The sequence below is a fragment of the Myotis yumanensis genome, unplaced genomic scaffold, assembly GCF_028538775.1.
Source record: "Myotis yumanensis isolate MYYU_CA2020_CCGP unplaced genomic scaffold, mMyoYum1.0.hap1 SCAF_2, whole genome shotgun sequence".
Lineage (NCBI taxonomy): Eukaryota > Metazoa > Chordata > Mammalia > Chiroptera > Vespertilionidae > Myotis > Myotis yumanensis.
In genome coordinates, this window is record NW_027223753.1 from 31,368,153 (window position 1) to 31,485,429 (window position 117,277).

General features: G+C 44.9%; 6 protein-coding genes across 20 annotated transcripts; 3 read left to right on the top strand and 3 right to left on the bottom strand.

The window, feature by feature from the left end:
* Positions 1-5,720: 5,720 nt before the first annotated feature.
* Positions 5,721-21,609, bottom strand: ZNF684 (zinc finger protein 684). 5 transcript variants are annotated; one of them, XM_070405035.1, is made up of 6 exons: positions 21,476-21,606; positions 20,645-20,710; positions 20,068-20,106; positions 16,956-17,082; positions 16,538-16,633; positions 5,721-7,537 (listed from the first exon to the last, which is right to left on the bottom strand). In XM_070405035.1, the coding sequence occupies exons 2-6, from the start codon at positions 20,645-20,647 to the stop codon at positions 6,618-6,620; spliced, it is 1,185 nt and encodes a 394-aa protein (XP_070261136.1). In that variant the 5' UTR covers positions 20,648-20,710; positions 21,476-21,606; the 3' UTR covers positions 5,721-6,617. The 5 variants fall into 5 exon arrangements, with proteins under 5 accessions (XP_070261136.1, XP_070261137.1, XP_070261139.1 ...); XM_070405036.1 differs by having other exon boundaries at positions 21,566-21,588; XM_070405038.1 differs by lacking the exon at positions 20,645-20,710 and having other exon boundaries at positions 21,566-21,609.
* A 3,683-nt stretch (positions 21,610-25,292) lies between these two features.
* On the bottom strand, positions 25,293-30,285 carry EXO5 (exonuclease 5). Of its 4 annotated transcripts, none has more exons than XM_070403299.1 (3): positions 30,085-30,285; positions 29,213-29,269; positions 25,293-27,128 (listed from the first exon to the last, which is right to left on the bottom strand). In XM_070403299.1, exon 3 carries the CDS (start codon positions 27,099-27,101, stop codon positions 25,989-25,991), a length of 1,113 nt encoding a protein of 370 aa, XP_070259400.1. In that variant the 5' UTR covers positions 27,102-27,128; positions 29,213-29,269; positions 30,085-30,285; the 3' UTR covers positions 25,293-25,988. The 4 variants fall into 4 exon arrangements, with proteins under 4 accessions (XP_070259400.1, XP_070259399.1, XP_070259398.1 ...); XM_070403298.1 differs by having other exon boundaries at positions 29,213-29,342; XM_070403297.1 differs by having other exon boundaries at positions 29,213-29,543.
* Positions 30,286-35,111: 4,826 nt separating this feature from the next.
* ZFP69 (ZFP69 zinc finger protein) lies at positions 35,112-47,666 on the bottom strand. 5 transcript variants are annotated; one of them, XM_070405032.1, is made up of 6 exons: positions 47,155-47,237; positions 45,433-45,914; positions 43,548-43,633; positions 38,882-39,008; positions 38,471-38,566; positions 35,112-36,496 (listed from the first exon to the last, which is right to left on the bottom strand). In XM_070405032.1, the coding sequence occupies exons 2-6, from the start codon at positions 45,557-45,559 to the stop codon at positions 35,379-35,381; spliced, it is 1,554 nt and encodes a 517-aa protein (XP_070261133.1). In that variant the 5' UTR covers positions 45,560-45,914; positions 47,155-47,237; the 3' UTR covers positions 35,112-35,378. The 5 variants fall into 5 exon arrangements, with proteins under 5 accessions (XP_070261133.1, XP_070261131.1, XP_070261132.1 ...); XM_070405030.1 differs by having other exon boundaries at positions 38,471-38,569; XM_070405031.1 differs by lacking the exon at positions 47,155-47,237 and having other exon boundaries at positions 38,471-38,569; positions 45,433-46,011.
* An 11,895-nt stretch (positions 47,667-59,561) lies between these two features.
* Positions 59,562-78,959, top strand: NSUN4 (NOP2/Sun RNA methyltransferase 4). Of its 2 annotated transcripts, none has more exons than XM_070405041.1 (6): positions 59,562-59,677; positions 63,446-63,789; positions 68,827-68,981; positions 71,649-71,809; positions 75,484-75,608; positions 76,205-78,959. In XM_070405041.1, exons 1-6 carry the CDS (start codon positions 59,585-59,587, stop codon positions 76,479-76,481), a joined length of 1,155 nt encoding a protein of 384 aa, XP_070261142.1. In that variant the 5' UTR covers positions 59,562-59,584; the 3' UTR covers positions 76,482-78,959. The 2 variants fall into 2 exon arrangements, with proteins under 2 accessions (XP_070261142.1, XP_070261143.1); XM_070405042.1 differs by lacking the exon at positions 59,562-59,677 and adding an exon at positions 62,782-62,927.
* On the top strand, positions 60,101-62,575 carry LOC139003325 (sperm head and tail associated protein-like). The gene has a single exon (XM_070405040.1). It carries the CDS (start codon positions 60,101-60,103, stop codon positions 62,573-62,575), a length of 2,475 nt encoding a protein of 824 aa, XP_070261141.1.
* Positions 78,960-89,147: 10,188 nt separating the features above from the next.
* LOC139003327 (fatty-acid amide hydrolase 1) lies at positions 89,148-111,364 on the top strand. Of its 3 annotated transcripts, XM_070405043.1 has the most exons (15): positions 89,153-89,411; positions 98,732-98,845; positions 101,203-101,337; positions 101,567-101,700; positions 101,781-101,987; positions 102,236-102,276; positions 102,521-102,645; positions 104,122-104,247; positions 104,731-104,828; positions 106,305-106,404; positions 106,694-106,734; positions 107,612-107,651; positions 108,125-108,233; positions 108,754-108,899; positions 109,380-111,364. In XM_070405043.1, exons 1-15 carry the CDS (start codon positions 89,217-89,219, stop codon positions 109,506-109,508), a joined length of 1,740 nt encoding a protein of 579 aa, XP_070261144.1. In that variant the 5' UTR covers positions 89,153-89,216; the 3' UTR covers positions 109,509-111,364. The 3 variants fall into 3 exon arrangements, with proteins under 3 accessions (XP_070261146.1, XP_070261145.1, XP_070261144.1); XM_070405045.1 differs by lacking the exons at positions 108,754-108,899; positions 109,380-111,364 and adding an exon at positions 108,617-108,728 and having other exon boundaries at positions 89,148-89,411; XM_070405044.1 differs by lacking the exon at positions 108,754-108,899 and having other exon boundaries at positions 89,150-89,411.
* Positions 111,365-117,277: the final 5,913 nt, after the last annotated feature.

The following is a 117,277-nucleotide window of genomic DNA, read 5'->3' on the forward strand; positions in this document are numbered from 1 at the left end:
AAAAATCCCATAGAGCAGTAATTCTCCAACTTTAATACACATAGTTACCTAAAAGGGGAAGGAGGAGCTTTTACAAATGCAAATCCTTCGTCCCCACACCAACAGACTAAGTTTAAAACTTGGCATGAGGCCCAGATATCTGCAATTTTACAAATCCCCCAAAATAAGTATGTACGCTGACATTTTTGTGCACTAAATACTAAAGTATTATTTACATTCTAGTACTCACTTTGAGTAATTCTGATATGGTGGTCTGCAAACCACACTCCGAGAAACAAGAATATCTGTATAAGAGATGTTAAAGTGGAAACTGTCACATCTCAAGACAAGATTTTACACAAGGCATAGAACACAGTCTTGGCAGAATCTTGTGCCCCTGAATGAATCATGGTGTGAACCCAACTCTTTTTAAAAAAATATATTTTTATTAATTTTTGAGAGAGGGAGGGAGATGGATAGAGAGATAGAAACATTGATAAGAGAGAAACATCAATCAGCTGTCTCTTGCATGTCCCCTACTGGGGATCAAGCCTGCAACCAAGGTACATGCCCTTGATAGGAATTGAACCCGGACCCTTCAGTTGGTGGGCCAATGCTCTATCCACTGAGCAAACCAGTGAGGGCTGAACCCAATTCTTGATGAGTTTGTTTTTTTTTTTCTCATCCAGGGACCATGATGGTTCACAGTGATCACTCTTTTAAACTCCTGTAACATTTCTCTCCTGTGTAGACATATCGATGAACTCAAGGTTAGTGCTCTTTCCAAAGCCCTTACTACCCTTATATATATATATGGTTTTTCTCCTGCGGGAATTCTGTTCTGACTGAAGGAGCCCTGAGCACACAATGTCATGTTGGTAGAGTTTCTCTCCAGTCTCACAAGCTGAAGAACAGTGCAGCCATGAACCAAGTCCTTGTCACACACCCTTCACACTGGACAGTTTCTCTCCTGTGTGGACTTTCTGGTGAGCATGAACGTTTGTGTTTTAAGAGTCCCACATTTAAACCGTTTCTCTTGTGTGGGCTCTCTGGTGTGCTTGGAGATCCATGTTCTGACTGAAGCCCTTCCCATACTTAGCACATTTGTAGTTTCTCTCCAGTGTGGACTCTCTGATGGATGCGGAGATTGGAGCTCTGGTTGAAGCCCTTGCTGCACTCCTTGCACTTAAAAGGTTTCTCTCCTGTATGAACGCTCAGATGAACTCGAAGATTTGTGTTATAACTGAAGCCTTTGCCACGCATGTCACATACTAAAGGTTTCTCTCCAGGGTGGACTCGTTGATGATAGTGAAGATCTTTGCTCCGACTAAAGCTCTTGCCACACTCAGCACAGTTGTGACATTTCTTTCCTGGGCAGAAAACGGGATGCTTTGAGATTGAGAAAAGGTTTACAATGATGAAAAATATGATTGTCAAATTTTAAAATCTTAATGGCGGATGCAAGCAATAGAATATCAGACTAGAAAATGTGGAAAACTCTGTTAATCGATTAAAAGACAGATGGGGGGCACAGAATAGGAAAATTAGAAAATACCTGGATAGAGAATGTTAATGCTGCCTTTTGTGTTCCCTTAATAACATGATCTTAGTGCAATGCACAGTTTAATTTTGTTAGTTTAAATCGTCATTCCTCCATTAATCCGTAATAAATATAGTTTATGGGTCTTAGTCTTAAGGGTAATAGAGTGAATAACTTCCAAATAGAAAAGTAAATAATCTTCCTTGATATTTAATAATATTATGGTTAATTCTAATTTAAAAGTACTTTGAATTCTAATTTTAAAATAAATGCTGATTATGGTCTAGAACAGTGGTCGGCAAACTGCTGCTTGGCAAACTGCGGCTCGTGAGCCACATGCGGCTCTTTGGCCCCTTGAGTGTGGCTCTTCCACAAAATACTGACTTCTGTGTATGGGCCACGAAGTTTCAATCGCACTGTACATGCGCGCCTGCACGTGGTATTTTATGGAAGAGTCACACTCAAGGGGCCAAAGAGCCACATGTGGCTTGCGAGCCGCAGTTTGCCGACCACGGGTCTAGAATATTATGTACTACTACTAACATGTCATTTATTTTAATAAAGAGCTATTAGGAGAGGAATGTATCACTAGAGTGCCCAAATTCCAAATTAGATACCAAAAGAATATTGATCATGGTCTGGAACTGGGCATTGGGGGATATGCACAGGAAAAAACATGCGTCATACCTACTTGAAGGAAAAGAAAGGATCACTTAATGCCTAATGCCCACGGAGGCCCAATGATTTAAGTGTAATGCACAGTTTAAAATTGTCACAATATAGCTCGTTATTCTTCCACTAATTTCAGATTCAAATATGAATTTGAAAGCTTCCTGAGTGTTTAATTTTCAAAGAATGAGTGTATTTTGTAGTCAGTCATAAAGCATTTGGAATGTACTTTGCTGTCCAAAGTAGACTTTGATTCTGTAAACTATGGAGAATAAAAAGATAATCTGAAGGTGTTTGAATCAAAGGCTACTTTCTCCCATATATTTTAACTAGAAGTCTATTTGTAACTCTTCCTCTCCAGTCTTCCCCTGGGTTTCATTTTAACTAGCCACCGCCTAGGACAAAGATGCCCACTTGCTGTGTTGTCCCAGATCTTGCCATGTTCAAATCTCCTTGATTGCCTTAGATATCTTGTCTAGTCAAGGACTGGGAACATGCCAGAGGGAACAAAGTAAACCTGATGGATAGAACATTTGACTTTGGGTCTCCAAATAAGCCAAAAGCAGGTACAGAAATTTTTGGTTGTTGATTCCTGTGTTCAGAGTGGCCTTGACCTCAGTTCTGAACTTGATTGAGCACTCTATTTATAGGAAATTTTGAAGTCAGACTAGAATCTTCTTTGTCCTATGAGATTTCTTTGTAAGGCAGTGTGCTCTTTCTTAAACACTTTGTGAGTGAATAACCTTATTAAATTAGCTGCTAGTTCTAGAACCTTCCAGGAATTTTAACTAGTATGCTGCATTTGAAGCACTTTGACATGTATATTTAAAGTGACAGTTTTAACAATAAAATGGTGTTAAATTAATCACTGTGAAACTTGAAAGTGTGGTGCTGTACATTTTAGGAAGCTTAAGTAGATTATTTTCCTTTATTAATTATAAAATGAGATTTGTATATTTTACTTTTCATTTTTGACAGTGGTTCAAATGATTGACATATCAGCAGGCAATTACTTTTAGGGTATATGGTAAGTCATGGTTGTTTAACTTTTCCAGAGAAAGTGGTGATGTGTTTACTTTTTCCTTGCATGGAGCCATGGGATTGGATTTATTGGCTAATTCATTTCCAGCGTTTCTACAGTGCAAAATAAATGTAACCTTACTTTTAAACCTGCATGCTAGTAATGTGCTTTGTTTTTAGTAAACAAATATGCAAAAGATAAAAAAAAAAAAAACAGCATAGTACTGGCATAAAAACACATATAGGTCAATGGAATAGAATAGACAGCCCAGAAATAAATCAACGCCTTTATGGTCAATTAATATTTGACAAAGGAGGCAAACCCATACAATAGGGTAAAGATAGTCTATTCAACAAATGGTGTTGGGAAAATTAGACAGATACGTGCAAAAAAAAATGAAACTAGACCACCTTCTTACACTATACACAAGAATAAAATCAAAATGGATTAGACTTAAATGTTAAAACTTGAAACCATAAAAATCCTAGAAGAAAACATGGGCAGTAAAAACTCTGGCCTTTCTCATAGCAATATTTTTTCCTGATATATTGCTTCAGGCAATGGAAACCAAAGATTTTAAAAATAAACAAATGGGACTACATCAAACTAAAAGTGTTTGCACAGCAAAGGAAACTATCAGCAAAATGAAAAGGGAACCCACAGTGTGGGAGAACATATCCCCCAGTGATACATCTAAGAAGGGGTTATATCCAAAATTTATAAAGAACTTATAAAACTCAACACCAAAAAAACAAAAAACAAAAACAAGAAATGGGCAAAGCTCATTTACAATAAACACTTCTCCAAAGAGGACACACAGATGGCCAATAGACATGAAAAGATGCTCAATGTCACTAATCATCAGAGAAATGCTAATTAAAACCACAATGAGATATCACCTCACACATGTCAGAATGGCTATGATCAATAAATCAAAAAGCAACAAGTGTTGGTGAGGATGTGGAGAACAGGAGTCCTCGTGCACTGTTGGTGAGAATGCAGGTGGCTGTAGCCACTGTGGAAAGCAGTATGGAGTTACCTCAAAAAGTTAAAAATGGAACTGCCTTATGACTCAGTGGTTCTACTTCTGGAAATATACCCGAAGAAACCTGAAACACTAATTCTCAAGAATATATGCCCCCCTATGTTCATTGCAGCATTATTTACAGTAACAAAAATAAAATAAAATAAAATAAAATAAGGCTGTGTTACATTTACCCGATGGATTACTACTCAGCTGTGGAGAAAAGGAAATCTTTCTTACCCTTTGCAACAGCTCAGATCAACCTGGAGAGCACTAAGTGAAATAAGCCAGTCAGACAAAGACAAGTACCATTTGATTTCACTCATATGTGGAATCTAATGAACAAAAGAAACAAACAAAAGAAACAGACTCACAGACTGACAGCTATCAGAGGGGGAGAGACTGGGGGGCTAGGCAAGAAAGGTGAGGGATTAAGCAAAACACACACACACACACAACTCACAGACAGTAGCCTGGTGATTATCAGAGGGGCCTGGGGGTAGGGAGAGTTAGGAGGGTATAGGAGTGATAAATGGTGATGGAAGGAGACTTAGCTTGGGGTGGGGAACACACAATACAATATACAGATGTTGTATTATAGAATTGTACACCTGAAACCTACATGATTTTGTTAACCAACATCACCCCAACAAATTCAATAAAAATACATTTTAAATATTTGTCAACAGACAAGATTTAATTTAGATTTGTAAGTTCTATTACGCTTGTTCAAAAAAGCACTATCTCATCTATAACCATTATTCAACATTACTCTTCAAAAAAATGGCTAATGAAGAAATAATGCAACATTGTTGTAAATGAGCTTAAGCCTGTGAGGAAGAGGCTCGATTTCTGAATTTAGGTTCGTTGTTTTAGCACCACTCAAGAAAAGGCATAAAGGTTTTTGACATTACCAAGGAATATTATGGACAGTAATAAAACCTTTGGCCTAAATGATGGATGTTTCATTCTTTTAAGGGAATATGTGGAACTTACAAAAATGTCACATTTCAGCCCTAGCTGGTTTGGCTCAGGCCTATGGACCGAAAAGTCCCAGGTTCAATTCTGGTCAAGGGCACATGCCTACACTGCAGGCTTGAGCCCCAGTAGGGGGCGTGCAGGAGGCAGTCAATCAATGACTCTATCTCCTCATTGATATTACTCTCTCCCTCTTCCTTCCTCTCTGAAATCAATAAAATATATTTTTAAATGTCACATTCCAAAGAAAAGTTGCTGTGCAGAAAAACTTGCTCTTTTCAACTTGATTAATGCTGCCTATGTTGTCATATAGAAAAGTCCAGGCACTCCTAGGAGGTAAACCTGTGTCAATTTCTTGAAAGTTACAAGATATTATGACACCCTACTTAACTAAAATCAAATATAGATGACACTCCAGTTAGATACTACTTGAGTTATGCTTACCTTATGTAAACACATCAATGAAAAAGAACAGGAATGTTAGCGTGCAAATGTTTTATTTACATACTTATTTAAATACTTATTTTCCTCAATGGAATGCTTATTGTAATACAGAATACAACTGCTTCCCTCCCCCCCCCCTTAATTGGTATCTTGTTAAATTTTGTTTTCGTGTTTACATACATAGGAAAACGTCTCTATAACAAGTTTTATAATTAAAGAGGAGACTCTGGGATTCAGTAACACTGCTGTGCCCATTAAAAGTGCCAGCAAATGGATATAAATATTACTGAAATTCATACTCCATATTAAACACATTTTTTCCCTTGCATGTTATTGTTAGGATTGGAAGAAAAAATGGTGATACTTACTGCAGAAATGCAATAGATATAATTTAATATTATGTATAAACATATTTTATACTCACACATACATAAATGTATAATTTGTTATAAAAATAACGCCCTAGCTGGTTTGGCTCACTGTATAGAGCGTCGGCCTGGGGACTGAAGGGTCCCAGGTTCGATTCCAGTCAAGGGCATGTACCTTGGTTGCAGGCTCATCCCCAGTAAGGGGTGTGCAGGAGGCAGCTGATCGATGCTTCTCTCTCATTGACGTTTCTAACTCTCTATCCCTCTCCCTTCCTCTCTGTAAAAAATCAATAAATATATTTAAAAAAAATAAATAAAACAATCAGGGATAGTAAATGTAGTCTTCACTGATTCCTTGATTATTTAATTTATGCTTACTTTCAATGCTCTACGCTCTATTACTTATGATTTAATGATTTCTGTGATCTTTTCTGTAAATAGTTTATTATCACTTCCAGAACATGATTGGGATTATCTTTTTATGGAAATCTACTCTTTCCAAATTCATTCTAATTCTTAGATTTCTCACCATGAAATCTGTATTTAATAAAGACATTTAATATCTAAGACTTTCTCATATTCATAACGTAAATATTACATATGAATTTTTTGATGCACAATAAGGTTTGACTTCTGGGAAAATGTTTTCCCACATTTGTTGCATTCATAGGGCTTTTCTCCTGTGTGAGTTATCTGATGTCTAAGGAGATGAGACTTCTTGATGAAGGCTTTGCCACATTCAATACATCCATAAGGTTTTTCTCCTGTGTGAATTCTTTGATGCGTAACAAGCACAGATGTGTTGCCAAAGGCTTTGCCGCATACAATACAATGGTAGGGTTTCTCTCCTGTATGAAATCTAGAGTGTTTATAAAGGGATGAACTATACCTGAAGGTTTTCCCACATTCCTTACATTCAAATGAGTTCTCCAGTGTATGAGATTTCACATGTTGAGTAAAGGAGGAGTTCCACGTGAATGATTTCCCACATTGACTGCATTCATAAGGTTTCTCTCCAGTGTGAAGTCTCTGGTGGACCATGAGCTGTGTTTTATGCATAAAAGCTTTCCCACAATCAATGCATACAAAGGGTCTCTCTCCATTATGAATTTTCTGGTGAGTTACAAGGTGTGCCTTCCTGCTATAGGCTTTCCCACAGTCATTGCATTCAAAGGGTTTTTTTCTTGTATGATTTTTTTCATGTCTAATTAAATGAAACTTCTTTTTGAAGACTTTCCCACAGTCCTTGCATTCATAAGGGCTTTCTCCATTATAACGTCTATTATAATTAAGTAAGTCTAAAGTAGGTTGCAAACTCTTCCCATGTGATTTGCCTTTATATGATATTTTTCTTGCATTTATATGATTTTTTCCAATATGATCTGTGCTCATATTATAACTATGGAGTCTCTCCATAGTCAGAATTTTAGTAAATGTGAACAAAACTGAATTCAAAAAATTGTCTTCGCTTTCCTGGTGCTTCTCTGATTCATCAATAAATGGGCAGTCAGCTTCTAAAAAGGAGTACAATGAAACATTACTGGTTAATTTTTTCTATCAATAGTTATAGAAAGAAACTTGTATGACTTCAAACCTAATCTCTCATTTTGAAACAAATCCTCTATTTGCCTTGCTCCTGAGCTTTAAGAATACTCTAAAAAGGAAATGGGAGCAGATGAATGACAGTAATGAGAACAGATGGCTCAACTTATGACTTGTGGGAAAACAGTAAAATAGGGATAAGGTTCAGTGAGTAGGATACAAGGGAAGTCAAAGGTTGCTCAACAAGGGTGCCTTGTTAGCTCACAGAATGAAGAGAGCCGATGAGGAAGCAAGATGGCGGCGATATAGGCAGACGCGTCCCAGGTCTTGTCCCGGAGCAAACGGAGTAAGCAGCTGAAACTAATAACACCCACCCCGAATTGGCAAATTTACTCAGCTGGTGAGACGGCTTGCAGCCTGGAAGGGCAGACCTCCCCTGGAAAGGTTAAAAACCAGGGATCTGGGCAGGAAAGTTTGCCAGACCTGAGCCCAGAGGGTCGGAGGGAGACCGCATGGCAGACAGCCGCGTCTCTTGGGACAGACACAGACCCTGACCAGGGTAAGGAGTTCCGCGGGTTTGCTGGCGCCAGGAGATTTGAGATTTGGATTTTGTGATTGCGGAGAACTGAGACTAAAGGGGGCATCCTGAGGAACTGATCAGACCGTGCAGTGCCCATAAGAGAGGAGCGTTTCCCAGACCATGCAGTGCTGGTAAGAGGAGCGTTTCCCAGACCGCAGATCCAAGCAACAGCAGCCCCCTGATCACCGCAGCCTCCTGATCACCACAGCCTCCTGATCACCACACCCTCTGTCTGTGGAACAGCAACTGTACGTGAAGCCTCCCCCCACCAGCCAGAAGAGCCAACACAGCTGTGAACAACACCCACCAGAGGAGCTGCTGCCAACTGGAAAGCAGCTGCTACCGCAACCGTCTGAGCAGCAACCACAACCCAAGGAGCCCCTGCCACCCAGGGAGCAGCCACTGAACACCTCAACATCTACATATGTCAGCGAGATCAAACATGGGTAGGCAAAGAAACCCCCAAAGGAAAGAAAAGGAGGACTCGCCAGAAAAGCAGCTAAGTGAGACAGAGATATGCAACATGACGGAAAAAGAATTCAGAATAAGGTTCCTAGAGTACATGCACCACATGTTCAAGAAGCAAGAAGAAACAGATGAAAAACTCAACTACTTATGCAAGAAGCTAGAAGAAACAGATGAAAAAATCAACAACTTAAGTAAGTCCCAAGAAGAAATGAAGAGTGACATAGCTTCAATAAAAAACTCCATTGAAAGTATCAACAGTAGACTGGGAGAAGCGGAGGACCGAATTAGTGAATTAGAAGACAAGGAAGCAAAACACACTCAAACTGTACGGCAAATGGAGAAAAAAATTAAAAGACAGGAGGAGAGCCTAAGGGAGCTTTGGGACAACATGAAACGAAACAACATACGAATAATAGGGGTGCCAGAACAACAGAAAGATGAACATGGATTAGAAAACCTATTCGAAGAAATAATATCAGAAAACTTCCCTGAGGTGGGGAAGAAAAAAGTCACACAAGCCCAGAGAGTCCCAAACAAGGTGAACCCGAAAAGACCCACACCAAGACACATCATAATTACCATGGCAAATGTTCAGGATAAAGAGAGAATCTTACAGGCTGCAAGAGAGAGACGGAAAGTAACATACAAGGGATCTCCCATTAGATTATCAAATGATTTCTCAACAGAAACACATCAGGCCAGAAAAGAATGGACGGAAATCTACAAAGTGATGCAAAGCAAAGGACTGAATCCAAGAATACTCTATCCAGCAAGGCTATCATTCAAAATTGAAGGGGAAATAAGAAGCTTCACAGACAAAAAAGGGCTAAGGGAGTTTATCACCACCAAGCCAGCAATGCAAGAAATGCTAAAGGGACTGGTGTAAAAAGAAGAAATATCAAGCTCAGAAAGAAAACAGCCACACACACACACACAAAAAGAAATGGCTACAAACAAATACCTTTCAATAATAACTTTAAATGTAAATGGACTAAATGCTCCAACCAAAAGACATCGAGTGGCTGAATGGATAAAAAAACATGACCCATACATCTGCTGTCTACAAGAGACCCACCTCATTAGAAGGGACTCACACAGACTGAAAGTGAAGGGATGGAAAAATATCTTTCACGCAAATGGAAAGGAAAAGAAAGCTGGGGTAGCAATACTTATATCTGACAAAGTACATCTCAAAGTGAAGGCCATAACCAGAGATAAGGAAGGCCACTTCATAATACTAAAGGGATCAATACAACAAGAAGATATAACCCTGGTAAACATATATGCACCCAATGCAGGAGCACCCACATACATAAGAAAACTTCTGGAAGATATCAGGGGAGAGATCAACAACAATACAATCATAGTAGGGGACTTTAATACACCACTGACATCACTGGATAAATCCGCTAGACAAAAACTCAGCAAAGAAACAGCAATCCTAAATGACTCACTAGATCAGATGGACTTAATTGACATCTTCAGAACACTTCACCCCACAGCTGCGGAATATACATTCCTCTCAGGTGCTCATGGGACATATTCAAAAATAGACCACATATTGGGTCACAAGCAAAGTCTCCACAAATTCAAGAAGATTGAAATCATAAAAAGCTTCTTCACAGACCACGATGGCATAATGTTAGAAATAAACTACAATAAAAACAACCCAAAATACTCAAACACTTGGAAGCTGAATAGCATGTTATTAAATATTGATTGGGTTACCGATGACATCAAAGAAGAAATTAAAAACATCCTGGACACTAATGACAATGAAAACACAACAATCCAAAACCTCTGGGACACAATGAAAGCAGTCCTGAGAGGGAAGTTTATAGCTCTACAGGCCTATCTCAAAAAACAAGAAAAAATGGTAGTCAATCATCTAACTCTACAACTCAAAGAATTAGAAAGAGAGCAACAAGAAAACCCCAGAGTGAGCAGAAGGAAGGAGATAATAAAGATTAGAGCAGAAATCAATGAAATAGAGACCAAAAAAACAATACAGAAAATCAATGAAACCAAGAGCTGGTTCTTTGAAAGGATAAACAAGATTGACAAACCCCTAGCCAGGCTCACCAAGAAGCAAAGAGAGAGGTCCCAAATAAACCAAATCAGAAATGATAGAGGCGAAATAACAACAGACCCCACAGAAATACAAATGATTGTTAAACAATACTACGAGCAACTCTACTCCAACAAACTGGACAACCTGGAGGAAATGGACAAATTCCTAGAAAAATACAACATTCCAAAACTCAATCAGGAAGAATCTAAAAACCTCAATAGGCCAATAACTATGGAAGAAATTGAAGCAGTCATCAGAAAGCTTCCAGCAAACAAAAGCCCAGGGCCAGACGGCTTCACAGGGGAGTTCTACCAAACATTCAAGGAAGAACTAAAACCTACCCTCCTCAGGCTACTACAAAAAATTCAAGAGGAAGGAACGCTTCCAAGCTCATTCTATGAAGCCAGCATCACCCTAATACCAAAACCAGGTAAAGACATCACAATGAAAGAGAATTACAGGCCAATATCCCTCATGAACATAGATGCCAAAATCCTCAACAAAATCTTAGCAAATCGGATCCAGCAGTACATCAGAAGGATCATACACCATGACCAAGTAGGATTCATCCCAGAGATGCAAGGATGGTACAACATCCGTAAATCAATAAATGTGATACATCACATAAACAAATTGAAAGAAAAAAACCACATGGTCATATCAATTGATGCAGAAAAAGCATTCGACAAAATCCAACACCCATTTTTGATAAAAACTCTCAGAAAGGTGGGAATAGAAGGATCATACCTCAACATAATAAAAGCCATATATGACAGGCCCACTGCCAACATCATACTCAATGGACAAAAACTAACACCATTTCCCCTAAGAACAGGAACAAGACAGGGATGCCCACTCTCACCACTCCTGTTCAACATAGTACTGGAAGTATTAGCCATTGCAATTAGGCAAGAAGAAGGAATAAAAGGCATCCAAATTGGAAAAGAGGAAGTAAAACTGTCCTTATTTGCAGATGACATGATATTATACATACAAAACCCTAGAGACTCCATCAAAAAGCTACTAGACTTAATACATGAATTTGGCAATGTAGCAGGATACAAAATTAACCCCAAGAAATCTGAGGCATTTCTATACACCAACAGTGAACTTTCAGAAAGGGAGATCAGAAAAACAATCCCATTTACCATCGCACCAAAAAAATTAAGATACCTAGGAATAAACTTAACTAAAGAGGTTAAAGACCTCTACTCAGAAAACTACAGGACGTTGAAAAAAGAGATAGAGGAAGACATAAACAGATGGAAGAACATACCATGTTCTTGGATTGGTAGAATCAACATCATTAAAATGTCCATACTACCCAAAGCAATCTATACATTCAACGCACTTCCCATTAAAATACCAATGGCCTTCTTCAAAGATCTAGAACGAACTCTCCAAAAATTCATCTGGAATAAAAAAAGACCCCGAATAGCTGCAACGATCCTGAGAAAGAACAAAGTAGGTGGGATCTCAATGCCAGATATCAAGCTGTATTACAAAGCCACTGTTCTCAAAACTGCCTGGTACTGGCACAAGAACAGACATATAGATCAGTGGAATAGAATAGAGAGTCCAGAAATTAGCCCGAACCAATATGCTCAATTAATTTTTGACAAAGGAGGCATGAACATACAATGGAGCCAAGATAGTCTCTTCAATAAATGGTGTTGGGAAAATTGGACAGACATATGCAAGAAAATGAAACTAGACCACCAACTTACACCATACACAAGAATAAACTCAAAATGGATAAAGGACTTAAATGTACGACAGGAAACCATAAAAATTCTAGAAGAATACAAAGGCAACAAAATCTCAGACATATGCCAAAACAATTTCTTCACTGATACAGCTCCTAGGGCAGTTGAAACTAAAGAGAAACTGAACAAATGGGACTACATCAAAATAAAAAGCTTCTGCACAGCAAAAGAAACCATCAACAAAACAACAAGAAAACCCACCTCGTGGGAAAACATATTTGCCAACGTCATATCGGATAAGGGCTTAATCTCCAAAATTTATAGGGAACTCATACAACTTAACAAAAAGAAGATAAACAATCCAATCAAAAAATGGGCAAAGGATCTAAATAGACACCTTTCAAAAGAGGACATTCAGAAAGCCAAGAGACATATGAAAACATGCTCAAAGTCACTAATCATCCGAGAGATGCAAATCAAAACAACAATGAGGTACCATCTCACACCTGTCAGAATGGCCATCATCAACAAATCAACAAACGACAAGTGCTGGAGAGGATGTGGAGAAAAAGGAACACTTGTGCACTGCTGGTGGGAATGCAGACTGGTGCAGCCACTATGGAAGGCAGTATGGAGGTTCCTCAAAAAATTGGAAATGGAACTCCCATTTGACCCTGTGATCCCACTACTAGGAATATATCCCAAGAAACCAGAAACACCTATCAGAAAGGATATATGCACCCAGATGTTCATAGCAGCACAATTCACCATAGCTAAGATCTGGAAACAGCCTAAGTGCCCATCAGTAGATGAATGGATTAGAAAACTGTGGTACATCTACACGATGGAATACTATGCTGCTGTTAAAAAGAAGGAACTCCTACCATTTGCAACATCATGGATGGAACTGGAGAGCATTATGCTAAGTGAAACAAGCCAGTCAATGAAGGAAAAATACCACATGATCTCACTCATTCATGGATAATAAAGACCATTACAAACTTTTGAACAATAATAGATACAGAGGCAGAGCTGCCTCAAACTGATTGTCAAACTGCAGTGGGAAGGCCAGAGAGAGTTGGGGGGCAGGAGGGAGGGGAGTAAGAGATCAACCGAAGGACTTGTATGCATGCATATAAGCATAACTAATGGACATAAGACACTGGGGGGTAAGGGAGGGTAGTGGTTTGTCAAGGGCGGGCGGGGGGAAAAAGGATACTTATGTAATACCCTTTGTAATACTTTAAGAGGAAAATAAAAAAAAAAAAAAAAAAAAAAAAAAAAAAAAAAAAAAAAAGAATGAAGAGAGCCATTGCGGAGATCGGATTAATGTAAAGGGGTCCAAGAGACAAGTGAGTTAAAGGAAAAAATATCAGAGGAAAAACTAGATTTGGAGGAGGCTGATCAGAATCACAGTCTTCACTACCTAATTTCTAGATTACCGTATTAGGATAGCTCCGTATTTCCCTCATTCACATCTCCTTTTCCTCTTAATCACCTGGCACAATGTCACTTTCCTTCAGGAATATTCTTATATCTCTAGTACTCTAACCCCATCCAAACTAGAACTGAGAGAGATCTGTAGACAGGGTTCCAACTTAACTATAGCTGGGATTCATTCCCCCATATACTTACTTGTAAGCACAGGAACACAAATATCCAAACGGGTCATTCTAGGCAAGTTATCTTTAGCCCAAGCATAGATTCTGTCTGCATGCTATCATTTTTATTCTGGCTGGATTTCTATATATATGAAAACTATGTCATATTTGTATTTGACAAGACCTGTTTTTACATCCTATTTTAATCTGCCTAACAAACTAATCCCCAGAAAGCCGCCTTGGTCCTGAAGTCACCCCATAAATCCCAAATCCATTGCTCCATTTTATAAAAGAAGAAAAAAAAGATAAAAACAGAAAGAGGGGGTTATAATTCCCTGTTTCTGAGATTCCTTCCATGTGGAGTTTTAGCACAAAACCCTTAGCCTCTTGCTCCATGCCTTATCTTTCTCTATGGAGCTAGACTGAGTAGTAAGCTATCGATATTAAGACACATGTCTTTATAGAGTGGTTCTAAGTATGGGTATTGGGTTTCCGTCTTCTCTCTCTTCAAGCAATGGGAAGCAGCGTCCTGTGTTACCTCAATCAACAATAACCAACTGAAAATTCCAGGATAATTAGTCTGATGAACAAACTATGAGATATAATGAGTTCACTCATGGTATCTAAGCATGTATTCTTCTAGTCCTCAACAAAGACCTTCTGTTCCAAGGATTCTACTTTTTAAAAAATGTTTTTATTGATTTGAGAGAGAGAGAGAAGGAAGAGGGTAGAGAGATAGGAACATTGATGATGAGAAAAACATCAATGGGCTACCTCCTGTATGCCCCCTTCTGGGTATCGAGCCCACAACTTGGGCATGTGCCCTGACTGGGAATCAAACCAATAACCTCTTGGTTCGTGGATCGACACTCAATGGCTGACCACACTGACAGGGCTGTTCCAAGGATTCTAGACTCTACATAACTACAATCTTTTGCCCCCCTTCATCCACTCTCATCCTATCTAGTACTTAGATATTTTTAGGGAGGAGCCATTGTTCCATGACCTCAAAAAGAGACTCCTCCAATCCTTGAATACTTTAAACTTTTAAGCTCCATTTCTCTGAATATCTAAGATAGTCACTGCTGCTTCCTAAATCATGCATTTTGACAATTAACTAGAACAAAACTGCAATGTTATCATGCACTGAACAAATGTTCCACACTCAACTTATATTTTACATGGCTATGTTTTGCCTTTTCAACTACAATTTACATACCTGGAAAAAGGCAATAGGTTTTTTTTTTTCTTTCTTTCTTTCTTTGAATGTTTCTCAGGAAATAACAAAAAGCTTTCTTGAAAGAAAGAATAAGAAATATCTCCACAATGCCTGACTTTACAACAATGAATTAATGAAATGTTCACTAAATATCCATTATGTGCTCAACAATGATAAAGAAGGAAAAACTGATAGTCTTTCTCTTCAGGGTGTTATCGTAAGAAAACATGCCTTAGAAGCCATAGGGCTTTTAAGGATTAATATTATCCCTATCTTATAAATAAAATTGTGCTACAAAGTAATTAGGCTAGACAGTGATTGGTGGAATAAGACTTCAAAAATCCACACAATCTGACTACCCTCTAAGATAAGCATGTCAAACTCGTGGCCCACAACGAATATTTTTGTGGCCCAGCCAATATAACGGTATGTAAGAAGCATTTTAATAAAAATTTCGTAACTTAATTTTTACAATATCCTGTTATACATAATTATTGATAACAAACTACAACATTCACTAATGACTGATTACTATAATCATGTTGCATTCATTTCCCTTACGCACCTTACGCACATGCGCACCATTTCTCTCCACTAATACTAGCAGCAAACATTTTAGCAGCAGATTGCTATGTCATTAGTCTTGTACTGACTTGTTTGGTGTGCGCAACAGGAAATATTTCGCTTTCAGGTAACAAGAAAAATAGGTTTACTTGCATTACGCTTATTAATTTTTGCAGTTATTCAGTGTCTGGTAAGTTAATGTTCAAGGAAAAATATTAATTTTTATTAAAATGTTCTATTATTTTAACGATTACTCATTTATTTCAGCCCTTTGTATTCAGCATGTCTCTATAGAAATAAACCTACGTTTCTATGAAAATTGAAGCTTTTGTTTCTTTTGCAGCCCACATAAACTTAAACCTTGTTTATTTGGCCTGTATTAGTCTTTGAATTTGACATGCTTGCTCTAAGAATTAGATGTATGGAAAAGATCTGTGATCATGTTGGGGAGGGAAGGAGAATGACAATTTTAGGAATTAAGAGACCAAAGCAAGGATCTAGAAGCAGGCAGTGTGAGAAGCCAGAGTAGAGAGGAGAGGGCCATCCTTTGTACAAGAGCTGAGCAAAGAGAAAGAGCAGCTATGTGGGGAGAGAGAAAATGGAAGTGTCATTTGGGGACCTGATGATGTTATGTCAAGTGTTTCCAGTCACTTCCAAATGTGTGTGGCTTCTAAGAGATGCTTCCTGAAAAGTGTTTCAAAGGTGCCTGTCCCTCACTGAGCAATTCCAAAGACTCCCACCTACCTAGTTTTCTCTCACTCACCTGGGTGGCTCCAATGTGGGTTCTCTCCCTCCACCACCTGCAGCTCTTGTCCTTGCTGCATCTTGACGATCACTTTTGTTTTGGTAACTGCACCCCCTGTTCATGGGAAACAACACAGAACTGGGAACAAGGTGCTAGGGACAAACAACTACCTCACAACTCAGGTCTGCCTCCTTGAGTCTCAGGGCCTGTAAAGGATGACAAACAGTCTTTAGAACAGAAAGACTCTCCCCCTCCATTTGGGAGGTAGAAGCATAAACACACTGACCCTCAAAGAGGATGACGAATCTTTGATCACTAAAACTCAGGGTCAAACCTACTAAAGCTTCAGAATGCTCACAGCTTTCACAAGTCTTCAGGAAGGGCACTATTCATGCATTCTGAGTTACGATGAGAAGTTACCACCCACTGTCCTTACCCACTGAGATGAGGTTTCTAAAGTTCTCCAACATCACATCCCAATATAAGGTCCTCTGATCACAGTCAAGCAGCTGCCACTCCTCTGAGGTGAAGTCCACAGCCACATCCTGGAATGTCACTGATCCCTGTAATAGCACATTGATCTTCAAACTAAAGTGTGAATCACTTGGGACTTCCAAGAGAATCATGTCAGCTTCTTATCGTCATATGTTCACTGTTGAATTTCCAGAAAGTTATATATGGTAACTACTGCATGTTTGATTCAGACATAGACTGTGATAAAAACAAAAATCATACTTAAAATATTCAACTAGTGCCAGGACAATTCAATGAGGACGAGTATAGTCTTTTTAACAGATGTTGTTGGGACAACTGGATATACACAGGCAAAAGAATGAAGTTGGATAACTCTTCCACACACACCTCACATCATATACAAAAATAAACTAAAATGGGTGAGAGACTTAAATGTAAGAGCTAAAACTAAAATTCTTAGAAGAAAAGATAGGAGTAAATCTTCGTGAACTTGGATTAGCCAGTGGTTTCTTAAATATGACAGAAAAAGTGCAAGTGACAGAAGAAAAAATAGGTAAGTTGTAATTCATCAAAATTTTAAAAGGACACCATCAAGAAAATGAAAAGACAACACAGAATGGGAGGAAATATTTCCAAACCATATATCTAATGAGAGATTTATATCTAGAATATAAAAAGAACTCTTATAACGCAACAATAAAGAGATAACCCAATTTAAAAATAGGCAAAGGATTTGAACAGACATTTCTACAAAGACATATATAATCCATAAGCACATGAAAAGATGCTCAACATCATTAGTCATTAGTAAAATGCAAATCAAAACCACAATGAGTATCACTTCACACCCACTAGAATGGCTAAAATTAAAGACAGACAATGACAGGTGTTAGCAAGGATGTGAAGAAACTAGAACTCTCATACATTGCTGGTGGGATTGTAAAATTGTGCAGCCACTAAGGAAAACAGCTTGGCAGTTCCGCAAAAGTTAACCATAGAGTTACCATATGATCCAACAATTCCTCACAGGCATATACCCAAGAGAATTAAAAATACATGCCCACACAAAAACCTGTGCACAACTGTTCAAGCAGAATTATTAATAGCCAAAAGGTGAATTCAATATGGATATTCATAAATTAATGGATTGATAAACAATATAGCATCGTGTGCAATAAAAAGCTATCTATAAAATAGAAGAAAATATTGTGTGAGGTGAAGAAGTTAGTTACAAATGATCACATATTGTATGATTCCATTTGTATAAAATGTTCAGAATAGGTGAATCCATAGAAAAAGTAAGTAACTAGCCTATCTGTGTAGGTTTAAGTACACTATATCATGTTCACACAATGACAAAATTGCCTAATGGCACATTTCTCAGTCGTAAGTGGTGCATGACTATAAAGTTAAACAGATTAATCCATACTTTCCTATATAACAGAATAGCCAATAAGAAAATATGCTGGAAAATATCTATACTATTCTTAATAGCCATACAAACACACACACACACACACACACACACACACACACCAATAAAAGGGAAACATGCAAATTGGTATCACTCTGCTACGCCCATCAGCCAATCAGAGCACTATGCAAATTAACCCAACAAAGATGGCAGTTAATTTGCATACGCAGGCATGTAGCGAAGACTGAAGGCTCCAGCCGGAGTGAAGACTGAAGACTGAAGAGGCTTGGCTTCTTCACTGCGGCCGGACCAAAGTCCTGGGTCCCGGGTGCCGGAGGAAAACCGGTGCCAGCAGCCAGGAGAAGAAAGGCCTATTGTGCAAATCTTCGTTCAATGGGCTTCTAGTATATATATAAAAGCCAAGCGACCGGAATGAACAGAATGACCAGTTGCTATGACACACACTGCGGCTGGCCAACCTCCTGCGGCCTCTCCCCGCCGCCAGCCCGGCCCCCAATCACCCACTACCGATAGGGGGCGGGGCCGGCTGGCTGACCTCCCGCAGCCCCTCCCCCCAGCCAGCTCAGCCCCCAGTTGGCCCACCCCAATCAGGGCAGGCCAGCCGGACCCCACCCGTGCACGAATTTGTGCACCAGGCCTCTAGTGTAAGAATAACCATTACAGCCTGGCGGCATAGCTCAGTGGTTGAGCATCAACCTATGAACCAGGAGGTCACAGTTTGATTCTCAATCAGGGAACATGCCCAGGTTGAGGGCTTGATCCCCAGTGTGGGGTGTGCAGGAGGCATCGGATCAATGATTCTCTCTCATCATTGTTATTTCTCTCTCTCTCTCTCTTTCTCTCTTCCTCTCTGAAGTAAATAAAAAAAAATATATATATATTTTAAAAAGAATAAACATTACAAAAAATGTACAAGAAATACAATAATAAAACTATAAAACTGTAATGAAGAACCTACAAGAAAATTTAAATAAATGAAGGACTCATTATTGAAAAGTCATTCTCTCCAAAGTAATCTAAAAGTGTAATTCAATCACAACAAAAATACTTAATACACACTCCTTTAGGGACTTTGACAATCTCATTTTAAAATGCACAAGAAAGAGAAAATGATCAAGAATAGCTGGAAACCCTGAAAAAGGTACAAGGGTACCTTTTACTTATTTTTCTGGATAAACATTATAAGGGTTTATATAGAGCTGCTTGGCACTGTGTTCTCTGTTTACTCTAGGGAACATTCTAAGAATGGCATAGGAAATATGATATTATATTTTTCATTGGGTTCTTGCTATAAATGTTTTTAGTATTATCTCTATGAAAGTCCATTAGAAGATACTTTCTTCAAAGAACTGTGCCAGGAAAACCTTTATTTACCTGGGGAACTATTTTGCTTTATCCTCACAGACAAAGCCAATACTTTAACTGGTTGGTTATCCACTTTCTATGATGGTCAGAAATATTGAGCACACAAATGCAACTCAAATTTATTCCAGCTATGTGCAAACCCTGTGACCTGAATATCAACTTACCTATTTTCTAAATTTCCTTTTGGACCTAATCTACATTTTCCCTGACTATACATTTCCTTTTTATATGGACTTTTGAGAGATTTAAATGACTGAATAAAGGAATTTCTTACCTGGAAGTTAATCATCTTCTGCAACTCTTGCACAGAGATCTATGAAAGTAAAAATTAGGAAGTAAATAGAAGAATATGTAAAACCAGGACTGCAATGTAGAACCCTGCTCTATCAGAATGGAAGCACCCACTCTGCAGCCTCCGAGAATGCCACCTACTGGGAGAATGTTTCTAGCAAGTCAGAAAAGCCCCTATTTTATCAGCACCGATGTCTACTTGTGATTCTGTTATGGATATATGGATGTTATACATTCCTACTGAACTAAGAGCAGGTTGTTTAACCTTTGAACCAGTGGCATGTTTCCCCCCCTGAAATGTATCCTAAGAAAATAATAATAAACGAGTTAAAAGACTAACTAAAAACCTGGTCTCTGATGCTCAGTGTCTCTTGAAGTCATTCCTTGTTGTGATTCTCTGGTGTCTACTCTGAAGTTGGTGTAAGAGATCTCAAATTAGGTTGACTTTATTGAGAAGGCTAAATCCAAAGACCCAGGAACTTTTTTTTTTTTTTTAAAGCAGTTTAGACTCCAAACTGTTTCTCTCTCTCTCCTCACCTCCACCCCCTCTGGAAACTCACCATCTCCTATGAATGCAGTCTGGGCTTTTTCCAATTCTAACCAGTACATCTGGGGCCCTAGAAAGACTAAAATGTGCAAGAGGGAGTCACAGCTTTATTTACATAATCTTCACTTAGAAGATCTGTAGATTCACCTAGTGCCCCTTAAAAAATGCCAACAAATCGAAATTTACTCAATATTCACTGCTCAAATATTTCAAAAGAAGAATAAATCCAACTCTTTGTTTTTTTTTTGCAGGGTGCTATCTTCTGAAAAAGAATGACATTTGGAGAAGGCTCATCTGGATTTAAATCTCAGCTCTTCCACTCACTAAGCTATAGGAGTCCAGCCAAGTCACTTCACCTCTCTCAGCTTTAGTTAATTCATGCCGTAAAATAAAGATAAGTTACTTCAAGCAATGGTTGTGTGAGAATACACAGTTTCTCCAGAAACGCTTTCTTCCCAGATCCCCTGACACGGTTTAACATTTCCTACTGCAGGCTCTGGTGGGGCCAAAGGTGCTCCTGTAACCAAGAAAGGTGGTTTGATGCAGACTCCTTCCTACACAGTGAGCTTTACCAGCGAAGGCAGGAATGCAAACTAAGTTTGCCCCTGCCCCTGCCCCTGCCCCTGCCCCTGCCCCAGCCGGGATCTAGGAACCCACTGAGGGGCGGTCGGAGCCCTGCGCTTGCTCTCTCTGAACTACTCAGAACCCGAACGCACACAAACACCAAGTGACCGCGTGCGCGGACGGCTGAGTTTATCTTCGGTTGGGGAAGCCAATAACCCAGCGCCTGCCTTTGTCCCCGCCCTCCCTGAGTCCCGCACGGTCGTGCCCGTCAGCCTCTCACCTCTCCGCTCCCACTCCGGCTCGCTCCAAGTCCTACATCAGTTTACAGAGACCGCCCAGAGACTCGGGAGCAACACCCACTGTCACTCACACTACGCGGATGCGAAGATTACCGAAGGCTGGCTACCTCCCCACCGTGCGTACGCGGAAGTAACAGCCCACCTAGAGTTCCCAGGCTCCCCCGCGGTGTAGGCCACCCATCCGAGACTACATTTCCCATAAGGCACGTGGAGCTAGTTTCCGGAAAACCTCTGCTATTTCCACCTCACTTGGGGTAAATTCCAGGGTTGGTATCTCTGGGACCGCCTTGAGAGCCATGCTCATTTTTTAAAGTGTGGGGATCACTCTGGCTGCGAGTATAACCCGATGTCCTGACCCCCGGGTAGTATCAGGGTGCCTGATCAGGCGGGGACCCTAGGTGGTCGCTTGGTCCTCTAAGTTCTTGTTACCTATTGGTTACCTCCCTTGGTTAAATGCCCAGGCTTTGGCTGTTTGCCTGAACATGGGTAGGGTCCACATCTCAAAATGGGGTCAGTTATGCTAACTCCAAGCTCTCCACAAAAAAAGCAGGTGTTCATATAATTTTTATTTAAAAATATAGACATCAGAATTTTTAAATACTGGAAAATCTAAATCAGCAGTATGCTAAGAGAATAATTTACCCTGACTCAAATTTGGTTTCTTCTAGCAATGCAGTAGCTTAGGTCAGGGAAATGAAGAGGACCCAACAAAGAAGACTGAGAATGAATAATCCGTGAGATAGATGGAAAAGTAGGAGAGTTAGGATCTGAAAAATCAAGGGAAGAAAACATTCCAAGAAGGGAGTAATCCGCTGTGTTCAATGTTACTGATAGGTCAACTAGGATGAGAACTAAGAACTGATCATTGAATTTAGCAACATGAAAGTTGTTGAAACAGGCCGTTTTGACATAGTGGTGGAAGTTTGATAAGAGTGGGATAAAAGGATGAGAGAGGAAGTGGAGAAAGCAAGTATAGACAATACTTTTAAAAGTTTTGCTTTTTAAAGATGAACAGAAAAGTAAAGCTGTCTTTGCATGTGGCTAATGGGTCCAGAATTTTTAAAAATTGCTTTGAGAGAGACATAAAAAATGTGGACTTGTTCCACTTATTTATGAATTCATTGGTTGATTCCTGTATGTGCCCTGGCCGAGGATCCAACTGCAGCCTTGACGTCAAGAGGACCTCTAATCAACTGAGTTACCAGGCCAGGGCCAGATTTTTTTTTTTTTTAAGATGGAAGAAATTACAGTATGTTTGTTTTCTAATATCAAATGATACAGTAGAGAGGGGAAAACTGACAACACAGTAAAGGACAGTTGCAGGAGGAAAGTCTTTGAGGAGAGAAGGGATGGATTCCAGTATACAATCATAAGGATCGATTATAAGAGTGTGTACAATTCATCCATTGAAATAAAAGGGGAGGCAGAGTTCATGGATACAGATGCAGATGGGCAGACAGATTTGGTGGTGAGAGAAATAGGATTTCCTCTTATGAGTGCTTCTATTTTCTCAGTGAAATAGAAAGCTGAAAGTGAAGATAGGAAGGTATTGGAGGTTGGGGAGCTGTGATGAACCCAGAGAGGGAAGGCATGAAAGCTCTGTATCCTTCCCCCTACACTTTGCCCTTATGCATCTCTTCTATCTGGCTGTTCCTATATTATATTTCTTTGTAATAAACTGATAATCTAGTAAGTACAATGTTTCTCTGAGTTCTGTGAGCCACTTTATCGAATTAGTTGAACATGAGGAGGGGATCATTGGATCCTCCAATCTATAACCTATAGGTCAGAAGCACAGGTGACAACCTAGACTTGCAATTATTATCTGATATGGAGGGGGAGGGGGAAATTGTAGGACTGAGCACTTTACCTGTATAATCTGACACTATTACCAGGTAGATAGTGTCAGAATTGAGCTGAATTGTAGGATATTCAGTTGGTGTCAGAGAATTGGTTGGTGATGGAGAAAAAAAATCACAAACTCATTGGAAATGGTCTGAGTGTAATTTTAGTTTTGTTCATGACATTGTCTCCAAAGCCTGGCACTTAATGGGTGCTAAATAATTATTTGTGAATACTCAATAAATGTGAAACTGTCTATAGTTTTATCCTCATAAGTGCATTATGGAACTTGTCTGGCTCAGCATCTTCAAACTATAGATCAATTTGGAGAGAACAATGAGCCTGGTATGTCTCATTTATTTAAGTCTGCTTTAATTTCTCTCAGCAATGTTTTCTACTTTTTGATGTAAAATACTTGCATATTTTTTGGTCAAAAATATCCTGAAGTATTCCATCTTTTTTATATTATAAACTGTATTTTAAATTTCCATTTGATTTTTTATTGCAACTGTACAAATACAATTTATTTTTGAATATTGATCTGACACATGCTATAACATGGATAAACTTGAAGACATTATGCTGAGTGAAATACTAGTAAGACAGTCACAAAGGGCAAATATTCCTTTATAAGTCAATGTTTCTCACAAGTCCAGTGTAGACTTCCTTTTGTGAACCTGTAGCATCTTGTACCACCCTCCCACTCTATGCTAGCTCTTATCACATGGCTCTGTCACTGCCTGATTACTTGTCTGTACTCTCTGCTAAACTACATAAAGCAGGAGGGCTGGAACTGAATCTGTTGGCTGGGTCCTCTCAAACCTGCTCTCTTCTTGGTGCCACAGGATGCCCAGAATCATTAGGTTAAGCCTCCAAGAATTTCATGTTCTTAAGGACCTGCCTCCTGCAGGCCTCCAATGGATTTGTGAGTATCAAATTCTGAAACTTGACCCTTTCAATCTGATGCTTTTGCCCCAGATTATGCAAGACAAGGAGAGTTGTCCGGACTCCATCTAGCAGATGACATCAGATTTTTAAAATTATGAGCCTTAAACTAAATGTTCTAACACATTTTGGTGCCGGGATGTGGTTGTGGGGACCAATTAAGGACTAGTCATGTTCATCTTTCCTCTTTCCCCCTAGGGCAGTGATGGCGAACCTATGACACGCGTGTCAGAGGTGACACGCGAACTCATTTTTTTGGTTGATTTTTCTTTGTTAAATGGCATTTCAATATATAAAATAAATATCAAAAATATAAGTCTTTGTTTTACTATGGTTGCAAATATCAAAAAATTTCTATATGTGACACGGCACCAGAGTTAAGTTAGGGTTTTTCAAAATGCTGACATGCCGAGCTCAAAAGGTTCGCCATCACTGCCCTAGGGTTTAGGGTCCTTGGCAAGGCAAAAATTGCAAGCTCTGTTCCTGAAAATCTCAGTGGGGCAGAGATGTCAAGTTGTCACTCAATATCCATTCTCCCTTTTTTATAGTTCATAGAATTTTCAGTTTGTATCTGGATATATGCTTTCCCAGAACAAAATTACATATGCAGCTAGCTATGACCAGGTAACCAAGTTTTGGCCAGTGGGATGGAAGTGGAAGCAGTGGTACAAATTTAGGAAGTATCCTTAAAATGATGCCCTTTTCCTATTTCAGCTCTATACTGAATGTGTAATGGATGACTGGAGCTTGGGCAGCCATTTTGGACTATGAAGTAGAAAGATACCTGCTGATGTTAGAGAAATAAGAGAGAAGGAATTTGGGCTCTGAACACCATGGGGTGCCATATCAGAACTAGACTATCTTTTTCATAAGAGAGAAAAAAAATTCTATTTTGTTTAACCACTATTGTTTTGGAAATTTCTATTATGAACGGTTGAACCTAATCCTACTTAAGGTACTCAATCCATTCTCTGGCCCAGGAAGCATGTTTTTAAAAAATCAAGAAATAGCTTTGTTGTCACATCTCTTTTTATTTAGCCATTCATTGAACAAGCATTCTAGAGGTCCATAATTTGGGGTTCAGACACCTTAGGCAGAATTCAAAAGGGAGAGATAAAATTATTTAGACATGTCAAGGCTGAAAACCAGGGAAGTATTTGTAGAAAACATCATTAGCGATCCTGAGGTGATTCCAATTACAAATGCTTCAACTATTTTGTAAGAAACCACAAAGTGCCCAGCCGATGGCTCAGTGGTTGAACTCAACCTATGAACCAGAAGGTCAAGGTCAGCATACACACAACCATTTATAGTGGTTACCGATGAAGGATTGAGATTATGAAAAAAACAACAACCCATCAGTTAACCAATCTGGGCAGTGTTTCATTTTATTATGTAAAATGCAGAAAGCCTTGATTGAGAAAAAATAGGGAAGAGACTTAACAAAAACTGAAGAATCTTCTTAGGAAAGCAATGATTGCTGAAGGATACTGCTGTTCCAGCCATGATGAGCATCTGTCTTCTTGGCAATCTATGGTGAAGCTCCAGGTACAGTATAATCCCAGATCTCCCACTCACCCAAGCATTGGTCCTAGATTTGAGTGGTTAGAGGTTGAGAAAATATGAAAGCCAAAGACTGGCCCCGTTTTACTTTGTGAGTACATCAGGAGCAGGAAGGGTGAAAGTTCCTTAAGGCACACCTTCTGTTCATCTGGCTTTTTTGGCTTGGGGCTCTAGCGAGGAGCTGTGCACCCCACCGCCCTTCCTCCACTCACAGATATCTGCATAGTTGCATGTCCGGCATTTCCAAGCCTCCTCCACATCAACCCCTTGAGGCTCTCGGTGGCCTACCCAGTAAGCCATATAGTGCTTAACTTTGCTTCTCAGCTCCTTCTCTTCAAAGGCCACAATCTCTGAACCCAGCACAGTGGCAGTCTCTTGGTGGATATACTCAATCTTCAGAATATCAATGACTGGAAGGTCACACAATGTTAGAGACAAGATGACCAGCTCCATGAGGTCACCCAAGGTCGTCACAGAGAAGCCTCCCTGTTGGGCATGCCTCAGCACTGCAGGTCCCAGTGGCTTTTCTGGATGCAATTTTGTGTGGTGGATTAGGCTAGCAGTGGTCACCTTCCCTTGTACCATGGCATCAAAGATATACTTGTAAAGGCTAACTTGAAAACAGTCTTTTTTTTTCTGAGCCTCCAGAGGGAGCACAGGGCGTCTGCGCGTCTTGAGTTCAACCAGTTCCAGTTCCCCCTTGGGTGTATAGTGCAACTCATCAATCACTCCAACAAGCAGCACACCCTCCACTTCTCCAAACACTGGAAACTCTCTGATGCGCCCTTCTGACTGCAGGGTAGGAATCATTGATAACATATTCAGAAACTTAACTGCCCACGCATCTTCTTTGCTGGTGATGGAGATAGTCACAAGATCATGAAGTTCTAGTTCTCTAGCGAGGTGGATACTGGCACCAGTGTCCAAAATAGCTGCCTTCTCAGGTGCCAAGAAACCAGGAAGTTCCTTCCCATATACCATTTGCTGTTCACACCAGTTCTGAGCAGACAGGTCAGTCACATACAAATATTTAAGGTGGAATCGCTCCATGGGTGATAAGACATCCAACCCTTTTTTCCACTTTGGTAAGCTTATGAGCTTGTCATCCATCCCCGGGGGTTCAGAAGAAGGGCCAGGCTTGCTAACTGGATCACTCAACTCTTGGGTATCCTCCAGATCCAGAAACTCCGAGTCACTCAAATCCGAGAACCCTGAGGCCTCTGCTGACACCTTCTCCTCTTCCTCAGTCTCTGCCATGGCACAGCTCTGGATTGGTCTAGGGCCCTGCACATCATGTTAACAAAATGTATTATCCAAATAAATAAACAGAATTAGACTATTTATTTACATTCCTTAAAGAAGCCTATTTGTTTACAACCAATTAGTAATGCTACAGAGTTGTAGTACAGGTACAATTTACAATATGGCTCCTTGTATCATCCATATATGAACACTTAAAAATTTTTTTAGGTGCAAAATGGTTTTATTCTTGAATCTGCCACTAACATATTATGTGTGACTTTAAGCAAATTACTTTCCTTGGCCTCAATTTCTTCATTTAAAAGATTTGAGTATGAGTGGGTGGGGAAGGGTCAATGGGGGGAAAAGGAGACATATGTAATGCTCTCAACAATAAAGAATTTAAATTAAATTTTTAAAAAAAGACTTGAGTTTGTCTTTTCTACTTCAAAATTCTAATTTCTCCAACTGCCCTAAAATGTCTTGGATAGCTTTTCCTTAAACCAGGAAACAAAGACTACACATCTCATTTGATTGTTCTGTCTCTCAAGTATTTTTAATCTTAAAAAACTAGGCAAATTATCTTGTGAAGATACTCTGTTTAAGCCTTCCTCATAACCTCACATATCTAACCTTGCATAGAGAGAAAACAAAACAAGGCATGACCAGTCCACTAGTATTTGACTCAGGGTGCCAGAAAAAATAAGTAATTTGACACAGAATTTAAGTCAGTTGAGATAACTATGGGCCATTTCCTCCTTGCTATTCTAATAGGCAATGAATAAGCTGAACGCACCAACTCCCAGGTTTAAAGCTTAAGAACTGATGCCTTGAAAATGGTATACTTAAATAGAATTAAAACACAGAAGCTGCATATTTGCACGTGTCTGAAACTGCAAATGTGCCTTAAATGATGACAATTTCAAAATGAGTAATGTTATGTGGAGCATGAAGTCCCTGAAGGTTGGAAAGTATCTTTTCCCTCCGCCAAGAAACTAAAGTTAAATGACAATGAACAGGTATACTTTGGCGTTTTCCCCAACCATCAGGGACAGGGCACAAAATCCAAATCAACTGACCTTGAAAATATTTTATTTCAAATATCTAGACCTGGGTTGTTCAATATGTACCCACCAGCCACAAGTGACTAAACTTAAATAGAATTAAATAAAATTTAAAACTCATTTTCTGAGTTGCATGAGGCACATTTTAAGTGCTCAGTAGCTACATATGGCTAGTGGGTACCACATTATAAGGCACAGATTTAGAACATTTCCCCTGATGACAGAACGCTCTATTGGACAGTACTGTTTAAGGTATGGACTTTCTACTTGTTTTTCATGCAACATTGAGAACAGAGTATCCCTGAACAGGTAAGTGAAATGTTTTGTGGAAAAGACACAAAGAGGGGAGAGAGGTGCATTGTGTGCGGAATTATTCATCTAAAAGAACAAAACAATGTACAGGGGATGGATAATTTAGACTCAGATGGGTTGCTTAGACTTTCCCACGCAGAAAATATCTCAGCAAGGTTATGATGCAGTGTATGGTGTGCCAAAATGCAATTAGTATCTTTTTGATGTGAGATGATTTTACATGGTATGTTGATCAATATTTTTAGATGTATCTTAGAATACATGTAAAGCTATTAAAGCATCCATCAAATGTATGTCATAGGTAGTATTTCTTAGGACAAGTTTGATTTTGAAATAAGTGTAAAAAATTAAAATACGAGAATAACAATACAGAGAGTACATAGGTATAGCAAAATCATTAGGTGGCAAGTGAATGAGATGTTTGGGAAACACCAGCATTGTATCAAGAGTCTGGGGAGCCTACAGATCTGGATTCTGAATCTGATCCTGACTAGGTCAGTCATATTTAGTAGTATGCTACTTGCTTTAAGAAGTACTCACTCTTGGGCAAGTTTTCCCGTGGCTACTGATACATCTTTAAAATTAGAGTATCCCTTCCAGCTGTACTCGGCTACCCACACGACTGAGTGACAAAACAGCATATATATTAGCACTGAACAAATGCGGATCTTCTTCCCCCTCCCAAGGAAGAGACAGTGTGTCAATCCCTCTGACAGACGAGATTAAACCTCAGGAGAGAGGAAAACTACTCACCGGGGACTTGGTTGCTCTTCCTCCGCACGAGGAAAGGCAGATGCTGAAATGACAAAGCTGGGGGAGGAGAGAGGAGCTCTGAAACACCAGGTCTGCATCCGTGAATCCAGATGAGCAACTCCGGGCTTTGCTGTGGCAGAATGGGGGCGTTTTGTCCTTTCTCGCCTGACCGTTCCCTCACTTTGCGGCGTTTCCCCTCTCGGCTCCACACTGCACAAACCACAGCCCACCCCAGGTCCTAGGCAACGCTTGCCTCTCTCCAGGGGCAAATCCTCCTCGACTTCGTTTTCCCCATACCTTGGATGCAGCTACTCGATCCAACCCCTGCACCCTGCAAGTAAAAGGACTTTTTTAAAAAGGTCCCCAGGAGCTCGGCGGTCAGCTTCCTCTTCCAGCCTCAAGCTCAGCCCGAAACTCGGGCAGAGACCTCAGGTCACCCAGAACGTTCTCTGGGTGCGTGCTGCTTGCGGAACGGCCGCTGCCCGCACCCTAGCGTCCTGCTTGTCTGCAGCAGCCCGGGCTTACGGGCTCCGAGAACGCTGGCCTTCAGGAGGCACCTTTCCACCGGCCCCAAACCACGGTCTCCCCAGTCCCATGCACGCCCTAAAGACTTCTGAGCTCTTCCTAGTGTCCTGGAGCAGCCAGGCATGACAGCCCCCCGGAAGGGGTCCCAGTGGACCACAGGAGCTTCCGGGAGTGAGAGGTCCAGAACCCACAGAAGCCTGGCCGCGCGGGCAGCCGAGACACACCGCTTCCAGGGAGCCGTGCCCCCCGGGGAGGCGGGTGAGGGGCGTGGCAATGGCGGGGACAGACCCCTGAGCTCGAAACGCAGCCCTCCGCCCGCCACCCCCACTCGCTGGCCGCCCCCTAACCTCGGGTCCTCCTGCGAATCCCGGACGCCTCTCGGCTCCGCGGTGGCCTCGGAACTGCTCCCGACTCCACTCTCCACCAGCAGGAGCAGGTCAGGCAGCGGCGCTTCCCTTCCCGGCTTCACACAAAGCCGCCGGGAGACCCGGCTCGGAATGCCCCGCGGCTGCGCCGGGCCCGCCCCCTCCCAGAGGCCTCAGCGGCGCCGCCCGGTCCTTGTTTCCCGGAGGCTGCGGATCCGCCCGGAGTCCCTCCCGCCGCAGCGCCCAGCAGCGAGCCCCAGTGCGCGGGCCGCCTTTGGGCAGGTCCCACCTGCGCGCCGCGGGCCGCGCGGGCGGTTTCATTGGTTGGTGACGGAGCTGCGCTGTCACTTGACCTGGAAGCGCCCACTCTGGCGGCTTCCCTGCCTACTGTCAAGCCAGTGCCCGGGAAAGGTCTGGGCATGTTCCTTTCTCCCTGGCACGGAGCCTCAGTCCGTTAAATGGCGCGTCTTCGCTGTGCCACCTTGGATGCTCTGTCCCCCTCTGCACCTCGCACCAGCTTTCCCAGCGGAGAGAACAACCGCGAATTCGCTTTTCAAAGATGCTGGCGCTTGTCTCATCAATGTATTTCTCTTTTCTATTTACTTAATTTTTAATTAACCTTTTTATTGGGAAATGTAACTGAAAGGGCGAGGGCTAGGCCCTCCACTTGCCCCAGGGTAAAGGCTACACCCTCCATCTTGCCCCAGGGTAAGGGCTACGTCCTCTGGAAGTCTAAGACTCTGCTAGCCACACCCAGGAACAAGACATCGACTTGCGCCTGGCCAATCGGCAGAGCACAGTCCTTTCTCCTCCCCTTACTCCAACCCCCGCTTTAAAACCCATCTCTAGGCGGGGTTCGGTCTCTCAGCCACATGGCCTGCCACTGTGTAGGCGAGCCTGGTGGATGGGGAGCTCAAGCTAGCTTGAAATACAGATTCTTATGCTTTTGCATCGGATTGGCTGGCTCCCTGATGTGGTTTCTTGGGAATCTTGAAATCTGGGCGTAACAGTAACACAATTATATTTTATTTTATTTATTTATTTTTATATATTTTATTGATTTTTCACAGAGAGGAAGGGAGAGAGATAGTTAGAAACATCGATGAGAGAGAAACATCGATCAGCTGCCTCTTGCACACCCCCTACTGGGGATGTGCCCGCAACCCAGGTACATGCCCTTGACTGGAATCGAACCCGGGACCTTTCAGTCCGCAGGCCGACGCTCTATCCACTGAGCCAAACCAGTTTCGGCTATATTTTAAAGTGTAAAATAAAGGTAGTTGTAATAGTTACTGAGCAGACATGTTATCATTAGAGCAAAAAATGAACGTTTCAGGCCCTTCTCAAATGCACTCCTATGCCTCCTTCCTGAGAAACCACGAGCCTGACTGTTATGACATCACTTCTTTGCTTTTCTTTGCAGTTTTTATTGCATGTGCCCTGACCAGGAATTAAACTGTGACCTCTTGGTTCTTAGGTTGAGCTCAATCATTGAGCCACACTGGTCAGCCATAAGGTCTTTATGGCTGAAGCAAAGCATGCTTTCTTGAGTATGCTTCAGAAAACATTGAGGAATTTAAAAAAAAAATAATGTGGTTTGATTAGATATGTGCTTTATAATGATCACTCTAGCAGCAGTGGGGAGGATAGAGAGATGAGTCCAGACTAGATGTAGAGAAACCAATTGGAAATCCAAGCAGTTAGGAAGTACTACAAGTCTAATTAAAGTACTGACAGTGGGAATGGAGTAGATAGAGACTTAAATCCTACATACAATATATAGGACCTAATGGCATTGGGAGAAGTAATGAATGAAAGGAAGAGGAAAAAGTTTAAATGGGAGTATTAAATAGGCAGTGGTACCACTTCCTGGGTTAAGGAATACAGATTTTATTGAAAAAATTGTGAGGTGACTATGGGATATCCAAGTGAAGATATCCAGTGGGATGTTAAATATGATGTTCTGGAGCTCAGGGGGTATTTCTAAAACATAGATGTCAGAAGTGTGGGGTGTTAACAAAATCAAAATGTGTGACTTGAGAAGAGAATATGTCTAAGGACACAGCTCCGAGGAAGAATAGTCCCATGATCAGAGGAGGGAGACCTTCCTGTGAGATAAATAGAATGAATGACAAAAGGCAAAGGCACTGATAAAAGGCAAAGGCAATGGGTAGGCTCTGAAGTATAAATTATGAAGATTTCCTGGGCAGCAGATCTAAGTAAACCTTTTAGAAAGGCAAAGAGCAGCTCAGCTACCTTTAGCCATTAATAGTAGGTGTTTAGGAAGCTAGGCTAACAAACTTAGAGGGAAAAAATTTTCAAACTCAGGTTTGACTCAAGTAAAAGGACATGAGTAATTAAAGAAGATTCTCCGACTTCAAAAATACAACTAAAAGACTGAACGGACATCACCCAGAACCACAGGAAGGCTGGCTGAGGAGAGACTCTTCAACTAGAAGGAAAGACAACAGCATACTGAGGCTCAGAGGAGGCGCAGTGTGGAAAATATAAAGGTGCGGAGGTGCGCGCGCAAAGCGGGCTGGTGGCTGAGGGCGTGGTTGTCGTTTTCAATCAGGAGGGAGTCTCAGACTCTGAGCTCCAGATCTGGGCGAGTCTCTAGGGACTCAGACTCAAACGGGAGAGGCGGCACTGTCTGGCATCAGTTGGAACGTGAGGGCAGCTTTCTCTCCGAGGTTTGCAGCGGTTGCTGGGGTTCTGAGAAGCAGAACCTCTGGGAACGGGACTGAGAGCAGTCATAACTGCTCCCTCCGCCGGCCCTGCCCAAGCCCTGCGAAGAGCCATTTGCCGGATAGCCTCAGGCAAAGGCTAGATTAGCACCTCTCCAGAGGACAGAAGTTTTCCCGGCAGACACAGCTGATTCTCACAGCCAGTCAGCCTGGTGGTCAAATCCCTCTAGTATTAACTACAACCATCAAGGCTTAACTACAACAAGACTGCGCACAAAGATCACAAGGGGGTGCACCAAGAAAGCATAAAAAATGCGGAGACAAAAAAACATAACAGAAATGGAGGATATAGAGCTAAAAAACGCAATTTTGAGGGCTTGCAATAATGTGCTAGAAGCTGCCAATAAACTTGATGAGAGCCTCACGAAATCTAATGAGACCCTCGATGCTATGATAAAGAACCAACTAGAAATTAAGCATACACGGACTGAAATAAAGAATATTATACAGACACCCAATAGCAGACCAGAGGAGCGCAAGAATCAAGTCAAAGATTTGAAATGCGAAGAAGCAAAAAACACCCAACCGGAAAAGCAAAATGAAAAAAGAATCTGAAAATACGAAGATAGTGTAAGGAGCCTCTGGGACAGCTTCAAGTGTACAAACATCAGAATTATAGGGATGCCAGAAGATGAGAGACAGCAAGATATTGAAAACCTATTTGAAGAAATAATGACAGAAAACTTCCCCCACCTGGTGAAAGAAATGGACTTACAGGTCCAAGAAGTGCAGAGAACCCCAAACAAAAGGAATCCAAAGAGGACCACACCAAGACACATCATAATTAAACTGCCAAGAGCAAAAGACAAAGAGAGAATCTTAAAAGCAGCAAGAGAAAGAGAATACCCATACGACTGTCAGCTGATTTCTCAACAGAAACTTTGCAGGCCAGAAGGGAATGGCAAGAAATATTTAAAGTGATGAATACCAAGAACCTACAACCAAGAGTACTTTATCCAGCAAAGCTATCATTCAGAAGTGAAGGTCAGATAAAGAGCTTCACAGATAAGGAAAAGCTAAAGGAGTTCATCACCACCAAACCAGTATTATATGAAATGCTGAACGGTATCCTTTAAGAAGAGGAAGAAGAAAAAGGTAAAGATACAAATTGTGAACAACAAACATGCATCTATCAACAAGTGAATCTAAGAATCAAGTGAATAGATAATCTGATATACAAAATGAACTGGTGATTATAATGAATCAGGGACATAGAAAGGGAATGGACTGACTATTCTTGGGGGGGAAAGGGGAATGGGAGATGCGGGAAGAGACTGGACAAAAATCGTGCACCTATGGATGAGGACAGTGGGTGGGGAGTGAGGGCGGAGGGTGGGGCGGGAACTGGGAGGAGGGGAGTTATGGGGGGAAAAAAAAGAGGAACAAATGTAATCTGAACAATAAAGATTTAATAAAAAAAATAAAAATAAAGAAGATTCTCCATTTCTTCATCTATAAAGTGAAGTTTCAATTAGGTGAATTCCTAGATCCTTTCCAGTTCTAAATTTCTGATCTGGTGAATTGGCATTGAAGAATGGATAAGATTTGGAATTCTATGAATAACTCTCTTCTTTCCCACCCGTCCAGTTCCTCCCTCCCAGCACACCATCATGGTTCTCATAGAAGCTGAGATCTCAGCCTACAATTGACTGTAGAGGTGGGCACAGACCTAGCTGGGCCAATAAGAAACCTTCCTCAGGATTGAGATAGAAATGAGAAAGAGAAGGCAGCTTTATTCTGGGTGATAGAACCTGAATATATGTAAAATCTGGAGTTGCTGGTAGCCATGATTTATAATGAGGTGTTTTTTTGTTTGGTTGGTTTAAAAAAACACACAAAAACAAAAACAAAAAAAAACAAAAAAAAGCCAGAATGAAGACCCAAGAAGGTGAAAAATGGAGAGAAAACTGCCTGGGTTTTCCAAAGTACTCATCCCAGTCCACTATTAGAATGTATTGCAGCCCCTGGATTACATGAGCTAGTTGCAGGCTGATCCCTGGCCATCCCCTACCCCAGGGGCATGTGGGAGGCAACCAATCAATGTGTCTCTCTCACTGCAATGTTTCTCTCTCTCTCCCTCTTCCTTCCATTCTCTCCAGAAATCAATGGAAAAAATATCCTTGGGTGAGGATTAACAAAAAATTAAAAATTAAATTTTAATTTAAAATATGGGGGTGGTGACATTTTAAATAGTAGTTCCCATATACTGGTCTGTAAATCACTGAATGCCCATGAATAATAATTTATTAATCCACCATGAAGTCAGAAAAATAATGTGTTTAATTTTCCACATTGTTGAATTTAATTGGAAGGACCATCCTTTATTTTTAAGTGCTTTGTATGGAAGTGTAGATAGTAGTTATCAATGTAGTGTTTATTTACACAATGGGCAAAATTAGAAGTTGGCATCATTATATCAATAACTCACATTTAGAGTTCTGAAAATTAAAAGCATAGAATCACTGATTTAAACTTGGCTTTTGTTCTCATTAATCAAAATTGTTGGATAATCTGTTTTATAATCTATTTTTACACGTTATTTATGAGGGCATTCCTCCTGTGTATTTCATGGTGCCGAGTAAGTGATGAATTATAGCTGAAGGCTTTTCCACATTCATTACATTCATAAGGTTTTTCTCCAGTGTGATGTCTCTGATGTTTCTTAAAGGATGAGTCATGCCTATAGGCTTTTCCACACCGTGTGCATTCATATGCTTTCACTCCTGTATGAACAATTTTATGGTTGCTAAGGTGGATCCTCTGCCTAAAGGCTTTCCCACATTCTTTACATTTGTAGGGTCTCTCCCCAGTATGGATTCTCTGGTGATGTGTTAGATACGCTCGATGACTAAAAGTTTTACAACATGCAGTGCACGCATAGGGCTTTTCCCCAGTATGAATTCTTATATGTTCACTTAAGTGTCTAATTTGTCGAAAGGTTTTCCCACATTCATTGCATGTAAAGGGTTTCTCTCCAGAATGAGTTCTCAAATGTTGGATCAAGCTAATGTTCTGGCTGAAAGCTTTCTGACATTTATCACATACATAAGGTTTCTCTCCAGTGTGAGTTCTGTGATGCTGATTAAGAGAGGAGCGGTGTCTGAAGGTTTTGCCACATTCTTCACATTCAAAAGGTTTCTCACCAGTATGGATTCTCTGGTGGGTATTAAGAGACGCGCTTTGACTAAAGGCCCTTCCACATTCCTTACATCTGAAAGGTTTCTCACCAGTATGAATTCTCATGTGTTCAGTAAGATGAATGGTTTGCTTGAAGATTTTTTCACATATATTACATTCATAGGTTTTTGTTCTTATGTAACTTGTTGGATGATTAATCAGATTTAATTTGTATTTGTTCCTCTTTCTAAGTGTGTCATATTTACAGTACCTCTGTTCTATAATAACATTTGAACTCACAATATTTTCCCCAAATTTGTTAGTTTCTTGGCCTCTCTTCTTGTGGAGCAAGATGGCTTGTCTTACGTCTCTTCCATTGGTGTCCTGATGCCTTTCTAACTCATCATATTTGGAGACTTTTCTCAATGTGGAATCAATTACATCATCCCTCATGAACCTTTCCATAATAATGCCTTGATATAACTGTTCCTTTGCAGTTGACATACTGGTTTCTGTTTTACTCTTTAAGTCTGAAAGAAATGGAAAAAATACAAATAACTCAAATACTTTATGCTCTGAAAACTCAATTGCTATAGAGATTTAGATAACAATACATATAAAGTACATGAGATTTTCATTATATTTAAATATGGTTATGTATCCTGGAGAGGTAATGGGAAATTAAATTAAGAAACAGTAAACAGTAAAAGTATGATTTTTATAAAAAGAGTAAAATTTGAGCATTTTAGTCCTGCTCTTTCTAATAATACTAAATAATGAAATTTTTGAGCTGTCTTTACAACATGTCTTTTAAATTGACAACTACTTTTAGAAAACCTTCTCAGAAAAAAAAAACCATTTTCCTTCCTCACTCCAGCAGCAGCCAGAGACACTAGTTCAAAAAATAATGTTGGTACTAAGAAAATTCACAAGAACACTGAGGTGTCTTTTATTAAAACTTACACATTGTTCTATTTCCTGTGCTTATTCATTTATCCCTGGAAGTGTTATTTATGCAAAGAAGACTTGTAAGAAACCCAGTCTATATTGCTGCTATTACAATGTTCTATGAAAATATCCTTTAACCTTTAAAATTTTGACTGGTTTTCTCAGGTCATGGGTTCGATTCTGGTCAAGGGCACATAACTTGGTTGTAGGCTCAATTCCTGGCCCCAGTCTGCTGGGGTCCAACCCCAGCGGGTCCAGGGGTCCCCAAAGGTGTGGACGGAGTTGGCGAAGAAGGAATGACACGGAGACAGCTTCAGTTGATCAGCAGCCTAGTCAGGACCTCTAGCCAGGATCTCCAGCCAAAGTTCTGGTTAGGATCTGACGAGGATCTGATGTTTATTGTCTTGTTACATCCGTATTTATACCAGCCGATTTTAATCTTGTCAATTTCTATTACAAAGGTTAGGGCATTTCTTATCTCCATTCCAGGGAGTAAAGATTATGTAGCTTAACTACCCGCCTGGCACTTAATTAAGGGGTTGTATCCCCTCCCTAACCTCAGGGAAAAATCCCCACCTGGGGAAACAACCTCTCTCAGAGAGGTGACCTTGGTTAAAACACATGGCACTAAGGAGAGCAAACATATTAAGAACAATATGCTATATATGCCAGGTCCCTTGAAACATATGCTGTGCAGATGTTTCTTTCCTGCAGCGACTGTGTCAAGCAGCAAGGATGGACTGGCTTCCGGCACCAGTCAAGGCCTGCAGGAGACAACCAGTAACCAGTTGATGTGTCTCTCTCACAACAATGTTTCTCTCTCTCTCTCCCCCCCCCCTTCTCCTCCCTTCCACTCTCTCTAAAAATCAATGGAAAATATATCCTCAGGTGAGGATTAACAACAAAAAATAAAGTAAAAATAATAAAATTCTGACTGGTTTTCTTGATAATTTGTTGTACCCATTACTAATATTTCAACTGACAGCTTTGTATTCCTAAAAGGTATAACTTCTTATAAAAATCATTAGTATTTCCAAATTCTAAATGGAGGCAAGAATAGAGTCTACATTCTGTAGGTCCCGGATTCTGGTCTTGAATAGTGGGGGAGGAAGAGAAGACAGGGAAAGACAGAGAAGCCATCTATGTCCCCCTGCCCAATTCAGTATCCAGGACTGAAGCAGCCCAAGCTAGGGGAGAAGAAAAGATTGCACTTTGAATGAAGTTTCACTGAACTAAACATTTTACTAAAATCAGACTGTTGTTATTATTTAAAGGGACTAGACCGTTTATGGGATCTCTTTGAGATTTTACCCAGAGGTAAGGAAAGAACACCATTGCAGCTTTTATTATTCTTTTCATTATTATAAGTTGAAAAAGAAAACCCAAGAGAATGTACAAACAAATTGTTGGAATTAATAACAGAGTGAAACAAGGTGGTTGGCTGTAAGATCAATATACAAAACCAACTGTATTATTATACCAGGAACAAACAGAAAACATAATTTTAAAAAATATACTATTTACATGTGAAAAGGTTACCACCTGCCTTGGCTCACCTGCACTGGGATGTCCTGGGCCTTCTTTCTCTGTTATCCATGGCTCTTCTCCTTTCTCCAACTGGGAAATCACCCTAGGTTTGGAAAATTCATATCCTGCTTATGCAGTAAAAAAAAAAAAGAGTATGAATGCTTATGTTGAGATCTAAGAACCATCCCCAGAATTAGTTCCAGTCCTAGGATTTCTGAAAATGGAAAGGGGCACCTCAGCATGTTTTTCTATTTTAGCTCTACAAAATAAAAGGTAAAAGAAGGAGAATCAGATTTGGCCCTGGCTGGATTTTCAAAGGAATAAGACATCTCTAACACAGAATCCAAGGCCAAGATCCAGGGAATCCATGACATTTAACAATTTAGAAACAATGGCTCTCCTGCAATGAGCAGGTTTCTGGATAAACAGCCCAACCTTACCCACTGAGACCAGGTTCCCGTAGTTCTCCAGCATCACCTCTCGGTACAGATTCCGGTGAGCAGGGGTCAGTTGCCCCCACTCCTCCTGGGTGAAGTTCACAGTTATGTCCTTGAAGGTCAACCGTTCCTAGAATATAAAATACATTGCTTTTGCCCAGTTGGCATGGCATAGTGGTTGAGCATCGACCTATGAACCAGCCAGTCACAGTTCCATTCCCAGTCAGGGTATATGCTCTGGTTGTGGGCTCAATTCCCAGTATGGGGAGTGCAGGAGGTAGCCAATAAATGGTTCTCTCTCATCACTGATGTTTTTCTCTCTCTCCCTCTCCCTTCCTCTCTGAAATCAATAAAAATATGTTTAAAAAATAAAATAAAAATATATTTTTTTAAAAAAGAGTTCCAGCCCAGACTGGTTTGGCTCAGTGGATAGAGCGTCGGCTTACGGACTGAAGGGTCCTGGGTTCGATTCCGGTCAAGGGCATGTACCTTGGTTGTGGGCACATCCCCAGTGGGGGGTGTGCAGGAGGCAGCTGATCGATGTTTCTCTCTCAGCGATGTTTCTAACTCTCTATCCCTCTCCATTCCTCTCTGTAAAAAATCAATAAAATATATTAAAAAAATAAAATAAAAATAAAAAAGAGTTCCAGAATTGGTAAATATGTATCTACATATGAAAGGCTCATTTTCTTTTCCTTTTCTTAACTTTCCTAGTTTTTTATGACACAATTTACTATTAAAAACTAAAATAAGAACAATGTATTGTGGAATCTATAACATGTAAAGTGAAATGTATTGTGATAATACACAAAGAATGGGAGAGAATAAATGGAAATATAAGACTTCCATATTATATGTGAAACTGTATAATATTAATTCAAAGCAGCTGTGATATGTTTAAAATTTCATATTGTAGTGGCTAGAGCAACCACTAAAAACAAACCAAAGAAGAATAGCTAAAAAGTCATTAGGGACACAAAATGGAACACACAAGAAAACTATTTAATCCAAAAGATAGTAGAAAAGAAGGAACAAAGACTAGATGGGACAAACAGCAAACAAAGAATAAGAATATGCACTTAAATCTACCATATCAATGATTATGTTTACTGTAAATGGACTAACCAAGCAAGATCCAGCTATATTTAAGAAGGTCATACTTTAAATATAAAGACAAAGAGAAGTTGTCCTAGACGGTTTGGCTCAATGGATAGAGCATTGATCTGTGGACTGAGAGATCCCAGGTTCGTTTCCCGTCAAGGACACATACCTTGGTTGCAGGCTCCTGCTCAGGCCCTGGTCAGAGAGCATGCAGAAGGCAACCAATCAATATGTTTCTCTCACATTGATATTTCTCTCTGTCTTTTCTTCTCTCTTCCACTCTCTCTAAAAATCAATGGAAAAATATCCTGGGTGAGGATTAAAGGAAAAAAGACAAAGAGCTCCACATTCCCCTGGTGCACTGCCATGTGAGGACACAGCAAGAAGGTGATCACCTGCAAGCCAGTAAGAGAGTTCTCACCAGGAATTGAATCTGCCAGCACCTTGATCTTGGACTTCACAGCCTCCAGAATGTGAGAAATAAAAGTCTGTTGTTTTTAGCCACCAATCTGTAGTATTTTGTTATGGCAGCCCAAGCTAACAAAAACAATTGGGCCACAGGTAACACAATGTATGCATTTGTTAAAATTCATCAAATAATACACTTAATTTTTGTGCATTTTTATATTAAATTTTATCTTGAGAAATACTGAACTCCATTTAGTAGGTTTGCCTGTTACACTGGTATGGGTTATCAACTCTGAAACTATTTTTCTTATATCCCAAGCTTGAGCAAATGAGTTAAAAATGGGAGCCTGATTTCTCATTGTTGAAGGAGAACATATATACAATAATCCACCCCACCCCGCCCCCATCCATGGGAATATGTTCCAAGACAACCAGTGGATGCCTGAAACCATGGATAGTACCAAACCCTATATATAATGTTTTTTTCCAATTCACTTAAAGAAAGCACTTATCTGAAATGCCAGCATCACTAATCTTTCACTTTGGGGTCATTATTAAGCAAAATAAGGGTTACTTGAACACAAGCACTGCAATACCATGACAACTGAGCTGATAACCAATTGTTACTAAGTAGTTAATGGGTGGGGAGTATACCATATATAGGCTGAATATGCTGGACAAAGGGATGGTTTGCATCCTGGGCAGGATGGAGCAGAATGGTGTGAGATTTCATCACACCACTCAGAAAAAAATAAATAAAAAGACAAAGAGAGGTTAAAACTAAAAGAATGGAAAAGGTTATACCATGCAGACAATAACTAAAAGAACACTGGAGGATCTACATTAAATCAGACAAAGTGGACTTCAGGAAAAGAAATATTACTAGGCATAGAGACATTTCATAATTATAAGGATCAGTTCATTAAGAAGACAACAATCCCACATGTTTATGCATCTGACCACAGAATTCAAAATAAAGCAGAACTGACAGAACTAAAGGGAGATAGAGACAAAATCAAGATAGAGATTTTAACATTCTTCCCTCAATAACTGACAGAATTAGACAAAAATTCATCAAAGATATAACTTTGAACAGCCTATCAACCAACTTAATCTAATTAACATTTATAGAACATTACTGAATAGATTGTTTTTATTTATTTATTTTTTTAGATTATTTTTAAAATTACATTTATATTTCAAGATGACTTTAACATGATCATTAAATCTATTTTGAGATAGATTTACTTGCAGTTATCTATATATATAAAAGGCTAAATGACTGACTGTATGTCCATCCCTCTGACCCACCAACTGGACTCACGCATGCACGACACATATAAAGCTCTTGCCGGTGTCAAGTGCACGCGTGTGTTTCAATTTGTCATTGTTGACTGTGAATTTGATTGACACTTCTATTATAGAGAAAGGACAAATAGCAATATTAAATTATTTCTTGTAATTAATTTCCTTTCAATGTGCACGAATCCGTGCACCGAGCCACTAGTAAGAAGTAAACAGAGATCCCATGTACTAACTACTGGGAGCAAAGCAGAGTAAGGGGCATGAGGGAACTTTCTGAGATGGTGGAAATATTCTAGATCTTGATTGCAGTAGATGGTATATACATATGTCAAAAAGAGCTATGCACTTTCTTAAGTGTTTTATCCTATGTATAAATTATACCTGTTTTTTTTAATCCTGAGTATATTTTTTCCATTGACTTTTAGAGAGAGTGAAAGGGAAGGAAGAGAAAGAGAAAGAGAGAGAGAGAGAGAGAGAAACGATGTGAGACACATTGACTGGTTGCTTTCCACATAGGACTGAGGATCGAACCTGTGACCGAAGTACATGCCCTTGACCATGAATCAAACCTGTGACCTTTCAGTCTGAGAGCCAATGCTCTAACCACTGAGCAACTGGCCAGGATAATATACCTTTTTTAAAAATTTTAATCTTTTCCCAGTGCTAAGTTTAAATCTCATCAGTTTCAATACGTGTCAGGAAGTGAGGAATTCTAAAAAGTAGAATGCAGAGATAACCCCTTAAATAATTAGACCATTATTACTTCCATATTTCTCTAACTCTGGAATGCATTTCACTCCTAGAAAGTATGAGCATCTGAATTAGCTGAGGAAACTGGGATTTTAAACAGCTAAAAAATATTGCCACAGATCACCAAGCAAGTAAATTCAAGAGCTAAGTTCAAATCTTGTACCATCTAATTTTAGAACCCAAGTTCTGTTCACTTAAAACTCTTCTGTCCTCGAATAACATCTCCTCTTTAATGATCTTCCTTTTCTGTTTATTCAAAAATTTTCCTTCTGTCTCACCTGTCCTTCCACCAGGCGGTGAGGGCACCCATTCTGACACCTGTTGTATCTGCCCAGGCTAACGTGTGCACCTGTGGCCAGACCATTTCTTCTCTTCTTGATTCTTTGGCTGCAGTTTGATCTCTGCTCCCAATACTCTAAGGGTCACCTCATTAAGTTCACAAGTGATATGTGTACACCATTAAGAATGTCATCCTGGTCTGTGTGGCTCAGTGGTTGAGCACAGACCTATGAACCAGAAGATCAGTTCAATTCCCGGTGAGGGTACATGCCCAGGTTATGGGCTCAATTCCCAGTGTGGGGTGTGCTGGAGGCGGCCATTCAATTATTCTCTTTCATCATTGATGTTTCTTTCTCTCTCTCTCTCTCTCTCTCTCTCTCTCTCTCTTTCTCCCCCCTTCCTCTCTGCAATCAATAAAAAAATATATTTTTAAAAATATATAAAAATAATAATAAAAGAATGTCAGAACTTCTCATTTACAAAGTTTGTTTTTCAGTTATAAATACTAAAAAATAAATTAAAAAATGAGACTTATCTTAGGTCCCAAGTGGTATCTGTTGGTTTTTAGAGGCTAAAATTCTATCACTCATTTTGCATTCTTTACAGAAATTAGCAACACAATGTTAGAGTTACATGGAGGAAAGTATAACTTCTATGAGCAGATAAATTGCTACTACCGTTGCCATTTTCTGTACAAGAGCAATATTCTCTAAGCTCCCTAGGTTAAATTCGTTAGCCTCAACAACCTCCCACTCCAAGAAAAGGGGTGTTATGCCCTTAAAAACCAAGAAGCATGTCAAAAAAATGAGAGGAAATTCCAACCCACCTGGAATTCTGCTGTCTGGGCCCCAGAAGTCCCTTCATCCTTTAAACTTTCTCCCTGGGTCTCATTAGCATCCTGAGATAGCAGAGCTGAGGAAGGAAAAGAGCCATAAAGTTTGCACTTCCCAAATGCCCCCAAAACTGCCTGCAGACTTGGTGAATATGGCTCCTCTCTCAATATATTCACAAAGAGGGACATTTGGAGCGACGCAAGCAGACTGGAGGCCCCTTAATGAGGAGGATCTGCAGTGTGTTCTTTTGGGCATTAGTATTTCCCAATGGTCAATGCTGGTCCAAAAGCACAGATCTACCGAGCCACTCCTTTGTTCACTTCCCAGGGCTTCCAGGCACTCTACGGTCCACCTGAAGCATATCTTTCCATCACTAGTTTCCTCTAATCACCATCCTCTATCTGTTGGACTCGAACACCAATCTCAGACTACAATGGTCTCCATTCTCTGACTCTTCGACAAAAAAACTTAGACATCTTTCAAGGCCCAATTCAATGCTATCTGCTTTGTGAAAATTTCTCAGATGAGCACAACTGGAAAAATGTTTCCTCTCTTGTCTTCCAAAAGAACTTTATCATAGCATTTTCCTAGGTTACCTTCTATTATGGGTATGTGGTCTGGGTATGTGTCTGTCTCCATCAATTAATAATTAGCACCCTAGCTGGTTTGGCTCAGTGGATAAATCAAACCTGAAGGGTCCCAGGTTTGATGCCGGTCAAGGGCACATGCCCGGGTTGCAAGCTCGATCCCCAGTAGGGGACATGCAGGAGGCAGCCGATCAACAATTCTTTCTCTCCCTCTACCTTCCTCTCTGAAATCAATAAAAATATATTTTGCCCTATCTGGTTTGGCTCAGTGGATAGAGCGTTGGCCTGTGGACTGATGGGTCCTGGGTTCTATTCCAGTCAAGGGCACAGGCCCGGGTTGCAGGCTCGATCCCCAGTAGGGGGTGTGCAGGAGGCAGCAGATCAATGATTCTCTCTCATCATTGATGTTTCTCTCTCTCTCTCTCCCCCTTCCTCTCTGAAATCAATAAAATATATATTAAAATATATATATATTTTAAAAATATTTAGCATAGAGATCATTATTCATTTTTCCATCTGTCAAGATGCTTAGCAAAGTTCCCGCCTGACACAGCTAGAATACAGTAAATATTGACTGAATCTACAGTGTTAAAGGTATGAATTAAGAGACTACACGAAACACACAAAATCCCTCTATCCATCTATCTATCCTGACCAGACCACTAAATAATGTGTAGTTTTGGACATATTTCCCACTGAACCTATATTTCAAGGTAAAATAGGAGTAATCAAGCATGTCAAGAACGGATATTGATTTGAGGCTAAAATGACTGAAACTTGTGAAGAAAAAGCATGGGAGGGAGGGCTTAAGGGTGCAAAAAGCTTTGACTTTGCTATCTATAAATCACATTTACACACTCAGGAGTCGCAGGTGGGGACCATCTTGTGTTCTGTTTTCCTGTCCTGTGTAGTACTGAGGACAGGAGATGGAAGCAGCATGGGGCAGCACGGAGCACATGTCAACAAGAAGCTTGTGCTGAGAGCACAATAGTAAGTACTGCCTCTTCGCGAGGCAGCCGGTTGAGTATGGTTGAGTGCATGCCTCTATATTCTTCTAGAGGAGCAACAAGGCAGCAGAGGAGGGATCCAGAAGCAACAATCACACAGCCAGAACTCCAGAACTCTCACAGCTATCCCCTTCCCAAAAGCCACAAGCATGAACCTCAGAGACCTGCTTTCCCCTCAACTTTCTCCCCGAGACCAGAACAATGAAGTGCACCTATCCTTTGACACACAAATGAGATCTCCTAGTTCTCCATCCATTCCCCCCTTCATCAGTCTAATGTCTCACCTTCTCCTTCAAACATCTTAGTCACATCCTCCCATAGGGGCACCCCCTCCTTGGCCTTCTTTGGATGGTGCAACTTCACCCAGGGGCTGGCCTCAGCGGGCAGGGTGATCAAGAGCTGCTGCAGCATAATGATGTCCACCGGATCGGGCTTGTCCACTTCCGGTGAGGAAACGGCCAGAACCTCTGCTGAGAGGCTTCACAGTTGTGTGGTCCTCCTCTGATCACACCCTTGCCCTCAGGGCTTTGGCATGTTCCTGCAGCACCAGAACCTGGGGGCTCCTAGAGGCTAATGTGACTTGGACAGCTCTGAAACACTGACGCCTCTCTTAAATTAAGTACGGCCTCCCTGGGAGGCAGCCAGTTGAGTAGGTTTGAGTAGGTTAGAGTGTATGCCTCTATCAGGGACACAAGGCAGGAGAGGAGGGACCCAGGAGCACCCTCGTACAGCCAGAAATCCAGAACTTGCAGAAATATCTTTAGAACTGCAAAAGATCCAAAAACAAAGATTTGGCATCAATGTGGGAATAAGTATAATCAATGCTCTTGGATGTGGCTCTGTCTCCCGGTTCCATACACACACACAAACAGCCAAAGATACACAGATATGCACCAATCCTGCCTTGATTTCCCCCCTTAAAAGCCACATGGCATCTTTTGCCTGGATATAGATTTGAAATCAGACAGCCTGGGTTAGAATCCTGGCTCTTGCACTTAAAAGCTCTAAGGCACTTAAACTGAGCGTCAGTTTCTTCACCTATAAAATAATAATCGTACTTCATAGGGTTGTAAAGTTGAGTAATTGAGACAATGTTAGGCAAACAATAAACCTTTAGTAAACATTATTATAAACCTTTCGCTTTAATGCTGCAAGAGAGCATTATCTTTTTAAGTTTTTTTTCTTCCATTTTTTTTGAGAGACAGAGATATCAATTTGTTGTTCTACCACTGAGGATGGAACCTGCAAACTTGGCATAGCGGATGATGCCCTAACCAAGTGACCTACTGGGCCGGGTCTTCTCAAGTTATTTTTAAAAACAATTAAGAAATCTCAATTCAAAGTTAATTTCAAGTATTTCAACTGATGGAATAATCATATAGCTGCATTTTCACAGGGGCAAATAGTGACAGACACACCCACGTAGATGCCTAGCAGCTAGCAAGTCCTTTTAACCTCTCTGTTAAGAGGTATCCTGATTTCAAAAATGTTAAAATTTGGGGAAAGGAGTATGCCTACAAAAGGAGGAAATACGGTACTTCGAGTACAATTGAGGACTACTGCAGAAGTGTTTGTAACAGGCAATTTTGGAAAAACAGAACAAAACTCAAATACATCCTCTGTCTCATCCCACCCCTGTCATTTGAGCAGGTAGATCGCTCCACAGCGACCAGGCCCAGTGTATCTGGGGCCCCAAAATCAGTCCTAGCTCCCTGGAAAGGAAGCCGACCCAACTTTTTGCACTTTATGGGGGAAGGGTATGTGGTTAATGGGCACCTCTCTTTTTCAGCTGTGACTGGTGCAGAGAAAGGGGCTGCATCCTACCGACTGGAGCATGTGGGAAATAGCCTGCTTCTGAATATACAAAAAGTAAATGTCTGTTACCAAAGTGGAGAAATTTATGAAACGGTTAATGGCAGAGAAGCTTCTTTGAGACGATGACCCCGTTCTCACTACCCCGACCTGCCTCTCTGGACTGACGACAGGCAGGGTGGCCTCCTACTCACCAGATCCGCCTCGGGCGCGGTGGGACCAGAGACGGGGGCGTGAGAGCGCTCGCTCTCGAGGCTTTCAGCTGCAGAGGGTGTCTGTTTGGAGGAGGACTGGTACCAGGTTTTGTGCTTTCCCAGCCTTCTACAGACAGACCACATTCTCAAGCGAAACCATCATTCTTCAAAAGATGCCCAGCGTTCACGGCGGCCTCCGGACTGGCAGTGGGTCTTTTCCAAATTCCCAAGGAGAAGCGGCCTAGGGCGGGTCTGCGGTTCCTGATCAACCAACGTGGCCTCTCCCGCCGCACCTCTCGGAGCCGGGCTCTGGGCGCCGCAAAGGGAGAGGCTCCCGTACCCGCTCCCCGTACTCCTAGGCTAGGGCACATCTCCTAGGAGGCGGCTTCAGTGCCGGGCGGCTGCCAGGTCCTCCCGCGCCCCGCCTCCTGGGCCGCAGCCCGACGTCTCCGGCGCCCCAGTCTCGGACGCGCCCCCGCCGTTGCCCGCGCTACCGATCGCCTCAGCACAGGCCCCAGTGCAGCCCGGGGTACAGCCCACCCAAGGCCGCCGCCCCGCAGGCCCGCCACCCCGCCCAGCGCCAGCTAGTCTTCCGGCAGCTCCACCCGCTCCGCCGCTGGCTCCGCCCACGATGGCCGTGGAGGAGCCCGCCGGCTCCGGGATGGTGGGGCGCACGCGAAAACCCGGAAACTGGATGCCGGGAGCGCGCCCCCCAGCGGACTCTCCAGACCCAGGGGCAGCGACCACCAGAGTAGATCTGCGGCGTTTCCTGACAGCGGTCCAGGAGACCGCGTGGACTGCCACTTCTTCCGGTGGGGAAGCCCCTTCTGTCACTCACTCACTCATTCATTCATTCATTCACCAACTGTCTCCTTAGTGCCTACGATCTGCCACGCATTGTCTCAGGATCTGAGGCTACAGCAGTTATTAAAATGCAGCCTGCTTTCTTGTATATTAATTCCGGTGAAATTAAACAGATAAATAAATAGGAAAATAGATAACATTCTAGGACCAGCTGATGGTAAGGGCTATGAGGAAAAGGGAAGCAGCGTGTAGAGTGGAGAGTAGAGGATAATTAGAGTTCCTCTCTGGTAATTGTGGGCTAGGATATTTGTATCAACGCATCTCAGAAAACAATATTAAAAAGTAAAAGTCTGGCCCGGCTGGTGTGGCTCAGCATTGATCTATGAACCAGGAGTTATGACTCCATTACTGGTCAGGACACATTCCCGGGTTGCAGGCTCTATCCCCAGTAGGGGGCATGCAGGAGGTAGCCGATCAATGATTCTCTCTCATTATTGATCTTTCTATCTTTCTCTCTCTCTCCCTCTCCCTTCCTCTGTGAAATCTCTCTCTCTCTCTATCTCTCTCTCTCTCTCTCTATATATATATATATTTAAAAAGTAAACGTGTGAAATATATGTATTGTAATGTTTTTAAAGTTGACTAAACTAATGTTTTAGTTTACTAGAGCAGTCATAACTGGATGGCTTAAATGACAGAAATGTGTTGTCTCAGTTGTGGAGACCAAAAGTCCAGGATCCAGGTGTCAGCAGGGTTGACTTCTCCTGAGACCTTTGTTCTTGGCTACAAACGGTTGCTTTCTCCCTGTGTCTTCCTGGGTCTTTCCTCTGCGTGCCTTCATGACCCTGGTACGTCACTGCCTGTCCAAATTGCTTCTTCTTATAAAGACACCAGGCAGACTGGTTTAGAGCACATTCTAATGCCTCATTTTAACTCACTTATCTCTTTAAAGTGATTATGTTTAATCACCAAAATATATGATTAAATACAGTCACATTCTGAGATACTGGTGGTTAGGGTTTCAACATATGAATTTTGGGGACACACAATTCACACCATAACATGGTGTCTAAGAGATGGCAAGATAGAATTATCAGACCAAAAGCTGGAAAGCAAGATCCAGGGAGATAATCCAATTGGGAACAGGCAATCCAACTTGAAACACTGGAAGATGCTTTTGCCCTGAGACATTTACCTAAATGGAAATTGTGATCTTCCTGTCTCGAGATTATATATATATATATAGCCCAGCACATGAAATCATGCACATGTAGGGTCCCTAGGCCTAGCCTGCGATCAGGGCCATCTTCCTCCCGCTGGCCAGTCCCCAGTCCCACCCCACCCCAACTCCGCCACCCACCTCAGTTCCCCATTCACAATCCGGCGATCAATCGATCAATCGTAGCCTGCAGGCTAGGGGGAGGGACCAAGAGGTCGGCCATTCCACCCACTGGCCACTCCACCACCGCCACTCACCCCAGGTCCCCGTTCACCACCTGGCGATTGAGCGATTGATCATAGCCTGCAGGCACGGGGTGGGGGGGAGGGGGGAGGAATGAAGAGGTTGGCCGTTCAGCCCAATAACCAGCCCCCAGTCCCACCCCACCCCACTGCCACCACCCACCCTGGTTCCCCATTCACCATCCAGCAATCAGAGCCTACAGGCCGGGCGGGAGGGACGGAGAGGTGATCAATGCACCTCATAGCGACTGGTCAAGCAGTCGTTCTGGTCATTATGCCATTATGGTAGCTGGGCTTTTATTATATAGGATTTTTTTTATTGATTTCAGAGAGGAAGAGAGAGGGAGAGAAAGATAGAAGCATCAATGATGAAAGAGAGTCTATTGGAGATGGAATACACAAGCCAGGAATATGCCTCTGACCAGAATTGAACCCAGGACCCTTCAGTCTGTAGGCCCACGCTATATCCACTAAGCCAAACTGGCTCAAGTCTTGATCTTGCGTTCAGGTGGTCTCAAACTGATGCCTCCAGATGCCTGGCAAAAGCAAATACAATTCATCTCTGGAGGAACGCATTATAATTGTAGGCCATAAATTCTTCCTACACATAAATTTTCAAAGAAATGTTAAGTATAGAATTAAAGATAAACAAGTACACAAGGAAACTAGACTCATCTTTCACAGCAAGAAGTCAGTCTACGCCAACAAAAATGAAAACATGTCCTTGGTAAAAATCATAATGACTTCAACCTTTAATGTTCTGATAGTTTCTTCTTCTTCTTTTTTTTAATCTTGAAGGGATATTTTAGGGGAAGTATCTCTTGCCTAGAGGAAATATGTATATAAATTCAGCAATTCCCTGAACGTCTCTTTCTTTTGTGAAATTCAAGTAAAATTAAATTTAAAATTGTATCCGGAATATGATTGTTATGGTTTTATGAAAGTACCTCTACCAGGCCTTCTCACCACAGGGATGTTTGCAGTGGCTGCGCGGTGGACATAAACAGGATGAGAGAGGTGCACGTTATAAGATAGAATCCAGCGTGTAGTACTCCCTGGATCGGCCTTCCTGTCCAGTCCCCCACACCACATAGCTGGTCTTCACGTTCTTGGTCCAGAGGAACTCGCCTCCAAAGATGACTTTGTCCTCCTTCACCACGATCTCCTTCTTCTGGATGCTGTACTGTCGCAGGACACTGAGCACCTATGCCACCTCCCGGCACCGCCGCCACCTGCCCGCGCACCAGTGCCGCTGCCTTGCTGCCTCGCTGGGCCGCTGCCCCTGCCGCCGCCGCCGCTGCTGCCGCCTATGCCATACATCCACTCTGCAGTTTCTTTTATACATTTGAAATTTAGGCGGGAATGTAAGAAGATTACATGAGGGTGGGAGATAACAAGACAGGAATTGGATTATAAGATTATATGCTTTCTTAGGAGTGATTGCCTCCGAAAAGTCTGAAAAAAGATTCCCATGCAATCCTTCTCATAACCCCACCGGGCTTTTTTTCTCTTTTGGTAGATATTAAAAAGCTTATTCTAAACTTTATATGGAAATACAGAGTACCTAAAATATCCAAAGCAATCTTCAAAAAGGACAAATATGGAGGACTTAAATGGAGTTTAAAACTTAGTAGAAAGCTCCTCTGACCGACATAGTGTAGTACCGGCATAAGGATCAACAAGTTGGTCAATAAAAATGAGTAAAGGTCCCAGAAATAGACCTACACTAAGTTGTAATTTGATTTTTGACAAAGGCACCACAGTGAAAAGGATAATCTTTTCAACAAATAGTTCTGGCACTATCAGACATTCATTTAGAACAAACTAAAACTCAATTTCGGTCTTACACAATACTGAAAACTTAATTTCAGATGGTTATACACCCAATCCTAAAAACTAAAAGAACTTCTAGAAGAAAAATTAGACTACTACATTTTTCCTTTAACTTTTTTAGGTATAAGCACTTGGAGATAAAAGGTTTAAAAGACAGGACTACAGAATTAAATACATTTTTTAAAAAGTAAATAAAGAAGACCACATCAATATTAAAAACATTCCAAAAATAAATAAATAAAGACAACAAGTTTTGTCCCCCTCCCTCCGCAAAATTAAAAACATTCCCATTAAAGGTATCATAAGAAAATAAGTGTGGCCCTAACCGGTTTTGCTGAGTGAATAGAGCGTCTTTCCAGTCAAGGGCATGTACCTTGGTTGTGGGCACTTCCCCAATAAGGAGTGTGCAGGAGGCAGCTGATTGATATTTATCTCTCATCAATGTTTCTAACTCTCTATCCCTCTCCCTTCCTTTCTGTAAAAAAATCAATAAAATACATTTTTTAAAAAAGAAAATAAGTGTGACATAAACTAAGAGACATTATTTGGAAATCCTATGTCTGACAAGACTAATGTCCAGAATATATAAAGAATTCTCAAATATAATAAGAAAAACAACTCAATAGAAATTTACAAAATATTCTGATAGAAACTATAGGAACAGCCAATGAGCAGAAGAAAATATGCTCAAATTCATTAGTCATGATGAAAATACAAATGATTGAATCTGAGTTATGTAGGACTTCTAAGTACTGTGCATTTCACTGTATGAAACTTTTAACTAAACAAATATTGAACTCCTTTTGGTAACTTACTTGGTGAACTGTTCAAGGATATAGATCTGATTCTGGAAGTTAACTTGAAGTGCATTTAAAACATGTTGAATTAATGGTAGATTGAATGACAAAGAAAATATTAACTGTAGAATTTGTTGTGGACATGAGTGTTCACCGTATCATTCTTTCACCTTTTCTATAAGTTTATCAATCTCGTAATAAAATGTTGGGGGAAAGAAATGAAAGAAAATACCAATAGAGGCTAAGTTTCTTATTTCTGTGTCTGCTCATATGGCCACAGCTGGATTGGGGCTTACCAAATTTTCTATCAATTCTGTTTCCCTTGAAAATCAGAGATGCTCTCCCCAGCTTACACTCCCTCCTGGATTTGGTAGGATAGCTGCCACTGCACATGGGCTCAGTCCCCACCAGCTCCTTGAGGCCTGGAAGCTTTTTTATCTCCAGGCTGGGGCAGCCACAATGACAGTTTTGCCGATGACTGTCAAGCCCAGGTCAGCACTACCATTGCCTCCTTCAGTCATTAGTTAATTGCTTCCCCCTTTCCCTCAGTCAGGGAACGGGATTCTGCAAGACCTCCATCATCTTCCTGTAGCGGCTAAAATGCAGCTCCATGGCAGCTCCAAGGCAGCTCTGTGTCTGACTGGGCTGTGGCCAGAGAGGATCTGGCCTCACCAGTGTCCTAACAGCAAGTCTAGATTATCTAAACCTGGAAATATGGGAGTGTTACCACCCCCAGAGGCACACTTTAAAGATGAATGGCTGGTATTCTTCTACAACTGTCAATCAGATTCAATCGATCCATAGGGCCCTCTTCTGTGATTAAGTAACTGCTATAAAGTTTTCTTGAAGCCAGTGCCTGGTACAGAGGAGGCCTCCGATGATTAACATGATAAGCCCACGATTGCTCTCACAAGTCTCAAGTGGAGGGTTCTTCCGTCAGCCTTGAACTTTCCGTGGACCTAGGTCTGCCTGGCAGCATGCCTGAGATTGACTTGCTTGCAATTTCTTTCCTCCTTGATTTTAGCAATAAAATACTCTACTAAAATGGGCGGCTGATGAAATTATATAAGTCAAGAGGATTCTTTCCCCAAGCTCTCTGAATCATTCCCAGAACAGTCATCTGAGGGGAGTTCCTAGTAAGCTAGACCAGCATCTTTGTAAATTTCCTCGGGCAACGACTGTGAAACCGCCCAAACTACAGGATGCTTATCTTTTTAGTAAAGTAAAATAGCTGCTCTGCCCACACCTAATTTAAAAGGGCTGATTTATTTAGCACTGTGTCACTTTGCTGCCCTCCAGGGTCTCTGAGTATTCTGGGGCGAAATGGGTGGGGGATGTGCTTTGTTTCATTTCTCAAGCTCTCATGAAACAGCAAATGGCAGAAACGGCAGTCTGAAATGTCGGAGATAATTGCTGTTTGATTCTGGATTTGATGAGTTAATGAGCACTGTACAGAAGGCATATGATGGGGTCTCATTTGCAGCCTAAACTGCGTTGCTGTGTGTATTGGGGGAATATATGTCGTCTGTGTGTATCTTTGTAAATTACATTTTTCAGCACAAGCACTAATCCTGCCAAATAATTACAATGTTTACAGAATCTGATGCAATCCATCTGTTGAAAAGGCGTTTCCGTATTTAGGCTGATAGAATATAAAACAGTTGCTGAAGACTGAACAAAATCTATGGATCTTGATTTTGGGAGCACGTCACTTTTCTTCTAGGCTGTGCAATGGGATTACTGGTGAAAAGCTTCCAGAGGCTTGCTGGGCTCTTTGGGATGGACATAGCAACACAGTCTAGGCTCAGCTGCTTTCCTGAATAGACTACTTTCTGACACTAAGGCCTGGTCCTACGCACTTGAAATGCAAAGTGTTCAAAGGCATAACCTCTTCCCTTTGCTGCCATTCTTGCCTTACAGCTAAATCTGGTTATAGCGTTAGTAGAGAGACTCAAGGCATCTTAGTTGAATAGCCTTTCTCCCGTGAGAGGTTTACTACTGGGGTGAGATGAAAGGCAATGAACGAGATACTTTAAAATGTGAATTTTTGTTTTCAAGACTTGGTGTTTTAGTTTGGGTTCCCCTAGATGCAGGCCCTGAAACAAAGATTAGATGCCATTGGTTTATTTGGGAGGTTCAGGGAACACTGGCATGACAATGAAGAAGTAGTAAGGGGAATGTGGTCAATACCAGATGTATTAGGCCAGTTTCCCTGTGGGTGGCTGGAGCTTAACCTCAGAAATCGTGTAGCACACATCCCTCAGGATTGTCCCAGCTGAGAGAGGCATGGGACCTGGGTACTGCTATCACTGACCTATTATGTGCTTCTGTACTTACTATTGTTTTGTTATTTCTTGATGGATCAACTTTAAACATTATCCACTAACTTCCACCCATGAAACTGAGGATCTACCTCGCTTAGATTAGACACCTCTAGAAATATCACTTTCCCTCTGTGGGTTTGCCTTCTAATCATTTTAATGGTAGTTTGGGAGTAATAATATTTTAATTGTTGTCATCAAATCTATCAATCTCATTTTTGTGCCCTGCTTAAGACTTTCTCTATGTCAAGGTCATGAGATAGTCTTCCATATTATCTTCTAAGAATTATATTGTTTTGTCTTTTTATTTTTAGAACCATAATTTAATTGATTTTTAATATGGTGTAGGTTACAGAACAAATTTACACTTTCTGAAAGAAAGAATATATTAATAGCATAATAACCAACAAGGGCTCACTTTCATAATATATAAAGAAAATAAACAAATCAATAAGAAAAATACTATCCAACAAAAACATGCAAGAATGTTGAAAAAAGACTGCAGATAAGGATATTCTAATGACCAATCAATGTTTTTAAAAGTTACTTAACCTCATTTGTAAGCACAGAAATACAAACTCAAACCATAATAAGAAACAATTTTATATTCTTAAATGACAAAATAATGAAAAAGTCTGACAATAGCAAGTGTTGGCAAGAATATAGAACATCAGAGACTCTCCTGAACTGCTGATGAAAACATAAATTATTAAGATAATTTTGAAATTATTTGACATTATCTAGTAAAGTTAAACATACACATACCCTATAATACAGGAATTTTACTCTTTGGTGCACATAAGCACAAAGAGACGTGTTCAAGAATTTTATAGCAGTATTAGAGGCTCAGTGAACAAAATTTGTGCACTGGGGGGGTGGGGAAAGGGGGTTCCTAGCCTGGCCTGCGCCCTTTTGCAGTCTGGGAGTCCTCAGAGGATGTCTGGCTGACAGCTTAGGCCCGCTCCCCGGGGGCCTAAGCCAGGGGGAGTGGGCCTAAGCCTGGAGTTGGACATCCTTAATGCTGCTGTGGAGGCGGGAGAGGCTCCTGCACACTGCTGCTGTGCTTGCCAGCCATGCGCCTGGCTTCTGGCTGAGCAGCACTCCCGCTGTGGGATTGGGCTGAAACCAGCTCTCCAACATCCCCCGAGGTGTCCCAGATTGCCAGAGGGCGCAAGCTAGGCTGAGGATTGGGGCTGGGAAGAGACCAGGGAGGTTGGCCAGCTGGGGAGGGACCACGGGAGGGCTCCAGGGTGTGTCCGGCCTGTCTTGCTCAGTTCTGATAGGCTGGACCCCAGCATCAAGCTAACCTACCAGTCTACCAGTCGGAGTGTCTGCCCTCCTGGTGGTCAGTGCACATCACAGCAAGCAGTTGAGCAGCCTTAGCATATCATTAGCATATTATGCTTTGATTAGTTTAACAGCTGACTGGTCGACCAGGCATTTAGCATATTAGGCTTTTATTATATAGGATTATTCATTATAGTTCCAGATCAGAAATAGCACAAAAGTACACAAACAGTAGAATGAGTTAATACATGGTAGAATGTTTTTGTAGCAGAGTGATGAATCTCACAATTATAATTTTGAGCACACGTAACCAACACACACACACACACACACACACATGCACGCGTGCACACACACCGCAGTGCATGATTACATTTCTATGAAAATTAAAAAACAAGCAACAAACTATACCGATGGAAGTAAGTATAGAGATTATTGCTAACAGATATTAAGGAACCCACTATAATGAGTAATTTAATTTCCTAGAGCTGCCATAACAAAACAACACAGGCTTAAACAACAAAAGTTTAGTTAATCAAAACTCTGGAGGCAGAAGTTCAAGATCAAGGTATTGGCAGGGTTTGTTTCTTCTGAGACCTCTCTCCTTGGCTTATAGAGAGCTCTTTTCTTCCCATGTCTTCACCTGGTCTTCTGTGCATTTTGTGTCCTAATTTCCTCTTCTTATAATGATACCATTCAACTGTTTTTGTAGCAGTAAAGAAGCCACAGTAAATGAAGAGTGTAAAAGTATTTCAAAAACAAGCTGTAGGCTGAATTTGGCTTGTGGCTCTAGTTTGATGCCCCCTGTTATAGACATTAAACAATAGAATATTCTGAACTTTATGGGAAGAAATTCAACAGTTTAGAGCAGAACAAATTATTTAAAAGACTCAAATTGTCAAAACTGGTACAAGAAGAATTAGAAAATTAAAATAGCCCTGCCCTGGTAGGGTGACTCATTTGATTGGAGCATCATCCTGTACACCAAAAGGTTGTGGGTTCAATTCCCAGTCAGGGCACATACTTGTTAAGGATTCAATCCCTGGTTGGGGTGCATACAGGAGGCAAACAATCAATATTTCTCTGTCACGTCAATATTTCTCTCTCTCCATCCTCCTCTAAAAATAAATAAAAACATATCTTGGAATTTAGATTTAAAAAATTGAAATAGCCCTATATCAGGTTTTCTCAACCTCAGCACTATTGACATTTTGGTCTGGATAATTATTTGTGTGTGTGTGTGGCGGGGGGGGGGGGGGGGGGGGGGGGACGGGGGGCGGGGAGGGGGGAGGACTCTCCTGTGTATTATAGGGTTTTCAGCAGTATCTACCCACTGTAAGAAATACCACTCAGTTACAACAACCCAAAATATTGCCAGATGTTACCAACTGTCCTTTACAGAAGGGGTAAAATCACTTCTGGTTGAAACCAGAATACTATACTAAGAAATTTTTTTTTTTTTTTTTTTTTTTTTTTTGGATTTCAAACAATTTACTTGCATCTTAGAACTAAAACCTAAAAATATTGAAAGCAATACAAAAAGTCCAACATTCAATAACATAAAATTGACACTGGCATCTAATCATAAATTACCAGGCATACAAATAAACAGCAAAACATATTTCAACACCAAGAGAGAAAAAAAACAAGACACAGAGCTAGATATGAAACTTCAATACAATCAGCAAATGAGACATTAAAATGACCTTGTGTGCGTACATGCATAACCCATGGTATACTAAGAAATTTAATTCAGCCAAAACCGGTTTGGCTCAGTGGATAGAGCGTTGGCCTGGGACTGAAAGGTCCCGGGTTCGATTCCGGTCAAGGGCATGTACGTTGGTTGCGGGCACACCCCCAGTAGGAGGTGTGCAGGAGGCAGCTAGTCGATGTTTCTCTCTCATCGGTGTTTCTAACTCTCTATCCTCCTCTCTTCCTCTCTGTAAAAAATCAATAAAATATATTAAAAAAAAAGAAATTTAATTCATAATGAAAAAACCATCCTGGGTGCTCCTTCATTGTAATGTTGATTGACTTTATATTGATTAGACTATCTTACAACTTTGTAGATAGAGGTTAACTTATAGAAAAACCAATGACAATGTTAATCAATAATTATTGTCTGAGAGCAATGCAAATGACTCCCATCCATAGTAATGAGCATGAATTTTGCCCAGCAGAGATGGAATTGATTTCCATCTGGTAGAAGAGATAATTCTAAATATTATAGTTTATTACTTAATATGATATTAATCATTTTGCTACTATTAGCAAATTCATTTCAGCATTCAGATAATCTAAATCTCTGAAACTCAAATTCTTATTTGAACAAGTACTACCATCTTACTAGCTCCCTCATTATTTAGGATAATAATGGATGAGTAGTTTATTATGATGAAGAAAATCTTTGGCATGTGTTCATTTTATATTTGTACTAGAGGCCTGGCTAGTGATCAGGGCTGATCTGGGTCTTCCTGCTGTCAGCCAGGGCCTTCCTTCGTTCCACGCTGCCCCCTGGTGGTCAGCACATGTCATAGCGAGCACTTGAACTCTTGATGTCCTGGTGGAACAATTTGCATACTAGGCTTTTATATATACAGATGAGTTATGTTTTTCACCTTTTTAATTGACTTTATTGGGGTGACATTGGTTAATAAAATTATATAGGATTCAGATGTACAATTCTATAACACATCATCTGTATATTGTATCATGTGTTCACCATCCCAAGTCAGGTCTCCCATCACCATTTATATCACCCTCTTCTACCTCTCCCCCTTCCCTCTGATAATCACCATACTGTTGTGTGTCTATGAGGTTGTTTTTTGTTTTTGTTTTTTTGGTTCATCGCTTCACCAGTGGGGCAATGCTCCTCCTCTCTGACAGCTGTCAGTCTTTTCTATTTTGTTTGTTAATTTATTTTGTCCATTAGATTCCACATGAGTGGAATTATGGTTCGTGTCTTTCTCTGGCTGACTTATTTCACTTAGTTTCATGCTTTCCAGGACCATCCATGCTGTTGCAAAGGGTAAGATTTCCTTCTTGGGTTTTTTTAAGGGCATAGTAGTATTCTGTTGTGTAAATGTACCACAGCTTTTTTATCCACTCATCTACTGATGAACACTTGGGCTGCTTCCGAATCTTGGCTATTGTAAATAATGCTGCAATGAACATAGGGAGTGCATGTTTTTCACCCTTTGGAAATGATAACTTGCCCTGGCTGGTGTGGCTCAGTTGGTTGAGCATCTTCCCATGCACCAAAAGGTTGCTGGTTCATTTCCTGGTCAGGGCACGGGCCCAGGTTGTGGGGTCTGAGCCCCAGTAGGAGGTGTGCAGGAGACAGCTGATCGATGTTTTTCTCTTTCTACCCCTCTGCCTTCCTCTCTCTCTAAAATCAGTAAAAATATATTTAAAAGAAGAAGAAATAACTTTGCAGGCTATAAGAAAATAAATACATATTAGGTGGTAATAAGTTATAAGAATAAAAGTAGGGTAAGAGCACAGCTATTGACTGGTGGTGTAGTGTGTACTATTAAATATGGGGCCAATCAACCAGCAAGTCCTGTGCTTTCTCTCTTTTAATTATAAGTGGGACCTAACCCCTTCAGTACCAACTGCTAGCTCCCAGGCCTCCCTGACACCCCCTTCTGGGATGAGGACTGCACGGAGTCTCTCCCAATGCACCAAGCATCCAGGCGGAGCCAGCATTCCGAGCGAGTAGTTGCTCTGGTCCAGCATCCTCAAGGGAACCTTGGATGGTCCAGCATCCTCAAAAGAACCCTGGAGGGGCCCGTTGGCCCCTGAGAGTCCGGGTGGGCGGAGCCTCCGTCAGCCCCGCCCCCTACGGCGGAGCGGCGCGCACCACCTCGGAACGCCGGCGTCTCGCGCTGCAGTTCCGGTCGGAACTACCCGGCGGGGCACGCTGACATGGCTGCGCTGGTAGTGAGCGGGGCTCGGCACCTGCTGAGGCGAGCGGACTTCGCGAAGGTCCTGCGGAGACACCGACATAAGAAGAAATGGGTAAGGGCCAGCCGGAAGCCGAGGAGGGGACGGTAACTGCGGCCCCCGGCGGCCGCCCCCCGGGAAACTTGCCGTGAGGTTCGTCACTCCCGCCCACTGGGGCGCCCTTGGCCTCTTTCCCCGCCCCTCAGGGGGCGTCACTAGCCCCTCCCTCTCACGTCTGTGCTGTCCGCGCCCGGGTCTTTTGTCCGCCTTTTTATTTCGCCTCTAGGCCTCGACTCCCCCTCGTGTTCCGTCTGCAGCCTCCCGTCTCAGCCTCTGTCACTGACGTCATCACCGCCGCCCTCATTCTTCCAGTTACGTCACGGCCTCTTGTTCCCGGCGCTCGGTCATCTTCCCCGGGACGCCCGCTGTCCCTTCCACGTCCCTTCCTCCCTTATCCTTTCCCGCCCTCTCTCCCCCTCCCCCCTCCCCCCTCCCCACATGACTTTCTCTCCTTTCCGGGTAGACTTTTCAGCCCGGCCGCCCGCACCCGTCGAAAAAGGCCCTAGCAGCTTCCCCTTTCTTCCTGGGTCCCCGCCGCCCTCCGGAAAAGGACTCTCCCCCTTCCTCACCCTCGAGCTGCCTCTGGGGCCCAGGAAAGGTTACAGCGATCCCCCTGCCCATCCCGCCAGCCCTTCCCCAAACCGGGGCAAAGGGTGCATCAACTCCACTCACCCTCCGGGTTCCCCCCATTTCCCCAGAGACCCCTTCTCTGACCTCACCTGCGGCCCTGGGATTTCTTCCGACAGGGGCCTGCCCGGTTCCCTGCCGGAACCGGTTCCCTCCCGGCCCCCACCGCCCCTCTTCCCACCCCCACAGCCTCCCCTACGCCTGGCGAGATGTTCCTTTGAACCCTGTTTGCCCCTCCTCGGAAGGCAACCCTGCCGCGAGCCTGTCTACTGGGGTTCACCCCCTCCAAGCCCTTGTTTTGGCCGATTCAGGCTCAGGGGGTCACCCCCTCCCCATCCGCAGAGCCCCTATTGCAGCCTGATGAGTCCCCCGAGAATACCGTGGCCCGGCCCCAGAAGCCCTTACATGGACCAGAGCCCCTACCTCTGTTACTCTGTGCAGTATCCTGCAGCCCTGGTCACATGCCCGGTGACTGGCCCCGTGATTTCCCCGTACCTTGCTCACCGGCCCATGGAATACAGACCAATAATTTACCCACCCGTTTCTCACGGGGTTTTGCACGTCTCGCGGATCTCCCCTCTGTACCCTACCTGGTCCTCAGGGAGAAGTTACAACGATTCTCCTTCAGCATCTTCCCCGCCCGCTGGCCAGCTTTACCTGGGTCATCTGAGGCCTCCAGACTCTCCTAAACCTCAACCCCAGCTTGACCCACCCCTGGAGAAAAATTATTGTGGCTCCCTGTTTTCCCAGGCAAATGCGCCCGGCTGTCCTCGCTCTCCTCAAGAGGACTCCCATCACTATTCCCATCTTCCCCCAGAGGGGCCCGTGTCTACCCCTGGGAGTCCCTATTGTGGCAACCCTTTACCAGTCGGGATGATTGATGCTTCTTGCTCACCCCAGTCCCAGGCTTCTAGGAAGCCTTGCTTAGAGTCCGTTTCCTCCTGGGAGACTAATGGGAACTCGTACCTTGTTTCTGGCACCCCGATTTCTGGTTCCCCCTCTTCCGAGGAGCCACCTCTTCCCCAGTCTGCGCAGTATCCTAATTCTGCCTTCTCTTTCCCTTCACCCCTGGGCAACCAGTTTATATCTCCACCGCAGTCACCTCCCCGTAGAAGCTATAATGAACCCTCTCTCCTTACCCCAGTTTATCCCCAAGTGAAATCCCCCAGATCTCCAGAGTTAAAACAGCCATGTGCTCCCTGCAGCCCTGACCAGTACACTCCTTCTGATCAACCCAAGCCCCCTGAGGATAGCACCTCTCCTCCACTTCCCTCCCACCCTTGTGGTCTCTCTGATCCTTCTTGTTCCATCACAACTTGTTCAAATTCCTGCCCCCAAACACTTCCCCAAGGGGCTGTCTTACCTACTCTGGTCCCTAGAAACCTGAAAACTGTTAACCCCACTTCACTTCCCCCCCGCCTTCCTTGTGATTCTATCTTACCTAATGTTTATGCTCAGAGCTACCCCCATGGACCACCTCTGGGAACCCCTTGCAATACCCATAAATATTCTGTGGTTCCCTCCACCCCTAATCCCTGCCCACTCTCTGGTTCCATGGGGCCCCCTCAGTGTCCTAACCAGCCCATGGTGCCTCCTTGTGGCACTTACGGCACTCCTCGGGGCCCACCCCAACCCCCTCGACAGCCTGTAGGACCTCCATGTTCTACCCACATCTATTCATTTATCCCTTTAAGAACACCTTTTGACCCCCAGAGTTTACCCATTGCCCCCCGACCCTGCGGCCACCCTGCTACTACGCCCTGTGGCCTCCACGTATACTCTGTGGCTTCTCAAGGCTCTTGCAAAGAGCCCCCCCAGATACCCTACAGCTCTCCATTGCCTTCATCCACGAGTTTCAGCTGTAGTAGCAATATTCCCAGCTGCAGTTCAACTGTTATAATTAATGAATGCCAGAGTAGTGACAACCAGAACAAGAATACCCACCAAAGCAGAAGTCGGAGCCAGTGTGAGAATCCCAACCCTCTTAGCAGAAGTCGGAGTAAAAGCAAGTGTCGCCATCTTAGCAGAAATCAGAGCCTGACCAATTGCTCCAACCAAAGCTTAAATGAGGATCAGAGTGAGAATCTTCAACTTGCTATATTTCAAAGACAGAGTGAGAGTCCCCAATATAGAAAAAGTCAAGGTCCAAACAAGAGTTCCCACCATCTCAAAAGGCAGGGCAAGAGCCAAAACAAGAGTTCCCACCATCTCCAAAGGCAGGGCAAGTGCAAAAGCTCCCATCACAGCAGGAGCCGGAGCAAGAGTCCCCACTGTAATAAGAAATGAGAGCCAAGAGCAAGAGTTCTGACCAAACCAGAAATCCAGGCCAAAGCAAAATTCACAGACAGGAACAGGACTGCCAGCCATAGTAACACTCAGCTGTGGCAATCAGGACCAACTTATGGACTCCTCAGTAGATATCTTCATTTTCCTTTTAATCTACTTTTATGCTCGTCAAGCCTGACTGATGTCCCTCTCTGCTACTCCCATAGAAGTCATCCTAGAAGTTCCCAGTTTGGTTTGAACCCCAAAGTTTCAATGAACTCTCCTTTTCCTACCTTCCTGGGGTCTGGAAACTCTCCAAAATTACCCTCCACCCTGTGATCGCATTATGGTTTTTGCCACTGCATAACCTTAGGTAAGTACCCTTATCTCCATCAAATGTGGAAGATTGATGTTTTTGTATCCCACTGAACTATCTGTTGTGCTCACATAAGCTAGGAGACATGAAAGTGCTTTAGAAAATGGAAGGGCTAGTCAGAGAGAAAGGGTCTTGCTTTTCAGCCTGATACTTTCCCCAAGGGCTCCATAATTTCTTCCAATCTTCTGTAGATTTTCCTCGAGTCCTCTTCTGAGCTCTCATTCTCTTAAGTTCCTCTTACTCCATCCAAGGCCTGGAGGAGTGCCCCTTTCTTGGTGACCCCTACATGCTATTGTGAGAACTACAGCTTCCTTTCCCTCACACCCCTGAGATAGACCAGCTCCTTAGTACTTTTCTCTCCCACACTTCTCTGGCTGGCAGAAGGGTCCAAAGGCAGGAGTGGGCACTAACTGGATCCACATTATCTCTAGAGATCTGATTTATTGCTGGGGTCGGGCAGTAGGGGATAGAGAGGTAAGACTGGAAGACAAATAAGTCTGTTCTTTCCCTTGTAGGCTGCCACAGAGCCCAAATTTCCTGCCACTCGCCTGGCTCTGCAGAATTTTGACATGACCTACGGTGTGCAATTTGGAGATCTTTGGCCATCGATCCGGGTCAGTCTTCTCTCAGAGCAGAAGTATGGTGCACTGGTCAATAACTTTGCTGCCTGCGATCATGTGAGTGATGAACTGGAGCAGCTGCATGCCAGAGACTTTGTGAATAAAGCCCACTTCCATGGGGAACTGGAGCCTGAGAATGGCCAAACGGCAGCTCCATCCCCCGCTTCCTGGGCCTGCAGTCCAAACCTTCGATGCTTCACTTTCACCAGAGGGGATGTCAGCCGTTTCCCTCCTGCCAGGTAGTATCTGGAGCCATGGCTGGGGCTGTCTTGAGTGTCTGCTGGAAGAGACCAAGCTTTTGCCATCTTTAATAGAGATCATAATATTGCTAGTATTTACTGAGTGCTTATACATGTTAGCCTTTTTCCTAAGTGCTGCACATATGTGATCTCCTTTTGTTCTGTTAACAGCCCTCAGAGGTAATATTATTTTTCTTCTTTACATTTGAGGAAACAGGTGCAGAGAAGTTGAATTCCTTATTTGCTTTAGGTCCCTTAGATAGTAAGTGATACAACAAATAGATTCTGGTGGTCTGACACCAGGAACCTGGTCTTTGAACCTCCTCTGATCTACTGCCTCCTACAGAAAGCAACCACTTCTGACTTGAGCATTTACTACATCCTCTCCAGTTAAAATTTGTGTTATTTACAACTGCTTTCTTATAATCACCCATTAAAGTGAGTAGGACAAGTAACCTCATGGTACCAAAGAAGAAGAGGGACTTGCCCAGGAAACAGGGTTTGCACAGAGTTAGTACTCCAGGAAAAAGAAAGGAAAGCTTCTGGTCTTCTGATTCAATGCTCAGATGTGTATGAAGTTGAATGGAAAAGAAACTAATCAAATGCTAAATTGTGCTTTACAAATTGAGAAAAGAACAGATTAGGGTTAGTTGTAGAATGTGGAATTCATCTTTGAAGGATTGATTCATTCAATCAACAAATTTTTATTGTATACCAAGTGCCAGGCATTCTTTTTTCTTTTTTTCTTACAAACCCTTGTGTCGAGGGCTGACTTTCAATAGATCACAGTGAGGGAGCTGGTCTGCTACATACGAATCCCCAACCAGAAGCAAGTTGTCCCAGGCATTCTTGTGCCTGGATTATGGATGCACAAGCCCTCATGGAGCTAACAGTCTAGTGAGGAAGACAGTTATTAAAACACTACTTATGGCCCTGGCCAGGTAGCTCAGTTGGTTAGAGTGTTGTCCCAATATGCCAAGGTTGCAGGTTCGATCCCCTGTCAGGGCACATACAAGAATCAACCAATGAATGTGTAAATAAGCAGAACAACAAATTGATGTCTCTCTCAAATCAATAAATAAAGAAAAACAAAATAAAAATAAATTAAAAAAAAAAACTCCACTATTTATGATTTTGATAAGTACTACAAAGGAAAAGTGCAAGATGTTATAATTAGGAGATATAACCCAGTCTTTTCTGAGGGTGTTAAATTTAAGTTAAGACCTGAAAACAGTAGGAATTAAAGCTGGTGACATGGGTAAGAGTCTAAATATGAGGCTACTACAGCAGGCAAGAGCCAGATTATAAAGGTATTATAGGTAATATGGGATTTTGGACTTTTTCTCTAAGGGTAAAAGGGAACTATGAAAGGTTTTAAGCTGGTGAATGATATGACCATATTTGAATTTTTAAAATATCATTTTGGCTGATGCATGGGAAACATTGGAGAGGGGCAAGGCTAGAAATGCGGATGTAAATTAGGAGGCTTTTGCAATAGGCCTAGCAACTGGCTTGAAGGAAGACTGTATTCTTAAGAGTAGTAAGAGCTTGGCCAGCATGGCTCAGTGGTTGAGCGTTGACCTGTGAACCAAGAGGTCACGGTTCGATTCCTGGTCAAGGCCATGCCCGGGTTGTGAGCTCGAACCCCAGTGTGGGGTGTGCAGGAGGCAGCTGATAATGATTCTCTCTCATCATTGATGTTTCTGTCTCTCCCTCTTCCTTCCTCTCTGAAAACAATAAAAAAAATAACTTTTTAATAAAAGAGTAGTAAGAAATGAGGCTGGAAAAGTATGTGTAGGCCATGTGCGGGAATCTTGGATGTCAGGAGCTTGTAGGTTGGAGAAAGGAAATTTTTTTCTGGTGGCCCAGTGTTGCTTAAAAATAGCTGAAATTGCCAGGGCTGGGTGGCTTCATACTATGTGCCCTTTAGTACATACTGCTGTAAATTGCCAAGATCTGTTTTAGAGAACCACCAGAAAGGGTTTCTGAGTAGAAGAGAAGAATAATGCACAGTATGGGCTTTGGAGTCAAGAAAACCTATATTTACCTCCTGCCTTCATCATTTATGAGACATGTGGCATTGAATAACTAGAGTTCACTATGTGCCAGCTGCTTTTCTAAGCATTTGACTTATATTAATTTCTTTACTCCTTACAATAATCCTATCTGGTGAGTATTGTTTTTATAGATGAGGATATTGAGGCACAGACAAGTTGAGTATTTGCTGAAGGCCACACAGCTAATGAGCAACTGGGCTGAATTTGAGATCCAGGCAGACTGGCTCTCGAATTTGGGTTCTCTTCATAGGGTTGAAAATTAATGAAATTATACATGTTAAACACCTAGTTCAATATAGCCCTAATAAGTACTATATCTTACTATTGACGTATTCTCATCAAAGCTATGCTTCAGGAAGATTATTTTATTATTATTATTATTATTTTAGAGTGACAGTTTATTTTACTTTTTTAATCCTCACCCAAGGATATTTTTCCATTGATTTTTTTAGAGAGGTTGGAAGAGAGAGGAAAAGATAGAGAGAAACATCGATATGAGAGAAACACATCGATTGATTGCCTCCTGCACGCGCCCCACCAGGCGCCGGACCCGGACCCGGGCCGGGGAGGAGCCTGCAGCCTTCACTGGTATTGAACCCAGGACCCTTCGGTCCACAGGCTGATGCTCTATCCACTGAGCCAAACTGGCTAGGGCTTTAGGAAGATCATTTTAGTCACTATGGTGGTGAGTGCATAGATTGGAGTAAGTTTGGAGACCAATTTGGAGGCATTGGCTTTAGGCAGAACCATGGAGTAAAGAAGAACCGTGTAGTTTCCTAAGTTGTCTCAGGTGCTCTGCTGCCACTCAGGGAGGACACCTTGAGAGTAGTTGGGGAAGCAACTATATGACTTAGTTGGCATTTTTTTCCTTCTTGTCTTAATGGGCTCTCCGTAAATCAAGGGAATCTTAACTTCTCTGGAGTTCAAAGATGTATTCAGGGAGTCCAGGAAACTCCTGAAATTGTCTGAAAAGTTGTACTTTTTTTTTGGAAAAGCCACTGTAGCTTTTAGCAGATTTTCAAAATTGTCTGTGAACTAAAAAGGTTAAGGAGTGATGCTTCTAAAGGAAGGAACTTGAGGAGAATGGGTTTTGTGGGCCAGTGCTGGTGTGTTAGCAATTCTATGCTTTTCTCAGATATTTCAATTTTCTTCTCATTCTCCTTTGTGAGGCATGAGGTACACAGTTTCACAGACAGTCCAAGCATGATTTGACTTAAAATATCCCATCGTAGCCCTAGCCAGTTTGGCTCAGTGGATAGAGCGTCATCCTGTGGACTGAAGGATCCCGGGTCTGATGCTGGTCAAGGTCATATGCCTGGGTTGTGGCCTTGATCCCCAGTGGGGGGCATGCAGGAGGCAGCCAGTCAGTGATTCTCTCTCATCGATGTTTCTATCTCTCTCTCCCTCTGTCAATTGATTCTCTCTGAATCACTAAAAATACTTTTTTTAAAATCCCATTCTGGCTTGAGCCTGAATGCGAGAGGTGTCACAATTTCACGACTGGGGATTTGTAGCTGTTGTAGCTTACTCTCAGTGGTGCTACCTATGTCTTATGTCTTGTCATATATTTCTCCCAGAGCCTTCCTGTCAGGGCACCAGGACCAGGTTTCTGTGTCCTTGAGTCTGTTTCCAGTGGCTGTCATGCTGAGCTGTGTCTCAGGCAGGGGAATGGGGAATGGCTGTACCACCTTATGACAACTAGCGTGGGAGTGAGGAGTCCTTCTGTGACTGTTGGATTGTTGTCTTTTGTCCCTTGGTACCCACACCATTGCTGCCTCTCTTCATGCCTTGTCAGCTCTCACTTGGACTCTTGTAATAGCCTTTTCACTAATATTTCTAATTTGTTCTTTCTAGCCCACCTAGCTTTCTAAAACTCTACCTAGATGATCAGACACATACTTTTCCTTAAGCTTTTGGTATCTGCCTACAAGTTGTAGTCCAAACTCGTTAGCAAAGGGTTTAAGACCTTTTCCAACCTGGCTTCCATCTGCTTTCCAATCTCAGTGTCATGCACCTTGTATTTCTACTATACCAGATTATCAGATTATCACTGCTTCTGAAAAAGCTATGAGTTTGCATGCTTCTGTTCCTTTGTGTCTTCATTTTTATTCAGCTTGGAATGCTTCTCTTCCTTTTTTTTTTTTTGGTATTATGGTTACTTTTCTTTTTTTAATTAATTTATTGAGGTGACGTTGGTTAATAAAATTACATAGATTTCAGGTATACAATTTCTGTAATATATTATCTGTATATTGTGTTTGTCACCCCAAGTCAAGTCTCTTTCCATCCTTTTTTCTTTATTTTGTATATTTTTTACCTGATGAAGGAATGGGCCTTCATCAGGCCTAACTCAGGACTCCAACAGGCACAAGTGATGGCACTCTTCTCTGAGCCTAAAAAGTACTTTGTATCTCAATAAAACTGGGTTCCTACTATATGCCAGGCACTGTTTCAGTTTATGATAAACAAAGCAGGCAAAATTCCTTCCCTCATTCTAATAGGGAGGGATAGAGGAGAAACACATACACACATCTGTATATATAAAGTGAATAGTAAGTGTTTTAAAGAAAAATAATGCAAGATAGAGAGCTAGAAGGTGATTTCTATTTTTAGATAGAGTAGTCAGGGAATACCAGTGCCTTTTGATGAAGTAACTTGTGAGGAGAGATCTGAAGAAGTGAGGAAACAAATGAGGGATATTTGGGAGTGTTGCAGGTAGAAGGAGCAGGCATGGCTTAATTAACAAATAGAAAGATGGCTAGTGGGGCTGGATTAGAGAGGATTGAACTGTTGTAAAAGGATTACTCTGGCTGCTGTGTAAATGAGTAGGTGAGTGAGTAAATAAGTGAGTGTGGGTCTGAGAAATGAGTTGTTGCTGAGTAGAGCTTAATAACCCCTGAGGAAATGGACTTGGTGACCTTGACTCCCATTGGATCTTCTGACTTGTAATTTGACAATAAGGTGCTCTTCTCTCTTCCAGGCTTGGCAGCCTAGGTGTCATGGACTACTACCTGATGGATGCTGCCTCCTTGCTGCCTGTCCTGGCCCTTGGCCTGCAGCCCGGCGACACGGTGCTTGACTTATGTGCAGCCCCCGGGGGGAAGACACTAGCATTGCTTCAGACTGGCTGTTGCCGTAAGTCAGAGGACTGGTGTCTTGGGTAGCGAGAGCTCTCTACTTCACCCAGTCAGGGGCACACTGAATATGATGTCTTTGGTCCTAAGGTCAGAGGGGGGATAGTGCTTGCTGGTGTATTTTTTCTGTTGTTGATTATTTCCGCTATTTCTCTATCAGTTGGCCAAGGAAGATTGCCAAGCAGAGCAAGGTCTCTGAAGGCAGATTAAAGTAATGCCCTAGTCCCGTGGTCGGCAGACTGCGGCTTGTGAGCCACATGCGGCTCTTTGGCCCCTTGAGTGTGCCTCTTCCTAAGCCTTAGGAGTACCCTAATTAAGTTAATAACAGTGTACCTACCTATATAGTTTAAGTTTAAAAAATTTGGCTCTCAAAAGAAATTTCAATCGTCGTACTGTTGATATTTGGCTCTGTTGACTAATGAGTTTGCCAACCACTGCCCTAGTCAGTCTACCATATGATACTTTCACCCCTATTTACTTCATCTCTAAGATAGTTGCCAGCTAAAGCAATAAGATCTGGCTGCAGTGAACCTTTATAGCAGGGGTGGAGAACCTTTTTTATGCCAAGGGCCATTCAGATATTTATAACATCATTGGTGGGCCATACAAAATTATCACCTTAAAAATTAGCCTGCTATATTTGGGCAAACATTTAATTTACTCACCTCTAATGCCTTAGTGGGGCCAGACCAAATGATTTCACGGGCCTTATAGGGCCTGTGGGACGTTCCCCACCCCTGCTTTATAGCTTTATGTTATTCTTCCCCAGGCTTTATGTGCTTCAGCCATATCCTACTACTCTGTTGCCCAAATTAGCCTCCCTCCTTTGTTCATGTTATGTTTTCTCTCTAGAATACTCCTACCCGATCCCTTTTAACTTTCAAGCCTCAGCTCAAGTGTGCCACCTCCTGGAAGTCTTTCCTCATGACCTCTACTGGCCAGTTGAGAAGTGATGCTCTGTCTCCTATGTGCCCAATCCTGGGCATCACCCTTGCAACTGTTAGCACATTATTAGCCTTGCATCAGAGCTGTACCGGTATGCATTTTCTCACTCTTCAGAATTATTAACTCCTTGGGAACAGGCCCAAGTCTTACCATTTTAGTAGTGTAGCCTAGGCTGGGCCTTGTGAACTATGTGTTCACTTCAGCCATTCACTGGCCTACATCCTGCCTTAAATAGGCAGCATTTTCTCCTTAAGGACCTGACAAATATCCACAAAGGGGCTGTGATTTTCACACTCACCCTGGCGCTCAGGCAGGCTTGTCTTGCAATATGCCCTACCTTTTTGTTGGGCCTGGACCCTTCTTTTTCAGTTCTCATCAGACAACTTGTACAGTATGCATTAGCTTCCAGCCTCACGACAGACCCCATGGATGATTCTAGAGAGGCACCACATTTGATCTCAGCCTTCTGGAAGTCCAGAGGGAAAGGAGAAAAGACATTGATATAGCATAATGAGGTCAATGCCAGAGAGCCCAGCCTGTGTGTTGAGCTGTGCTGATCTTACTGAGTGATGTGGAAATCCATCAGAAGAGGGATGGAAACAAGTAGGGTTGCTTGGAAGAGGAGGAACTTGAACTAAGAGAAGCAAGAAGGGCCAAGGAGACGTACTTGAGAGTTGCTCTTCGGTGTGCTGAATTACCAGCAACTCACCTTCATCTCAGCAATTCCTTGATCTCAGGGAAACAGGAATTTCAGTGCCAGAAGGGAACTTAAAGTTTACCTAGTCCGGCCCTCATATTTTATGGAGGGGGAGATTGAGCCATTGAGAGATTAAATAACTTAACCTTTTATATAAGCTGAAGGTCGAGACAGAATAGGACTCAGCTTTTCTGTTCTCAGTTCATATCCAACTGCAAATTCCTCTTGAGCAGAGAATACAATTTTTACTTCCTTGATCTCCTCAAAAACTGGGACCACATTTCCTTGTGAGAATACTAAACTGTTTTATGGTAGTGACCATTCCCATTAGATAAGGTATGCACTCTCTAGTTCCCCCTTCCCAATTAAATTTATTGCGGTAACCTTCGTTAATAACATTACAGTATATAGATTTTAGGTGTATATTATACTTTCATATTTGTATACTCTATTGTGTGCTCACCACCCAAAGTCTAGTTTTCTTCTGTTGCCATACATTCACTCTCTAGTTCTTAACCACACTTCCCACCTCCATTTCTCTCCTTGACTCTGAGGCCAGGTATCAATTGCCATTTATCAGCAAGCTTGCAGTTAATACTTTTTCTTATTGAAGAACCAAGAGCAAAGTGGAATATTTATTGAACTTGTGTCTGTTACAAAAGGGAAAATGAAAGATAGATGGTGAATCAATTAGGATTAGGGTTGGTCATATACAATAGAAAGCTCAACTAGCTTAATGAAGAAGTTTACTTCTCTCTTACATGAGAGAAGTTGGGATATAAGCAGTCCAGGGCTGGTATGGAGGCTCCACAATCACCAGGGACAACCTATTTTATTGTTGACTTTAGCACCATTGCTTGTGGGATGTTTTGTTGGGCCATGACCTTTGAAGTTCCTTTATTTCCAGAGGCATAAAATGTCCGTACTACCAAAAGCCATCTATAGATGCAGTGCAATCCCTATCAAGATTCCAATGGCATTTTTTACAGAAGTAAAAAAACAATCCTCAAATTTATGTTCCTACAGGCAATCTTGCTGCCAATGATCTCTCCACTTCCCGAACAGGCAGACTTCATAAGGTCCTTCACAGCTATGTACCTCAAGATGTTAGGGATAAAAGTCGAGTTCGAGTCACCTCATGGGATGGCAGGAAGTGGGGAGAACTGGAAGGGGACACCTATGACCGGGTGAGTGATTCCTATCCTGGGATATTCAGCCAGCCAAATCTGGCCTCCTCATCCTGACACCAGGCCCTGGGCAGTAGGATTGAACCCTACATGTTTGAGCATATAAGGTCAGCTCTCCATGGGTATTTGGAGAAAACAATCATTTACAGAATTGTCAGTTTAGCTTACATGACTGGCTACTACTATCTTCATTAGAGACTGCAGCAAAAACAAGTTTGAACCTGACTGAGTATAAAAAATGTATATTAGGCTTATTTTATTTTTCAACTTGGTTGCTCAGAAACCCTTAAATTTCTTGCTTCCTTAGTAGATCTCTAATGATTTCAGATAGGTATTTTAAATATTTTGTTAAGCATTTCTAGTTGTTCCAGCTTGAGGGCTGGTTTGCAACAAGCTATTCTACCTTGAATAGGATTGAGAAAACATGATTTTGTTTATCAGCTTACTAGAGGCCTGGTGCACGAAATTCGTGCGGGGCGGGGGGGGCGTCCCCTCAGCCCAGCCTGCACCCTGTCCAATCTGGGACCCCTTGGAGGATGTCCGACTGCCAGTTTAGGTCTGATCCTGGGGATCGGGCCTAAACTGGCAGTCGGACATCCCTCTCACAATCCTGGACTGCTGGCTCCTCATCACTCCGCCTGCCTGGTCACCTAACTGCCCCCCTGACACCCCCACCGGCCTGATCACCCCTAACTGGCCCCCCCTGCTGCTGGCGAGGTTGCCCCCAACTACCCCCTCCCTGCCGGCCTGGTCGCTCCTAACTGTCACCCCTACCGGCCTGGTTGCCCCTCACTGCCCCCCCTGCCAGCTTTAATCGCCCCCAACTGCCCCCCCCCCCCCCCCGCTGGCCTGGTCGCCCCCAACTGCCCCCCCTGCTGGCCTGGTTGGCCCATGCAGCCTGCTGTTCAGTCGTTTGGTCATCCCTTACTAACCCCCCTGCTGGCCTGGTTGTACCACACAGCCTGCTTATTCAGTCGTTTGGACGTCCCTCAGTAACCCCCCTGCCGGCCTGGTCGCCCCACGCATCCTGCTTGTTCAGTCGTTTGGTCGTCCCTCAAAACTCACCTGCTGGCCTGGTCATAGGCAGCCATCTTGTGAGGGCATGAGGGTTAATTTGCATATTACCTCTTTATTATATAGGATAGGATGATCATTCCCAAGTTAATTATAGAGCCCTAGTTAATTAGAGGATTTGCATTCCTCTAGCAAGGAACCTGCATTTCTTTTTCCCAGGTGTTTGGAGGATCTGTTAACCCAGGACCATTAATTATTCTGTGTGGGATTTCCTGGATCATGCAGGCATTCTGGATTTGAACCTTCTATCTTAGTCATTAAAAATTCTCAGGGAGATTTTTTTTTTTCTTTTTGTCCAGAGTTAAGCGAAAACAGACAAGTTCTCTTGTCCATTGTGGGCTGATTTTTTTTTCTAGTTTATTCTTTGATTGACTGTGTAGCCCTTTGAGGATTTTGGCTTTGTTATGGATTTCCATCCCAATTCCCTACCTCAAATGGGCCCAGTGCCCTGTTTTCTGGTGTTTTTTTGTTTGTTTGTTTTTTGTGGGTTTTTTTGGTGTGCTTGTGTTGGTTACTAGGGATCTGATAAAAGATAGAAGCCATTGGCTTCAGCTCCGGCATGCCTCCCTAGATCTGTGCTCCTACATTTAAAAAAAATATATATTTTTATTGATTTCAGAGAGGAAGGGAGAGGGAGGGAGAGATAGAATCATTGATTGGCTGCCTCCTGCATGCCCCCCACTGAGGACCAAGCCCGAAACCCAGGCATGTGCCCTTGACTGGAATTGAGTCTGGGACCCTTAAGTCTGCAGGCCAACGCTCTATCCACTGAGCCAAACCAGCTAGGGCCTACTTTTTTTATTTTTAAACTCTCACCTGTGGATATGTTTATTGATTTTAGAGAGAGAAGAAGGAAGAGAGAAACATTGATGCGAAAGAGTAACATCGATTGGTTGCCTCCTGTACATGCTCTGACCAGGACTGAAACAGAAACCTAGGTATGTGCCCTGACCCGGAATCAAACCCACAACCTTTTTGGTATACATGACAACACTCCAGCCAACTGAGCCACCCAGCCGGGGCTATGCTACTTTTTCTTTGATGTTTGAGGATTTCTCTAATTTTATTTTTAATCCTTACCTGAGGCGTGAGGATATTTTCTCCATTGATTTTTAGAGAGAGTGGAAGGAAGGGGGGAGGGAGGGGGAGAGAGAGAGAGAGAAACATTGATGTGAGAGAAACACGTCAATTGGTTGTCTCTGCAACTGAGGTATGTGCCCTTGACTGGGAATCAAACCTGTGAACATCAGTCTGAAGGCCGATGCTCTAACCACTGAGAAAAACTGCCAGAGCTATTTTATCCAGTCTTTAGGTGTTTTGTATTGCAAGGGTTTTCAGGACATCTAGTTCACTACATTGCTGGAAACAGAATTATTACTTTCTTCTGTGATGTGTTTTCTAAACATCCCAGTGGCCCTTCTCTGGGCATCCTTATTTAATGTTGCTTTTTCCTGCGAAGGCCAGCCCTCTCATAGTTCTTGAGATATGGGACTCTATGTATTGTGTCAATTCATGCAGCCTAGGAAAACATCGAAGTATTGAACACTGGGTCATTATTAATTTACTTGGAGTTTCTGTTTAGTTAAAAATGAACATATCTTTTCCTAGATGAATTTATTTTTTTGAAATATAAACGATGAACAATTAAACATTTTTCTTTTTGGTTTTGTTTCTAGTGCCTAGCCCAGGGTAGGCTCTTAGTAAATGAATGATTTTACATTTTTCACTTTAAAACTTTTCATATCAGATATAACATTGTTTTAGCATAAGATTTTTTAAAAAAAATTATTGATTTTAGAGAGAGGACAGGAGGAAGGGAGAGAGAAACATTGTTTGTTGTTCCATTTATTTATTCATTCATTGGTTGATTCTTGTGTGTGCCCTGAACTGGGGATTGAACCTACAACCTTGGTGAATTGGGACAACACTAACCAACTGAGCTACCTGGTCAGGGTAACATAAGATATTATAAATCCTGCCCTGACCGGTTTGGCTCAGTGGATGGAGCGTCGGCCTGCGGACTGAAGGGTTCCAGGTTCGATTCCGGTCAAGGGCATGTACCTTGGTTGTGGGCACATCCCCAGTAGGGAGTGTGCAGGAGGCAGCTGATCGATGTTTCTCTCTTATCGATGTTTCTAACTCTCTATCCCTCTCCCTTCCTCTCTGTAAAAAATAATAAAGTATATTTTTTAAAAAGAAGATATTATAAATCCTGATCCTATTATTGAGTATATTAGTTACCCCCTGGGCACTGTATGATCTGTAAATTGGATGATTTTATTCAAATAGTTAAGGACTGAACCAAGGACAGAGCTTTGAAGCACTAAAGACTTCTTGTAGGTTGATATCAATTATGTAATTATAGCTATTTGTGTGTTGGTTTTATTTATTTTTTACCAGCCATGGGTATACCTAAACATACTGTTTTCCCACTCAATATTTCACAATTGTCTATTGGGTTAAAATGAGAAGTTTTGTTAGCTACTCTGCAATGGAAGCATTGGCAGAGGGAGCTCTCTGCATACCCCCCAGATCAGGGACCTAAAATAGCCCTCGCCTTAAGGAGCTCTAATACTTTACCTTTTAACACTGCTGGGCAGGTGCTGGTGGATGTGCCCTGTACCACAGACCGCCACTCCCTTCATGAGGAGGAGAACAACATTTTTCAGCGGTCGAGAAAGAAAGAGCGGCAGATGTTACCTATGCTGCAGGTGCAGCTTCTTGCGTGAGTGATAGATTTACATACACCCAGGACTTTGTGCCAGAATGCTCTGGGGGTCTGGTTACCTGGGGGACTGGAAGCTCTTGCCAAGACCATCACCCATAGAAGGGTCTTCTGTCTGAGGACCTGCCTAAAGGAGACAGACATCAAGAGGATATTACTTCTCTGGACCATAAAAACCCTATGTAGTAGGATATGCATAGTATGGTCGGCTACATAGATTCACTTACTGGTGTGTCCGCTTATCTCCATGCTAGTCCCAGTATCAGTAAGTAGCTCAAGTTTGAAGCATAGTTAGTGAGGTCAAGATTCTGTAGGACTGGGGTAAAGACTCAATCCATAGCCAGCATCAGGGTTTGGTTCATAACTAGAGCCACAGCTCGGGGTCATTTCAAGAAGGCTTCGAGAGGAGAGCTCATGGAATAAGGTTGGGTTGCTCTCTGCCTTGAGAATGACTTTTCATTGTGGAAGAGACTTCAGAGGCTAACACAGCCACCCATTCCACAGTAGACACCTCTATCCATGCTTCTAGCTCTTTCTGTTGTTGCCCTGCTTCTGGGAAGCTCACTAGTCACTGTTTTGTCTCTTTCTGGTTTCAGGGCTGGACTTCTTGCCACAAAACCAGGAGGCTACGTTGTCTATTCCACCTGCTCACTCTCACACTTACAGAACGAGTATGTGGTTCAAGGTGCCATCGAGCTCCTGGCCAATCAGTATAACATCGAAGTTCGGGTGGAAGATCTGACTCACTTCAGAAAGCTTTTCATGGACACGTTCTCTTTTTTCCCATCCTGCCATGTTGGGGAGCTGGTAATCCCGAACCTCATGGCCAATTTTGGGCCTATGTACTTTTGCAAAATGTGTAGACTGACATAGCATCACCCTGTTCTTGGAGCCCTGGTGTGTGAAGACAAAGGGTGTACTTCCAAGGAGGCACCGGAAACTGAGACCATTGGCAAAGATGCACTCTGGGTCCTATCTCCATCGTGTTCAAGTCTTTCTATAGATAGTTTTTAGCAGTAGGAAGTAGGAGTTTTTCTGTCCTGCTGTCCAATTGTGGAGCATCAGCAGGTTTCTAACTCACTTATTATACTCCACCTCCCACTTTCCATCTCTAAGCCTATACTAAACGTTCTGCTCTATTGGGGGCTTAAGAGGAGGAGCCAGTGAGCAGGCCCACAGTTTATACTGTAAACTTGGGAAGAAGCATTTAGTCAATAAAATTGTTGAAGCTCCAAAGAGCTGAGGCTGTGATTGGGGGCCTCATATTAATCCAAGTACTGTTAGTTCTACTTGTACCAGCTGCTGCTCCTGAGCACTAGCTCCTAGGTGGCTCAGTGTCTGGTTACAGAGCCCCTCTTACACTTGAGGTGAGGTCTGCATGATCAGTCTTGAGCAGTCGGTGGGCCAAAACAAGGCTCCCTAGTTTCTCCATATGGCCTATGATCTAATGTAAGAAACAAGTAACTAAAAATGTTAAGCCACTGCAATCTGCTTACTTAAATTGAGAAAGCTCTTCTGAGCTGAATAATTCCAGCTATTCCTCCTGCTCTCAACAGCACTGCTGCCCAATTGTGGCTGGGGAAGTGTCTTTGCCACAGGGTTGTGTTACTCTTTTGTGTGTCTCTTCTGTTGTTCATTCCTCTAGCAAGTATTCCTTGAGTTCATGTATGACAGGTAGCCAGGGAGATGCTGGAGATGTAGTAACTGGGATTGAGGGGGATAATGAGGCCTCATCCTTGGGAATGGCAGTGCTCCTCCTTTGCCTTCTGAGCACCTAGGAATCTCCTAATATCTTATTATGTTCTGTTTTATTCCCCTTGTTCCTGGTCTGTGGCTGAGTTCTGCTGCCATTTGTTTGACCCACCCCAAATCACTCAAGAGCTCTTTCTTCAGCATCATAGGGACTCACCTCACACAGTGTGTTTACTATTTGCATGTCAATTATGTTATTACTAGATGCCTGGTGCACTAAATTCATGCAGGGGGGCGGCATCATCCCTCAGCCTGGCCTGCCCCCGCCCCCCCAGTCTGGGACCCCTCACGGATGTCCTATGGACAGCTTAGGCCCCCTCCCTGTGGGAGGGGACTGGTCAATCAGGTATATAAGTACTTTCTGGAGGCAGCATGGACTCCTTCCTTATTTCTTTCCTCTGTGGTTGGAGAACAGGGGACTAAAAGGTGGAGACAGAACTGTGGCTGGGCCTGGGGCGTTTGTAGGCAGCGGAAAGAGGGAGAGGGCTGGGGAAAGTCTAGACACATTTCCTTTGATTGTCCTCCCTTCCTCAGGGCCCCTCCCTCCATTTTTTCCTTCTCATGATGGGTGCTCGGACCGACTGGAGCCCAGTGATGGTGGTGTTCAGCCCCCTCACTTCTCAACTGAACATACAGCCAAGTGGGACTGTTTTCAAGTGACTAAAGTGCTGGGAATCCACAGCTCCCAGCCTCTCCCCTCTTGGTTTCCTTTTTGGGTTGGTTGCAAAGTTCACCAAGACACAGAAGCAGCTCTGCCCTGGCAGTTCTGCACTGCTCCCTGCCCAGGCCCCACCGGGCACTTTTCCTCAAGTCTCCAGGCCCACAGTCTGCACTTAGGGAGGCCGCCTGGAGCCCATTCCCCCTGGGCAGTGGGGCAGAGGGACTAGCTTGGAGAGCTGGAGGAAGATGGCAGAGTAACAGTTTGGATGAACTGGCGCCTGCTCAGCCAGACCTAAGCCCGGCTGAGGTACCCTCCCTGCACCCAGCGCCCTCCCTGTTCCACCACTGAGGGCGGGAGCAGCTCGCCTGTGACACTCTGGTCCCTGCCAGCTAGGCAGGCAGGCGGCAGCACAGATGGTGCAGTGGTGGACATGAGCCTCCTCTCCCTGCCTGGAGCACAGGGTGGGGTCCGTGGCTCAGAGGCAGGCTCGGGGCAGGGCACACAGCGCTAGCAGGCTGGGCAGTCTGCACGCCCACTCTGGCTCCAGCCCGCTGGGCACCCGCTAAGGAGCAGCAGCAGTGCAGCACCCCTCAGCGAGGCCCTGCGCCCCTCACAGCTGCCCCCTGGGCACTGCATGGAGACACTACTGAGCCACTGTCCAGCCCAGGACCTGCGGGAGCTGGGGTGGACTTAGGCTTGGCCGGCTGTCCCTGTCCCTGCCCATCAGTTGGGAGCAGCCTACACCTCCGAGGCAGCTTGATGTTAGCACTTGACTTCTGCCCCCGTCCCTGCCCACCAGCTTCTGCCTGGTCGTGACTCGGACACCATTAGGATCAAATTAGCATATTACCTCTTTATTATATAGGATTGTAACTTTAGCACAAATAAGGCAATACCTTAATGACAAGGATATTAAAAATTGCTTGTGGTCACATGTAGCTATTGCTTTTTTAATTAATTTTATTTTTTTCTGAAAAACTGGTCCTTGTGCAGAAAGGGTGCATATTTTTAGTTCTTCCCACTAATCCTTTCTCTTCCTCTTCTGTCACTCTATTTGCTCTTTATGCTAGTCCTTATTTGGATATTAGAGGTACCAGCTGAGAAAGATTTTAGGTGAGGTTAAGCCTTCTCCTTTCTTGGGATTTGCATTATAACTGAGGTCCCTGGAAGACCTTCCACACTCAAAATCCTGGTGCATCTAGGAAGATGGATCTCTAGGGAGCAGGATCATAATTAGCTTCTTGTGTGGTATGTGCTCCTGCCTGTTCTTTACTCAGCTACCTGGCCTTCTGCCCTTGGCCTCCTGGGGTGTGCAAGTTGTGCTGGTTGAAAGCAAAGCAGTGATAATCCAAGATGAGAGGGTTTTCTGCCCCTGGAGTCCAAGTCTAATTGGAGACAGAGATACCCAAGTAAGAAAAGCAGAGAAGTACTTTTAAAAAGAGTTTATCTCCTGTAACTGAATAGTAACCTACTCTACAACCCAACCCAGTTATTCTAGTACTTGGGATAAATCCAAGAGAAATGCATAAATGTACACTGGGAGACATGTACAAGAACGTTTATAGCAGCCCTGATCTCAGAAATCCAAATGCCTATGAACAAGAGTGGACAAACTGGAATATTCACACAATGGAATATTATACAGCTGTCAAAACAAATGAACTACAGTGAAATATAGTATGGATGAATCTTAGCAATAAAATATTTAAAAAATGTAGTCCCAAAAGATTAAATGTAGCATGGTGCCCTTTAAAAAAAGTAACATGATGCCCTTATTTGTTATTTACATACAATATAATTTATTAACCAGTTAATTGCCACATGTCCAAAATGGAAACCATCCCCACACGCCACAATATTTTTTTTTGTTTTTGTTTTTGTTTTTTATATATTTTATTGATTTTTTACAGAGAGGAAGGGAGAGAGATAGATAGTTAGAAACATTGATGGGAGAGAAACATCGACCAGCTGCCTCCTGCACATCTCCCACGGGGGATGTGCCCGCAACCCAGGTACATGCCCTTGACCGGAATCGAACCTGGGACCCTTCAGTCCGCAGGCCGACGCTCTATCCACTGAGCCAAACTGGTTTTGGCACGCCACAATATTTTGAATTAATTTTAAAAAATCAATTTGCAATGAATATTATAAAAATAAACATTACAATTTGGGTGTTCTTGAATATTTTCAGTTGGACATTCTCACGAAAAATTTTTTTAAAGTTAGTCTGTAGACGTTTATGGCAGGGAAATGGTTAATTTTAAATGTATTGCTTAATAGCACTTGGTAATTGTACATAATAGATCAAAATATAGAAAATAATTTCCATCATCACCATCAAAATATGGAAAATAATTTCATCTCCTAAAAAGTTACCTTGCGCTCCTTTGCCCTGAATTACCTTTCCCCAATCCCTGGTCCCAGGGAATCATTGGTGTGCTTTCTGTCACTATAGTTTTGCCTATGTTACTGGACTGAAGGAGTCCTTTTGCCTGTTAGCATCAAAACCAAATAAGACATGAACAGGAGTTTGCAGCCAAGAAAGTAAGGATTTATTGAGATGGTGTCATGCCCAGAGTCTTAAGTAGCTTATGCTCAAAGACCTGGCTCCCTGATGGCTTCTAGGGGATGGGTTATATAGGGAAAATCATTAGTCATGGTGACTAAGGGAGTTAGGGTCATGGTTAGAGTTGTGGTTTCTACTGATTGGTCAGCACTAGGGTGTCTGGTCCTTACCTCAGGGTTGCTTCATCTGTTTTCACAATGATGTGGTCAGTGAGATTGTCCTGGAGCTGAAACAACTGAGGCCTACATGTTCCTTCTAGTTTGAAACTTTCTCTGTGGTTAACAGACCTGAGGCTGGTGCCAGCAGCGGGTGCGAGTGGTGGCTGTGAGCAGTGGCTGCTGCTCCAATCACCCATCAGGAGCAGGGGGAGGTGGAGAAGCCCTGAGGGGCAGCAATCAGGGCTGGCAGCCACCGCTCACACCTGCTGACGGCACTGAGCGGTCGGGGCCGGTGCCAGCAGCAGGTGTGAGCATCGGGCAGGACCGCGGTACGCAGGAGCAAAGAATTTCAGTAACCATCAGAGGCTTGCCCTGATGGCCCCACTCACCTGCTCCACCATCCCGCTGTGGCTGACGCCCGCCATGTTCCACATCTACCCCCTGGTGGTCAGCGCACATCATAGCAACCAGTTGTTCAGTTGTTCCATTTTTGGCTTATTTGCATATTAGGGTTTTATATATATAGATTATTTTTTTTAAATCCTCACCTGAGGATATGTTTTTATGGACTTTCAGAGAGAGAGAGAGGAGAGAGAAACATTGATGTGAGAGAGAAACATTAATTGGTTGCCTCCCACACCCACCCTGACTAGGGGATCGGACCCACCACCTTTTGGTGTATAGGACAATGCTCCAAACAACTCCACCACCTGGCCAGGGCTCATTGTGGTTTTAATTTATATTTCTCTGATGACTAGTGATGTTATCAAGTTAAATACAATTAAGAATGAAAAAAACTTTTTTTATGCAAAGATCTTTTCTCCCCTCTCCCCCCCCCCCCCCCCCCATTTATTTCCAAGAGAGAAAGGGAAAGAGAGAGAGAAACATTGATGTGATCCGTTGCCTCCTATACATGCTACAACTAGGAATCGAACCTGAAATCTGGGCATGTGCCCTGACAGGAATCAAACCCATCACCTTTTGGTACAAGGTATGACACTCCAACCAACTGAGCCACACCAGCCAGGGCTGAAAAACAGTTTTAAAGAACATATTCAGTAAAACTATGTAAAAAGAAAAAGATTGATCTCATTGTGGGATTCAGTATAATGGTTCCCTCTGGCAGGAGGATAGGGTGGGCTGGATGGAATATAGATTAGGTTATTGTCAGGATTCTGTGTCATGTTTGCTGCTTATTACATGATCAAAACAACAATTTTTTGCATCCTGTCTTGTCTGCTTCGCTCATTAAGAAACAGAATTGATTTCCCCACCCCTTAAATCTGGGCTGACCTTATGATTTGCTTTGACCAGTTAAAATTTCCTAGTTATTAGCTTGGAAACACACCAATCACACCTCACCCTAAATATGTTTTCCTTGCCAGTTTTGCTCAGTGGATAGAGCATTGACCCATGGACTGAAGGGTCATAGGTTCGAACAATTCCGGTGTAGGGCACATGCCCAGGTTATGGGCTCAATCCCCAGTAGGGTGCTTACAGAAGGCAGCCAATCAATGATTCTCTCTCATCGATGTTTCTATCACTCCCTCTACCTCTCTGAAATCAATAAAAATATATTTTAATAAAGAAAGAAAGAAAGAAAGAAAGATGTTTTCCTCAACCCATGCCCTCTTTGGAAATATACAAAATGCTAGGCTTTCTCTGTCCTGAATTTATCTGAAACTGTGGGGTAAGTTCACCATTCTGCACCTGAGTTTCCTCATCTGTAAAATGGGGTTATTGTACTACTTCATTGTTTATTAAGATAATTAAATGAATTAATGTTAGTAAAATGTTAAGAACAGTACCTGACATATAGCAAGGGTTTTATAAGATAAAATAATAAAATAATGTGACCAAAAATGAGTCATAGCTCTTGCAGTTTTATTAGGGAAATATTTTTATTTTACTTCTTTAAATATTTTTTATTGATGTCAGAGAAAGGAAAGGAGAGGGAGAGATAGAAATATCAATGATGAAAGAGAATCACCAATTGGCTGCCTTCTGCACTCCCTCTACTGGGGATCGAGCCTGCAACCCTGGCATGGGTCCTGACTGGGAATCGAACCCTGACCTCCTGGTTCATAAATCAAAGCTCAGCCATGGAACCACACCAGCTGGGCGGGAAACATTTTTATTTCGTTCCTGAGAAGTACGTATTTTTCACTGGGATCTGGTGACATTAGGATGAGTGTGGAGTCAGCTTGTATGCCATAAACTCTTCTATCCAAAAAGGTGTGGGAGACAACATCTTGTGGGTGGCAAACCGGTTTTTGAAAACTGACATGCAGAAAAGCACATGCTTCCTTTCTTGAGAAGCAATAGTAGAATATATTCTTGGTAGGTTGTGTGTAAATCAAATCCTAACATATAGCGATGTTACTTAAAGAACTATCTGGGGAATCATTCTTTAAGTGAAGAGGGCTTTTACCGGTATAAAGCAAATCAGTAGCCCTCTGAGGGACATTCAAATTTTGACTAGAGATGGACTGAATTTGTTTGTGTCTAAATCTGTCCACCCTGGGTACATTTCCCCCAGGGGACTCTGGTCCTCTCTCTTTCCAGTTAAATTTGGTGGAACCAATGTTGTGCAGGTTCTAAAATTAGGCCTCAAGAGAGCTTTCACTCTCACCTTGAAACCCTTATTTATTATTCTCCAAGTTTGCTGATTTGGCTGATGGTTCTGCTGAGATAAGCTGGGCCTGGCTAGGCTCACTGATATATCTGCAATCAGTGGCTCTGCTCATCTTGGCTGGGCTCTCTCATCCACGGAAGGAAGGATCCGAGCAGGGACAAATGGGCTGAGTAGGTTCTACTTCCCATGGCCTCATCCTCAGGCAGGTTAGCTTAGACTTGTTCTCATGGCTGAGGCAGGGTTTCAAAAAAGAGAGAGAAAACAATTCTCTTGCTGCCTAGACTCAGAACCAGCACAATGTTCTTTGCACTGTTTTCTATTAGTTAAAGTCACAAAGTCAGGCCAGACTCACAGGGGTGGGAAAATGGACTACACCTTCTGAAGGGAGAAGCTACAAACTCTCTCTTAACTCAGAGGTAGTAGGGGCCTCTGAGGTGGCAGTGGGGCTCAAGAACTGAGGGCAAAAATCTGACCGTGCTTTGAAAATTATCAAGTGTCCCACAGACAGTGATTCTGTGTGCGGTGTCCTACCTGACCTGTGTGACAGTGAGTTCCTTAGAACTGGGCTGGGCCCCCCTCCACACCTCCCTTTCAGTACTGAGGAGAGACTCACAGAAGTGAAAGGAAACAGAGGCAAAGCAGTTACTGAGGACAGAGGCACACACACTGTTCTCTCGTCCCCAGAACAAAGACAGACTTCAAACCCTCTGGAATCTGAGAAGCTCCCTTCTGCAAGCTTTCTTTCCACTCCTTGCAGCCCCGCCCCCACTTCGAAGGGAACTTGGCTAGGTAATACCTGTCTTTCCATTTGGCAGCTGAGGGCACATTAGGATGACTTGCTTAGAGTCACCAGCTCATGGGGAGAATCCCCTATCCTGCTCAAGGAACCCACCAGGCCTGCTTGAGGGACTGTAGGTAAGAGTAACCCTCCTTTACATGCAACATCTGAGTGCAGGTAGATGCTGTTCAGATTCACGGTATGGTGTGGCATTGGATCATAGATGCTTTCCTGATAACACAACTGGAGCCCTGGAAAGCCATCCCCACCGGATCCTTGCACCATCCTGCTCTTCCACTCCATTTGCCTCTGCCTCCAGCTTGCCTCTCCCCACACCCTCCTCCTCATTGCCTTCCCAAAACACTGGTAGGAATGTATCACATCTCTGATTAAAATAATGAGCTAATGTTTACTGAGCCCTTATCATGGGCCAGATGCTGTTCTAAGCTTTATAATCTTCACAATTCTGCAGATGAAGAAACAGAGGCACAACAGGTTAAACTGACTCATTCAAGGTTACCCAGTAATTAAGTGGCAAAGTTAGTATTTGAACTCAGGCAGTCTGGCTGCTGAGATAGGCTTTCTCAGGTCAGAAAGCCCCTCTCTGTACATTTCTATTTTTCAAATACTAATATAATGAATAATATGCATGGATTGCTTACTATTGCTAAGCCCTGTTCTGGCTGTGTTACATGTGCTAAGTCATTTTATTCTTACAATAGTACTAGATCATTGGGGTATAATATTATTAATCTCTCTACATAAAAGCCTAATATGCAAAGTGTCCCCTTGGGAGTTAGACCGGGAGACTGGGAGTTCGATCACTCCCTATGACGTGTGCTGACCACCAAGGGTGGCATGGAACAAAGGAAGGCCCTGGCCAGCAGCCAGAAGGCCCTGAGCAGCCCTGATTGCCGGCCAGGCCTAGGGGCACTACCCATGCACAAATTTTGTGCACCAGGCCTCTAGTATATAATAATTATCCTCATTTTACAGGTAAGGAAATTGGGGCACAGTCACATAACAAAGATGGGTTACCAGACACTCCAACTTCAGAGCTAAGCTTTGAACTGTGTTGTCTGGCTTCCCCCAGGCTGTGCAGGCCGAGGTCCAGCAGCCAAGGCTCTTTGGGTTCATGCAGCATGATCTCTGAATTTCCACCAAAGCATGCCTTTTGTTTCTTGGTCTATGCATGTTTTTATCCTTCCCAACCAGACCTTAAGCTCCACAAGGCCAGATTTGAGGTCTGGTACATGTCTCTGTTTTTCCAGTTCATAGTAGGAGTCAGTAGATACCTGTTGAGTTGAACTACAGAATACCAGAGCTGACTTGTCTTGGGACCCTCTCTCAGAGTGAGACAAGTCAGTAAGCCAGTTCAAGTGGAAAAGGGAACCTGAGACAGGTAGCTGAACAAACTGACAGCCATTTACAGCAGGTACAGAAGGTCACCTCCCTAGAAATAACATCCAGACCTCAGTTGAATTTCAGCTCCAGACCCAGAAAAACAGCAAAACCAGGTAGGTGACACCAAGACCAATTGCAATGAAGATCATAACTCTGAAGTACACCTAGAAAACTGATGCATATTCTGTTGAAACCTTCCTCTAAGACCTCCCTAGGATTTTCACCTGTAAGAGAGAGATAAAAGCCTCAAGACAAAGGACCCAGAGTACTTTCTCCTTCCCAGGAGTACCACTTCTTCCCCCACAGGCGTGCATCTCCTAAACTAAGGGACCCCATGAGGCTTGCAATCAGGGCAGCAATTAGGCAGTGGCAGTTTATCCCTGGCAACCCCCCTGAACCTGTCCCCAAAGCCCCCTTTTTCTGACTTCTTAGCCAAAGTAGCCCAGCTTAGGCTCATTTCCCCAGTCTTTCCTTGTTTCACTGCCTCCAACTTTAATAAATGTCCTCTAAAATTTGCCTGGCCTCGTGTTGTGAAATTTTTCCTGCACGAAGTCAAGAACCCACACACTACCGAGTGGCCCTAGGCAGACCTACTTAGGGCCAGGTCTCCTTTCTGGTAACAAGAGGCATGGAGTGATCACCCACTGTGATCTGAACATTAGATACCATCTGTTTCTGATTCAAGGTTTGTATGCCTGATGCTTCAAAAGGCCAATATTCAAGACATCAGAGTTTTTAGTAAGGAAAGGTGTATTGATAGAGAAGTTGCTGCCAGCTCAAGAAGAAGTTTCCCAAACCCATATTAAGAGCTCAAAATTCAGGCTTCTTTTATGTCAAGGGCAGGGAGAATGGGTGTAGGAAGAGGTATATGACACCCAGGTGCCAACATGGTTCCAAAGAAGAGAGCGCAATCTCAATCTCTTTGTTCCTTAGTCCTGACCCCCACTGATCTGAATCCAGTCTTGAGGCTCCTGCAAATCTTTACCAAAAGTTCAAGGCTCAAGCAGAAGTTGTCTAATAATTAGCAGGCCTATGGCAGGAGCTATTCATCTGAAGGTCATGGTAGAAATGCAGCCTAGAATTAAGATAGAATCAGAGCCTGGTCAGCATGGCCTTGGTGTTCATAAACCAATATTGACCTATGAACCAAGAGGTTACAGTTTGATTCCCAGTCAAGGCACATTGTCTGGGTTATGGGTGTGCAGGAGGCAGTGGATCAATGATTCTCATCATTGATGTTTCTATCTCTCTCTCTCCTTCCTCTCTGAAATTAATACAAATATATTTTTAAAAAGAGAATCAGAGAGTGAGCATTTCACTCTGTTACAAGCCCAGGACTTGTTGCTTTGGCCTCAAGACCCTATCCAGATCCTCCAGATCCTTTTTGTAAATTAAATCCTGTTCAATATGCTCCCAGGAAGCTACTACTTAGAGAAACCATTATCACAGGAAACAAACAGAAGTGAATATTTTGTTAATGGAGTTCCTAAATTAACAAATTTTGGCCCAACTCATGACAAGTTAACAATTTGGTGATTAAGCCTCAGGAATGGCCAGTTTTCCCATAACTATAATCTTATTTTCTCCATCTTGAAAGGGCGAAGGGGTCATTTACAAAAGAGAAAATTAAGTTACTCAAGGTCACCCTCAAGTGATGAGTGACTCAAAGGCCAGAATCCCTTTATTACATAGGGAGATGGGGGGAGGTGACCTTGCAAGACCTTCAGGTTAGAGTTTCTATCGCCCTGCCTCTGTCAGCTCTCCTAGGACAAATGAGGTCTGGGATTTGAAACTACAAAGGGTCATCCGTGATGAGCTGGAACTCAGCAGCACTCAACAGGGATTGAAGACTTAGAAACACAAGGCCTTAGGCCCCTCTGGAATTTGTTCAATGGCCTGACAGTGACTCTAAAAGCCCTCAGGTCCAGATTCTTTCAATAACATTCAAAGTTTTCCATCGTGGGCCTTTAATGCAGTCACTAAACACTTATGGAGGGCTTACTGTGTGCCAGGCAATGCTTCGCCTGTAAAGGACCTCACAAGACTCCTCCTAACAATCCTGCGAGGTGGGCATTATAGCCAGTCCCCTTTTAAAGATAAAGGCACAGATTCAGAGAGGTGTTTCAGCAAATAGCATTTCCAGTGTCAAGGCACTTTCCTATACCCCATCCTACAGGGCTCACTTCCAGGGGCAATGATGGTGGTACTACTTCATGCGTAAGAGCAATGGTTTAGGAACAGACTTGAGATGGAATCCCCCACTCAGCCACCTGTGTAACCCACAGAAGTCATTTAACTTCTGGTCCTCGGTTACCTTATCTACAAATTGATAATAAAAATGTCTTCCTCATAGGTCTGTTGGGAGGACAAATGAGATAAAGCACATAAAGTTCTATGAGGCCTAGATGGTGTGTGTGTGTGTGTGTGTGTGTGTGTGTGTGTAAATCCCACCCCCTAATGAAGGGTACTAGGTGCCCACACCCCTCCTGATTGGGAATTCTTTCTGCTTGAACTCCAGGAGGGCCCAGGAGTGGAAAAAGATGACCTGGGAAGGTCAGTCTGCGGGGTGGCGGAGAAGGACAAGTGGTGGAGGGTTTGGACAATAAGAAGAGCCCAGGGCGACAGACATGGGATCCCGGGGGTTGGAGAAAGAGAAAGGGGCAGCAGGTGGGCGCCCCAGGGGAACTTCCTGTGCTGGCCCAGATTGTGGGTTCACTCAGCGAGATAGACAACCGACACAGAATTTAAATTTAAGAGCCTTTATTAAGCTGGCCAGCTGACTACAGCGCATACCCCTCCGCAGAGAGCCTCGCAGCTGGAAGAGCCCCAACCAAGAGTACAGCAAAGCTTTTTATCTGCAAAAACTACAAAGTATTTCAAAAAAAATGCAAAGCGGTTCATTAGCCGTTCCTGGTACTGGCAGTGTAAAAGGATTCACATAAAGTTCACAAGTACAAATGGGAGGAAAGCGGGGTCATACCTGGCTGGGTTTAAACATTAACACATTGTTTTTTTTCTAAGATAATCAGTAATTCTTCTCTGCCAGGTCCCTGCCCCTAGCACAGCCCCAGGGTGGCCCCTCTCAGGAGCCTCCCGCTGGGGAGAGGTGGGCGTCCTACGGTGCCCATGGCGGCAAGGTTCTCCAGGAAAAAGCTGCTAAACTGGTTGCGGGCATTAATCAGGTCCGCGAGCCCAGTCTGTCTCCGCTCCCAGTGCTCTTGGTTGGCCTTCCCCACAGGGGCTCCCGCTGTCCCCGTCTTCAGGGAGTTGGGGCTCGGGGTGCGCGGGGCTGAGGCGGGGCCGGGCCGAGCCGTGGCGCCGAACCGCTGCGCTCGTGCTTCTGAGGACGCCCTCGGGAAGCGGGTGCCCCTAGCGTCCCCCCAGCCGAGCCTCACGCCCTGCGCGAGGACGCGGGAGCTACCCCAGCCCGGCCGCCAAGCTGGACCTTGACCGTTGCGCGCCCCCAGCCGCGGGCCCGTTGCCCGGCAACGGCGCGCTCCCGAGCGGGCCTGCGGCCGCGCAGCTCTCCTCCCGCCCCACCCGCGCAGAGGAGCGCGGATCCCCGGCGGATCCAGGCCGGGTTTTGCGGCGAAACCGGCGAGTGCTGATTCTTGTGTCGCTAGTGGTCTAGGCAGCTCCGAGCGGCGGGCGATCATGGTGCCGGACGAACTGTGGGCCGCGCTCTCGGGCGCCTCCGGGGCTGCCCTGGCCTGCTGCTTGGTGGCGGCGGCGGTGGCCCTGCGCTGGTCCGGTCGCGGGAGGGCGCGGGGCGCGGCGGCCCGGGCGCGACGGAGACAGAAAGCGGCCCTGGAAAGCATGGACAAGGCGGCGCAGCGCTTCCGGCTCCAGGTGACGCTCGGGGTCGGGGTCCGGGGGTCGCCGGGTGGGAGTACCCCCGCAGCACTTTCAGCTGCCCGGACGCGCCGGGGTGGTGGTGGCGGGTGGTGGCGAGGGGGAGGAGGCAGCGCAGGTGTGTGGGCAGCGCAGGTGTGTGGGCAGCGCAGGTTTGTAACTTTCGGAACCCCTTCTTGCTCAAATGCATTCCGTGCTCTTCCTGAGCCAGGTAGGGCCAAGGGGAGGAAGGGAAAGGAAAGAGACAGGGAGGTAGTTTTGGAAGGCCATCACGGCGCTAGGTCCAAAGAGGAGCCTTGCTCCGTGGCAAAAGAATCTCAAGATCACTTGCCGGTTAGAATGCCAAAACGCTGGCATGGGAACCGATAGGATGCCAGGGTTAGGACTTTGGAATCGCCTGCGATGGCCAAGTGAAAGCGGAGAGCTTACAGTTCACACTCATTGATTTGTGCGTTAGGAGCCAGAGAAGGACTGGCCCAAATGCACCCGGGGTTATGGACAGCCAGCCCGACTGGAATGGAAGTCTCCCCAGCTCCTGACAAGCCCCTTCCGTGAGCAGGTTTAGTTCCAGCCCTTCGCTGTGTGATCTGTCAACAGCTCCCTCTAGATCAGATCAGTGTGTGTTTGGGGGTGGAGGAGGGGCTTAGAAGAGAGGGCTTTCTCTCCGAGTATATGAGACAGAAATCAAAATGCTAAACGGTGGCAGCTGTATGTGCTGAGGGAGAAGAGACTTGCCAGGAGTGTTTGTGAGGGTATGTGTTTTGATAGGATTCCCATCTGACAGGTAGGAAGGCAGCCCAGGTGATGGGGACAACAGGAGGCAGGAGGGTGTGCCTAGGTGGGAGACTGGTAAGGAGTCACAGAAAATTGCATGTCACAGATTCTCAGGTGCAGCAAGTGATTTCTGAGTTGGAGTCGAGCTGGGACCAGAACCTAGATGTCCAGTGGGGCTCTCCAGCCTCATTCCAGCGGAGAGGGGCAGTGGAGAGATATTAGGAAAGGAGACCCGACAGGCCCGGGGTATGGCCTTCATTGTGGTGAGGTTTTGGCTAGATGATGAATTCACTCCATACCATTCCTGGGACAGCATATGTCATATTTGTTTATTTATTGAAATCAAAATATGTTTGGTTCCAGCCTTCATTCATCAAGCTGGCTGAAAAATCTACCATCAATTTTAGAGTTCCCCACGCTCACATTGGGAGACCCGGGTGTTCAGTCCAAACTGGTCACTCCCCCTACTTGAGCACAGGTCCTTCACTGTCTCGTCCTCCTCCTCTGTCCAAGCTCCGAGGTGCCCCACGCAGGGATCCACCAAGTCCTTCTGTGCAGCCCGCTAAGTTCTGCCAGCTCCAAATGCTGGGTGGGACAGCTGCAGGCGTCTGCCCACAGTGTCTGCCCACAGAGCTCCTCTCCCAGTCCCAAAGCACCCACCAGCTGGCAGGAGTGTGGGGTGGTTGAAAGGTGGGTCTTCCCTCACTTCAACTCTAAGCATTAGTAGTTTCCCTCTGGAGAGGCCACCTTGCATTAATTCTAAGAAATGGATTTCCTAGGGCAGAAGTTTTGGCCTTGACATACAAAGAGCTGTTTACACACCCTCCTTTGAGCCAGAGAGCTTGACCTCAGAACCGCAAAGCTTGGCTCTTCCAGGCGGGGAAGCCAGGAAATTACCTTTTGGCTTTGCAAAGACTGGAGAAGAAAGGAAGAGCTACCTCAGGAGTCTTACTGTTTTGAGCTATGAGCCAAGGGTTGGGATCATGATGACAATAGCTTTGTAGGCCTTTGGGGCAGGTAGGAGGTGGGGTGCAGTCAGTCCCGCCTGAGCCTCCCTGACCTTAACACACCCTCTGCTTGGCTCTGGAGTCACTGTATGACAGGGAGGTGGGGTTTGAGGCTGTCTCAGCAGCCTTCCTTCTGAGGCTTTCTCTGCCCAGCCCTGAATAGCAAGGGGCACTGAGGTAAGCAGGCCCTAGGAGAGTCCAGCAGCTTGTAGTACAGCTCCCCCCGATGGACTCCAAAGCTTATTGGGAGCCCAGATACCTCATGTATTCCAAGGCAGTGCTGGAGGAGGGGAGAATCATAAACATTTCCTGAATCATTACAAGAGTTATCTCTCTAGATCTAGAACAACTCTGGAGTAAGGCATGTTTATGGTAATTCTCTGTTGACAAAGTGAAGCTTAATGACCTGTAACAGCTATTTGTCTATTTGCCTCCTAAATGAGTTTTGATATCCATTCTAGAGGGAAGAGAGCATTAAAATTAGGACAGAGACTTTAACCAGGACATAACTGGGAGAGTCTGTGGGAGGAGCTGGGGCTTATGGGAGGAGTTCTGGCACTTGGTTATTGGATAGCCTTACATGGAAGAACCTTATGTTTATAACAGAGTTCTCTCATTGCAACAACTCCCTCTACCCTTTAACTTCCACTGCCTCTTTATAATGTCTCCTCCATCTTGGTTTGGTTCAGTGTGTGCATGTGGTTTGCCATTTTGATTCACCCTAGAATGCAATCTTTCTTTTTTTAAAAAAATATATCTTTACTGATTTTAGAGAGGAAGGGAGAGGAAGAGAGAGATAGAAACATCAGTGATGAGAGAGAACCATCGAGCGGTTGCCTCCTACATGCCCTCCCATAGGGGATGGAACCCACAATCTGGGCATGTGCCCTGACCAGGAATCAAACCGTGATCTCCTGGTTCATAGGTCGGTGCTCAACCATTGAGCCGGGTGCAACTGCCAGGAACCAATTCCAGCATGTCATAATTTCAAAAGTTTCACCAGAAACTTGGGGACTCAACAGGGTTGAGTCACACATGTAGTCACCTGTTGGGAATGACTAAAGGCATTTCCCCAAACCTGAATAGGAAACTGATTGTGGCTGCCAGACATTAAAGGGCATCTTAATCTACATGTTATTGCCTCCTACTGGCCAAACACCTGAACAACGTCATAGGCTATTCCCCAAACTGACAATGCTTCTGTACCCTTTGAAACCTTTCCCTTTGAAGTGTATTATCTCCACCTTGCCTTAGGACACATTGTGTTAATAAAAGCAAGGGTCCAAGACAAGGAGGGAGTCTTCAGTTCCTTTAGCTGAAGGTCCTCTGACCCCCAATGCCTTTCAAAATTATATCTCATCTCCGGATTCTTTATTAGTCTCTGGATTCCTATGTCATCTATGCACAGCGCCTTTTCCAGATTCCTGAATCCTTCTTGATGCTGGGACAAGAACCCTGGCATGCAACCCTTTCTTTTTCCTGAGTAAATTCTTTTTTGGTGATGGAATACCCAGTTGATTCCATTGTTTTCAGTCTACAAGGGGGAGCACTATAAATAGAATATCATTGCTGAGAAAAATATCACAGAAAGTTCAACTGATCATGTCTCTGTGTCTTGGCATTTGTAATTTTACCTCAAATGCCTTTACCCCACATTTATTACAACCCCTTTGTCAAAATCCCATGTCTTACTTTCTTCAAGTGGATCTGACCTGTAGTTCTAGCTCCTGGCCTTTTTCAAAGCCCACCTTGAACCTGATTTTAACACAAAATGAGTCATTAGATGAATTTGTTACTGACAAGTTTGGGTTCTTGTTTCTTGATATAAAAGAATTTAGACCAGGGACACTGATAAAACCAAAGGCAGATATATTGAGGCTCTGTAGAGGGCAAGATAGGTTCTCAGGTTCTGTGCCCTAAATGTGGGGCTTAAAGGGTTTATTTTTAAATTAAATCTTTATTGTTCAGATTATTACAGTTGTTCCTCTTTTTCCTCCCATAGCTCCCCTCCACCTGGTTCCCACCCCACCCTCTGCCCTTACCTCCCTCCCACTGTCCTCATCCATAGGTGTATGATTTTTGTCCAGTCTCTTCCCACACCCCCGCCCCCCCCCGCCCCGAGAATTGTCAGTCCACTCCCTTTCTATGCCCCTGAATTTTTAAAGCATGCAATACCTGAGTGTTGAGTCAGCGGCACTGACCTCTTTTCCCTTAGGTTGTCAAATTTAAAAAATGACAACAGCCCTGGCCAGTTTGGGTCAATGGATAGGGTGTCGGTCTGCAGACTGAAGGGTCCCGGGTCTGATTCTGGTAGCAGACTTGCTCCAAGGCCCCAAGCCTCGACAGGAAGACAACCAGTCAATGTGTCTCTCTTACATGGATGTTTCCCTCTCTGTGTGTCTCCTGCTCCTTTCCACTCTCTCTAAATAATCAATGAAAAAAATATCCTCAGGTGAGGATTAACAACAACAACAAAATGACAACAGCCAACACAACAATAGCTGTCCAGTGTGAATGTCCTGTCTTGAACCATAAATATATAAGTCGAATAATAGAGTTGCATCTTATTGGTCACATTGCATAATAAGGTTGTGTCTGATTGGTTAATTCTTGGTACCAGAAATCCTTATATCCAAAGTATAGGCAACTGATTTTTTAAAAAATCACTTGGGAGAAAAAGAAACAGGTCACAAATGACAGAAATGGATTAAAGCAAACTACTGGATATAGAGTTCAAAACCAGGGTAATAAGGTTTTTCAAGAATTTCCTAGAAACCACCGATAAATTTAGTGAGACCCTCAATAAATCTAGTGAGACCCTCGAGGATATGAAAAAGGACCAACTAGAAATTAAGCATACACTGACTGCAATAAAGAATATTATACCGAAATCCAACAGCAGACTAGAGGATCACAAGAATCAAGTCAAAGATTTGAAATACGAAGAAGCAAAAAACATCCAACCAGAAAAGCAAAAAGAAAAAAGAATCCAAAAATATGAAGATAGTGTAAGGAACCTCTGGGACAACTTCAAGTGTACCAACATCCGAGTTATGGGAGTGCCAGAAGAAGAGAGAGAGCAAGATACTGAAAACCTATTTGAAGAAATAATGACAGGAAACTTCCCCTACCTGGTGAAAGAAATAGACTTACAAGTCCAGGAGCACAGAGAACCCCAAAAAAGAGGCCCACACCAAGACACATCATAATTAAAATGCCAAGAGCAAAGGACAAAGAGAATCTTAAAAGCAGCAAGAGAAAAACAGTTAGTTACCTACAAGGGAGTACCCATAAGATTGTCAGCTGATTTCTTATTAGAAACTATGCAGGCCAGAAGGGAGTGGCAAGAAATATTCAAAGTGATGAATAGCAAGAACCTACAACCAAGGGTTGAATGACCCTTTCACAGGGGTCGCCTAAGACCATCGGAAAACACATATATAATTACATATTCTTTTTGTGATTAATCACTATGCTTTAATTATGTTCAATTTGTAACAATGAAACTGGGGGTCTTCACAACACGAGGAACTGTATTAAAGGGTCACAGCATTAGGAAGGTTGAGAACCACTGGGTTAGAGCATTGGCTTGCGCACCGAAGGTTCATGGGTTCTATTCCTGATCAAGGGCACATACTTGGGTTGCAGGTTCTGGTCCAGGAGTATGCGGGAGGCGACTGATCCATGTGTCTCTCTCACATCGATGTTTCTCTCTCTTTCTTCCTATCCCTCCTTTTCACTCTCTCTAAGAAATCAATGAAAGCCCTAGCTGGTTTGGCTCAGTGGATAGAGCATCAGCCTGAAGGGTCCCGGTTCAATTCCAGTCAAGGGCTCATGCCTGGGTTGCAGGTTCGATCCCCAGTAGGGGGTGTGCAGAAGGTAGCCAATCAGTAATTCTCTCCATCATTCATATTTCAATCTCTCCCTCTCCCTTCCTCTCTGAAATCAATAAAAATATATTTAAAAAACCAATGGAAACAATATCCTTGGGTAGGATTAATAGAATAAAAACAATGATCAGATATTTATATAACTGGGGGGGGGGGACAATCTTGCTATTTTTATTGTGAAGTGAGAAAGGTAAGGTGTAGTACTGTGTATATAGTATGATCCCTCTGTGCAAAATAGAATATATGTCAACAATTACATACATTGTGGGTTTTTCATAAACTTTTTTCCCCTATAAGGTTAATCAGAAACTGTTAACTATGGTTTTGTTTTCAGAAGAGGGACTGGGCAGGATGGTCCCAGAGATGAGGTAATGTTCACTTTTCATTTTTATACCTTTTTAAAATATATATATATATATATATATTTATTGATTTCAGAGAGGAAGGAAGAGGGAGGGAGAGACAGAGAAACATCAATGATGAGAGAGAATCATTGATCGGCTGCATCCTGCACGCCCCACACGGGGATCAAACCCACTAACTGGGCATGTGTCCTGACCTGGAATTGAACCATGACCTTCTGGTTCATAGGTCAATGCTCAACCATCGAGCCGTGCCAACTGGGCTTATTTTGTATGCCTTAAAAAAAATATCCAGGGAAGAGCTAAATGTTGCATCATCATGATGGGCTAGCTAGAACATGTGATGTCTTGATTTGAACTAATAGAGCTGTTATACCAACAAAGAAGTTAAGCCTTTAGAATGAATTATAAGTTGTAAAAGTAAATGAATTGTATTGCATGTGAAAAAAAATCCAGGGATTATTTAGTGTGTATAGAGAAATCATGGATCCATTAAAAAAAAAAACAACCCAAATAAGTACTGTATCTGTTTAACAAATTAAGGGAAGGGTGCTGTATGATGGGTGCATGTGGAGGGTATGAGTGGTGGTGTCGCATTGAGGGGTGCAGAGGAGTCTGACAGGATCGTGCCTGGAAGCACCTCCTGGAACATGCTTGTGGTGTAAGGAGGTTTTAAGGGGAAAGGCAAGCCCTGGTTGAGCTTTGCACAATCTGGGCAGGCAAAAAGGAAGAGCGGGTGGGAGTGATAAGACTTTGGCAGGGCGGCCAGCTAGGTGGTCCCTGGGTGACCTGGGAGAGAAGGGATGAGCACCAGTGAGGATCTTGGTAGAGGAGATGGAGAGGTGGCATTTTCCAGAGCTGCTTATGGGGCTTGGTGAGTGATTGGATGCAGGTGGGAGGGTGAGGGAGGAATCCAGGCTGACTCCTGTTTTCTCACTTGAGCACCTGGATGGATGCAGCACCCTTCCCTGAGTGAGGGTATACACGGAGGAGGATGAGAGGGAGCTGGTGGAAAGTAGGGGAGCAGGCTCAGGGGGAAGGACACGGAGGGGTGGGCACCATTGGGAATAGCCCTGTGACTGGTTTGAGCTCAGTTGAGTCAGGCTGGGTGGAGGAACCGGAGGTCATTGGGGGAGGTGGAGAGCAGAGAGAGCCACTGGAGTGAATGACTTCTCCCAGCATCAGAGAGGGAAGAAGAGGTGCCCCGAGGGAAACTCAAGGAGTCTCTGTCTGGCACCTTCTCATCCATCAAATCACAGCTGAAATGTCACCCCCTGGAGAGGCCTGCCCAGGCCATCTGGGTCAGTTCTCTGCTGTTTCATCACTGCACTCTGTTTATTTGCTTTGTCACACTGTGGTCTATTTATTACTTGTTTATTTGTTTATTTTCTTGAATGTAAGCTCTCTGAAAGCGGGGACTTGCCTATTTTAGTTACCTCTAAATTCATAGCCTCTAACAAAGTTCTTGACACATAGAGGATGCTCAGAAAATGTTTGTTGACGGACCAAGTGGATGACAGAAGTAGCCAAAGGGCAGGAGGAGAATCAGAGAGGGTGGTGTCTCCAGGCCAGGAGAGAATTGAAGAAAGCTGGTGTGTGGTCAGGGAGACATGGAGCAGAATAAAAAGGAGAAGCTCCTGTGGGATTTGGCAACAGGGAGGCCCCTGAAGACTTTGACAAGAGCAGGAGACCATAGAGGTGAGAATTGGTGGCTGTGGCTCGGATCTCCTCTAGCCCCTGTTCAGGAATTAGTCCAGTGCCCTGGAGGAGGAAGTGACTGTGTTTGCAGGTAGGGGCTGATCCCAGGGACTCTAGGAGCCTTTGAGGCCTGGCAGTGAGGTGTTTGATCAAATGTCTCCTTCAGAGAGCTCTTCCCTGACCACCCTCTACCTGTATGCTGCCCGTTTCCCTCATCCATGTTTATTTCCTTTACATTATATCTCACTATCTGAAATTCTTATTTGTTAACTTATTACCTGCTCACTCGCAACCTGCACCTGGTATAAACCCCCCAAAGCATGCACATGCCTTCTTTGTTCACTGGTATCACCCCTGCTTAGTGTGGCACCTGGTACAGAGTAGGCACCATCTCTGTGGAATGAATGAAGAAATCCTCTTCTGTATGTGGCTCTCAGCTGCAGCCTAACCACACAGCATGGGCTCTTCTTGTTTTCACCTTCCCCTGCTGGTTGGGTGGCCAGGTGCAGGTGGACAGCCAGTGGGCAGCCTGTGCTGAGCGGGCAGAGAACTGGAGTTTGCCTGTATGGTCCTAAGCAAGGCACTTCCCCTCTCTGAGCCTCAGTTTCTTTACTGTGCAAGGGGAACGGTAGTAGATTTAATAAAAACATAGAGCACACCAGCACGGCGCCTGGCACACAGTAGGCAGCCATTGAGGGTGGTTTAATAATCCTCCTGGGCCAGGACCTTCCAAGGGCTCAGAGGTTTCCTCCTGGAGCCAGGCCCATCAGACCTTTCTCTGTAATGTGCAGGTTCTGACTATCCCAGGCCTGCTGAGTCAAGCCCGGAAAGCACACGTTTTCATTTGGGGGTGGGGGGCGGAGTAGATGCCCTGGGTTGAGTTGCTGGGATGTGTAATAATCGCATGTTCTTGTTATAGTAGTTTGTTTGCTTGTGTTTTGAAATTACTGTTTTCTAGAGTGGGCATGCCATTTTTATCACCACCATCGATGCACGATGCCCGCATGACTGCTTTTTTCACATCTTCATCAGCATTTGGGACTGTTCTTATATTTAGTGTGAGGTGTTCTGGTCTATGTGCCTCACTATCTCACTATGGTTTTGATTTTGCCATCTGTATATCCTCCTCAATGAAGTGCCTGTCTATGTCTTTTGCCTACTTTGTAATTGGGTTGTTTGTTTTCATTTGGAGTGTTTTTGGTGTGTGTGCATTCACATTCTACCACTTGGATGTAAATGTGGTTTCCAGTATTTCCCTCCAGTGGACATTTTGTCATTTCATCTTTCACAGAGCCTAGGTTTTTAATTTTTATAAGTTCTAATTTATTAAAAAAATCAGCCTGGGCATGGCTTCTCCCTGGGTGTCTGTCCAGGAAGCTTCTTGAAGAGATAATATCTGCCCTGTCCCAGGTGGCAATGGCTGGGTCACGGTGTCAGATTTGTGGATGGGCATGTCTGGCATGGATTGGCATGTGGTGGTGAGTATCTGCTTAGTAGATGTGGGGTTTTGAGGACATGGGACAAGGTGTCTGCTGCAAGCATGTAGGGCCTGCAGGGAGCAGGACTGATCTGAGGTGTCTCCCCAGAACCCCGACCTGGACTCAAAGGCGCTGCTGGCCCTGACTCTGCCTCAACTGGTACAGAAGTTACACAATGGGGAGCTGTCCCCCCAGGCTGCACTCTTCACCTATGTGGGAAAGGTAAGGGTGGCTGGCCAGCCAGTGATCTTCCCTGCTCCTTCCTATTTGCTCTCTCGGTACAGGCTGAGGGGGAAACCTGGCCTGGAGTTTATCTTGCTAAGGGCCATTGTGGGACCACAGTGCTAGGGACTGCCAGGGAAGAAAGGAGCCAGAGGTAGGTGTGTGTGTGTGTGTGTGTGTGTGTGTGTGTGTGAAAGAGAGAGAGAGAGAGAGAGAGAGAGAGAGAGAGAGAGAGAGGCAGGTTGAAGAGGCTGATTCTGTGTATGAGGAGGGGACACTGATCATGTTGTCTTTGCTAGAAACCTGGCTTTCAGCCCAGACTTCCCTGTCCCTCCTGCCCCCACCCCATTGGTCACCAAGTCTAATCTGTTCCTTCTCTATGGCTCTCTCTAGTCCACCCCTTGTCCCCACCCCTCTTCAGCCGCCCTGGTCCTCCAGCACTGTCTCCCTCCACGCTCAAGCACCAGCCTCCTGGACAGATCCCTTCAGGCCTCCAGTTCTTCAGACTCTCATTCTGTTCCGCCTTTGTCTCCAGCATCCTCTCTGGCCAAAGCCTCGTGGAGCTTGGGGCATCAGTGTAGCTCAGCTGCTGGCGGTTCCATGGCCTGGCACGCTCTGTGCTGGCTTGTGTGGAGTTCCTTTTGCCGGTTGGCTCTTCTCCCTCTTCTTTGCCCTGCTCGGTACAACAAGCTCCCCTAGCTGAGCCTTCAGGCCTAGAGGACTCCCCTTTCCAAAGCCTTCCCTGACCCTCCCCCACTCCCAGCCCAAGTTAGGTTTCCTCTTTAATGTTCACTTTCTATTGTTTGTTTTGTTAATGCTCACCCGAGGATATTTTTCCATTGATTTTTAGGGAGAGTGGGAGAGAGAGAGAAAGACAGAGAGAATTATCAATGTGACAGAAACATATCGAGTGGTTGCCTCCTGCACGAGCCCTGACCAGGGCCTGGGTTGGGGGAGGAGCCTGCAATCAAGGTACGTGCCCTTGACTGGAATCGAACCTGGGACCCTTTGGTCTGCAGGCCGATGCTCTATCCACTGAGCCAAACCTGCTAGGACTGTGTTCACTTTCTAATAGCACATTTCTCATCGCATTATAGGGCCTACTTTGTCTTTCTCTTTTCAATGGCAAATGTGAGCTTTCTTGTGACAGAACTTCTTATTTGTCTTTGCACCTTAGTGCTGGACGCCAAGTCTTTTATATAGTAAGTGCTCAAGAAATGTGTTTGAAATATGTTTGTGCTTTTTGAGTGTGACTTTTGCATGATTTCTTGAACGAGATCACAGGAACCCTAACCGGTTTGGCTCGGTGGATAGAGCATCTGCCTGTGGACTGAAGGGTCCCATGTTTGATTCAGGTCAAGGGCATGTACCTTGGTTGCAGGCACATCCCCAGTAGGGGTTGTGCAGGAGGCAACTGATGGATGCTTCTCTCTCATCAGTGTTCCTAACTCTCCATCTCTCTCCCTTCCTCTCTGTAAAAAGTCAATAAAAAAATATATATATATGTTTTTTTTTTTAAAAGAAAGAGATCACAGGAAAGCATTCTGGTTACAGATTGGCTTCCTACCTTCATGCCTTGGGTAGCCCGGAGACAGATTTCATGAGCCTGAGTGTGGTAACAGGACCGACACCCATTTTCTCAGGTGTTTCACAGGAACAAGAGTATTTACTTAAACTGCACCTCACTCTTCCCTGACCTTTCCCTCCTGTAGGGCCCTGTTGAGTGTGTGTCAGCAAGGCCTAGTGGCCGCCAGCCACAGTGAGGGTGTCCTTACTCCAGTCAAGCGCCCACCCCCTTCACTATGAGTCTGTGACTCCTCCATGTGACTTGATGATCAGATTCAAGAGCTCCTGGGAGAGGGGAAGCTTAGCTGGGGGAGATGTGGGCCAGGCCTGGGGCAGAGGAGCGTGTGCTGGGCTCTGGGAGGCGAGAGCCTGGGTCTAGCCCTGCATTGTGCTGACGCCCAGTGTGGTCTGAGACGGGGATCTGCCCTGACGGCCTCACTGGGCAGAGATGTGGCTGAAGGAGGAGGAGAGTGGCCAAGGGTCATCTCATTCCCTCTGAGGGGCTTCTGACGCCAGTATCTTGCTCTTTCGAGTGCCCTGCTTGTGCCTTGCCCCTGGGACGCCTCTCTTTCTCCGTCTCTGGAGGGTTGAAGGCCAGAGACAGCCTGGGTGAGGCTGGGGCCAGATGTCCCCAGTGACGTGGATGCTGGGCCCTAAATTATCCTCTGCGCTCATGGCTACCCTTCCCCTGAGTATAATTCAGAAGGCCAGTTTTATGTTGTGTGTATTTTACCACATTTCCTTTAAAGGCCAGCCTCACTGTGCCCTGTGTCCATTTCTCCCTCCCCTAGGCCTGGGAAGTGAACAAAGAGACCAACTGTGTGACCACCTACCTGGCAGACTGTGAGACTCAGCTGTCCCAGGCCCCCAAACAGGGCCTGCTCTACGGTGTCCCCGTGAGCCTCAAGGAGTGCTTCAGCTACATGGTATGCCCTGCCTTAGCGTCAGGCCTCAACTCCCCCCATCCCTGCCAGCAGCTCTGTGTCCTGGGTTACCCTGGGCCCTCAGAGGAAATGTCAGGTCCAGAGGCCTTGAGCGGGCACCACGGTGTGCTTTGTCTTGGCCTGTGACAGGGCGGTGGGAGTGGACCCTCTGCTGCTGAAAGGGCCCTGACTCATCAGCCATGTCCCTCTCGGTGTCCATCCCTCCTTCTAGGGCCAGGACTCGACCTTGGGCTTGAGCGTGAATGAGGGGGTGCCAGCAGAGTACGACAGCGTGGTGGTGCAGGTGCTAAAGCTGCAGGGCGCCGTGCCCTTCGTGCATACCAACGTGCCCCAGTCCATGTTCAGGTTGGGTCTCATGAGTGTGGGGAGGAGGCAGGGTCACCTGTGCCAGGGTGACACGGCCAACCCATCCCTGCTTCCTCCAGCTATGACTGCAGTAACCCCCTCTTTGGCAAGACCACGAACCCATGGGATCCCTCTAAGAGCCCAGGTGGCTCCTCAGGGGGAGAAGGAGCCCTCATTGGAGCTGGAGGATCCCTGCTGGGCTTAGGCACCGACATCGGGGGCAGCATCCGCTTTCCCTCCTCCTTCTGTGGCATCTGCGGCCTCAAGCCTACAGGGAACCGCCTCAGGTATGGTGTAGGAAGTGGGTGGAGGGAGCTCTGGGTCCCTTGTGGTGTGACCTTGGCCTAGCTTCTCGCCTCTCTGGGTTCCTGGCAGGGGTTCCCTGCCTGGGGTTTTTCTGGGAGGGAGTGCCACAGCTCCACGCTGGCCCTGTTTCCTAGCTGCCACGTGGTAAGTTCCGAGCTACTGTGTGGGTGAGGAGTGGGACAGAGTTTGGCTCTTTCTTGTTCCCAATTATCTTGTGTTTCTTATCCAGCAAGATTGGTCTGAAGGGTTGTGTCTATGGACAGCTGGCAGGTGAGGTTTGTGGTTCCCTTAGTGCCCTGGAGGCGGTGGTGGTGGTGGTGGTGGTGGTGGGGGTTTGCCTGATCCACCTCTGCCCCTGCCTCTTCTGAGGGCAGAGTTTTGTCCCCAGGCCACTCTAGGTCTGAGGTCCTACCTCCTTATCTCTGTCCACACTCCTGGGCCATGGCCCAGCCCCTTACTTGGACCCAACCCCAGAGCTGAGTGATCTCTCTTCCCTCCCCTCCCCACCTGACAGTACAGCTCTCAGTTGGCCCCATGGCCCGGGATGTGGAGAGTCTGGCGCTGTGCCTGCGAGCACTGCTGTGTGAGGACATGTTCCGGTTGGACCCCACTGTGCCCCCCCTGCCCTTCAGGGAGGAGGTGAGCAGGGATGGGGGTGGGTTCAGTTGTCACTGGTGCTCCTGAGCCCAGAGGGCAGCCCCCAGGCAGTGTGGGAGGCCTTGGAGGCCCTGTCTCCTGAAAACCAGCCCCTAGGGGCCGGAGACCAGGGTCAGCTGCTGCTCCACAGGTGGCCACTAGATGGAGCCCTTGCCTGCATTTAGAAACTCAGTCTTCCAAATTGTCAGCTGGCAATCTTGGCTGAGGACAGGTCCCACCTTCTAGCCCCAGCCTCTGCTGCTGCCACCAAGGAACCACTTCCCAGCACCAGAACAACTTGAGGGAGAACTGATGTGCCTCCTCCGTGTTTGACCTGCAGCAAACAGGAGCCTTTCTTCAGTATTTGCGTCCATACCCCCAACCTCCTTTGTGATGCTTGGCATGTAGGCTGAATAAGGACAGTTAAAGGCAGGCCGTCTGAGAAAGCTGGGATCTGTGGGCAGTGTTGAAAGCTGGGTCCCCAAATACCACCAAAACAGCCTGTGGATGGGACAAAGCTGAGTTTACTGGTTTCTGTGGTGAAGGAGAATGCTGCCCCAACAGAACCTTAGTAGCATTAGGGCGGGGAGGGGTGAGGGTGGGGAGGTGTGGGGGACAGAGGGGGCAAAGTGGGGATATTTGTTGAGATTTTGAAGTCTGGTTTTTTAAGGTGAGTATTTCAATGTGGGGGTTTGTAAGGATCATGATGTAATAATAGTTTAGGACTGGTGGACACAGCAAGGTGAGGATTTTGAGGTGAGGGATTTAAGGAGTCTTAAAGTATAAGGTGTCATTTTACCCTTCTGTTGAAGAGTTGAAGGGTCTTTTAAGAATGGAAAGTCCTTTGCACTTTATATATAAAGCATTCAGGAGCATTCAAGTTAGATGGATGCAGACAGTGGCATAGTGACGCCATGCGAATGCAGACAGTACACTGAGCAATGCAAGCTCCATCGCTCCCTCACGCAGCCCAGGTCTCCTTGGGAAGGCGGAGGCCCCTGGGCAGGAGAGTGGGCCTCAGTGCTCCTTGGCAGGTGGGAAATCTGTGCTGGATGGTGTGAGCTCCCCTCCCCAACAGAGTAGGATGTCCTAACGGACCCCCTCCCCGAGAAGGAGGAGCGGTGGAAATGAGGTCTGGGACAGTTTATCATGGGAGTCAGGTCCTGCATTCTTGACACAGGCAGCAGACAGAACATAGTATTGTCACTCTGCATTGGTGGCCTTGGACCGGTGTCAGCACCCCTCTGGGCCCATCTCATTATCTGGATCTGAAGCCTTAATTTCCTCATATGAACGAGGGAATCTGCAGGGTCATCGTGAAGTTATTCTGAGAAAGGGCTGGCCTTGCTGGCAGTCTGTTTTCAGGGGTTGCGGGCCTCAGCCTAGCAGCTGTGTGAGGCTGAGTGGCTTCGATCTCGGGAAGCCCCACCTCGGGCCACCCTCTCCCGACCGGACTCTGACTCTTTGCTTCGTCTCCAGGTCTATGCAAGCTCTCGGCCCTTGCGTGTGGGGTATTATGAGACAGACAAGTATACCATGCCCACCCCAGCCATGAAGCGGGCCGTGCTGGAGACCAAGCAGAGACTGGAGGCTGCTGGCCACACGGTATGGCTGCAGGGGCCCAGAAGCCCTGGCATGGCCTTCCTTCAGGGAAGCCTTCCTGGCCACCACCCCTTCCTGGCATCCTTGCACCCGGATTGTTTTGTGGTTGGGCTGGGAACTGAGTCCCTGTGGCAGCAGTATAGACAGGGCTAATCAGGAGTGTGTGTTGGGGTAAGTAATTGATGGTGGACTCAGCCTCGTGCTAGGGATGTGTGATGGTGGCTTTGGGAGGCCTCATCCACCACATGGTGCACAGCTGCCCATAGGTTCCCGGGGCCCTGAGATGGTGGGCCCGTGGGTGTTGGTCTGCTAATCTCAGACCAGTTCACGTGTGGCTCCGGGAAGCAAGGCCACCTTGGTGGCTGCAGTGAGAGCTACCGTGCGGCAGAGTTGGTCCAGTCCATCCTCAGGGCCATCTGGGCAGCACGGGGGTGGACAGACCCAAGGGTTTCTAGGGGTGGGGGCTCATACCTTCCAATCCTGCAGCTGGTTCCCTTCCTGCCAAGCAACATACCCTACGCTCTAGAGACGCTATCGACCGGCGGGCTGTTCAGTGATGGTGGCGGCAGCTTCCTACACAACTTGTGAGTGATGATTGTCTTCGGGGTCTGCGGTGGAATCAGGACAAGGGTAGACCCAGGGAGAGCAGTGGAGTGCTTTGACCCCCAGGGACGGGCCACCTGGGGGAAGAAGGGGGACAGGCCTCAGCTGAACACAAAGAAGGACGACGCATTCTGGGCAGGGACCCGCTGCATTTCCAACTGCAGGTTGGGCCTGGAGATACCTCACCAGAGACAGTTTGGAAAGGTGCCAGCGCAAGGGGAGGCTGGACTGAGCATGTGTGGTCTGGCCCCCAGCTGAGCTCTTTGGGAGGTAGGAGATGGGCAGGGGCCTACCTGACTGTCGGGAAAGATGAGAGATAAGGGCAGGATCAAGCAGGAGGGCAGGGGTCTAGACATCATGCTGTGATTTGAGGCTCTTCTTTTTCATTTCTTCCCTTCCCTTCCCTTCCCTTCCCTTCCCTTCCCTTGTCTTTTCTTTTCTTTTCTTTTCTTTTCTTTTCTTTTCTTTTCTTTTCTTTTCTTTTCTTTTCTTTCTTTTCTGTCTCTTTGGAGAAGAGGCCCTTCTTTTTTTTTTTAATATATTTTATTGTTTTTTTTTACAGAGAGGAAGGGAGAGAGATAGAGAGTTAGAAACATCGATGAGAGAGAAACATCGATCAGCTGCCTCGTGCACATCTCCCACTGGGGATGTGCCCACAACCCAGGTACATGCCCTTGATCGGAATCGAACCTGGGACCTTTCAGTCCGCAGGCCGATGCTCTATCCACTGAGCCCAACCGGTTTCGGCAGAAGAGGCCCTTCTGACTTGAGCCATATCCTTCCCTTTCGAGCAGGACCTCAGTTTTCTGTCAAGTCGGTGGGTTGGACCAGACCCGCTTTAAGGGACTTTGCAGAGCTCACGTTCAGAGAGGCTGGTTCCACCCGAATGTTTTCAGACCTTAAAGACTGACAGAGGCAGAGGCCAGGCCTGTAAAGGTGCCTCTGGTGACACACCTGGGGTTACTGGACTTCCCCCAGTGGTCGAGGATGGTCCAGGCTTCGTGGAAGGTGCTACGTTTCATTCTGGCCATGGGATGAGGCCCAGGCTCAGCCACCTGAGACCTTTCCCTGAGATCTAGAACCAGGGACAGCCTCAGAGACAAGCGTCATGGGTGGCCCACTCTGGACAGCCCCACGGGTGTCTCCAGGCTGGCGTCAGCAACAGGGTGTGCCCTCAGTATCAAGCCCTGGCCAGGGAGATGTTGCCCTCAGTCCTTATTGCTCTGAGCTGAGTTTGCCAGGGAGTGTGACCTGCTAGTTCTGAGGAATTAGCAAAAACTAGTCACACATTTGAAAGGAGGCAGTTAAAGGCATTGGAGACCAGCGGTTACCAGCGTGTGATGAGGAGAGAGATGGACAAAGGTTGCTGAATAGAAAATGGAGGACCCAGTGGGTGGGGGTAAGCCAGGAGGGATGCCTGGGGTGGGAGTGGCTGGACTGGACCCTTTGTCTCCCAGCAAAGGTGATTTCGTGGACCCCTGCTTGGGGGACCTGATATGGATTCTGAAGCTGCCCGAGTGGCTTAAAGGACTGCTGGCTTTCGTGCTGAAGCCTCTGGTGAGGGCACAGGGAGTGGAAGGGGTGGGGTGGGTGAGGGGGAGCTTCTGGGCTCTTCCCCTTCTCCTCAGCCTCTCCTGGCAGGCATGGCCTCTTCTTCCCAGCCCCCCACCCAGACTCCTTTCCTCCTCCCACCCCTCTGGTCTTTAGTCGTCCTGCATGCTGAAGGGGGTGCCACTTGGGACCTGGGGGAGGGACAGAGAGAGGAGGCATGGTGGCTTGGCCTGAGGAAGATTGTTGTCAGCACCTGGCCCAAAGCTGAGTCACTGACTCTGTGTCTGTCCTGCAGCTCCCACGGTTGGCAGCCTTTCTCAGCAGCATGAAGTCTCGGTAAGAAAATTTCCATGTCCCGATGCCTGCCTCTCTCTTCCTCAGACCTGGGTTGAAGTGGTTTCTGACAGGAAAAGAGGTGGGAAGTGACTCTGAGGCTGAAAGTGGCCCAGACAGGTGGCAACTCTGTTACTCAAGATTTCCAGCTTGACCAGTGCTGAGGACGGGAGCTTCCTGTCCCCAACACTATTCAAATCGGAGACCTTGAGTTGGAGTCTATTCCACAGTCCCTCCGTGGCCTTCACGTGGGAGCTGCAAGTTGTCTTAGCAAAGCCCAGGTCTGGCTGGAAAGCGGGCTGGAGGGAGATCACAGGATGGGAGTGGTGGGGAGGAGATTGCCCTGGCTGGGGCATGGGTGGGAAGGACCAGGAAGGAGTTGCTGTGAGGCAGGGGACAAGGGGATGCTGGAGGCCCTGTGAGGATGCTCTTTGGAGAGATCTGAACTGAACTGAGCTGCACTGGGTCTTGCCTGCCCCTTAGTGGCTGGAGCGGGAAAATCAGGGCAGTAGCTGCCCCATTTTCAGGCCCTGGCATCCTGTGGGCTTGCTCCTTTTCTCACCACAGGGCATTTAGGACCTTGGACAGCTCTGCCCCCTCCTAAGGGTAGCTAGGACTCAGGCCTGGTCTGGTCCTGGCTCTGAGGTGGAGTCACTAAGTAACCCAGCCCAAGTCCCCTGTGGGGCCTGATCTTCTCAACAGGACAGCAGGGATGTGAACTTCTGCCCTGCACTGCTTCCCTCTCAGAGCTCCCACAATGTTGAGAAGGGTCTGCAGGAATGAGATCCGGGAGGTGTTAAGAGTAGGGGTCTGATGTTGCTCACTCCCTTATCCCCATGGCTGTGACCATCGTGGCTGGTGACTTCACTCCCTCCGCCAGCTCCACTAGGAAGCTCTGGGAACTGCAGCACGAGATCGAGGTGAGGCACAGCCCCGAACTAGACTAGGGTGGGCATGGGAGGGGTGGACAGGGCACCTGCCTGTGGGCTCTCTTGGGCACTGGTTTTAGCTGCCTGTTATTCCCCTCCCGCCCCCCACTCCCTGGGCAGGCCTGCTCAGGTCCAGCTCTCTGACCCTCACTTGCCCAAATGCACATCCTTGGGGGCTGGGTCAGCCAGGGCTCGTACTCTGGACGCCTCTTCTTCCGTATGGTGCTGCCTGTCACCAGGCACTCTGTGGCCCTGCCCTGGCCAGAAGAATGGTGTCTACAGTTCCTGTAGGAGGCGGGGAAATCACTTCCCCCTGAAAGCAGTCCTGCCTGTGTGCCCTGAGGACCTCCATCCCATTGTGACTCCCCAGCCCCCAGCCACCCTAGCCCCCAGCCACCCAGTGCCTGAATCAAAGGCTGGGCTGGGTCTGAGTGCTTCACCCGCTGTGCTGGTACCCTCCCCAGGTGTACCGCAGCTCTGTGATTACCCAGTGGAGAGCACTGGACTTGGATGTGCTGCTCACGCCCATGCTGGGCCCTGCTATGGACTTGAATGCCCCAGGCAAGGCCACAGGTGAGGCCTGCTCCCCACCATGCCCCTGACAGCCCCGCCCATCCCTTCTCTTCTCTGAGTTCAGCCCTTTGCCTGGCCAGGCTGCTAGGAAGGAGAAGAGGAGGAGCCCTGGGGAGGATCTGGCTCGTAGGCGACTCATAGTCTGGCTGGCTGCAAAGATGGGATGTCTGGGAGGGAATGAGCTCCCTGTCCTCCACACTATTCAAGTTGGAGATCTTGAGTTACAGAGTCTGTGGTTTGGGGAGGTGGGATTTTGATAAGCCAAGAAAACAGGAGTGACATTCCAGCTGGGGAAGCTACATGGGCAGAGGCTTGTGGCAAACCCCAGCAGGCTCTCCAGCCTGGCCTGCATCTGGGTTCCTGGGCTTTGTCATTCACTCAAGTCTCAGCCCTGGGAGAGAGCCTATCCCTGCCTGTGGAGGTCGGCTGCCACTTCACGGGATGGGAGACTGAGGCGCAGACAGGACAGTTGGCACCGAAGGTCACCTGACCTGCTCCAGCCACTTGTGCTGTGTCTCAGGGGCCGTCAGCTACACTCTGCTCTACAACTGCCTGGACTTCCCAGCGGGGGTGGTGCCTGTCACCACAGTGACGCTCGAGGATGAGGCCCAGATGGAGCATTGCAGAGGCTACTTTGGAGATATGTGGGACAAGGTGCTGTGGAAGGTGAGGTCATGGGGACTGGCCTGGCCAACTGCAGGTCTCCCTTCTCCTGGACTCACCCATTCCCCAACACTAGCTGCAGCGGAGGAAATAGATAAGCACATGTAGGTCTTGCCTGTCTTTCTTTTCTTTTCTTTTTAAATATGTTTTTTTTTGATTTTTAGAAATAGAAGAAGGGAGAGGGATAGAGAGATAGAAACATCAGCAAGAGAGAAACATCATCGATCGGCTGCCTCCTGCACGCCCCCACCCGGGATCGACCTTGCAACCTGAGCGTGTGCCCTGACAATGACCTCCTGGTTCACAGGTTGACGCTCAACCATGAGCCACACCAGCTGGCCTTGTCTGTCTGTCTTAACACAAGACCCTGAAGGATGTGGTTGGGCTTGCTGTGCTGCCCCTCCTCTCCATCTGGGGTGCTTCCTGGCCCTGGGGTGGGTCCTGCCTTGCTGCCTCCCATTCTTATCCCTGTGTCCCCTGCAGGCCATGAAGAAGAGCGTGGGGCTGCCTGTGGCCGTGCAGTGTGTGGCTCTGCCCTGGCAGGAAGAGCTGTGTCTGCGGTTTATGCGGGAGGTGGAACGACTGATGACCCCTGAAAAGCAGCCATTCTGACTGCTGCCTGCCCAGCCACCCAGCCGGCTCCAGAGGACCCACTGGATCTGCGTCCAGCCTGGTCAGGGCACAGCTGCCATCCTGCGAGGAAACGTTCACTTGGGGCAGAGGCTGCCTCCCCCAACCCCCTTCCAAGAAGCCGAGACCCCCTGAGTCTGGACCTTGCCCCTCAGTCTGGTCCCCAGTCTCTGCCCTGACCCCCTCCCCATGTGGCAGCCAGTGGGTATGCCATAGGCAAGGCCCCACTAACAGTCAAAAAATGGTTTCTAGTCTGTGTACTTTCTGGCCGTCACTGTAGGGCACTGGGGGTTGGAGCCTTGACCTTTTAGAGCCCGATTCCAGCCATGTCAGTTTCCTGCTCCCAAACCTCCCCTGGTTCCCATCATACAGGATGGACACAGGCTTCTCCGAGTGGGTGTTGCACACCCAGCACTTCACCCTCCCCCGCGCCCTGCCTTAGATGAGATCCTGCTTTGCTAGACATTGCCCTTTCTCTTCTTCCTTCCTTTGCTCCTTCCTTCTGCTGAGGAAGTCCTTTCTGCTCCTCTACCTTTAGATACTCTGAGGCCCAGCTCAGACCCCTTTTCTCCAGAAGGCCTTCCCTCCTGCCTCTGAGCCTTGGAGTAGGTGGCCAGTTTCCCAAAGTCTGCCCCACATGCTGGGCATCTGTGTGTGGGGAGCTGCCTCTCAGCACGCTGGCTCTCCTTGATGGCAGGGACTCTATTGTATATCTTTGTCCTCAGTGGCCAGCACCGGGCTGGGCACAGGGCAGCAGGGAGTCTGGAGTGCTGACCCTGAGCTGGCACCATTGGAGTGCTGACCCCTCTGGTAGTGAGTCCACAGGTCTGGGGAGGTGAGCACCAGACAGGCGATCTGGTAGAGAGTGCTCACGGGCCGGCCAAGGCTTCCTGAAGGAGGAGGGCCTCTGTTGAGTCTAGATGATTCCCAGAGGCTGAGATCGGGGATGAGGACATCCCAGGGAGAAGGAACAATAGTACGCCCAAAGACCAGGATGAGTTTGGCAGATGGAGGCATGTTGAATGGGTGCAGGAGAAGGAGCAAAAATGTAGGTGGTGTCAGATCCAAGTGGATTTGAGGGGCCAGTTCAGGAACTGGAATCCTATCTCATGGGCAATGGGGAGCTCTTGAATGATCACACAAGTGCAGTGAGGAGAGTAGACTGGATGGATAGAGGCTGCAGAGAGATAAAGAGGTTGCTCCATTTTCCTAATCGGGAAGGAGGCCTGAAGCCTGAGCCAGGGTGGGGGTCCAGCGGCAGAGAGAGGTGGTTTGGGAATTGACTGTTGAAATGCAAGTGAGCTATCAGCTCAGTCTGCCAGGTCACCTCTCACTGCACTGCATTGCTTGGCAGGTGGAAGGTTGGCTGGCTTGTGACAGACTTCTTGGCCCTACCAGCAGAACCCCCTCACTCCTTCTTGTCCCCCCTACCCCTCAGCCCTAGCGCTAACTCCCTGCTTGCTGTAGAAGGTGTTTCTGAGCCTGAGCCTTCTGGTAGGGTAGGCCATAGGCTCTCACCTGGCCTACTTCAAATTCTTTTCCGGATCAGCTGCCTTGCCAAGGAAGGCTTGCCTCTCCATTCTGATCTTTCTGCTCCTCCAAAGGTGCTTCCCCTCAAGGTTGTACAACCAGTGGTAACTGCATTCTCTGCCAAAGGTGTCTCTGCCTTGGTGGGGCCCCACACCTTGGAGCTGACTAGAGGGCCCAACCCACATGGATGCCTGTACCGGGATGACCTGGTTGTTGCTGTACTTTGCCCTGGTTCCTTGTAACAGCTGTGTCATTTCACCTCATACTATTCCATAAAGCTACCCGCCATCTGCCCAGTTTCCTCCTGACCAATTTCTCTTTTTGGTTATTAATATTCTTGTGCCTTCAGATGCAAGGCTGCATTCCTTCATTCCTTCACCCTAAAGCCCCAGCATGGGAATACCCACCCTGTGCTGAATGGTCCTGGAACTCAACCAAGCCTGGTTTCCATCCTTGGGCCCCTGGGCTTGTGGGGGTGGTGGACGTTGACACAAACACATCTGTTCCCCAGGTGATCAGCGGTGGGGAAAAGGGAAGATAAGGGACCAAATGCTGCCAAAACGCGGAGGAGGTGGTCACTGCGCAAGTACCATCTCCACTGCTTCGCTCTAATCCAAGCAACCTACCTCCTGGATGCTGCAATAGCCTAACTTGGCTCCCTGTGTTCATCGTCACCTGTCCCCCAACCTACTTTCCAGATAGTAGCCAGAGTGCTCCCTTAAAAGTGTATATCAGATTGAGTCACTTCTCTCAAGACCTGCCAGTGACCCATCCCATCCAGAGTAAAATCCAGGGTCCTTGTGTCCTGTGAGGCCCTGTGTGAAGTGGCCCTTGCCCACCTCTCCAGCCCCACCTTGGGTGTCTCCTCCCGTTCTCTGTGCTCCAGCCACATGGGCACCTTTTGGTTTCCTGATCATCTCAAGCTGGTCCGTGCATCACAGCCTTGTGTTAGCTGTCCCTGTGCCTGGAACACTCAGCGCCAGTGTCACCTCCCCTGATCACCCACTGGTTAAGCAGTTGCCCTGATGCTTCCTAATGTCACCCTTTGTACTTGGCATTATCACTATCTGGGACCATATGATTTTTTTGTCTCAACTCGAGCTTCCTGAGAGCTGTGCTCTGTCTTGCTCGTCACTGTATTCTTGGTATGTGGAATGGTGCTTATAAGGCACTCAATTCTGTGAACATTCAGTGAGCGTGCACTAGGGGCCAGGCTCGTACTGGGTGCTGGGACTGCGGTGATGAGGGATGGGTTCTTGTCCTCTTGGAGCTTACATTCAGGAGGGTACTTGCTGAATGACCGGAGGACGGGAGGCACCTGGTGTGCAGTGAAGACCCTCACTAATGCATGGAGTGATGCATTTACTCTTCATCTGGTAAAAGCAGGGAGGGTGTATTGAATGACATTTACCAAGTACTTACTATGACCCTTTTAGGCACTTAACAGTTACCATTTAATTCACCTAGTTACCAAATCATTGGCATCGTTGGCTTGCTTGTGACAGACTTGTTGGCCCTACCCTGTCATGTCCCACATTATAGAAAGGTGACACACTTTTCCCAGGGGCCCACAGGTAGAAGTGGGGGAATGGGAATAAAAAAACGGTGTCAGTCTATGTTAGAACCTATGCAGTGAGCTTTCTAGTATCCGCTGGTGCTGAGGCAGAGAGAAGTGACAGCAGAAGCCAACCACTTCCTCTTCCTGTCTGACCACTGGTCCAGTGGCATCAAGACCCTTTAAGTCATATGGCCACTGCCTGTCTTAGCCTTTCCTCCCTTCCTGCGTGCACTGCCACAGCTTCTTGCCTGGTCTTCCCTATCTCCAGGCTGTTCTCCAATTGTCCTTCATATCACAGTTGGGTGGCCCTTTAATTTTTAAATAAATCATACATGATGCTCAGTTGACTTATTTTAAAAAATACATATTTTTATTGATTTCAGGGAGGAAGAGAAAGGGAGAAAGAGAAACATCAATGATGAAAGAATCATTGATCGGCTGCTTCCTGTATGCCTCTTACTGGGGATCAAGCCTGCAACCTGGGCATAGCCCTTGACCAGAATTGAACCCAAGACCCTTCAGTATGCAGGCTGATGCTCTATCTACTGAGCCAAACCAGCTAGGGTGATGCTCAAGTTTATTTCTGTATCATATGTTCTCCATTTCTGTTGCTGGATAATTAAGTGGTAGTGGTAATAATTTTCTAATAGTTTATCTTGTTACCTCAGATTATTATTCAGTGCTCTGATTATTGTAGTGTTCAAAAAACAAACAAACAAAAAAAAACCTAAAACATAGTGGCTTGAAAAAAAGCACAATTTCTTAAGTCCAGAATTCAGGCAGAACTTGGGTGGTTAATACTTCTGCTCTACGTGGCATTAACTGGAGTCATTCTCCAATGATAGTCAGCTGACCGATGACCTAGTCTGAAGTGACTAAAATGATTTCACTTACATTTATGCTGCTTTGGTGGGCACAGCTGATAGGTAGGTTCAGCTGGGCCCTTCCCCACTCCATGCAGACTCAGGGCCTCTCCACATGGTCACTGAAGCAGGGTGGTCAGACTTTTTACATGGTAGCTCAGGGCTCCAAGAGTGAGCATTCTGCCCTGGCCAGTGTGGCTCAGTTGGTTGGGCATCATCCCGTGCACCGAAAGGTTGCTGTTTGATTACTGGTCAGGGCACATGCCCTGGGTTGTGGGCTTGATCCCCAGAAGGGGGCATGCAGGAGGCAGCTAGTCGATGTTTTGCTCTCACATCAATGTTTCCCTCTCCATTTCTCTCTCTAAAAAACAACAAAAAAAATATTTTTAAAAAAGAGTGAGCATTCTAAGGAGCCCTTCCAGAAGCTGCAAGACTTCTTGTGACCTAACTTCAGAAGTTCATAACATCCTTTCCATAATCTATTGGGCCAGTAAGTTAGTAAGGCTGTCCAGGTTCAAGGAGGGTGAGGAAGGGACTCTCCCTCCCAATGGGGGAATGGTATATGCATACAAGGAGTTGAAGGGATTGATGGTGGCCATCTTAGAGAAAGCTACCATATTCAGGGAATGGGTGACCTTTGTAAATATGTAAATCTGGTCACACCTAAGATCTTTAGTATCACTTGTGCTCAGTCCAGACGCTTGGCGATGACCTACAAGGCCATGCTTGAGCTGCGTGCTGCTGCACACTCTGTTCTCCTTCCTGAGTGTCCACATCCTGGCCACGTGGCCCTCAGGTGCACACCTCCCACCTCGAAGCCCTTTGCTCACCGTGCTTGCTCTTCCTGGAGTGCTCTTCCTATATCGCCAAGACTTCTGCTTATCCAAGGCATGGGTGGTTGTCCTCTTACAACTGTCAGGTGTGTTGAAAGGGCTTATTGAAAGCAGGGACTGTGACTTAATATAGTACTAGGCTTGAAGTTATGTCTCATTATTTCACTGGAAACAATGGGCATCACCATTTCTACTTTATAGACAGGGAAACAAGCTGAGGGAAAGTTGCTGGTTTGTCCAAAATCAAAGACTTGAACAGAGAAGACCTGAACCCACATGCCTGACTCCTTTGCACAATCATCCCAAGAACATGCACTGAACACCCTTTGGGTGCCAGGTTCTCTGCAAGGTGCCCATGTACACTGGAGACAGAAGCAGCACCCATGTGCTGTGTGCTGCTGCTGGTGTCTATTTGTAGGAGGTGTCTGTCATGTCCCTGTCCACCGCCCCTTCCTCTCCCTGGGGTTGTGCTATTGGAGTTCAGGACACAGTCAGGGGACCTGCCATTATTTCTATTAGACATCATCTTTTGGAGTCACCCCAAGGCTCCAGCCTATTGAGAGCCTTTGGGATTCTGGCACTGTTGCTCACTCTTTCTGCTCTGCCTCCCAGCTTGTCTACCCACAATTCTGAGCACTGGACCTCTCCAACTTCATCCAAGTCACCAATAAGTATATGGATCAGATTAAGGCCAAGAAAAGAGCCGTGGGGTGTTTCACTCCAGTTCACTCCAGGTCAACCTGATCTGCTGCACCCTTAAGAGATGGCCATATAATTAAGTACTGAGCCTCCCAACCAGCCTTGGTTGGGTCTCCCAAGTTCCCAACATGTAGATTGGGAGTGGTGACTCTGGGCGCCTTAGGCAGGAAATGTTACAGAGTCAGGGCTGTGTGGGGTTTGCCATTGTATATCCAGCACCCTTCACAGTGCCTGGTACTCAGCGGGTACCTAGCAAAGGCTTATTGAATGGAGGAATGCGTGACTTGTTATTAGTGAACCCATTTTGGTCTCTTCTGATACTTCTCTTGTCCCCAACAGGAAATATCCCAATCTGTCCCTGCCCTCTACCTTCCATAAGGACAAATAACCCCCAGCTCAACCTATAGCTTTCTCCTGGTCTGCAATTCCTGATCCAGCCACTCCCCCCAAATCCCTACCCTTCCGTTCCTCCGTTCCTCCGTTCCTCCAATATATCTATCGAATTCCTCTCACAGTGCGCCCAGGGTCAGCAATCAGAAACAGTCCCTGCCTGAATGGAACTTTCATTCTGCTAGCAAACAGACATCAAATGCACAATCACACAGAAACACTTGTCAGGAGTTCAATGAAGCAGAAGCACTACTTTATTTTATGAGAGTAAATGAAAATGGACCTGACCCAGCCTGGAGTATCAGGGAAAGCTTCTGAAGGAAGCGACATTTAAGCCAAAAGCTGCATTGTCACAGAAGCCAAGGAACAAACATACTACACATTGTATGCGGGAAACGTATTTATATGTTTTACGTTGACTGTAAGAAGTAGAGCCACCTGTTAGCACGCGCTAAAAACTACCCGCAAACAATGTATTAAGAAGGGTGGAGGTGAAGCTTCAAATGCTGCTGATTTAGCTCAAAGGAGAGCCTTGGGATGACCTGGGCATAAAGCGGACTGGATTGGGTGGAGGAGTGAGTGAAAGGCAATCTGAAAGGTAATCTGAGGAGCTTGGCTGGGAGGGGGAGGAGTGATGTAAGGAGAGTAGCTATGAAGGACGCAGATCTAAGAGATTTGTTTTTTAATTCCCATCCGAGAATATGTTTAATGAGAGGAAGGGAGAGAGAGAGAGAGAGAGAGAGAGTAACATCGATTGGTTGCTTCCCATATATGCCCTGATGGAGGGTTGAACCGGCAGCATAGGTATGTGCCCTGACTGATCTGCAACCTTTTTGGTGTATGGGATGATATTCTAATAAACTGAGCCACCTGGCCAGCGCTGAGAGAATTTTTTTTAAGATGGAGGAGACTTAAGCACAATAATGCTGCTAGGAAGGAAGCCATCAGAGATACACACAGCTAAAGGTGGGGATAGAAGGCTCAACCCGTGTATCAGTCCTCCCTTTAAGAAATATTATTGGGCACCTGCCATGTGTCAGGCACTTTGAAAAAGGCTGACAAGGCCTTTGCTCTTTGGCAACTTATTTTTCTAGGGAGGGAAGCAGGAAATAAATAAACATATAAGGCATTTTAAGTTTCTAGTAAATACAATGAAGAGATAAAATGAGGTGAGGTGATAATGAAGGGGTGCAATCCAGAAAAAGGTGATGTAACAAGGCCTCTGGTGCTGTGGATGTGATGCAGGTGCCAAAAGGTCCAGAGGAACTGAGTCACCAGGGGAGTGCCAGGGTTCAGTGCGGGATGTGGGGTAGGGGATATGTCAGAAAAGAAGAGCAAGTACATGGGGAGTGTGCCGACAGAGGGCTAGTTCCAGCGGCCCCTTGGAGGTGACAAAGTCAGAGTGTCAGAGGCTGGATGACCTTGGGGTTACCCTTTAGGTCATGACCAACATATCAACAGGTCAATGGTCTGACCCTCAGTGGCTCGGATGCAACATTACCAACCACAAACCCATCTCCATCCCACCAAACCTGCTGCTTCTGACTTGCCAGTTTTGAGAGTGGAGTCACCCTTCTCGTCTGAGACCGAGGACTGAAACATCCAACAAGAATGGAAGGGCTCACATACCCAGTCCCTCCTGCCCTACTGATTCACAGCTTCCCCATCTTTCTTGTCCTTCCTCCAGCAAGTAACCTCCACCTCCTCACCTCCGCCGACCCCAGACTCCTCTCCACTGCCCTCCATACCATAGGGAGCTCCTGGTCCAAGGAGAAAATGGATGGCTCTGGAAGAGAGTGTGGCCTTGCTTTGGGAATAGGGAATGAAAGCTCCCCTGGGATGACAGGGGCAGGGGTGAGGGCTATGCAGGCCTCACTT

Coding starts and splice junctions, on each gene's coding strand:
- ZNF684 (XM_070405035.1), bottom strand. Junction 17,083..20,067: donor AGAAGATGATTAACTTCCAG/GTAAGAAATTCC, acceptor GTGCTATTACAG/GGATCAGTGACATTCCAGGA. Junction 16,634..16,955: donor TAGAAACCTCATCTCAGTGG/GTAAGGACAGTG, acceptor TCCCATGAACAG/GGGGTGCAGTTACCAAAACA.
- EXO5 (XM_070403299.1), bottom strand. CDS start 27,101: ATGGCAGAGACTGAGGAAGAGGAGAAGGTGTCAGCAGAGGCCTCAGGG.
- ZFP69 (XM_070405030.1), bottom strand. CDS start 45,559: ATGCTGCAGCAGCTCTTGATCACCCTGCCCGCTGAGGCCAGCCCCTGG. Junction 39,009..43,547: donor CCCAGACAGCAGAATTCCAG/GTGGGTTGGAAT, acceptor TTTATATTCTAG/GAACGGTTGACCTTCAAGGA. Junction 36,497..38,470: donor CCCAGGACATCCCAGTGCAG/GTGAGCCAAGGC, acceptor CATTTCTTTCAG/ACTTAAAGAGTAAAACAGAA.
- NSUN4 (XM_070405041.1), top strand. CDS start 59,585: ATGGCTGCGCTGGTAGTGAGCGGGGCTCGGCACCTGCTGAGGCGAGCG. Junction 59,678..63,445: donor ACCGACATAAGAAGAAATGG/GTAAGGGCCAGC, acceptor TTTCCCTTGTAG/GCTGCCACAGAGCCCAAATT. Junction 68,982..71,648: donor GCTTCAGACTGGCTGTTGCC/GTAAGTCAGAGG, acceptor ATGTTCCTACAG/GCAATCTTGCTGCCAATGAT.
- LOC139003325 (XM_070405040.1), top strand. CDS start 60,101: ATGACTTTCTCTCCTTTCCGGGTAGACTTTTCAGCCCGGCCGCCCGCA.
- LOC139003327 (XM_070405043.1), top strand. CDS start 89,217: ATGGTGCCGGACGAACTGTGGGCCGCGCTCTCGGGCGCCTCCGGGGCT. Junction 101,988..102,235: donor CCTACAGGGAACCGCCTCAG/GTATGGTGTAGG, acceptor TTTCTTATCCAG/CAAGATTGGTCTGAAGGGTT. Junction 107,652..108,124: donor AACTGCAGCACGAGATCGAG/GTGAGGCACAGC, acceptor TACCCTCCCCAG/GTGTACCGCAGCTCTGTGAT.